Genomic DNA, 144,179 nt, shown 5'->3' on the forward strand with positions numbered 1-144,179 from the left:
ATTTCAAACTCTTAAACTACCAAGTCATAAAAGCATGGCAAAACTACTGAATAAGATTGTCCAATAATCATAGAAACCTTCTATGGTTAAACCACCAATCTTAAATCATCTCATCCATGCTCTCTAATCCTGATACTCAACTGAAATATTCAAATTATCTAAAAAATATTGTGGAGATATGGGGTGAGTTATCTACAACTCAGTAAGCAGAAAACATATACTAGTATGTAAACATGAACATTTATAGATTTCAGAATGCAGAACAAACCATTTTTACTTTCAGAATGCATAAATCAAAACATGGTATAAAAAATATTAGAACAAAGGTTCAGAAATATTCTTATTCAAAAGTATCAATTTTCATAGCATAACTGATCATCGTATCAAAGCATCATATCAGAATAGAGGCCATGTTTAACCCTCGTGATAGGACTGTGCATCTGAAGATATCCAAGCAGAACATAAATTCCTCTATCACCAAATGGTGTGCACTCAAATAAAGGCCACTACTATAACGCGTATACCAATACTATCACCCGTGGCAGCACCGTATACCACTATTATCACCCGTAGCATTGCTGTATGCCACTACTATTACCCGTGGCAGGGTCGTATACCACTATTATCACACGCGATGGGGCCTTAACGGAACAGATCACAAACAGAATCAGAAAGTCATACCAAAGGTTTTTCAAATACCACATCATACCAAAACAAGGTATTGGACAGATTCATATCATTTTCACATAATCAAAAATAGAGTCAGAGCATATTCTCATAACATGCACAAATATTCAGATTTCATATTCGCTCTTTTTGCATAGTTTAGAAATAGAATGTCAAAAATTTGCTCATCTCTATACCAGTCACGACAAAAATACTTTTTTCTTTTATATACATTTCATGAGTAATGCAGAACAAATAACTGAGATTGTTTCAAATTTCTTTCATAACAAAATATGCATATTTTTCCAAAATCAGCATTTGTTCCTTTCTTTTTTTGCAAAGTCTAGCATAGAATCCCTGCTTACCTGGACTTTTTAACTTCTCTGAATTTCCTCACAACAGTGCCATGCAGTATCAAACATCACCTATAAAAACGTCACATAACTTCCATAAATTTCCAATTGAACACGCATTTCATAATCAAAACCCGAGATATTAAAAATCTATATTTTCCTAATGTCTAAAATCCTCGAAACCATTAAATATTGTCATCCTATAAATAATTGTTTCCCACATAAGTTGTCCAAACAATTACCGATTAAATTCTAATATCATATTAACCTCATAATTTGACCTTCTAATATTTTCCATTCAAACTCATGTCCTTTGAACCCTAAAAGATATCCATATTAAATTCATGACATTCATGACTCGTGGCCTATAAACTTGTGAATCTCATAGAAACCAAAATGTGCAGTGGTGGTACAATCAGTGGATGAACATGTGACTCCTACCCTTTGTGTGTGTTCAGCTCATGATCTTCTAATATTGTGCTAGCCTGAAATCAAAATAGAGAGAGGGCTACATGAGAGAATGGTGAGGTGCTGTGAGAGAGGAGAAAATAAGTGTGTGAGAGAGAGAGAGAGAGAGAGAGAGAGAGAGAGAGAGAGAGAGGGCACCCAAGAGATGGAGAGTAGGAGTTTATGCACCATGCAATGTTGGGCGTGGGTGGGGGGTTGCAGACAGTGGTTCTAGATGTTACTGGCAGTGCCTGACGGTGGATCCGAGCATGGAAGGGATAGTATGTGAAGCTCACACTGTAGTGCAACTTGGACATGGCAGTTGCTAGTGCGAGCGTGGGGGACAACAATTTCTGTGGCCATCCTAGTGGCTTCCGACAAGAGCTAGCGCTTTGCGGGGTGGCATACAGGTGGGCAATGGGTGCTTCTGATGGGGATGAAGTACTCTATTTTTGGTGATGGGAAATAGAGGCTTCCGTGTATTGGATGGGGTCGTGTGCAGTGGTTTCCGTTTGGTATTGGTTGAAGTTGGTTGAGCATGATTGAATTTCAGTGCTGGGTGGTTCTCGGTGTAGGGTGTGGTGACGTGAAGGGCTGGGTGGCTTGGGTGGAACTGTCATGCTTCGAGGAAGAGAAACTGTGCTCTCTTTTGGGTGTAGAAAAAAGGGGCATTTTAATTGGCAGTTTCCATGGTGGTTCACGGCAGGCATGGCTTAGTTTAGCATGGAGGAGCATGTGGTGCAATAGAGGCAAAGCGTAGCTATGGTGACTTTCGGCTGATTGGAGGAACTAGGTGACTTCTGATTGGTTCTGGTGCTACACTCAATGATGCTGGCAAGTCGGGCACCTGAGCCGCAGCCATAAGTGTGTAAAGTATCCCTTTAGAAAAATGATAGGGTATAAAACGTTTACACAACCAGTTTATGTAGCACTATTTAGAAAAATGATAGGGTATAAAACGTTTACACAACCAATTTATGTAGCACTATCATACAGTAATAGGACATTTTCCACTGAATTAAAAATATTATTATTTTTATTATTGTAAGATAGTAGTTGTGAATTTTGATTCAAACACAAGATTCAAAATTTTTATTTTTTATTTTAAAATAAGACTATCACTATGGCCAACTTAAGATAACTAGATAACCCAAGGTTGTGGTAGGCAACATGGTGTCAAGCCAAATGCTAAATTCAATTGGTTGATTTCATAACTCTCGATCCATTAAGATTGACACAAACGCAAGGAGGAAGATGATCTAATTTCCTTGGACATACGCGGACTAGAGGAAAATAATAGAATGGCAGAGGCGTATAAAGTAATCTGAAGGAATATTTTATGTGTATTGATCTGTCATGTACAATGGCTATTTATAGTTACAAAGAATTGATTATTGAAATATTAAATAAACAATATGTATTTACAACCATTAGATGAATTTAATTTCTTCATGATTCGTCAGTCTGGTGGCCTTGTATGTTGTGTTTGACAATATTCCTCTTGTAACTTCAATAGCCCCCCGCAAGATGGAGAGTAAATATTGATGACTCCCATCTTGAGCAATAATCGATTGAAAGTAAGTGTAATGGCTTGGTAAGCAAGTCCGCTAACTGGAAGGAGGAGAAGACATGATCAGTTTTTACTTGACCTTCAAAGATCTTATCATGAACTAGATGGTATTCAAGTTCAATGTGTTTTGTGCATTCATGGAATACAGGGTTTGCAGCAATATGCAGAGCGGCTTGATTGTCGCAGTAGAGAGTAGAGGGGGTGCCAATGGTGAGGTGTAAATCACTAAGTAAGTAGCGAATCCAAGTGAGTTCACATATGATGGCAGCCATTGCTCTATATTCCAATTCAACGAAGGACATGGGAATTATGTTCTATTTTTTTTTTCCATGAAACAAGAAAGGTCCCAATGAATACACAAAATCCAATGGTGGACCTTCGCGTGTCTGGGCAATTTTTCCAAGTGGCATCAACATAGGCTACAAGCTCCAAATTCGAGCTAGCAGGGAAGTTCCTTTAATGAATTTAAGAACTTTGATCACAACATCATAATGTGGGACACAGGGATTTTCCATAAATTGACTTAGCAAGTTGACACTATAACTCAAATTCGGCCGTGTATTGGTCAAATAAAGAAGTTTGCAGACTAATTTCCGATAGAGTGTAGGATCATGGAAAACTTTACCTTCATCTTTCTTGAGTTTGCTATTCGGTTCCATAGGCAATGGGGAGGGCTTTGCTGCCAGGAGGCCTGTCTCCTAGAGTACATCCAATGCATATTTGCGTTGGCAAATTTGGATGCCTGCTTCGCAATGTTCAATTTCCATGCCAAGGAAGTAGCCTAAGGGACCCAACTGTTTGATGCGAAACTTGGTTTCCAAGAATTGTTTGATAGCAGAGCTTGAGCTGGGATTTGAACTCATTCGGATGATATCATCAACGTACACGAGGAGGACAATAAATGAATCATTTGTACATTTGGTAAATAAGCTATAATCTGCTTTCGATTAGGAACCGAATTCAGCTAAAGTTGAGGCCAGCTTTGTATTCCACTGACAAGAAGCTTGGCGGAGGCCATACAAGCTTTTCTGTAATCGACAAACTTGTTTGGTTTTGGCTGCATGGTGACCAGGAGGTGGTCGCATATAAAGTTCTTCATCGAGATCGCCATATAGGAAGGCGTTGTTGACATTGAGTTGTTGGAGATCCCAACCTTTGATGGCAGTAACTGCTAGGAGACAATGAATTGAAACTAATTTAGCAACAGGTGATAATGTGTTGTGAAAGTCAATACCTTCACATTGGGTGAATCCCTTTACAACTAGTCGAGCCTTAGCTCGCTCAATTTTGTCGTCAACCTTGAATTTGTACTTGTAAATCCACTTGCGGTCAATCAGTGTCTTGCCCAGAGGGAGATTAACGATGGTCCAGGTCTCATTGAGCTTAAGTGCAGTGAGCTCTTGGTTCATTGCCTCACACCAAATGCCATGTCTGTATGAGGTGGGTTTGGAATGGAGGGAAATAGAGGTGGTAAAAGCACAAAATGAAGGTGAGAGGGAGGCATAAGACAGAATAGAAGAAATGGGGAAGAGAACATTACCTAAGAGAGCATGTGATTCAGGAGGCGTCATTGTGGGTGTTGAATGGTGCACATTAAGTGTGGAAGCTTGTTGGCAATGATATTCACGAAGGTAAGCAGGAGCTTTGCGAGTGCGTGTGGTTCGGCGAGATTGAGGGAGTGTTGAGGTCTGATCATCTATATGTTGATTGGGAGTGGCTGGAGTAGGAGGTAATGAGAGTGAATCATTGGTGGGGTTGGATTCGTCATGCTAGGTACTAGGAGGTGAGGCCATATGTTCGTTGGTATGGATGGAATGGTTCTGGTGGGGGAAGGTGTTTGATGTTTGAGTGGGAAAATTTCTTCATGTAATATGATGTCGCGAGATGAATATTTGTTTGGTGGTGAGGTCAAGTAATTTATATCCTTTGACACCGTATGGGTATCCAAGGAAGAGACATTTCTTAACACGAGGGTCGAATTTGGTTCGGGAATGTGATAGGGTTGAGGCGAAGCACAGGCACCCAAATTCTTTAAGGTGGGAGTAAGAGGGCTTGGTTTGATAGAGGACTTCAAATGGGGTTTTATTGCTAAGGATTGGTGTTGGTGTTCTATTGATTAGGTAGACAACTGTGTTGATAAAACCAGACCAATAATGTAGGGGTAAACCGGATTGAAATTTGAGTGCGCGTGCCACACTGAGGATGTGTTGGTGTTTGCGTTTGGCAAGGGTGTTCTGTTGGGGCGTGCCAATGCATGCTAATTGGTGGATGACACCTTTTGAGTTGTAGAAAGCTGGCATTTGAAATTCGGCGCCATTATCAAATCAAAGAATTTTAATTTGGCTGCTGAATTGGGTCTCAATGAGTGGAAAAAAATTGATCAGGGAGGATCGAGCTTCAGCTTTACTTTTAAGCAGGTAAATCCAAGTGCATCTTGTGAATTGATCAACAAGGGTTAGAAAATATTTTGCACCATTGTATGCTTGTGTTGGGTTGGGCCCCCAAATGTCAACCGAAACAACATCAAATGGTCTGGTGGCTTTGGATTTTGAGTCGGGGAAAGGAATTTTGTGTTGTTTTGCTAGTGGACAAACATCACAGGGAAGTTGAGAATGATCCGAGTATTTGAAATTTAGATTAACATCATGTAAGATATGCTTAGTCATGGAACTATGTCCAAGCCTATAATGCCATAACATAAACTGATTAAATTTGGAAATAGAGATATGATTGACAGAGATTGAAGGAAATAAGTTGTGGAAAAACAATTGCAAGAGAGAAGGCTCTGGTCTGGACAATAGTAGGTGATACAAGCCGTAACACACCGTCCCCACTCCAATCGTCATCCAAGATGAAAGGCCCAAACATGGGAGAGGAGTTGGCATTAACATTGTTTGCAGTAGGGATGGTGGCTTCGCTGCGATTAGAATTGAGTAAGGCAATGAGTTGGGAGTACTGCTCTTGAGTAATAGGCGGACCATGGTTAATTTCCTACTGTGCAAGAGAAGATTGGTGTGATGAGCCAAGTTTTGTTTAGGCTTGGCCCTTAGAATTCGTTCTAGGTTGCCATGACATTTTAGGAGCCTTAGTTACTTTGGAAGGGTCTTAGAACCTTTGATGTAGTAACTTGAGCCCAAGAGGAGAGTGGCCCTAGTTTACTTTGGAATTTTGGCCCTATTTAGAAACTTAGGTCCAATGGTTTAAGCCCATGATCCAATTGTAAGTTACTAGTGCCATGTGTCATGAGAATTTTACACCTTGAACCTAGTCTTAATAGTGGGTTAAGGGGGAAAGAGAGGTGTAGGAAGGCACCAAGGTGGGCTTACATGCCTAGCCCATTGTTTTTGTCCAGAATTCGAGTTCCAATGTAGGTTTCTTGGAAAGGGAAGCTTAGGGAAGTGAAATGGAGTTTTCTAGAAGTTTTGCATAGGAAACTGAAGGGAGGCATATGAGATTTCGAATTTAGCTAACTTTTTGCCATGTGTCAAAGCATACACCAAGTTTCTAGAAAATTTTGTAAAGAGACTTTTGTATCAAGGACAGGTTTGCCCATAGGGTTTCGGCTAGCAAACTCCCAAGCATAACATTCACTTGCCACTTGTCACTTAGTGAATTTTAGACCAATGGTATATGAAAGGTCACCTAGGGAAGGAGTATTTGGAAGATGAAGCAACATCTTGGGAAAGGAAAATGGAGTGGACGGCTAGGGCTATGGCACACGCCCAATGCCACTTGTCTTCCATGCAAAGAGTTACTTGTTGGGAATAGGATAGGGCATGTACGGTTTTACCAAGCTACCCTTGAAGAGATATTTACTCATTTAAGGAAAGGAAGGGCATAAGGGGAAGAGAAGGAATTTCGGCCAAGGAGGAGTCCTACAAACCACCCCCCAAAGCGTCTATTCCTAATGCAATCCAAGTGGGGAACTCCAAGAGGCATTTCAGCAATAGGGAAAAGGGAAAGAAGAAACATTGCCACGTGTCATCCATGCAAGGACTATGGATACAACCAAGGAGGGAAGTGAAGGGTCTTATATAAAAAGAGAAGGGTTCACGCCAAGGGGGCTTTTCCCTTGCCATTTTTTTGGATTTGTATGAGCTCTCACTCTCTCCACACAATTCTCCCTTGTTCATTTGAAAGTTCCCTCATTTTCTTGTATTTTCTTTCCAACTAAACAAGGAGGATCCTTGCAAGAGAAAAGATTTCGGCACTACTAAGGATTAGCAAGGTAAGAATCGGCTTCCTCTAAGTCCTGCACACACACAAGTCATTCTCAATCTGAAAATGAGATTCAAATCTCATTAGACTTTGAGAAAGATACAACACACACACTTTCTACCATTTTCTTGGAAATAACTTAGGGTTTTCAAGGAAAAAACCTTGAGGCTGATTAGTGAAGGGGGAGTTCATCCTCCATGTTTCGACCACCACATGTATCTTGCTTACTTTAGGTTTTGTTTTATTTTATGAGTGAAATGATTGGGTTTTAACCTAAAAACCCTAGAAGCCGAATGGTTTAAGACCAAGTGATGACCTAGAGATCCACACACACACTCAAGAGCATGAGGTAGGGTTTTAAATGCTCTTTCTAATATAGTATGTTAGGATTTATAGCTTGCTAGTATTCCTTACGTGGATTTTGTAAGTATACTCTCAACTTACTCTTGGTTAATATTCGTACATGATTGTGTAAATCCTTCTGTGGTTTTGATTGCTTTGTTCGTTATCTCTTGGTTGTTTTTTTGAATATGTTAATATGATCTTGAGTAACTCTAAGGAAGGAATTGTATGTTTTGGATTTGTGATGAAATTGCCATGAAATATGTCTATGAGTTTTGGTTTTCACTTGATTGAGGTTGACGGTTTATGCGACATGATAACATGCTTTGGAAGTTTCAGACCTAGTAAAAAATCTATGATTTCATGTCTTAGTTTACTATGTTTTGATTTCTATGATATATGCTTGAGGATTGGAACATGTTTATGAGATGAATCTTCATGTTTTTGTACTCATGAGTTTTGGCTTAAACAAGTTTTCACCGTTCCATGTATATGTTTTGATATCTTTTCTGGTTTATGTTATCATGCTATGAAATGAACATGTTATGCTTGGTTATTTATGCACGACATTTCATAAGTCCTATGTCAAGTATGAGTAAGCATGTTTATATCTCATGTCACATGCATTTGGGGAAGAAGTGTTTTCAAAGAAAAAAAAAATGTTTTCAAAGAAAAAGTTTTATCACGACCCCAAGTGCTAGGGCGGGGGAATGTCCTAGTAGTACTCCTCCGTCCACTTTGGAGTGTTTAAGAATGGAGTGGTAAATCCTGAGTTGACAAAGTACCATCGACGAGCCTCGAATGGATTCTTTTCAAAAGATACCGGGGCAAGGAAGCATGTAATGCTAGTGGGTGTATAAGGCATGTAACCCGATGAAGTAAGGTCAAGTTAATATGAATCTCTGACGTATTCATCACGATGCACGGACCATTGATGGTGTGGTAACTAACAGGAACACGCGGTGCTAAGGGAACCATGTGGTATCCACTCTCTGAATAAGAATATGAGCATGAGTTCTAAGGATCACTCGATTCAAATCTTGTGATAGGTTTTGAAAAGATAAGTTCACGTGAATAAGAAAAAAGTTATGAAGTTTTTATGAAAAGCTCAAGTCTCTGTCATAAGTCTTTTAATAATGGTCAAGTGCATAAGTCAAGTTCTGGTCAAAGGCATACGTCGAGTACATGTCCATGCACGCATTTCATGATATACATTTTATATGCTTGTGTTAACTATGATATGTTGTGTGATTACTTGCTAAGACTTCTTGAAATCTCATTGTGGTAGTTTCCACTACCATTCCCCAACCGGAATGGTAGAAGTTGTAATAGGTACCTTAGATACCCAGGAAACATGAACCCGGATGGTTCCCTATTAAAGGACGAGTACACTGTTCAGGCTTGTCAAGACTACACTGCTGATGCAAGATTAATCCATACAGCTAAGCTTCTCAGGGAAATCTTACATAGTATTAGTGAGATTGAGATCGATGCTACGATCTATCAACCCTCTAAGAATTTGAAGTTTTGGTGGAATATGAACCAATTGTCTACATACCTAGAGCGAGCCTCTAAGGCCTCGGTTGACGCAAAGGCAGTAGCAAAGGAATTAGGTCTGATACCGCCTGAGCCTCAACAATCCCATGGGGTCTTTTGGTGTCTATCTCCAAATGAGACAATGGTTATGAAGAGTACGGGAGTTTAAGTATTTTGAAAAGAAAGGAAAAAAAAAAAAAAAACAAGGCAACAATACTTATAGCCAACTTTTGTGGATTTATGTTGTTTTGAGGAAATCCCGTGTTTTGAGAATTTTAAACTATGCTTTATGCTTTTGGGATATTACGTCTTTATGGCTCATGTTTACGTTTGGACAATGTTTGGGGTTATAATATTAGAATGGTGCCATGTGCTTTGCAATTGCTTATCGCGTTGCTTAGTTTATCCGACTTTTATTAACTTTTCGTTTCTTCGCTATTGCATACTACTAGTGTACTTAGGTGCATAGTATATTATCTGTCATATACAGGGACTGGGGGCGCCACAATTGGTTAGCACTAGATTTGTATCTTGAGTTGTTCTTGGGTCTTGGAGGAAATCCATTCAACTTGTAGCATTTTTCCCGCGCATGTCCAAGTATACGACAATGGGAGCAGACTAGTAAATTTGGGTTCGCTTTGAAACAACACTCCAACGAATGTCCAGGAATGTTGCAGTGGGAGCAAAAAAGTCGCTCACAGTGTGAGTTGCGAATTTCTGAAGTCTTGGTGGTCATAGCAAGTGGAGCTGGTACGTAGTGTAGTTGTCGTCGCCTCTCCTTTTGTTGGACAAGTGATAGAACCTGATTGAGAGATGGAAGAGGATCCTGAAGCAAAATTTGGGCACGAACAGAGTCGAAGGAATCATCTAAGCCAATGAGAAATTGCATCACCTTATGAGTGTGGCTATAATCCAGCAAGGTTTTGACCGCACCACAACTACAGGTTGGCATGGGCTCATAGATTTCAAGTTCATCCCAAAATGTCATGAGTTTGTTGTAGTACTGGCTGATGGAATCAGAGTCCAATGTGGAGAATGAAATGGATTTGGCAAGTTGGAATATCCAAGGGGCATTTTGAATGGAAAAATGTTCCCTAAGATTGTTCCAAACACTATCAGCTGTATCGGCATGTGCAATGCTCGATCTAAGGTCCGAGCTAATCGAATATTATATCCATGCTATAATCATGTCATTGCAGTGCTCCCATGGAGCATATAGAGGATCAGAAGTGTTTTGTGGCTTGGTGATGATTCCATCGATGAATCCAAGCTTGTTTTTGATATTGAGAGCTCGGCGCATCATCCTCGCCCATGTGACATAGTTTTTGGTAGTTAGAAGATTAAGGACTAAGGAAGAGGAAGCACCCTCACCTGGTTGAATGAAATATGGGCTGGCGGGATTTTGGGGGTTTATTCTGAGGTCTGGATGACATGTTGGCGTCAGAATTGTCATTCATTGCTCTGGTACCATATTAAGAATGACACGGATGCAAGGAGGAAGATGATCTAACCGCCTTGGACATACGCGGACTAGAGGAAAATAACAGAATGGCAGAGGCGCATAAAGTAGTCTGAAGGAATATTTTCTGTGTATTGATATGTCATGTACAATGGCTATTTATAGTTACAGAGAATTGGTTATTGAAATATTAAATAAACAATATGTATTTACAGCACATCAAATGAATTTAATTTCTTCATGATTCGTCAGTCTGGTGGCCTTGGATGTGTTTGACAATATTCCTCTTGTAACTTCAATACGATCTACTGTTAGTGCTTGGTGGTCCCATCACATTTTAAATTATGACAGATGGATAACAATGCTTGCCAATTGACTAAATAGGTTCACGCTGGACTTTGCCTAATTTTGTTAAGAGTAATGTTAAATATAAGTTTAAAATATGTAAGTGTATATTTTTTTGAAAAGTTTTTGAAATCATCATCACTTTTTCTTGCGGGTCTAACTTTTTGTTTAGGAAAACAAAATTTGCATATTTTAAAACTATACAAATTATTTTTTATTTGTTAAAAGAGGAGTAGTGGAATCAAGCCTCTTTTATAGCATAATCGATGCTGGACTTTCATACAAACTTGTTCTTGATCAAGAGCAAAGGGGAGCCAAAACATCGATCTGAACTTGATTATGTATGATCTAAATTGGATGCTCAATGTCTAAAACTATACCAGCTTTGTCATAAGATTCTTTGTAGCAAATTAGTGGTACTTTAAGTAGCAATTAGATTTTCAATTTTTGGGGGAGAAAACATCAGATTATGGAGCAATATACTATGGTGGAATGCACATTCTTTTCTATTCTATCTTTCTATTTGTATATCTTGAGTGCATATTAGTTACATGCTCAGCTACGATCACATAATTAAGGATAAGCTATAGAGAGGACTGAGAAGGGAATGGGTTTCCTGTCATGGGCCGTGTAGAGTACACCCCGATCGAGGCCCACGCAAATCAGCGGATAGCCCGACGAGGAACAAAGAAAGGGAATGGGATGGGCTTGGCCCAGGAAGGCCCACCCAGTGGAGACGACAGTCATCTCATCAAGGCAACCCATCAAACCACGCAACCAGACGATGGGCATGCCACATTACATGACCAAAGGAGCAGCCACTCAAGTTGCCCTCACGCTGCATTAAATGGCCATGTCCTCACCCCTGCTACAAGGTAGTGGGAACGCCATCCCTCGCTTGCTGCAGGGGACAAGCTTCAAGGAGAGGGAACGAACTGTGCACAATGTGACAGGATTATGGCCGACATGACAGGAAGAGCCCTGAGAATGGTTCGGAGTTTGGTACGGCTCTGCACAATCTACTGGCAATAGATGGGACCACTTCGACTAGGTATATAAGCACACCGTGAGCTTAGGTAAAAGGGTTTGCTTCCTCTTTTCTAGAAAAAGACTTTCACCTTACATTCCAACACATTCAGATAATTCTGACTTAGGCATTAGAGGTGTCCCACACCACCCCGAGCCTTCATCTCCTTGGGTCTTGCAAATACACGAGGAGGAATCACTGAGTTGCCCAGGCTACGAAACACAACATCAACAGTGGCATCGTCTGTGAGATCTTTTTATTAGCATGTCATTCGTATGCCGAAACAACATGTTCACAAACCACATGCGGATAGGAAGAAATGTTGAGGAACATGGAGGCGAGGCTGGTTCAGATGGAAGACATGATAAAGAAGCTCACCACGGAAGTAAGAAGTCTTCGGCAGGAAAATGAAGTTTTGTGGAGGGCAAATGGCAATCTCGTGGAAGATGTAGGGCCAAGCCAAAATGAGCACGCTGAGTCGTGAAGTGTTGCAGAGGTTGACACGGTAGAAGAAAGAAAAATGGCTAAGAAGATGGGTGCATCATCCTCCGTAGACCAACTTCTCAACAGCACTGACTTACCTTACAGTGCAGAAATCATGGCGGCAGCCTTCCCACCTAAGTTCAAAGTCCCTCAAATGGAGATGTACGACAGGTCTAAAGACCCTTTGGAGCACTTGAAAACGTTTAAAGCCCACATGACCCTCCATGGGTTCCCGGGCGAGATCGCATGCCGGGCCTTTCCCCTAACATTAAAAGGGGGGGCGAGGGGTTGGTTCGGGTCACTAACCCAAGGCTCCATTGATGGGTTTGGAGAGCAGGCCCACTTGTTATTGATGCAGTTCATGGAAAGTAGGAAAAGGAGGCAACTGTCAGCGTATCTTCTGACCTTCAAACAATGCGACGACGAGAGCCTAAAGTCATACTTGTCCCGATTCAACTGAGAGCGAATGATGACCAACGACTAGGATGAGAAAATCACCCTGGCAACTCTGTTGGTTGGCATTTCACCACAAAACCCATTTATGGAAGAACTGGCAAAGATAATTCCAGCTACTCTATGGGAGTTCGTGGACTGCGCTAACAATTTCATCAACGCGGAAGACACCTTGCAGACCCTCGAGGCTTTCAGGAGAATGGAGTTGGAATAAGCCAATCAAAAGGCTAGAAGGTTGACATCGGGAAAAGGCAATGAGAAGGCCAAGAAAAACCAACGAGACACTGGACGAGAACACAATGCGTCAACTGGGATGCATGACGTAAGACGAACCCACACCATTCTGTCCATAGAAGAAGAACATGCACTAGCTCCACGACAAACCACTTGCTAGAACCAATGGTTCTGCACCTACCACCAAACCGATCGACACCGGATCGAACACTGCTACACCCTGTAGAGAAGGATGGAAGAACTAGAAAGCTTAATGTCTCGACACCACCAAAGGAACCAACGCCTGGAGCACCAAGGGGACAGACACGAGATAGCGAGAGAGAAAAATCCCCAATAAGCGTAGGATCGGGAGAGAGGCGCCCTGAAGCCCTCCCCGTCGAACCCCAGCCCAACCAAACCATCCCCTCGGTGAGATCCACACTATAGCGGCAGATACGCGGGGGGCAGACCAACCTTAGGGAGATGGAAGGCCAACATTCACAGGGCCCGCAGAATGCCGTTGTCATGCTCGACGAGGAGGACAAAGAGGGAGTGCTCCACCCTCACGACGACGCTCTAGTAATCTCCATGCGGGTTGCCAACTTCGTAACTTGAAGAATCCTAACCGATAATGGTAGTTCTACCGACATCCTGTTCTGGAATGCATTTACCAAATGGGCATCAGCCCTGACCGCCTGCACTTGCATCTGGTCGCAATGCCATTGAAGGGATTCATCGGAGACGTGATCCAACCGGTCGGTGCAATTACCCTGTCTGTTCTGGCTGAGAAAGCACCCAGACAACTTAAAGGCTATAATGTCAACTTCCAAGTGGTAAACGCTTTGTCATCATACAACACGATATTGGGACGACCAACCTTGAACAACTTAAAGGTGATAATGTCAACTTATCACCTGAAAATGAAGTTCCCCACCAGTGTAGGGGTCGGTGAAATTAAGGGCGAACAAGTGCTCACCCGAGATTGCTACGCACAAGAGCTGAAGACTGACGAGAATGACGTGAGGACACTCAAGGAGCTTACCTTTGTCCCTAAACCACCACTACCTTCCAGATTGGCTGAGCAGGATGAGGAGACCTGGGACGAGTAGACCCTTCGACAGGCAGAACCGAATGAACCACTAGAGCTTGTCCTAGTAGACCCTGCGAGGCCTGAGCACACAATCAGAATCGGAACTAAGGGGGGCGCTGGCTTAAGGCACTCCATGAGGAAACTCTTCATCGAACACTGGATGTGTTCACATGGAGCCACAAAGAAATGCCCAAGATTGACTACGGGGTCATTGAGCACAGCCTTTTCATTGACCCCGAGGCCAGGAAGGTCAGACAAAAGCGCAAGAGTTCTTGTGCCGAAAAGTATGCCATAGCTGAAGAGGTTGATCTCCTCCTCGTGGCGAGGTTCATCTGGGAAATCCACTATCCCGAATGGTTATCAAATGTGGTGTTGGAAGAAACCGAGTGGCAAGTGGAGGATGTGTGTCGATTTCATCAACCTAAACAAGGCCTGTCCAAAAGATAGCTTCTTGTTGCCACGCATTGACTTGATTGTGGGACTCCATCACATGCCACCAGCTGCTCAGATTCATGGACGCATATTCAAGCTACAACCAAATCCGCATGAGCCCAAATGATGAAGAAAATATAGTTGTTACAAGGCTATGTCCTTCGGGATAAAGAAAGCAGGCGCAACTTACCAATGTCTGGTTAACCAAGTGTTCAAAAACCAGATAGGAAATAATATGGAGGTATACCTGGATGACCTGTTGGTCAAGAGAAAAAAGTCCGAGCAGCTCCTGGCTGATTTGTGAGAAGCCTTCACAGTGCTACAACACTATAAGATGAAGCTCAACCCGCTAAAATATGCCTTCAGAGTAGAGTCGATAAAGTTTCTAGGCTTCAAGGTCTCTAAGAGGGGAATTGAGACCAACTCGAAGAAGGTCGAAGAAATAGTCAGAATGCCTGCTCCACCAAACACCAATGAAGTGTAGAGGCTAGCTGGACGAGTGTGGGCCTTAAACCACTATATCGTCCACTCAATCGACAGGTGCTTGCCATTCTTTAAAATCCTGAAGAAAGCGCAAGGCTGGGACGCTGACTGCGACCAAGCACTCAACAAACTAAAGGCATACCTAGCTCATCTGTCACTCCTCAGCCAAGCAGAACCAGGTGAAGACCAGGAAGTATACTTTTCGGTGTCACCGCACGCCGTGTCAACGGTCCTAGTCCGAGATAAAGAGGGTAGACAGCAGCCGGTGTACTGCACAAGCCAGGGGTTCTGTGGAGCTGAGGCGAGCTGTTTGTGAATGGACATGATGGCATTCACGTTAGTGGTTTCCGTTAGGAGATTAAGACCATACTTCCAAGCCCACCCGATGAAAGTATTCATTGACACTCCCCTCAAGAAAATCCTGCAGAAACCCGACACTCGGGCCACCTGATGAACTGGGCAGTCGAATTAAGCGAGTTTGACATAGAGTCCCTCCCTCGCATAGCGATTAAGGGGCAAGTGTTGCATACTTCATGGCTGAGTACACAGATTTCCTAAAGGAGATACCGACTGCACCCCGAGGAAAGCCCAGGTAGGTCTTTGTTGATGGCTCATCCTGCCAGGCTAGAGGGGGTGTGGGGGTGCACACTGAATCCAACAAAGAACACAACTATGCAATCAGGCACTGGCGAGAATTTAGGTAGCCAGGTTGTTGGGAGCAATCGAAGTCGAAGTCAAAGCTGACTCCCAGGTAGCCGTTAGTCAGGTAAGGGGAGAGTTTGCCATGAAAGGTGAGAAGCTGAAAAAGTACCTTCAATGGGTGGGGGAAGAGCGCGACTTCTTTCACTATTTTTGCATCCTGTAAATATCAAGGGAGGAGAACCAGAAGGCGGACCGGCTAGCATGAGGCACCTCAGGACAAGAAGACCTGCACCTGCCTGAGCATATCGAAGCTCTGACAATTGACTTCCCGACCATTGGCACAGAGATCTCGGCAGTTAGTACTGAGCAGCCTGAGTGGGCCTTGGACATAATAAAGTACCTCAACATCGGGGAAGTGTCGAGTGACAAAGAAAAAGAACGAGAAGTTAGGAATAGGGCGGCACAATTCACATTGGTTGATAGGATCCCATACAAGCAGGGTTTCTCTAATATGACGGTCGATCAATATGCGGCTCGTTTTATGGAGATGGGGAGATTAACACTTCATCTGATCAGTACAGAGAAAATGTAGGTGAGGAAGTTCTAGGACGGTTTGCAACCCCGTATCCGAAACCAAGTAGCATGTCTACAGATAGAAAATTTCTAAGAATTGGTCAATGTAGCTTCGATAGCAGAGGTGGAGCAACGGAGAATAATTGCACAAGCTCAAGTGGATAGGCAGAGAGGATTGCCTTACTCACCAAGAGATAGTGCAGGAAAACGGAAGGCCTCTGTAACCACGAACAAGGGAAAAGGTGTGGTAGTAGGGAACACAGCACCCATCACTCCACCACTATGTCGCCGGTGCAGGAAAAAGGCATAGTGGAGAATGTCGTTTAGCCACGAGCGTGTTTTAGGTGTGGTCAAACTGACCATATGATCTGGGATTGTTTGCGGAGTACGCCTGGAGGAGCATCAACGCCAACCATTAGACCAAAGACCGCTACGAAAGCCAAGGTCTATGCTATTACATCAAGAGAGATAGACTTGGAAGCTGATGAGACGGCGGATGCGAGAGTGATTACTGGCAACATTTCCAACTTTGCCTTAATTCGTAGATAGCTTGTGTTTGAGAATCCTTAAGCCATTATAGTTACCCTATTAGGTAAGGCAAAATTGAAGCAGTACATGATGTGTGCTCTGTTTGATTCTAGAGCATCAAGATCATTTATCTCTAGTAGTTGTGTGCAACGATGTGAACTTGAGGCAGAGCCAATGTCTCGAAAAGTATTAGTAGTTATTCCAGACGGGAAGGTGATCGGATGGACAAGTGTAGTTAAGAATTGCCCGTTGGAGATCACGAATTTGATTTTGACTGCGGATCTGATCGTCTTTCATTTGATGGAATTTGATCTAATCTTAGGAATGGACGGTTGTCAAGGCATTATGCCAAGATAAACTGTCGAAGGCGGGAAGTAGTATTCGATCTACCTACTAAAGAAAGAATATGTTATATGGGTGAGATTGTTCGGCTGGATCCATCAATGGTAATGACTAGACAAGTCAAGAAGGGTTTGATGAACAGGGATATCACTTATCTAGTGATGATGATGGATGTAATAGAAGAACCTAAGGGAATCCAACGACTCTCTGTGATTGTGGATTTTCCTAGGCTTTTCGTCGATGATTTACCTGGATTACCCCCAAATGGAGAAACGGAATTTGCAATTTAGCTTGAACCGGCCACAACCCCAGTACATAAGGCACCTTACCGAATGGCCCCAACACAAGTGAAACAGCTTAAGGTTCAAATTGAAGAACTTCTAGCAAGGGTTTTATCCAACCTAGCTCATTGCTGTGGGGAGCACCGGTCTTGTTTGTCAAAAAGAAGGATGGAACTCTTAGGATGTGTATCGATTATAGATATTTGAACAAAGTGACTATCAAGAACAAATACCCTTTACCAAGGATAGATGATTTGTAAGATCAATTGCAAGGAGTTGCGGTTTTCTCAAAGATTGATCTATGATCCAGGTATCACCAACTCCGAATCAGGGAACATGACGTATTTAAGACTGCCTTTCAAACTCATTATAGACATTTTGAGTTCCTAGTTATGCCTTTTGAATTAACAAATGCTCCGGCATCATTTATGGAATTGATGAATTGGATTTTTAGGCAATACTTAACAGTTTTGTAATGGTGTTTATAGATGATATATTGATCAATTCCTATGATGACGAGAGACATAAGAGGCACCTAAGGATTGTGTTGGAGACACTGCAAGAACATTAGTTATATGCCAAACTTAGCAAGTGTGAGTTTTGGCTCCAAGATGTGAAATTTTTAGGACATGTCATTTCCAGTAAGGGCGTGGGAATAAATGCTATGAAGTACGTAGTTTCCTCGGATTAGCAAGATACTACTGAAGGTTTGTAGAAGGATTTTCTAGACTTTCTAACCCTTTAACGATACTTACAAGGAAGAATGCCAAGTATGTTTGGACTGAGGATTGTGAGAAGAGTTTTCAGGAACTGAAGAAGAGGCAAACCTCAGCACCAGTATTGGCTTTACCAAAACCTCATAAGCCTTATGTAGTTTACAATGACGCCTCTAAGATGGGATTGGGGTGTGTACAAATGCAAGAAGGAAGAGTCGTCGCTTATGCTTCGCAACAGCTCAAGGACCATGAACAAAATTACCCTACCCATGACTTGGAGTTGGCTGCAGTAGTTTTTGCATTGAAGATTTGGAGGCATTATTTGTACAGAGAAAAATGTGAAGTGTATACAAACCACAAAAGCCTCAAATACTTGTTTAGTCAGAAAAATCTGAACATGAGGTAGCGGATATGGGTGGAAACCATTAGTGAGTATCAGTGTGAGATTAAGTATCATTATGACAAGGCTAACGTTGTGGCTGACGCTCTTAGCTATAAAGCTCAGGCTGACTTGCCATCCATATTAGCAAGGTTGAGGAGTCTGATGATTGGAGATCCACCGCGAGATGCTAAGTTAGCAGTGGTACAAGAGATTATACCCGTGACTGAAGAAGGAATTTTGGAAGGTCAAAGCAAGGACAACAAACTAGAGAAGCTCCGACAAAAGATTCTGAAATCAAAAGGACCGCAACATTTTACCATTGGAGGAATGAAAAACTATATTATAAGGAGAGGAAAGTGATTCCTAACATCGTTGAACTGAAGGAGAAGATACTAAGGGAAGCACATTGAACCCCTTACACAGCACATCCTGACAGTACAAAAATGTATCAAGATTTGAAAGGTCAGTTTTGGTGAGATGGAATTAAGAGGGAGGTAGCTGAATTCTTGGCAAAATGTTCTGTTTGCCAATTGAAATGCTGAGCATCAAAGATCAGTAGGCGAACTATAACCATTGCCTATCCTAGATTGGAACTGGGAAGACGAGTCAATGGACTTCATAATAGGTCTGCCAAAGATGTTTTCAGGTAAGAATTTGATATGGGTCATAGTCGATAGATTGACTACGAGTGCACATTTTCTAACCATAGCTAACACAGACTCTATGGATAAACTCTCCCGAATTTATGTTAAGGAAATCGTCCGATTGTAGGAAGTACCTAAGACCATAGTGTTAGACTGAGACACCGGTTTTACTCCGCGCTTTTGGCAGAGCTTACAATAGATGTTGGCACTCGTCTAAAATTTAGCAGTGCATATCATCCACAGGCATACATGGGTAGACAAATTTGAATATGTGTCTTCAGTGGCACAATTGAGAGAACGTCATCTCAGAGATCGCCTCAGGAGAAGGCAACAGATGATGGCAGGACAATCAGGACAGATGGAGAAATTTGAGCATCATCGTACACATGTGATGGATGCAGACTTTCGAGGAAATCTTTATCTTCAATGAGCGTTACCGCATGAGGAACGACAACCTTGGTGCAACTGGAAGGAAGTGGAAAGGAGATATCTGTGCAATTTTAATCCGAAAGCATAATCGAGTTATGCAGCGGAAGAACGAGGGAATAGGTTTATGCCTTGTGAGACCTTGGATACGTCTACGGATCATATTCATTTTCATGAAGAAGTTCAACCTATCGAGGATACGGATCGTATTTCGACTACGATCTGGATGCAATATTTTACTTTTCGCAGGATTTTGTAACAGAAAAGGCAGATGAAGTACTGCCATCATCGTCTGAAAAGTCTACGGCCACAAATAGAAGAGGTAGTAGCCCCGGTATTTCTTATTATGAATGTTTTGATTGATGGTTACGATGCCAATTTCAAGGACGTAATCTTTTTCTAAGGAAGGGAGGATGTGATAACCCGAGCTTGGCTAAGCATGGTTCATAGATTTAATTTTTAGTTGCCATAGTATTTTAAGGGCCTTAGGTTTTTTTTTTTTTTTTTCAAAGGAAAGGCCTTAGAATCTTTGATTGAGCAACTTGAGCCCCAGTAAGGAGTAACCCAAGAATGCCTTGTATAAATTCGGCCTATAAAGAAACCCAAGCCTAATGGCCCAAAGCCATGACCTAAATCCTAGTCACTAGTGTCATGTGTCATACATGTGTTGCACTATGAATCTAGTCTCGAATGGATTATTTTAAAAGAATGCCAAAGCGAGGAAGCGCCTAACCCTAGTGGGTGCGTAAGGCATGTAACCTGACAAAGTACTGTCGACTTAATATGAAATGGCTCTGATTATGATGCATTCATTATGGTGTACGGACCATTGATGGTGTAGTAACTAGCAGGAACACACGGTGCAAAGGGGAACTGTGATGTGTCCACCCTCTGAACAAGAATAAGAGCTCATATTTATGGATCACTTGATGTGAATCTCATGATATGATAAGGATAACTCTATGAAAATCTTGTGATATGTTCTGATAAGGCAAGTTCTGATTAAGATCAACGTAAAAAGGAAAGTTAAAAATATTTTCTAAAAATGTCAATGTCTCTGTTACAAGTCCTTTGAAAATGGTTAAATGCATAAGTCAAGTTTTGGTTAAGTCATATGTCAAGTACATGTCCATGCACGCATTTCATGATATACCTTTTGTATGCTTGTGTTAACTATTGTATGTTGCATGTTTACCTGCTGAGATTTCTCAAAATCTTATTGTAGTAGTTTCCACTACCATTCCCCAACCGGAATGGTAGAGGTTGTTACAAGGTTAGAAGACGACATCCATGGCCAAGCAGAAGAGAACAGCACCTCCTTCGAAGAGGATCGTGCATAAGTTGGTTATGAGTCGACTTGAGTCCTCCATCCTGGAGCGACTTGAGGGCATTGATAAGGAGATTACCGGAATACTCCAGATTATTGAGGAATTCAAACGGCGCAACAATCGGGATAAAAATCGAATCTTAGAGAAGTGCGTGAAGCCCGAGCCCTCTCGAAAAGAATGAAAAAAATGAGGGGGAAGGATGGGGACCGAAGATATTTTGTGGGAAAACTTATGACTTAAGGTCTCAACTTTTGAGGAACAATATCTTGAGAAGGTCTCGTGTTTTGGGAGTTTAAAATTACTCTATGCTTTTGGGATACTATATCTTTATATGATGCATGTTTAAGGGAAATTGACAATGTTGGGGTATCTTGTTTAGTAACGATACCATGTGTGTCACAATTGCTTATCACATTATTTAGATTATCTGACTTTTATTATTTTTCCGCTGTGAAATTTATTGCATATTGCTAGTGTACTTAGGTGCATTGCATGTTATTTGTCATGTACAAGGGGTGTGTAGCCATGTGTTACATGTCCTGGCGTTTCAGTCACCATCCAATCCTAAGCGAGGGCTGGGGACGCCACAAAGAGACTCCTTAATTTTTTATCCTCGCGTCCAACAACCTTCGCTTGCGTAGTGTCAAAGCCGAGGCCCGTGCTCCTAGGTTGGCCCTCTCCAGGATTGATCAACGGACCCACTCCACCAAGCTGCCAAGTAGGGTCAGGGATCGGCGGGGTGAACTCCCAAGAAGGACCAGCTTCACTAGCGCTTCCCACAACGGCCTAATTCCCCTCAGAAGTAGACCCAAACTAGGGCACCATTTCTAGCAACCTTGGAGACACATCACCAGCGGGCTCAACCTTTAGGTTTACCGTCTCAGACCTACAACCCTGGCCTCAGGGTTTGTTTCCTCCACAAAGGGAAGGACGGGCGGTATGGCTGCCCCATCGGCCTCTAGTCATGAGTCCTGCCCGAGAGCACTCTGTGGGGCGGAGATATCATGCCCCACCTCTTGCTCAGGAACAGTATTCGCCCCTAAGGTCCTAACCTCCTAAATGCAAAAGGACTCGGGTGGGATTTCTTCAAAATTGAGGAAGGAGGTGACCTCGGGCTCCAAACTTTGACTCAAGGATGGCAAGGGAATAGAGACTCGGTCATCGTTGAGCTCTACCACGAATGGATTGCCCAGGCTGTCTTCATGTCAGGGCCCCTAGTCGCCAGGGAGGAAGTGGCAACGACGAGGGCATGGACCTAATCCCAAGTAGAAACTGACAGAGGTGACTTGGCAGCGTTTTCAAAGGGCACCTCCAGTACGGGAGCCCCCTTTGGGGCAGGATTGAGGAAGACCTCAAAGAAAGCCATCTGAAGGCCTGCCTGCTCATCGTCAGGCTCATCCCCGCAGGAAGCTAGTGGGTGGGAATCGAGGCAGTCGCATGGGTAGACGAAATCGGGACCTTTGGCGGAATGGGAACCGGTGAAACTATAGGATGGCCAGAGGACGAGCTCGCGGTAATCCAACTGCTTGACACCTTCGAGCGCAGGACAGGGATCTCGTGACGGAGGGCCTCCCGCTCAGTTCTGGAAGGCTCCCCAGCAGTGTCACGAGCAACACGAGGCCGCCTCCCCCTCTCGCTTGCTGCAAAAGGACTAAAAGGTCTCTTAGACCCCCAGGAAGCAGAGGACTCCCAAAAAAGCTAGCCCAATACATAAGAGTGATCTAGTAGGGAGAGGAAGCGATGGATGTTGGCATTAGTTAGGACCGCATCAGTCATGGTGTCATCAACATGGTTCTTAGCCCACACCCAGACGGTCTCCAGCCTAGCCTCCACCCGCCTGCCAAGTCAATCAAAATGGTCTTGTTGTCCGGAACCTTCGCCTAGATGGCACGAACCAGGAACTCCTAATGGACGACTTCCTCCTTTGGGTACTCCCAACCTGAGGCAGATACGAAGAAGAAGCGTCTAGACCAATCCTTGATGTGAGAATAATGCTTCTCCAGGATGGCAATCCACTTCTGGCTGCAAGCCTTGAAACTACACAGGTCAAGCCCAGGAAGGCCAAACCATGGAACTCGGGTTGAAAGGAGGAAGCTAGAGATTCTGGGCCATGGAATCGAATACCGAGCGCGCGGCCCACCCCCGAAGGGTCCTAGTCCAAAGAGGCCAAGATATGGAACTCTAGGCCTAAGAGAGGAAGTTGAAGACCCGGAGCAAGAGGATCAGGTAACAAGCGCGAACCAACCCAAGATGGCCTGCCGACACCAAGCTCAGAGACGTCAAGGAGAACGTCCCGGGGCTTGGCAAATTGCCAAACCCTATCACAAGGCACTAGGCAAGACACCCAATTGCATGCGGATGGCAGCACGTGCCCGGTGGTAGATTCGACAGACCCAAGGCACGCGGCAATCAATGCTTGTGTCAGGGGATCCGGCACACAGTGGCACGTCCCACGTACGAAGGACGGCTCACCCACGATCTGACACACTGGCATAGCAGGGAGGTGGCGGCAGGACAAACCTAGCATGACTGACACGGCATGATCTCCTACTAGGCCACGGACTGACACACTGGGGGGATAGGAAAATGAGTGGTGGCAGGTCTGATGCCTGACACACCACAATCTCCCTCAACGGCGAAACCCAGATCAGGTATAAATAAGGGAGAACCCTTCTTCAGGAGTCCCTCTCACGATCTATCTAATAACCCTAACTCTCATTCTGCATTTTCGTACTTTTCTCCAGAGAATCCTTTGCTGACTTAGGCATCAGAGTGACCCCAGACGTCACCGAAGCCCTTCTTCCTATTTTGTAGGTGGCGCGAGCTTGGACACTGCGAAAGCGCTCAGGCTGTGAAACAAGACATCAACAGTGGCTCCATCTGTGGGATCATTTTCCATAAAAGCGTGTACTTCGTATGCCAACAACGACGCAGTCCCAAGCTATGCAAAGGGGAGACGACGAAGAAGAGACGATGGCAGCAAGACTTGCGAGTATGGAGGAGACAATGAGGAAGTTGACGGAAGAGGCTGGGATGTTACAACAGGAGAATGCGGCCCTCAAGCGCACCAACGAAGAGCTAATGGGAGGCGCAGAGCCATGTGGCAACAAACAGGAAGATTCACGACGAGTCCCTACGGACGCCGCGGTGGAAGAAGAGAGACGCAAGATGCACGTTCAAATCCGAGAACTTGGGGATAAATGTGCGGAGATGGCTAAAAAGATAGACACGCCATCCATCGTAGACCAGTTACTCATCAGCAGCGACCTCCCGTACAGCGCGGGAGTCATGGCAGTGCCACTACCTCCCAAGTTCAAAGTTCCCTAGATGGAAATCTACGATGGGTCCAAAGATCCTCTAGAACACCTAGAGACGTTCAAAGCCCACATGACCCTACATGGTTTCCCAGGGGAAGTTGCCTACCAAGCCTTCCCACTAACATTGAAAGGAGCCGCCCCGATATGGTTTGGGTTGCTGGGTACAGAGACGATAGATAGCTTCGAGGAGCTCGCCCGCCTCTTCATGACTCAATTCCTGGCAAGTCGAAAAAGGAGATGCCCGGCAGCTTACCTCCTAACCGTCAAATAGAGAGATGGTGAGAACTTGAAACGTATCTCGCACGGTTCAATCGGGAGCGTGTGACCACCGACGACCAAGATGAAAAGATCACGTTGGTAGCTCTCCTAGGGAGAATCTGGCCTTTGAATCCGTTCAAGACGGAGATAGCGTGAAAAGCCCCTACAACGCTTAGGGAATTTATGGACCAGGCGGATGGGTTCATCTACGCTAAAGACATGCTCAAGGCCCTGACTGCCCCGCGGCGATCTGAGATGGAGCGAGTAGGTCGAAAGGCGTCAGGTCCATGAGGAAACTGGGACCAAGGGAAGAAGGGAGTGTCAGACACAAAAAGTAGGGGAGAAATGCCAGCTTGGCCCCTAGGGGGAGGCCGACGCACACATAAACCTGGCCATGGAAGGGAACCAATGCCTAAGCCCCTGAAGAGAGCATCCCTAAGACGACAAGGGCCACCCGTACTGTGAGTTCCACATGAATAACCATCACAACACTTGAGACTATTACGCCCTGAAGAGGATGAGGGAGGAAGACTAGTGAAACCGGGCCCACCGACCAGAAGACCATGTAGACCGGCGCAAAGGGAGAAGCACTGGCCCCCAGCGAGGAACGAGCCCGAGAAGGCAAGGGACAAGGGATGAGGGGCGGAGGAGTCCCCCAGCAAAAAACAAGCCACTTGGGGAGATCAGCACGATCACAACGGGTTATGCGGGAGGAGGCATTACTTCATCAGCTGGGAAAGCACATGCCCGGACAGTGAGGTATGAGGAAGTGTTTGCCACTGAGCGAGTTGCAAACAGGACCCAACAACACACCAGAGGTCCCACAATAACTTTCAACGCAAGAGATGAAGAAGGCATCCTTCATCCGCATGACGACGCGCTGGTGGTAACGATGCAAGTAGCAAATTTTTGAATCCGGAGAGTCCTAGTAGACAACGGCAGTTCGACTGACATCTTGTTTTGGGAGGCCTTTGTAAAGATGGGAATCAGCATAGACGGACTGTGTCCAGCTCCAATGCCACTTAAGGGCTTCACAGGGGACGTCATCCAACCAATGGGAGCCATCACCCTTTCAGTGCTAGCGGGGAAGGCTCCCAGGACTATGGCCATCATGTCTGACTTCTTAGTCGTCAAGGCACCGTCCTCCTACAACATCATACTGGAGCGCCCCACCCTGAATAGCCTGAGAGCGGTGACATCATCTTACCACCTCAAAATCAAGTTTCCAACCGACTTGGGAGTGGGCGAAGTTCACGGCGAGAAGGTCCTGGCCCGGGATGCTACTACCGAGAGCTAAGGCAAGAGGTCAAACTAGTCGCGGCCGTCGAGACGGCAGAAGAAATACCGAAGCTAGGTTCGCCACCTAACAAAATGGGACGATGAGACTCATCTATGGCAAGCAGAGCCCAATGAGCCCTTGGAGCTGGTGCGGTCAACCAGTCAACACCAGAATCGATGGTTTGGATTGGGACTAAGCTAGACCCAGAAATGAGGACGGGGCTCATATCCCTTTCAATAGAGCACCAAGACGTGTTCGCCTGGAGCCACGAGGATATGCCAGGGATCAACAACTCCATCATTGAGCAACGACTTTGCGTTGATTTAGCGGCTCAGAGAGTCAAGCAGAAGTTGCGAAGCTTTAGCGCATAGAAGTATCGGGCGATTGCCGAGGAGGTGGAATGTCTCCTAACAACAGGGTTCATTCGGGAAGTCCATTACCCGAAATGCTATCTAATGTAGTTCTATAGTTCTAGTAAAGAAGGCAAATGAGAAGTGGCGGATGTATGTAGACTTTGCCGACTTGAACAAAGCTTGCCCAAGAGACAGTTTCCCTCTACCTCACATTGACCTAATAGTAGATTCGACGGCGAGGCATCCCCTCCTTAGCTTCATGGATGCCTATTTCGAGTATAACCAGATCAGGATGAACCCGGACGATGAGGAAAAGACAGCATTCATGACAGACAGAGGCCTTTACTACTACAAGGCCATGTCGTTCAGCCTTAAAAATGCAGGGGCCACCTACCAAAAGCTGGTTAATCAGATGTTCAAACAACATATCGATCGGAATATGGAGGTGTACGTAGACGACCTGCTGGTAAAAAGTAAGGAGCCCGAACAGCATTTGGCGGACTTGAGGGAAGCATTTTCTGTCCTTCAGCAATACCGGATGAAGCCGAACCCGTTGAAGTGCGCTTTCAGAGTAGAGATGAGTAAGTTCCTCGGATTCATGGTCTCCGAGATAGGGATTGAAGCAAACCCATAAAAGGTGGAACTCGTGATAAGAATGCCCTCCCCTCGCAACCTGCACGATGTCCAGAGGTTGGCTGGGTGAGTAGCAGCACTGAACCGTTTCATTACTCGATCAATCGACCAATGCTTACCCTTCTTCAAAGTCCTAAGGAAAGCCCAGGGGTGGGACGAAACCTGCGAGAAAGCCTTCACCGATTTGAAGTTGTACCTGAGTCGCCCCCCACTGCTCAGCCAAACACAACCCGGGGAAACCTTGACAATGTACCTAGTAGTATCACCCCCACGCTATTTTGACCGTACTTGTTCGAGACTCAGAAGAAGGGCAACGGCCCGCATTACCTAGAGTGGTGCGCGAAGCTCGGAATTAAAGTGGAGTACTCCTCGACTAGACATCCTCAAGCCAACGGATAGGCCGAGGTGACCAACAAAACTCTCATTTCCACCCTCAAGAAGAAAATTGGGGCGCGCAAAGGAGCCTGGGCCGAAGAGCTCCCAAGTGTGCTGTGGGCGTTTTGAACCACCGTCTAGACCCCCACTGGAGAGACACCCTTCAGCCTTACCTACCGCAGCGAAGCAATAATCTCCATAGAAGTCAGACTCCCCACGTTCTTGTCTAGCATTTACAAATACTAACGACGAAAGATTAGCCGAGAACTTAGATGTCCTGGAAGAGAGGGGGGTCAGGCCACGCTCTTTCGAGGTGGGCGACCTGGTACTACGGCAAATTGGAGTAACTACCCCAGAAGAGGGAAAGCTGAGACCATGTTGGGAAGACCCATACGTACTAACTGCGAGCAACTGACTTGGTTCCTATCACCTTAAAGACAGCTAGGGGCAAGAGCTGCCCCACCCATGGAACGCCAAACACTTGAAGAAGTTTTATGTGTAGAAATACGTTGTGATGCTTTGTATGAACAACCACGAATGAATGAGAACGCCCGGATGTTCATCTCAAGCCTCGTGTTGCTTCTCTTTTGAATAATGTATATGTAAACAAAAACAACTCGTTGCGGTGTAAGGGCCCAAGTCCCCGAACTGTCCTAACCCCTCGTCCAGCAAGACTAGTCCCAGCACTCGCAAGAAGGCGAGCCCCTGGACTCGCTGCAGGGTAAGGGCCCAAGTCTCCAAACTGGGTCCCGACCCCCCGTCCAACAAAGACGAGTCCCAGCACTCGCAAGAAGGCGAGCCCCTCGACTCGCTACGGGGTAAGGGCCCAAGTCTCCAAACTGGGTCCCGACCCCCCGTCCAACAAAGATGAGTCCCAACACTCGCAAAAAGGTGAGCCCCTCGACTCGTTGCTGGGTAAGGGCCCAAGTCTCCGAACTAGGTCCTGACCCCCTCGTCCAACAAAGATGAGTCCCAAAACTCGCAACAAGGCGAGCCCCTCGACTCGCTGCGGGGTAAGGGCCCAAGTCTCTAAACCGGGTCCTGACCTTCTGTCCAACAAAGACGAGTCCCAGAACTCGCAAGAAGGCGAGCCCCTTGACTCGTTGCAGGGTAAGGGCCTAAGTTTCCGGACTAAGTCTTGACCCCAAGTGAGGTCTTATGCCATGAGACCTGGCCCCGATTCCCCACCAGAAACACGTAAAAAGAAAGAGATGAAAGAAAGAAAAAGGAAGACAAAGAAACGCAACAGGAACCAGAAACAAGCTTTCATTCAATTCATTGAAGCATACAAATTACAAGGTGTTGTGCCCAAAAAGAAAAGGGTGGGTAGGGGTCCCGAGCCTATCACTGGGGCAAAGGAGCTGGAGGGGTGCCTAGAAAGCAGGGAGGATACCCAGGCTTTCCAAAATTTTTGACCAAAGCCTGCTCCTCAGGACTGGGAGGCAGGGACGCTAAAGACAAGGTATGCAAGTCCAGCTCGGGATGTTGCAATAGGTGTTGGTGCATCCTCTTAAGGCCATCACTGTAGCCGTATGACCAAGCCGCATCCCAGATGGCATTGACGTTCGTGATCCGGGATCAGATCTCCTCGAAAAACTTGGCAACATCACCCAAGTGAGACTTCAAGTTGGCGATCTCCATGTTGCGAGACAAGAGGTCGAGGTTCTTCTGGGTCCCCGACTGCGCCAGCTCACCAATGCATGCCTTCATCAGTCGTAGTTGTTCCCTTAAAGCCTTGAGCCTCGTGAGAGTGCTTGAAGTTCCCAAACAACAGCCTCGAGTGCTGCCCAACTGCTAAGGCCCGACCCCGAAAGGATTCTTCCATCTCCCTTCAGACGAACTCCATCTCCTCCTGGGACTTCCACAATTCCTCCTGGACCGACTCCAACTGCTCACTAGCGGCGCTCAACTCTACTTCCGGAGCGACCAAGCACTACTTGGAAGCAATGCGAGCCACTTCGAGCCACTTCCTCTCTGACGTCAAACCAAAGAGGTCCTGGTCGGCATTGCGCAAAAGGCCTTTGAGCTTCTTCTTCTTCTCTTTTTGCCTCGCAGCAACTATCTCCAAATCCTGGTTTAGTTCTTTCATGAGCACCACTTCCCTGACTAGTTCCTTCCGCTCCGTCTTCAGGAGGAGGATTGTCAGCCGGACTCCAAGCTGCAGCGGGAGGGGCTTCGAGAGTCAAACCCTCACCTTCCTCGCCTCCTGTACTCTCTTCTTCTTCATCCTGAAAGGTGTATCCACCCGGCCCCCCTTTCGAGTTCGCGGCCTTGGAAAGGCAGGGCTCTACCTCATGCAGCCCAGGTTCTGAAGTCAAGTCGCCTTCATCGCCCGTTGTATTCCCGTGAGCGTCTCTCTGAGCAGAGACTGGGCAGGGGCTCGGTACAGGGGTCATCTCGCTGTCCCCAAAAGCGGAGGCTCGGGAAGTGCTCTGCTCTTCCTACTGAGACCCAAAACCCGAGGTCATCTCGCCTGCCTCGCCCTCAGTTTCTTTTTGAGTTGAGTCTTGAGAAGGTGGCTACTCCGCATCCTGGAGCCCGGCCTGCGAACCTGCCTATTGGAACCTGGCGACAGTCTCCTCCTTAAGAGTATCCTCGAAGGAGGTGAAGGTTGTGAACGAGCTAGGCTCATGCAAATAAGGGTGCGCCAGGGAGGTGAAAAACGCCGCCTAAAGATCACAAGCTTCCAATTCTTCTGCAAAAGGAAGCAATGGGTCTAGGAAGGATTTGGCAGGTCGAGAACTAGTTGAAGCAGAAGGGCCGGCAGCAGGACCAGAACCACTAGGGAATGATGTCATTGTCCCCCATGACGAGGGAACTGGAATCTCAGCACGAACAGGCTCCTGGCAGCGAGGCGATCGAGAATGGCTTCCCGACTCCCCAACCCGACCATTAGGAGGGGTAGAGACCTTGGCGTCACCACTCAGCGAGGGAGAATCATGGCACACCCTCGATCGCTTGGCCCGGCTGCTAGAAGGACGTGCGGCGCATTTTCGGAGAGAGGGGCGGGTCTCGAGGGGAGAGAGACGCTACCCATTTCTTCCGATGGCATACAAGCGGTTGGGTGTAGTCAAGTAATCACGAATGTTTTCGTCAAAAAGGATCACGTTAGTCTTCGACTCTTTCAGATGGGCTTGCACCCAGGCCATGACTAACTCATACCGAGCCTCTTCTCTCCAGTTGAGGGTAAGCTCCAGACTCTAAGCTAACAGGGGATACCCCCAACACGCCTGAATAGGGAACTCTTTGTGGGCAGCTAGCCCTTCGAGATATTCCCATTCCAGGCCGGACGCAAAGAAGAACTTGCGGGACCATTCCTTTATGCTCGAGTGACGCTGCTCGAGCGAAGCTATCTTTCGGCCCGAAGACCTGGCCTGGAAACTGACAATGTTGCCCAGATGGTAGACAAGCCAATATGTATAAAAAGAACTCTCGTGGTGTCAGGTCTGGGTACTCTTTAGGGGTCATGCTTATTACCATCCAATAGATGATACAACTATAAATCAGTAGGCGCCACACATTAGGATGGAACTGCGATGGGGCTAGTCTAAGATAATTCAAGACTTCTCGAATAAGGCTGCAGAATGGGAGACGAAGACCATTGGCGAACATTGACTGGAAGAGAGCCACCCTCGTTGCAGTGCCGTCAGGGTTCACTGCATGCTCACTCCAAGGCATCACCAGCACCACGGAAGGGGGAATCCTGTAATTGGAGCAAAATGCCCTAAGGTCAGTGCCGGTGACAGAGGAAACCCAATGTTTCCTCCCGAAGTAGGGAGGAGCGACATCAACAAGAGCCATTGTAACAATAGGAAGCAACAAGAAAGTGGCGAATGAAGAAAGGGGAAGAAAGGAGAACACAACGGTTGAAGGAGGAACTGTAGTCCGAGAGAAAGTGGAGAAGGAAGAAACAACTGAGAAAATGGGGAGCTGTTGAGGAAGAGGAGATGGAGGAGGAAGAAGAAAAGAGGGGGACTCCTTAAATAGGGGAGAAAAGTTGTTGGGGGCTCGGGAAGCGAAGTGAAGCTGAGGGAAGTGACGTCAACACCCTATAAATAGACAGGAACTCCCGAGAAGTTAGGTCAGGATATTCCTCAGTCCCATTACTCAAAACCATGTGGTAGATCACGCGGCTCGAGACCAGAAGCCACCAGGCATTTGGGTGAAACTGGGCGAGAGCCAAGAGTACAAGTAGTCCAAGATATCGCGAATGGGTTGGTAGAAGCCATAACCCATTCCTGAGATAAAAGAGCCACTTTCAACCCGAAACCATCGGCATCGACAGCTGCGCCATGACGCCTTAGAACCTTCAGGACCACAGAGTTAGGAATGTTGAAGGAGTCCCTCAACGCAAGAAGATCCGTAGGAGTAGCCATCGACTCCCAGCTCTGCCCTTGAAGAACGATGACTTCTTTTCAGCGGTAGGATGTGCAAGACCCTCAGGCTCAACAACGTTTCCCTCAAAGGTAAACACGAGGAGAAGAATCAATAGAAAGGAAAAGAGGAGAGAAAACTCAAAGGAAAATGGAAAGAAAGCGCACAGAGGGAGCAGTAAGAAGGGAACGAAGACGAAGGGAGAGTGTTTAAGTACAACGACATGATAGTTGGATTTCCTAACACCAGGAACTAACAGGCGCAGTAAAAGGGGAAACTTCAGGAACAAATCCTGAAGTTCCCACTGTGGGTAATGATGGTGGAAAGAGAGACCACCGCGCAAGCTTCAAGTATGGGCACGAGGGCATCGAATGCATAGGAAACACGGGCCAATCCCTGATCAGATGAGGGCGCGTCCCCTCCTGACGTGGCATGAATTACTAACGCCTATGACGTGGGTAGTCTGCTACAATGCTTAAACGGTCCACGATCGACCGTGATAGGTGACTTTTGAATTCTCACCGCCAGTAGGAATTCGAAAGGTACTAAGAAGGGAGTGGGTTTCCTATCATGGGCCATGTAGAGTATGCCCCAATTGAGGCCCAAGCAGATCAGCAGATAGCCCGACGAGGAACAAAGAAAGGGAATGGCTGGAACTGGCTCAGGAAGGCCCTCCTAGTGGAGACATTAGTCATCTCGTTGGGGCAACCCATCAGACCACACAACCAGACAATGGTCACGCCGCATTAAATGACCAGAGGAGCAGTCACACAAGGAGCCTGCACGCCGCATTAAATGGTAACTCCCTCACCCGTGCTACAGGGTAGTGGGAATGCCATCCCTCACCTGCCGCAGGGGACAAGCAGGAAGGAGAGGGAACGGACTACGCACGACATGACAGGGTGATGACCGACATGACAAGGAGAGCCTTGCCAATGGTGCGGCGTTTGGTACGACTCTGCACAATCTACTGGCAACAGAGGGGGGACCACTTCGACTGGGTATATAAGCACGTCGCGAGCTCAGGTAAAAGGGTCTGCTTCCTCTTTTCCAGAAAAACACTTTCTCCTTACATTTCCACACATTCAAATAATTCTGACTTAGGCATTGAAGGTATCCCATACCATCCCGAGCCCTCATCTCCTTGGGTCTTGCAGATACATGAGGAGGAATTAATGAGTTGCCCAAGCTACGAAACACGACATCAACAAGGACTTTTGTCTTAACATGGATCATTTTAAAGTCCATATTTGTTACATGCTCAGTTATGTCCACATCCTTATTCCCCCTAGTAACCTCCCCACTCCCTCATTCATCCCACGTAGTGGCAAGTCATAATCTTATCCAAAATGAAGCTTCTCTTAGCTAAAGTTTTGAAAGCTGTATTTCGCCTTCAAAATCTTTCACAAAAAATAAATGTTGATGGAATCACCTATGAAAAAGGTTAAGATGATAGATATAGGAAAACTTAATTATTTATATCTTAACTCTTCCTCTAATGTGTGGTTTAGAATCAGGATTCGAACTCAGAAACTATTTTATTACCATGTAAAATCACCACGTATCCTAAACAGTTAAACAAATGGGAAGATACATATTGAAATATTTATATCTTGACACAACCATGGCCCCTTAGATTTGACTAGCCTCGTTTATCTTTAAATTCTTCTAACATTATCTGTTGACATGGATTCTTGAAGACCATTTCCTTCCCTTGCCTTGTCTCCTTAGGTTTTGGGACATATTTTTCAAAGCTTCCACATTCTAGTATCTGTTTGTCAGCAATTTTTTGATCAGACAAAGTTCTCCCCTCAATGCAATTTGTCCTATAAATTTTGTTCCGATAAAAATCTCCTCATTCTCATTCTGCGATAATGATAACTTATGGTCTAGCTCTTCTAAATCCCCCTCCATTACATAAGACTGATACAGGACACACCTACAAAGGAGAAACCTTAGAGATTACCATTATACAGAAGTTTCTTCGTAAACATAAATAGATCTATTTCTTGAAGTTTTCTTCAATTTATCCGTATCTAAAAATTTGTTGGGGGGAGATTGTTAAAAGTCAATTTCTTACATTTCGTACAAAATCATAGAAGTCATTCTATCCACTAAAATAACCCGAACTGCAAACTGATGCGTGTGTGTAGCAGCAAGGCTAGGGAAGTAATCAAGAATTCAAAACAACATCGTTTTCCATAAACAAAACGAAGTTGTTTTGAAACATAATAGGTTTTTCTAAAAACAAAACCAGTTGCCAAATCCGGGCAAGTAAAAAATTGTCTTTACCCCAGATCCAATTCGGGCTGATAACCACCTGGATTACTGGGTTCCGGATCGGAACAAAAAAATTCCGATCCGAATACACAACCTTAACTCCAAGGGCCTCGTTTCCCAAATTATCCTCCCTCCTAGGGTCCCCTCAACTTCACTTCTACCATCAACCCAAGCATTTTTGTTAGATACCAATGTTGTCGGAATTCATGATGTTTTCATGTCCACGTGGATAGCCAAGGGCTCTTTAATTTCTTGGATTTGAAGTTGTTCATTTCGACAAAGGAATCTTTCTATGTCAATCTAAATACCCAACTAAAGTTTTCATCAAGCATGATATCATAGCTTGCACAAGTTATGCTTACCCTACAACTGCTAATACAAAATCTAGAAATTGTGGCAACCTTCCTCTGTTTAATTCCATCATACTTCGCAATATTAGAAACCAATTACCAAAGTTAAGACTATACCCTCCAACTACTAGTTTTTATATAATAATAATAGCATGATTCGTCAAATTCTAATCTTTAAAATGGTGAAAATAAATAGGTGAGATGATACAAGTGTGGTAGGAGATCCAGTATTGTTACTCCCAAGAGAACACAACAAATGGAAAGAGAGGACTTACAGAAGGTAGCAGAATAAGACTATAAGGCACTTTCCTGTTAGGATGAATGGCCAAGAAAACGAGCATCTTCCAATGAAAATACTTTCCCCTCAAAGGGATCAACCAGCTCTTCAGTTTTTCTTTTACCTTGCCCTCTCATTAGGACTGGAATCCAATATGCCAATCTCTATATCTTATTTCTCAAGCCAAGAGAAAAAAAATAAAGGATTCTCTGATCCTATTCGTCGAGGACAAGGCATGAACCAACATTACCGATATTCCATACGACCAGCCGATTTCAGCTTTTGTTGGGCAAGAATCCTCACACCCGGACAGGTTCTTTGAGTTGTAGGTATGTCTAGGTAAAGAAAGTCCCAAAAAAGTAAGATAATACTCCCATTTAAAGAATCAACAAATATAAGGTCTATGGAAACAATCGTTCACAAGCCAATACACATTATTTCTGCCCCCTCTTTCCTTCTTTGCTGTACAAGCAAAATCTGAAAAAACTACAACCTGGAAATCATGGTACACGCTGCAGGGCATATTCGTTTTTGCAATTAAATGCCTTTATACCAGTAGTCAATAAACAATATCAATTTCGCAGCCATCGGCAAATGTCACCAAGTAAAAAGGAAAACCGCTCGAACAATCATATCAAGGGAAATGGCCTCTCGTGAAACATCACATGGATAAGAACACGGAGTGATCCTCTCCTTTTAAAAGTCACTGATCAGCCCTTCACTAAGCAGCGGCCTTGGATATGACAAAAAGGGGTTAGACTTAGACTCACCTCTACAGCTGCTCGAGGACTATATACACCAAGGTCATTTGATGATAACTCCAGCTTTTTAGGTTCCAAGGGCAAAGGTCTGCAGAAAAAACTCCACTACTTCTGGTGAGAGTTTTGAGTAACGGAAGCAACAAGGAATCCTATATGCTAAATGCTATGTTTTGTTCTCTGTTACAGGAGATGAAGACTTCGTGGCCAAAACATTAAGCAAACTTTGAGTAGCCGCAAGCTTTTCCCTCAGCATGACATTATACTCGTATAAACTTCTGAGATTCTCGTGGACATCAGACATATCCATTTCAGAACTAGGCTTCAATTCTGCAATGAAAAAGTAACACATCACATATACTAGGTAGTAAGAATTGGCATGAGTTAATAAACAAAATCCTCAGTCAAAGATCCCTCTTGCTTCACAGATAAAGATTACTGTTTCTGTTAGACACTTTAAAGTGTTCCAACAAGTAATTTCAAGCAACATTTGCCATCAGATATATACTGCAACAAGTAGCATACTACCAAAGGGCATAACCTGCTGCATAACTTATAAATAAAAAATAACCTGCTGCACAACCCTAAGAAGTGACCATCGCAAAGCATAGCATGCTATATCACACAATACTACTTGGTTAACGGCATTGGTATTAGAAGTTGACGATGATGATGTAGCACAAAGGCTGTGTGAACAGTATCTTAAGTAGTCTCGTGAACAGTGCTATGCTTGGGCTCTTGCCTACTCTTATGATCAATAAAACTTTGTTTCCCAATAAAAAGAAAAAGAAAACAGTGCTATGCTTATGGGCTTATAAAGATTGGGTATTTATTGGGTTTTCTGGAAAATCATAGAACCTAAGCTTCAGGCCTAGGGCTCTTTGGCATCACTCCACGGATATGGCTACATCACATAATCCATAAAGCAATAGATTCTGGAAATTAGCCATCTTCTTCAATAATAATCTGCAAACTTTATTTGCTCTCTCAATAAGCCATAAGGCGAAGAAGTTTGAAACCCTCATCCCATTCGGCCAATTGCCAACAATGTGTAACTCCACAGTCACACCCTAGAACTTGAATCTCTAGGGTTGGGATGAATTTTGAAATGATAAACGATATTTGCAGTCCTAAGGTATGCAAGCCTTGTGCACACCTTTTAAAAAAGTGAGTAAATCTGAGATCTACATGAAAAAATCATTTTTTTAATGGTGGATCCCACTTTTTTTCAAGGGGAGTGCACTAGGCTCATACACCTTAGGACTGTATCTAACATTACACTTTTGAAATTAGGCCCACAGGTCCTAAGTTCTTGCATGTTATTGTGAGTTAATTTTCTGAACATTGATTTGAATCTTTGATGAGACTATTAAAATTGCATCCTTCGACACATCTTGTAGTAAAGGCTGCCTAGATTTCCTAATTATGCAAGGAATCATAATTTTTCAAGAAACCGAAGACCACCAGGAAACTTCCTAGAGACCACCAAGAAAAAGGGCTGTTAATAGTCAACACTCCGTTCCCTTTGATTAAACCGAAATATACACATTCAAGGCGGCTGAGACTCTGCACAAACTAGGACAGCTTTCCTGACTCCACATAGACCCGATATCACGAGAAACCCTAGGAAAAAAAGGCCATCAGCCTAGGTAAAACCCTAAATGCCGAAACTTGGAGCCCAATCCTGCTCCAAGATACCCACATAAAGGGCTGCCTCTTGATCATTAGAAGTCTCTTCATACTAAAAACAACCATTAGAGTCATATTCAAAGCAAAACGGCTCCGAATCTCACCCTAACTACTGCCACTTTCTATTATCTACAGATTTCCAATTCCTTTATAATCAATCTATTGTAGCGCCAACCCTAAAGAAAATAAGCCCAGAAATCTTCCTCCTCCTCACACTACCCAAACCTAAAGAAGATCGCCTGCTGAATCTTTTTCCTTGAGTTTTTCTTGCCAAAATCTTAAAGGAGACTCTTACAAAGTTGCTGCAACTCTAGGTAAGACAAAATCCAGAAAGTTCTCTCTTCTTCCTTCAATATGTATTGGGTACACCCTAAACCCATCTGTGGTGGCTGTCCAGGTTCAAGGAAGGCAAGGCAACAACTTTTCCCCTAGTTTCTCCCTAATTGCTGAAGCCCTAGGTGAATTCTCACTAGACTTTTTGAACTTTCCTCCATGCATAATAAGATTGTCCCTCTCCTAATAAGTTGCTGTCCATGTTTTAACAGTATCAAAAAATAAAGAAAATTGAGGGAGATTGGAAAGTCTTGGGTAAGAATCCGTCCCAACAAACTTGAGAAATTAAGAACAAACCCTAGAAAATCCCTCTTTGTTGTTCCCCTACATTAGAACTCCTAACTTGTAGTATTCTATGAGGCCTAGTGGCTGAAATTCTGAACATAATTGAAAATCCACAAAATGCCTTAATAGCCCTTTAAATCTATATTCCCTTCTAGCAAATGCATGATGAAGGCTAAATAGCATGACAGCATACAAAGTTTATATGTCCACAATCATCACAGCATGTAGCTTGTGTGCATAGAAGAGACTGATGGCATAGTATCGAATAACATGGTTGTTGTCAAGTATTTGACAGCAACACTACCACCACTCCTCAGGGATAATTGTCAGCCCTAACCTAGTGATAACAGCTCACACACTTTATGAGTTAAACCTGATAATTTTGGAGAGGCAATCCATGAGCCTAAACACCCTAGATATCTTCTAAACAGGACGGTTTCATGAGGAAAACCCTTGCTTCCAGTGGCTGGAAACTCCAGCAGTCCACCATCATGGAGATAACAAAAACATAGGATTGTGAAATTTAACCTTATGTCTACCATTACGGCATGTATGAGTTGAGAATTGATGCGCTGTTGTATAGATTGCTAACTGACATGACTTTCCTTCTTAGAAGCTAAGAGAGGTAAGTAACCCCTTATATGTGCGGTAAACATTCTCCTCTTGCTTGAAAAGTGTTGTCAAATTTTTATGCTACATATGACCCTTCATTGAAACCCTCTCTTCTTATGTACCAAAAATATGATAACATGCAAAGTGCTTGTGAATTTCAATTAATGTCATATTGGCTCAGACATCACCACCTTTATTTGGACTTCCATGTGGGTTGCACATCTACCCATAACTTTGTGTTGGTGCCTTGCATCTCTTCGGGCCATCTTTTCATGCCTAAACATTCATTCAGTTTTTATTTTATCTTGCTTTATGAACTTTGTATGGAATGCAAGCACGCAAAGGTTGATGTGTTGGCCATAAAGCAAGTGAAAGACATGTTTAATGCTATGCAACGAACATGTTGGTTGTCTATTCATTGTTAGATATGATGGATATGTTGTTTGTTTAGTCATTGTTTACTACTTATCGGATATGTGATATGATTGTTTAGTCGTTTACTTTATGATGTATTATATACCAATTCTTTGACTCACTTTTGTATGCTTTTATGTAAATGTTCAGGTGATGAGGATGATATTGATGAGAAAGCAGACAAGAATTATGAGACTCCAAACTTAGATGACGATACAGGATTAATTCTGAATTATTATGAGGTTATTGTAATTTTCAGTTATCAAGACAGTTCATGTTATGGTTTAAATTTTATTATGTCAATAAAATGAGGTAAAGTTTTTCTTTTATTTTTTTTATTATTTTGGTGTTAAATCTCTTATCTGGTACAAAGCTGTGTATGAGTAGCTTTCAAAACCCAACGGAAAGGGAGTGTTGCATTCACAGTATCTTGTAGTCTATAAAACACCTGAACCCAACTTACAATCTAATTTCCATTAGTTAAATAAATTTACAACTTCTATATTCAGGGTTTATGCAGTCTTGTAGCACTGATTGAAGCTTTACCAAGCATATCCACGTTTTGCATATGTCCCTATTGAATTTAAATATCAGTGATATCAACCTAAAGAAAACTTGATGCAGTGAGCATTCACAGATATTCAGTTCACAATGAGATTCACCCCAACTGTTTGTGTGAGTACTATCTTACGTCCAACAGTGAAGCCCATATTTTATAAGGAATAATTTATGAAAAATATTGAGTGGTTCACATGATTTAAGCAAAATCTCAGAATAACTAATGTCAATTTAGTTTTCAATTACGTCTGGTTGAATTGAGTTTTCAACTGAACGTATGTAAGTTGTTCCTCGCACTGGTAAAATTCTTTTTCAAAGAGAAATAGCTTAAATCTTTTTTTGATGAATTGAAAATCTACAAAGGGGTACATCCGTACATACTATATGAGTGTATAATAATTTCTTTTTCAATGGTAAAACATGCAAAGACAATTATAATAATTAGTTGTTAGAGCATTGGCATCTGATTATGTAATTTTTTGGTTAAAATTTAGCTCGAAAAGACATCATGGCTATTTTACATAATCTAGTTCCTATACATCCAACAATGGATTATCTATAAATTTCACTAAGCCATTAAATATTTTTTAATTTTTTTGTAATATTAAATTTTGCTAAACCATTGGAGTACAAGTATTAAATAAATAAGAAATGTTAAACAATGGATTTAGCTGAGCTACAGTAGCTGTCGCCGAAGGTAGCTGAAAGTTAGATTAGTCAGATATTTCGTTAGTTCAATGTGGGAGTATTTTGTGCATCTTTAGTTAAATTATACACTGCTATATAGCATAGAGAGACAGATGACACTGCTCTTACCTAGTATAGGTGGTGGGGGAATGATATCATCTGCAACCAAAAATGCTCGAGCCTCGGAGGAAACTCCCTCACTTGAACCGACAGAATGTTGTTTCACAACATTCGTAGAGCCGAGAACTTCCCGTTTTACAGGCTGGAGAAAATAAGCATTAGAAGATATACCTCATATTGATAAAGTTTCACCACAATCAAAACTCTAAGAACAAATAAGCACCAAATATATTAACATGCAAAGATTATAGAGTCACACACAACTAACATATAAACAAATTGTCGTATCAAAAATTGCTTGACCATAAAACATTTAATTCAGCATCGACAGTTCCCCCCTTGCATTCGTGCCTATTATTATCGGGTAACCAATTGGAAATAATTTACAGCCTATAATTGCAACTACCATGACTGAGGTCATGTTTGGGATTTGAGATGAGTTGAGAACATCTCATCTCATCTCAAACCTTCCCATAATTTCCTTCCCAAACGTCACTCAAACAAAAAACACTTTTTAATTTCAAATATTCAACTTTTTCATCTAATCATTAACTAATCATTACAACTTTCCCAAATTTCCAAACAAAACACACAAAAAATACAACTTTTTCAAATTTCAAAAAAAAAATAATATTTAAAAAGTTATATTCCAACAATTTTTTAAATTTATAATATTTTTATTCAACTTTTTCTCTCTCATTTCCCAAAACCCAATAAAACATCTTCACTCAAACCATTTCACTATTATTCACAGAATTCTCATCTCATCTCATTACCCAAACATGCCCTAAGCCAGAGAGCCCTAAGTCAAACTATTTCAAAGTCTTGGCCAGAAATAAGGCCAAGGAATGTCGAAAAATATAGCCATAAAAGAGGACAATAGAATCAACCTCACTTTAGAAAGTAAATTAATCTGACTTTTAAAAGAAAATAATAAAGCATCACCTCACTAGGCAAGCTATGTTTATTGTTGAAATTGATAGAATCCCATTTTTTTGGTTGGCAATGCTTGAGTGATGATCGATTTCTGCGAACTGATTGAACCATAACACCACCACAACTTGATTTCTCTTTAGGACTCTTGCAGTCCAATGTACCACGGCCCCAAGTGTACATTACATATTTCCTCAACTGGTAAAAATCAGAAAGCATATAAGTCACTTAACATAAGACAGCCTTAACAAATTTAAAACCTTGAGGAAAAGCTATGTCCACAGGATAAACATTACTTTATTCCAGCGGTCTTGAGCCTTCCGCCGATTCCTAATCTTACGCAAAATGCTGTCTTCATTACGGAGTCTTTTTATCCTGTACTCGAACTACAAATCAGAAAAGATTTTCTTGATTAGTAATAGAAAAGCAATCATATAGGAAATACAAAGCAAACATTTTACATCATAGAATCGAAACTCGAAAGTGTGAAACATTGAAATAATTAGAAGTCAACTAGGAGTAGAGGTCCGATACAACCTATTGGATATAATTACTTTTTCAAACTAGGCTCTAGTACTTCATTACTGTTCATGATCACAAAATGACAGCAATATGTTTTATGTACTGCAAAAAAGATCAAGATTTTTCTTTTTTGATAAGTAAGAAGAAGTTATTAATCCACATAATTAGGCAAAGTTCAAGTAAACAGGAAGTATACAAAAGAAAAACCTAATTACAAGAAAGGATCAAGATTATACTGTTTTAGATATAACAATTAAAATCAACAACCTTCTGTTTCAAAATCCCTAATCACTATCACCTTGTTGAGATTTTAATTTCCTTATAACCTATTATAAATATATACAATGCTTCCAAACTTATGCCCCTGCCAACAAGTAATCAAGATTATTCTGCAACACAGCCACCTTTGCTGCATCCTTCTTAAACAACCATCCAACATGCCCGAGCAATAAAAAGAGAACTACTTATTTTAACAATGCTACTCAAGCAGCACCGCATTTCTACTTCGTACTCCACACTTAAGCGTGCACACTAGCAAACACAAAAGGAGGGCCCACAACAAAGTTTATTTGTATTGTATATGGCTATTTAATATGAACCACTTTGCTGGAGCTTCAATCTAGGGCATAAGGGTTATTTCTTCTAATTCATGTATTTTGATAATATATCCCGGGAACAGACTTAAGAAGGAAAGCAAGCTTTGAGAAGAGCAAAAGTCATACTTGCACCAAAAGATAGAAAAAAATGCCAAAGCTGATGCAATATAGACCACCAAGATTCGCGAGGAAGCTTACTACAAATCAAACAAACAAGATAAAATTAGATTATTGGAAATGAAAGTAATTTAAACAATAAACCATACATTTTAGCAAAGTAGAATACAGAAACTAAGAGTTGTAGGAGCATAGATGCATAAAAAAATTATTCATTGGTGCTTTTTGATCCACAAAACATTATGCTTATTAATAAAAGAAAATATGAAGGTAGCCGTAATCAGGTCACTCTGACTAACTGCCCAATTTACCGCTGAATCTTTTGAATGTAAGAAATAAAACAAAAAGATACAAAAATAAAGCATATTACTAGTTTGTTTAGCTTCTTTTGTACTATAAAAAGGAGCTTCATTCAAATTAGCAGAAAGGAAACGGACAGATGAGAGTGACACAGGCTCAACTGAAACAGCTTAATTAACGAAGCAGTTTGACTAGTCTCTCTCCTAGAAAGTAGCAAGCAACATTAGAGGGAAAAGCAATCCCTATTACATCTGCAAATGAGGGAGCATTCTGTCCCAGTCAGCAATCATCTAACTGAAGTCTTTTGTGTGTGCGCTCCCAACTTTCTAGTAAGTCTGCACATCCATTGCTGTTAGTGTAGATATATTCAATGATCCACAAATCTAATCTCTTGATGTTATAGCTACCAGTCCAGAGCTAGAGCTCAATACACTCATACTACCTGTTGCATTAGCTTAAGAACCACCTTTTGTAGCCCATTTCAAGCAACGAGCGACTCCTCTAGGTCCTAGAAATCATACAGCCACATTAAAACTGACTCCGTTTTTTCCTCTTTTCGGATGGTAAATCCAAATACATTACCCACAATGGAAGTAAACACGTTAGTAACAGAACCTTCTTCAACAAGGTCACCTACCATCTCCACCCTCTTGTGATGTAGTGCATACTCAACTAACACAGGAGAGAGACACGTGGAGTCAGGTAGCCTAGGGAAACACCCTAAATTCTCACTCTTTAAACTGCATTTTCCTAGAAAACCTAGAAAGAAATCCAGTAAGGAAACACACTTAAACAAGTGAGTTATTGCTTTCCATGATAGTGAGGAAATTTGATCTACGTCATTCTGAGATTCTCTTCCCAAAACAACAGCACAGGCCATACTTTAGCAGACTGAACTTGTCTCATAAAATGGTTCTTCTTGACAATCCATTTATTGATATAAATGAAAGGAAGTTTAAAAAAAATAAAACTTGTTTAAGGTCATTTGTCAAGAAAACTAGCCCGTAGAAATCATACTCTCCAAAAAACTTAATCCAAGAGAAAAAAAAATTCAGCACGAAGAAAAAAAAGAGAAATCTAAAGAACAGGCGGTCTGCCAATTTCATAGAGCAACGAAACACAATGCAGATATTGCTAAAGACCAACCACTACAAGGTTAAAATGGAAACACTCAAATATCTAGAATTGGCAACAGAAATGAAAAAATCCATCTTACATAGGACTGACATGAGTAAAGGACAGAAACATAACAAATTTCTGGAGACTGATTAAAACGAGTGAAATGCCTGACCTTGGAAAGTTAGCATAAGTGAACAACTGGGTGGCTTAAAGCACAAATCTAAATACACGTTGCTTGGAAAGGAACTCCATGGGTGCATCTTAAAGAGTTAACATCCTTTGAAAAAAGGGACGATGAAGGTCATGCGTTTACATTATAAATTAGATATGGTCTATATAGGATTTTTTTTTTTAATAAGTAAACGATTGTATTAATATAATTGGCATAGCCCAAGTGCACATTTCTTTTTTATCACAGTTCTGAAGAATTACAGTGTCTTCAGAGACCTAATAGCTATAGCTTTTATCAAAAAGAAAATGATCTACCCATTAAAGAAGTTGAATAATGATATGGGCAACTACACCATCTTGAAGAGCAAATACTCTCATATGCATACCAGTCTTGGTATGCACTCATTCCCCTTGATTTCTTAGCATTCACCACACCAATCACTCTCAATGCTCTAACCACATGCATTAACAAGTGCATGTAAGTGCATACATCTTCTGGTAATACAGATGTAAGACGGGTTTTTATACACATGTAAGTGCATAAAAACCCATTCACCATAACAAATTATAATTTGAGACCCTAGTGCACAAAGAGTATAATATCTTAACCCAACAATATATATAATGGACGACTCCAATAATTGGACTGGGCATTCTTTGGATTTACAAAGAAAATCTAAGAAAATAATCCGCATCGAGTCACCATGCTTAATTTTTTTAACAAACTGATATATTTGTAACTTAAGCAATTTCAAAACAATGTCAGAGCTTAAAAAATAATAACTTCCTCCATTTTAAGTGTGCACTACAGGAGAAATGGTTTTGGCATTATCAAAATAAAAGTGAGGCCTTGTGGAAAGCAGTTATAGACGCTAAATAGCGAATGGGGTGGGAGGTGTTCTAATGAGATCCAAGGTTCTTATGGGGTGGGTTTATGGAAGAATACAAGGAAAGCTTGTGGAAAGTTTTCTAATCATATTAGATTCGAAGAAGGAGACAGGTCTATGATTAGATTCTAGCATGATCTATGATGTGGGTGTGGGCCTCTGAAAAAACATTTTTCTAGATGTGTACAAGTGGCTTGTGCAAAGGAGGCTTATTTGGCTAACTTTTTGAAGATTTCTAATGGTTCCCCCTCAAAGGAATGTTTATTTTATCCGAGCAGCTCATGATTGAGAAGGTTGAGGTCTTTTTGTCATTTTTTAATCTGTTGTACTCCACTAGTATGAGAACAAGAGGAGAAGAGCCCCTTCCAAAACAGGAAATTTTTGTTTTTTTGTTTTTTTTATTGGCACCGAGTGTCCAGGAACGGCATCCCGACTAATCCCAAGAGTGTACAGGCCCTCTGGCAGTGAGTTTCCCGCAAGTGCACCTCGGGTAATTGAAGGAGAAAATCTCAGTCTGATGGCCCCTGGAGATTGTTTGTACCCGAGGGGATGTGAACCTTAGACCTTAAGGGGAGCATACCCCGTAGCCCAAGGTCTTTACCACCCAAGAAAGGAAATTCAATGTCTGTTTCTTCTATAATGTGCTCATTCCTCATGGTAACTAAACTTTTCCTTGGAGTAGAATATAGTAGACTAGTAACTTATAAAAAAAAAAAGGGAATATAGTAGACTAGTATGAAACCCCAAGGGGTTGGCCCAAGTGGTGAAGGTCTTGGTCTTGGGGTATCACTCCCTTCAAGATCCAAGGTTCAACACCTCATGTGTGCAAACAATCATTTGGGGCCACATCCCCTGGTGAAAAGCTAGCGATTTAACCAGTTCCATGTAAGGAAACTTTCGAGAGTGCGGTGCACAAGACCGGGGGTTACTTTCCAGGGGTGGGTCCGAAGGGCCTGCCTTGAAGAGGTTCCTCGACATAAAAAATAAAAAATAAAAGTAGACTTATATGAAAACAAGAGGTGAAGATATGTTGCTTTAGCCCCTTCCAAAAGAAGAAATTTCAACATTCATTCTCTCTATAATGCCTTGCCTCCTCATGGAAAATGGAGGTGTTGTCAAGAGCTGTGTTTATCTCTTGGACAACATCTCTTGGGAAGATTCTCACCGTGGATAAATCTAAGGAAAGGACACATTGTTATAATGGAGTGGTTTTTCTCTTGGACGGTGTCTCTAGGGAAGATTCTCACCGTAGATAAATCTAAGGAAAGGGCACATTGTTATAATGGAGTGGTTTTCTATGTGTGAAAGAGTGGAGAGTCTTTGGATCACCTTTCTACTACACTATTAAGTGCCAGATGTGCTAAATAGAAACAAGGCAAGTGTAAGTGGCTAGTGCTATGTTGGTATGATGTCTTCAGTTGAGTCAATTTGGCATGGATAATGCCTACAATACGGTAGACTAGTATGAAAATAAGAGGTGAAGATATGTTACTTTGGCCCCTTGCAAGAGAAGAAATTTCAACATTTGTTCTCTCTACAATGTCCTTGTTCCTCATGGCAAACTAAGGCCTCGTTTGTTTTCAAAAAACATTTCATCTCATCTCATCTAATCATTACAACTTTCCCAACTTCCAATACAAAATAAAATAAACAATTCAACTTTTTCAAACCCAAAACAAAAATAATATTAAAAAACTATTTTAACAATACTTTATTCAACTTTTTAACTTTAATCTCATCTCATCTCATCTCATCTCTGAAAACATACGAGACCTAAGATGCCTCCAAGAGCAGCGTTTTTCACTTGGACAGCATCTCTAGGGAAAATTCTCACCATGGATAAATCTAAAGAAAGGACACGTTGTTATAATGGAATGGTGTTGTGTGTGTAAAAGAGTGGAGAGTCTATGGATCACCTCTCTACTACACTTTAAGGTGGCTAGTGCTGAGTTAGAATCATGTCTTGAACGGAGTTGGTTTGGCATGGATAATGCCTAGAAGCAATGTCAGCCTTTTTCATTCATGGAGAGGATTAGGTGGTAGCTCACAAAATTTAGGAGTGTGGACAATGGTTCTTACATGCCTTATTTGGTGTATTTGGAGGGAAAGGAATAAAAGAAACTTTGAGGACTTCAAAAAGACGATGTAGGAGATCATGACATTCTTTTTCAACACACTCATCCTTTGGACAGCTTCTATAGATTTTCTTGGGATTAGTTTCCATAGTCTTCTAGCATCCTTTTCCTTTTGTATTTCTAGCTAGGTCACTTTCTTGTACACATCTTGTTGCACTTGGATTGTACCTTTCGTGCTTATAATGAGATTCTTATTAATTAAAAAATTGGATACAGATAAGTCCCGGACAGTCATTTAGCAAATCAAGCAAAAGAACATTGTGATATACAAGACAATATTCACTTCATTCACCCACAGTACAAACAAAAAGTTTCCATTAGTAAAAGAGTGATGATAATGGTGTCGCAAAAACCTTCATAATGGATATAACAAAACCAATATAAAGCATAACTATGGGAAAATTGCAAGAGTTGGAGTACAGCACATAGGCATAAAGCTTGAGTAGCATATTGTAGACAGGACGTGCACAATGAATGGGCCATATATACAAAATGAAGCATGTTACTTACCTGGACCCCCCATATTTTGATTTCTGATCTCAACAATATAGGCAGAGAGAAGGTTTATAGACAATGTGATGTTGATTAGCCCATCATTGGAGTTTTGAAGCGAGGCATGGAGCAGACTAGTTTCATGAAATGATGAACCGGGGAGAAATTCATGAAATAGAGGCTGCATGAGCCTCAGATCATGTAGATTATGGTAAATCCGCGGAAATAAATTGAATTTCAAAATGTTTGAAACCCTCCCTCTGAATGTTACTGGTTTATCATCAACACTGCTTCCATTTTTTACTGTCCCACATACAAAGCTCACATGTTTCTTGTTATTTTGATTCCTAGCAGTAAGGTTGAACCGGAATCCAACAGCAGTTGCTGGATTATTGGGAAGATCAATGAAGTGCCAAGATAGGTACAAATTGTCTTGGATGAATTTGCAACTGCTACACCTAATAGTTATAGTTGGCCCCTGACTTGTGTTATGACACGAGTAATTTGCAAATTCTGAGAGAGAAGTAAATCTTTGGTCAAAAGAGCCAGGATTCCCCATAACCAAAGTATCAAGATTACGTAACTGAGAACAGCTCATACTAGAAAGAGTGGTGATATTAAATTCCATGTCATTGACAAAGGAGGCTAAGTCAGGTGCATTTGTTGCTCTGACATTGTGCACCTCAACAGATCTCTTTGATATTATTTGGTAGAGCAACCTGAGAAGGAACTGAAAAGCCAAGTCAATCTCAAATCATGTGACAGACAGGGCAATATAAAAATGAAATTTTTAATAAATACATCGGATTCACATCAACAAATTGTAGCCGTTAGTTTAAAGATGGATAACATCAATACTCACGCAGCGAACAAACCAATGAAGACTATCCAACTTGCTATTGAAAACATTCCACCGAGTTCTGTCTTCCGCTTCACAACAACCTTCTGGTCATTCTGTAAGAAAACCTTGAACCAGTCAAAACATTGTCATATTATATCAAGAATCAAGATGTATCATAAAGATGCCAAAGAGAAAATGAATAAATCAACCCTGGGTGGAACCTTTACAGTGATTAAGGTTTCCAAAATAGTCAAACTTTTAGACATCTTGAAAGGAATAGCAGCGCTGCAACATACAATCAAAATTTATTTAGCCCTTAAATTATGGATTGGGATCCTCTCATTTTGTTTTTGCCTCTATTTATACTCTTGGACAATCCATGGTGATCCAGTGATAAGCCAGCAGCTTCAAATACAACAACTTATCATTAATCAAGCTTAACTATATGAAGTACATGCAAGATATACCATCAATCAAGCAAACTATTCTTTATACAGATTTACAGAGAGCGGGGACCAGGAGAACTTTAAATTTTTCTTCAGAAACATAGTTCCAAATCACTAAATACAACAACATATCACATATATCAATAATGTGGATTACATATCATATTCAACCTTCAAAGCTTTCAACCACAAAACCCAAAAAGAAATAGGAAACTTCTATTTTGGTATGTAGTGGGAACAAATCATTTGATCATCACAACTATATCACTAATCACAAAAACAAATATTAATCTAACCCATAAAGTACTCGGCATGTGCAAGCCCTACCCAGACATGAAGATAATCCCCCTTGATCTAAGGCAAAATTATTTAGTACGACCACATTCATCATATGATTAAAACTTAGGACCACGCCTCTCACAAAATAATTCTAGTAAAAACCTGACACAAATCTCCTACACTGCATTAGTAATTCGTGAGACGTTCCGGACTAGCTAAAAGGTTGACCCTACACATCTTCACCGTAATTGATATTGTATGAGATGCTTGACAGAAAGATTCATAAGGCCAAAACTTGATAGCAAAACAAGGTAAAGTCGGTAATACTTCTAGCATATTTCTTACAATCCGCGATATAGAGAAAAAGAAGGTTTTGTAAGTAGTAACATAGAGAAAAATTAAAAGTTCTTTTATCTCTATTGAAAGCAACATAACTAATGGCGTAGTGGTCCAAAAGCAAGCTATAGAAACTGGGCGTTTTAGATTCAAAACTCCGCATTCAGAGTCTTGGGGCAATTGAACTGGTTGAATTTTCCATTAAATTACCCAAGGAAAAACTCCTTGCCAAATGGCTACCCACAAAACCACCACCTCGATTTGTCACCAGAACGAAGTAAATTCGATAACCCATAAAGCATTTTGATTAGAATGACCTATCCCACCTATGGATATGGAAAACGAAATATCCCTTTTTTTTGGGGGTCGGGGTTCGAATATTACCAGCCAATGCCTAGTGGAAAAGCAAATGTCCAGTCTGCTAATCCACCACCTAATCTTGAACCAGACGGTTCTGCCATCCCCAAGCTTCATGAACCGCATGAAGAAGCAGAAGCAGAGCCAGGAGACGAGCATGACCAGTGTGGCCTCGAGGAAAACAGCCTGGGACTGCGTGAACTTCCTGATGGAGTCGAAGTCGAAGAAGCTCGCCGGGAAGCCAATGGAGTACACAACGCCGGAGTCGGTGGCAATGGCGGAATCGGCCACGAAGAGGGTGCAATTTTTGGCGGTTCGATTCAGGAGCTGACCGGGAGGACACGCACAGAGGCTGTCATTGTAAACAATAGAGTTTGAAGGGCATGAAGACATCTCTAATATCTAATGTGTATGCGATAGAAGGATTACTGATTTACAGAGGAGAAATATATTTTGGGAGAGAGAGACAGAGAGTTTTGTGAGATGTTGGGGTTGTAATGGTACTGGGGAAGATTTTTGGGTTGTTTTGGATGAATTTGGTCGTTTGTCAAAGACTCCGGAAATATATTTCTTTCGTATTGTTCTAACCGGGTCAAATTGAGTGCAGAAAATAATGGGTTTCTAGGTGAAAGGAAGTGAAAGAGAGAGAGGCGTGTAGAAATTGAGGGAGTAGTTGAGGATCGTTTAGAACCTTGAAGTGCTTCCGTTTAGTAGAAGAAAAAATCTGACACAGAGGGAGAAGATTGTGAGCAAGATAAACCTGTTGTGTGCGTTGGAATGCGTGAGTTTTCTGTCTCTTAATGTCTTTGCAGTTGATCCAGCTTCAAGAAAGCAATGACGGAGAGAGAGAGAGAGACGGAGAAAGAGAGATTCGGGGGGGCTCTGGCAGCTTCCGGGCTGTGGAACCTGTGACCCAGTCTTAAAGTCATGAATATAAATATATTTTTTGATAAAATGTATATATTACCCAAACATAACTTTCTTAACAGTTGTTCCGCGGTGTGATGTCCCCCTCTCTGCTTTGGCAGTGTTTGGAGTCCTTTCCGTTTAAAGCACTCTTATTGAATGGCTCAAAATTAAAAGATAATTTTAATAAATATAAAAAAAAATTTAACTTTTAATTATTTCATTCATATAAATTTTTATATTAAAATAATTATTTTTTTATTATATATTAATAAAATAATATAAAATAAATTTAATTTTAATTATTCACATCAAATCTCTATATTAGATTATATATTTATTCATTATATGATAATGAATAACTAATAATTTTAAAAATATTTAATTTTTTTAATTATTAATTTATTTAATTATATCATATTTTATTATTCTACTTATTATATGTTAATTAATAATCATGTTCTTATTAAATTAATATATCATTAAGTCAAATTAATATATTAATTATGATAAAATATGTGATAGAAAGAAATTGAGAAAGAAATAATTAATAAAATATATATTTGATGTATGTACAGTAACCTTCAAATTTGAAAAAACTTTTGAAAGTTACTGTAGCCAAATTCCATTTGACTAATCTAATGTGAGCATATTTTACTCTTTAATAGCTAAATACTCATTGAATTTAATTTTTAGTTAATCTAATGAGAGTGCTCTTAGTGAGGTATGAGTTTTGTCATTTGGTTATTATTTTTTTGTTGGGAATAAGAATGTGTATGATGGATTTTTTAGATTTAAGTATTTAGCGATTTATCGTTTAGATTAGACCATATCAACTACGATAGCGTGTTGAGAGTTATTAATATTTATAATTAACTTTTTTAAGTCATGTTTATATATTCTTTTTTATGAATTATATGTGATCTTTTAATCAAAATAAAAAAAACAGTTGTTCGGAAGAGAAATACATAAATAAATTCATAAACTTATATATAATAAGTATCTAAGTGTTGTATTTTTTTACAAAAAAAAAATTGATATCTATTATTATGAAATTATTTTTTTTATATAAATATGAAATTTACTTATTTTTTTTAAAAGAATTACATAATATTTACACATTTTACGACCACAAATATTATTTTTCACCAAAAAACTGGATAGAGAATTTCTCTAGTTTCTTGTCTTAATTTTTTTATATATATTTTTTAAATTTTTTCTTAATAAATAATTTTTAAAAAATGTACAAAAGAAAAAAAAAATTACACTAGCGGTATGCCAATAAATGCTGGACGGTCCACTAGCATTATCCATTAAACATTATTTATAAATAGCATTCAACATTATAAAATTTATATATCATATTTATTTCTCTAATTTATATAATTTAAACGATTAAAAAAGTTTCCATTGCTCAATGAGTTTTAATAAAGAAACTACGTTACCTTCTAAACAAAAGGTCAGCAGGCCGGCAACTTACGAGTTTATCCAAGGCCATCCTTATAAGCTCCCAAAATAAATAAATAAAAAATAATAATATATAATATATATATATATATATATATATTTATAACATGGAAAAAGAAAAGAAGAAAAAGTTAATGAATGGAATAAAGGTGGTACAGAATAAAATTAAAGTCCCACATACAAAGGTGGACCCATGACTTTAACTTTCAAAAAGCAAAAATAGAAAAATGCAGAAGATAAAAAAGGCAGCACTTGTAAAAGTTATTTCTAGAATTTTTTTAACAATGAAACTAATGAAATCTTACATGTAATCGTAACTAATCCCAATCTCCTCTATGTAGGAATTTTGAAGGAAATACCTTCGGAATACTAACTACCCAAATAGCTCGAGAAACCCATTTCAGATGTATTAATAGTGTGTAGAACCGGATCTGAATTCGGATATGTGGTCATAATCGGATCCGAACTTTAAAAATCGAGCGATTATCTAGGTAAGTCCAAAAAAAAATCCGGATGTAAACTCGAAAATTCAAGTTGTAACCTGATATTAAGGTTTATTACCTTTTTTTTTTGTTTTTTTTAAATACATTTTAATGTTTTTATAGTACTATTTCTTTAAATTCAAATATCATGTTTAATACCCAAATTTTCTTTAAAAAAAAAATTTTAACACTGTTTAAAAGGTTTTTTTAATCTTTTTAACAATTCAAAAGGCTTTTTTTATTGGCCTTTATGTTTTTTATTTTTTTTATACAAAATAAATAATAATACATTTCAATAATATCAAGATGTTATTAATGTTGATCTTCTTCCGTTAATATTATTGTAACACGTATGTATCATGCATACATGATTTTTATATTAATGTTGATCTTTTTCCTTGCATTCCATGCACAATCAAAAAAGATATCATTTCTTTTTTTTTTTTGCTTTTGAATCCAAAAGAGAAGAAAAGAAGCTTAAAATAACTCCTAGTTTTGTAATTAAAATAATAAAATTATGGAATGATATATCAAAGCTTAAGTTCCAATCCTTATGTGCTCCATACAAACCAAAATAATCTCTTTAAATAATCTCTTTAGAATATAATTTATTTATATTATTTCTGTTTTGAAATTTGAAAAAATAATTTTTTTTTTTGTTTTTTTTTTTAAATAAGATCTGGTTACGAATAACCGGGTCTATAACCGGATTCATACAGAATCCAGTTTCATCTTACCCACCCGAGTCCAAGCTGGGCGGATAAACGTCCAGATTCACCCAAATTTCTAGGTTCCGAACCAGACCCAAAAAGAAAATCCGGCCCAGTTGCACACCCCTACGTATTGATATTATACGAAAAGATATATGATAAAGCATTAATAGTGGGGGGGTTCCTTTAAAAAAAACATTTAGTGGGAGCTCGATGCTAGTTAAGCGGCCCATGGATCCCTAATTTCGAAAACTTTAAGCCCTAACTGGCCTCAAAGACTGTTGTTATGGTTCGTAATGAAAAAGTTGTCGATTGCATCCTATCATGTGGCACTTCGTCCTTCACTAAAAAGCCTGGCAAGAATCCACGGTGTCAAGGATGTCAGTCGATCGGCAACACTTTGGTGTTACTATATGATCTAGGTGCATAATCGTGGATCGAATATACTGTAAGTAGAGTAAGTTGCAGTGGAATAAGTAAAGGTTTACTTATAAACTAAATTTTAATTATACTAGACGTCTAAACTAATAAAAGGGTCATCCATTAAAAGTAATAATATCTACATGTCATTGTTACTTCCCAAATAATCTTATAAAGCACAAACTGTTCATCACTTATGTGAAACCCAGCCTGGAGCCCAACCTGAAGCCCAGCTCGTGTGGAATCCCATAAGTTGAAGCAAAGCCTAGCCACTATTGTCCTAAACAGTGCTGTTTCATAAGGAAGGGGAAAACCCTAAAAAATTTCTTCTTTTCTCCCTTTCCCCCTAAAAAATTTCTTCTTTTCTCCCTCATTTTTCCCTCCAATGTCATACACACCCCCCCAGTCTCTGGTTGTTCTCTCCCCTTGTGGGACGTCATAGGTCTAGCCCTGCTCCTCGATTGTCGGCGACGTTGATTGAAGTTGTCGGTAAGTCTCCTCCGTCTCTCTCTCTCTCTCTCTCTCTCTCTCTCTCTCTCTCTCTCTCTCTCTCTCTCCGTCATAACCCTTCCGTAATTTTTTGTTGTGCCAGCCGTCCTCCCTTGCTGAAAAGTTCCTCCGCTGGGCACCCTTCCTTGTGCCGTCCATCCAGCTCTCATGGCCTATTCGAACGGCTCTCTTATCTCGGTCTGCTATCTTCTGCCGCTAACCATCGCTCATCGTCGTAGCCCAAGCTTGACCCAATATCGCTCGCGGCATCACATGAAGCCTATGTAGCTTGCCTCACATCAAACCACAAAGATCTGCCATCCAAATCTCACAGTCCGAAAGTCATGCTGCCGTCGAGCTAAGCCCAGCTGCCACCCTTCAAAAACCCATCACTGAGCCCTCTTCTCCCTCTCAATCTTGTCCTCAACCCCTACATCTCTCATTCTCCCTCTTTGATTCCATCTCGTGCGGCTTAGAGCATTTTTGCCTAGGGGTTCCATCGCACATCACCGTGATCCACCGCCTTCTGGAGTTCGCTACAGGTTGGCCGTCCACCCCTTCACCCTTTCCACTTCTACTCGGCCTCTTCCCCTCTCAAATCTACCCAACTCAAGTCTAAACCCTCCTTTAGTGTTCTACGCCCCTGCCTACCACCACCCTCCGTTGCGAGATTTCCTTCGTTCACCCTCTATTTTCATCAAATCTGTCACCCATTATATTCCTAATCGTAAAGTCCCACCTACTGTCAGGATCTGTGGTAGTCCATCGTGCGCCACCACTACTACCGTTGTGCTCCTCCCCTCCAGGCACCACACAATAAGTCGTGTGCCATTTCATGTTGATTTCTAGGCGTTGTTAGATTTAACTAATTGATTTTTCCAACTCGCAATGATGCACATGCACACACTCATGGGATTCCCTAGACAGCACACTTGATCATCCATAAATGTGTCATCTCGCATTGTAAGTAAAATCCTAGATTGACCCTTCGAATACTGACATAGGAAAAATGTGTTTTTAATGCAATCTGGTTGTGTTTCGTTAAGTGGCTAAGGGCTTGTGGAGTGTTGGTGATAAATTGTTGGCCGAGGGTCAGGTGAAGCGTTGGGAATTGCATGAAGTTGTGAAAATGTAAATACGATAGGCTTGAAGATTTGTGTTGTTAGACTTGGATTTTTTTAGCAAAGTTGGCTAAAAATTTTCATATGATAGGCATGAACATTTCCTATAGTAGGCTTGAACTTTTAGCATTTAGGCTTGTATTTGAATTGTCAAGCTTGAAGGGGAAACGATGTGGTCTAGTAGAACACATCGGAACAAAGATTGAAGTAATGAACTGATGAAGGTAACAGCTTTAAGCGGACAAGAGACCTAATATTTGAGATTCTATAGAATTTATGATACGAGTTTATGGAATCTGAGGTGGCAAGTTTAACAAGAATTTAAGGAGTTAATTAAATTGGAGGTTTTAGATTTTGCCAACTCTTGGAAACAATTTGATAACATTTGGGGTTTTAGAATCTACAAGCTTTAAGAGACGATTGTTATTAGATCTAAGGCCATCGATCTTATAAACTTTGGAAAATGATTCTTATATGATTTAACGTTTTAGAATTGTAGACTTTTGGGATTGATTTATAATGAGATTTGAGTTTTCATTTCTGCAAACTTGGTATGTAAGCTTGATCAATTTTGAAGTTAATTAGTCTACAACCATTAGAATGTAAGTTTTGATCAAGTTTAAGTTATTGATGTGGAGATTTACAAGAAGCAAAATTCTCTATGAGGTTTGAAGATATTGATTATTTAGATTTTTTAAAATTATTGTACTTTATGAAGATATGGAAAGTGAGTAGTTCAGAAAGTGATTATTATTGGGTTTGAGGTTATTAGGTTTGTTGATTTTAGGATATGATTCTTATCAAAATTAAGGATTATAGATGGTGTAAATTTAGGAAATAGTTTTTGTTGATTCTAAGGATATAGGTCCATCAGGGTGTTGGAAATGGTAGTACATGTGATGGTATAGGAGGTGATCAAGTTAGTATGAGAATAGGATTGGGTGACTTTAGTGGCGAATGATATTGAGTTTAGTGCTACTAGGATGAACTTTAGTTAGAACTTGGGTCTTGAGTAGATTAGTATTTGTTGTCGGGTAGAAGTTATAGGAGCTCTTTATTAGTCAGTCTTCGAACCTTTCAGAGTACATTGCTTAACTTAGATGGGACGCATGTACTTTGATTAGATAGGTACCTCTTGGATAAAGTTTGGGTGTGAGGATACCATTGCCTTAGAGCTGTCAGTTGGCTATATGTTGGCCTATGTAGGATTTGACGGAATAATTCAAACATTCTTTGTCTCGAATGCTCGGAGTGTAGCCACCCGTAGAATTCGCTTTCAAGTGTTATCACCATGACTCTTCCCAAATACTTAGACATCCTTACACTCGCTCATACTTGTTACATTCTCGAAAAGGTCCTCCCTTGAATTCTTTGCACAATGGTCCTTATGGCATGACTTTACTTGTTTTTAACGAGGTCCATTTCTTAAATTTTTGGAATTCTTTGCACAAGTCTAAGTTGTCGTGCTTGAATTCTTTTGGAAGTTGATATGAAGGAAAATCACTTCTTTTAGAGTTGTACTTTGAGAAAAAAAAATGTGTTTTTGTCAATTTACTTTATCTGCCTAGTTTCGTGAACTCAACCTCCTTGTCCAACTTGATGAAATCTTTTGGTGACTTAATACTTTGACAAGAGTTTTGGATCTGTTTTGGTGAATTGTTGTAATGTTTTATGTTTCTTCATTTGTGTTTTAATATAATATTTATGTGGTTTACTTTTGACGTAAGGACCAATCATGTACCCAACTACCTTATAGCAACTTTCTCAATTCCATTGCAAATCAAATTCATGCCTTAGTCACTTGGTGGAACAAACCATTTGTGAATAATTGTGACTTCTTTCATTAGATCGATTTTCTTTCACCATTAGGAAACCTTCGAGTAAAACCTGACTTTCACCTCACCGCGTTTGACTTCTTGCCGCTTTATTTTGATGACTCAATCTTATCTGTGGCTTGGGATTGACTTAATGTATAGGTTTCTAAGGTCTTAGATCATTTCAATGAAACTGTTGGAAATAATGTTCTTGGTAGACTCTTTTAAAGCGTTAACCCTGACCCATTGATACGGCGATATTGGCTTCTGCCATTTGGAGTGCGTAGGTCGATTGGTAGTAGAATATAGTAATTGATCACATGTGCATTATCGAGGAGTCTTGGTTTTGACTAAGGATGCAAACGATCGACTCGTAATATATATGTGTACGTATGAGTTTTGTGGAGAAGATGTCCAAATGAATAAGACAAAAAATTTTGCTTTGTGAAATTCCACATACCCAGCAATACCAATAGCCCTTAAGCCTTTGCATTAATTGCACCACCCTTTCACCACTACCACACGACAGCCCCTCTCTCCTCATAGTCATTGCAGCATACTCTAAGGTGCAATGATCACCAAGTGAGCCAACCACCCAAGGAGGATCTAGGCTAGCCGGCATCATCACCACCGCCCAAACCCCCCAATGGGAGGCCACCTTGCCATCACCACTCACATCCCTTGGAGCCTATATAAACTTCAATCTACCCTCACTTATTCCTCACTTCATTTCCTCAAACTCTCATGAGTGCTATTTAGAGTTCTCATCCTTTAGTTCTTTGAAGTTCTTAAGTGTTCCAAGTGAGTTCTTGAGTTATGAGCTTTGAGTGGGAAACTTCAAAAGCTACAGAATCTTTGTAAGTTTTTTTTTTTTTTTTTTTCTAGATCTTGATTCATATGTTAAGTTGTGTTTTTTAATGTTAGTATTAATTTTAGGTGAATATAACATAAGGTATCATATTTAGCTACAAGTCGAAATATTGGTGGATATGTTTAGTGTTTAAATTATTTTTGGTAAAGATATTAGTTATGGCATGCCTTGATGGTTCAAGACATGATTTGAGTATGTCTGAGAAGAATTTTTGAAGGTTTAGTTTGAGGTTAGAAACATGTCATAATAGGTTTTAATCTCTATCTTGTATCTATCATTAAAGCATGTATGGCTTGACTTTTAATCATGCTTCATTTGAGGAAATTAACTTATTTCACTTAGTCTTTAAATATGAGCATTTAGGAAACCTTTTGATTGGGATAAGAAGAAAGCATTATTTAATTCTACAATGTCATTGGGAGAAAGGTCATATCATGCATCACTTGAGTTTAGTTAGAATTTAAGGATCCTATTAGGCATGACTAAGTGTTGGGATGAACTTACTCAAGGTTAAGCTTTTATTTCGTCATTGAATATTTCTAGTGATCATCTTTTTATTGGAGGAATTTTTCATGCATGCGTTTATGAGGATCAATAGTCAAATTTCATATAGCCATCAACTAGAGAGCATGCCACAAATTGAGGATGAATAGGCTAAGATCCCTTTGACTTTTAAGGCATAGACGGCCTTAGAACATGCAAGATATGAAGACTTTGGATTCTTGTTAAGTTTGAAGAGTATTTGCATTAGTAGCAGTATTTGGAAGTTTGGGGTATTTTTGTAATTTTCCTTTATCTAGAAAATTTTATTTTTCCTTAAGATAGTACAGATTCTAACTTAGAGCAATTTTTATCACAGCACTACCTCACTTCCAACTTCAACAGTCTGTAAGTTGGTCTCTAACTTACACTTTGATGATTAATTATGATTTATTGATAAATGCCGCATTTATTTTTATAACTATCATTTTGAACATTAAATGTCATATCTTATGTTTCATTTTTGTCATTTTTGCATACAACTATCATTTTTGAAATGTGTCACATTCATGCATATCATGAAAACCATTTTTTTATTGTATTGCATGAAAATTAATTTATCACGACCCCAAAGGCTAAGATGGGGAAGTATCCGAGTGGAACTCCTATTTCTACTTTGGAATGATTAAATATGGAGTGGTAATCTCTGGATTAACGAAGAACGGTTAACAAGTTTTGAATGAGTTCTTTTTAAAGTATGCTAGAGCGAAGTCATATGTTACGACACCTAATGTTGGTAGGTATACATGTTATGATTTTTATGATCTTTTATTATATTACCATTGCATTGAGAACAAGTCTATAGACAACGTAGTTTTAACGAAAGTTATACTACAGTCACCGTAGGTACTCACAGTGTATATGGAGAATTGTGATGATACCATACGTTATGTTAATTATATGATTTTATGTGATTCTTAATGAAAGACTAAGTTTTTATGATAGAAGTGAAATCATGTTCTTTGTAAGAAAGTGTGCATAAAAAATCCATCTTCTTGAGAAATTTGAATGAGAAACATATAATTTTTCTGCATTGCATGTAGTTTATGTTTATCATTCTTAATGCATAGTATATCTTTGTGCACGTTAGTTGTCTAAGTTACAAAGATTTCAAGTAAATCTCACCTTTTGGGAACCCACTATCATTTCGAAATGATAGGAGTGTAGATGCAGATGGACCCAATGGACTAGTGGATCAAGAGGATTGATGAGGAACTAGGTGTCGACAGGAGATTTCATCTTATTTTGATATTTCTAGACCTGACCCTTTGTGCCATAGAGCGCATAAAGCAGCTAGTTTAGATTTTTTTTTGGGAACTTGGTATTTTGTACTTAGATTAATATACCTGATGATTTGAACATATGGTTTAATCAATATTATTGGGATGATTTTACTTATTTTGGCATAAGTTCATTTTCCACCCTTACTTTTCTCTATGATTATTGCATATTGCTAGCTACATTTTTAGGATCTATTACATATTAACTGTCATGTACGGGGATATGTAATCTTGTGTTGCATGTTTCGATGCTCTAAATCTCCATTACATCTCAAGTGGAGGTTGGGGGTGTCACACATCATCTACCCTATCTTAGATAGCAAGTAGGTGAGTTCAACTCAAATGGTTCCAAAAAAATCTGGTTTGATAGTTATGAAAAATGATCAAGATGAGTTGATTCTCATGAGAATGACCAAAAGTTGGCGTATGTGTATCGATTATAGAAAATTAAAGGCAGCCACTAGGAAGGATCATTTTCCTTTCCTTTTTCTTGATCAAATCATGAAAAGAGTTGCTGGCCATGCTTTTTAATGTTTTTTAGATGGTTTTTCGGGCTACTATCAGATTGAAATAGCTTTAGAGGACCAAGAAAAGACCACTTTTACTTGTCCTTTTGGCACCTTTGCTTTTAGACGAATGCCATTTGGTTTATGTAATGCACCAGCCACTTTCCAATGATGCATCTTAACTATTTTCAATGATATGGTTGAAAACATCTTGGAAGTGTTTATGGATTATTTTTTTATTTACTATTTTTATTTTTATTTTTGTGTTTGTCAGCACCTTTGATGATTGTTTAGCTAACTTACAAGTTGTTTTAGCTAGCTGCGGAGAGAAAAACTTATTACTCAATTGGGAGAAATGTCATTTTATGGTTAAAAAATGCATAGTCCTTGGGCATATTATTTCATCTAAGGGGATTGAGGTTGATAGAGCCAAGATTGACCTGATTTTTAACCTCCCTACACCTAAATTAATAAAGGATGTTAGGTCATTCTTAGGTCTTGCATTATAGGAGATTTATCAAAGGTTTTAGTCCCATTTCTAAACCTTTGTGTTTTCTACTCATGCATGATACTGTTTTTAAATGGATTGATGAACATCAAAATGTCTTTGACCAACTTAAAAAATCTGCTCACCACAACCCCTATCATGCAGCCCCCTGATTGGTCTCTTCCTTTTGAAATTATGTGTGATGCTAGTTATTTTGCCATAGCATTTGTGCTTGGACAGCAACGGAATAATTTCCATTTTGTCATATATTATACAAGTAAAACTTTAAATGGAGCTCAAAAGAATTATTCCACCACTGGAAAAGAGTTGCTTGTTGTTGTCTTTGCCTTGGATAAATTTCAGACTTACATTCTTGGCTCTCCTATTGTAATTTTCACTGACCATGTAGCTTTGAAATACCTCTTGGCAAAGAAGGATGCTAAACCATGTCTCATCTGATGGATCCTTCTCCTTCAAGAGTTTGACATCACCATTAAGGACAAAGAGGGTGTAGAGAATGTGGTTGTTGATCATCTCTCTCGACTTCAATTCACAGAAATTGAACCCTCTTCATCCATATCTGATTCTTTCCCTAATGACCAGCTCTTGTATATTGATACTTTACCTTGATATGCTAACATTGTGGACTTTTTAGTGACAAGTCAGATTCCACCACATTGGACTGCTCAAGACTTAAAATAATTCAAAATTGAGGCTAAGTATTTCTTCTACGATGACTCTTATTTGTTTAAATACTGCTCAGATAAAATCATTTGAAAGTGTGTCCCAAATGTTGAAATATATGTTATTCTTGTTGCTTGTCATACCGAAGCATGTGGTGGCCACTTTTCTACTCATAAGATTATGGCTACTCATAAGCACGTGGTGGCCTAACATGTTTAAGAATGCTTATAGTTACTGTAAATCTTGTGAACCTTGTCCAAAATTAGGTGGAATAACTGAGTGAAATATGATGCCTCTACAGCCTATTTTGGTGCTTGAAGTCTTTGATTGTTGGGGCATTGACTTATGAGACAATTTCCTTCTTCTTTTGGTCATTTATACATTTCAGTTGTTGTTGATTACGTGTCTAAATGGATTGAAGCCATTCTTTGCAAAACAAATGACCATCAGATTGTGCTTAAGTTTTTAAAATAAAACATTTTCTCTCACTTTGGCATGCCTAAAAATGTCATAAGTCACAATGACATCCATTTTTTCAACAAACCCTTTGCTGCTCTCTTGCACAAGTATGGCATTCTTCATAAGGTTTCTACCCTATATCACCCTCAAATAAATGCCCAAGTTGAACTTGCTAATAGAGAAATTAAGACCATTTTAGAAAAGATTGTCAATCCTAACCATAAGGACTGGTCTTTGAGATTATCTAATGCATTATGGGCTTATAGGACTGCATACAAAACTGTTATTGGCATGTTTCTTTATCGATTTGTCTTTAGTAAGGCTTGTCACCTCCCTGTTGATTTTGAATACCGTGCCTTTTGGGCCATCAAGAAATTTAATTGTGATATTGAACTAGCTGGATCTTTAAGAAAGTTACACCTTTCTGAATTAGAGGAACTTAGAAGGGATGCTTGTGTTAACTCTAAGCTTTCTAAGGAACGCATGAAGTCTTTACATGATAAGCATATTCAATGAAAATCCTTCGAACCTAATCAGCAAGTGTTTCTCTACAATTCTAGACTTCACCTTTTTCCTGGCAAGTTAAGATCTTGGTGGGTCCTTATATTGTTCAAACCGTTTTCCCTCATGGTGTTGTAGAAATCATTACTATTTTTTCAAGGTTAATGGTTAGAGACTTAAGCCCTTCCTCACTAATTTTTCACATGAAGATTCCCCTCTCCATTTGCTTGATCATGTCTCTCTTCCAACTAGTAAATTTTCACTTTTTCCTAGTTTCTTTTTGTATTGTTTTGTGTTTTTTTTTTTTGTATCTCTTTTTCTTGCTTTTTCCTTTCTTGTTGCTCCTTTCATCCTTGCTCAAGTACCCTTTTTTTTTCTTGTCTTCTTATGTTTTATATTTTTTTTATATCATTGAGGACAATGGTCCTTTCCAGTTGGGGTGGGAGCAAACTCATTAATCTTGCATTGCTATGCTATGTCTTAAACACATTTTATTGCACCCCCGAATAACCTTTGAAAAGAAATGAACTTCTTATGATTCAACATGATTCATAACTTCTAATTTCGAACTTTTATACTTGTAAAATGATTTGTTGGGATTATGGGATACTTTAACTTCTAATGATCCAATTTTTAGTTATTTAAACAAGGGGAGGTTTGCTAAAAACTGCTGATTACTGCTAACACACATACATTCTGAATACCTTGGTTGACACCATTATGCCATTATTTGGTGAACAACATTGCAGCTGTTTGGAACTCTGATGAACCATATCCTAATGGCTTAGGAAGAAACTGTATAGAAAAAAAAATGCAGTGTTAGCACGAAAAAAAAAAAGAGAGAATGAAAGCATGAAAAGAAATAAGAAAATGAATAAGCTAGGGTTCAAGAAAAAACTGAGTGTAATGGAAAAGGCTTCCTATTACTGGGGCTTCTTAAAAATAAAAATAAAAATAAATAAAAAGAAAAAAGAAAAGAAAAAAAGAAATGACATTTTAAAGTGTAATAGTGTGAAAGCCACCATTACAATGGGTTTGAATTAAAGTAAGATCAGTTGGTCTTTCTTGATCAGCTACTATTGTTGGAATTTTTAATGGATTTTAGCAGTCAATTTTGGAAATCTGATCACATACTTGTGCACTTAGTGTTAAGCATTCTTTTTGCATCTTCCACTTGGTTGATTAATTGGATAATGTATGAGCCTTTGTGAAGAGTTAGTATTCGATCTACATTAGCTCCAATGCTCTTAAATCCAATGCGTCTGATCTGTGGCATAGATTATCAAATTTAGTGATTTTGGATGAAAGTTGAATTCACTTGCTTTCTTGATTATTTTATTTGCTAGAGAGTTAAGTAGTTAGTTGGGGGGTATGATAAAGTGTAAAAAATGCGTAATTATGTAGATTAAGTGAGTTAATTGTTTCATCAAAAGAGTTGAGCATTTAATTATGCATTAAATTTTAGTATTAGAGCCAAAATTGATTGTTGCCAATACTTTGCACGTAAAAATATTGAAATTGCAACTGGTGGTACTAGGAATAACCATGACATTCATATTGCTGAGCCATATCAAGTCTAAAGTTCCATCTTTGCCCTTAAAATAACGAGCACTTGCATTTATATGTTGTTGGGCATTTATGGAAGAGCAAATCCCAACTGAATTTGGTATTTTTGTTGAGTCGGTGTGCATTCCTAAGGGTTTTGGACTTAAGAAAAGAAGAAAAGAAATCAATTAGGATAGCTGGAGAGGTGCATGTACATTAGGGGAGAGGGGGATACAAAGGATATTATATAGAGCGGAAAAACACTCTCTTCAGGAGGGGAGCAAGGCAGATCGTTTTTCACCTTTATATTTTCTTTTATGAAATTTCATGACTTTACAATGTTGAGACAAAGTGTTGATTCGAATATGTTAGGCTAAATTCATAATCCTAAGTTTCGGGGAGTAACTCAGAATCGGATTGAGGTTGATTTCTCATTTTCCCATTGGTTTCCTTTTCTTAAACTTACTGTGTTGTGTGGCATTTTATATTTGTAAAAGCTTGGAGTTCTATTTTCTTAATCTTGATTTGTTGTTGACGAAAGACACAATTGATGCTTGAATATGATATAAGACTCCGATAGTTTTTCTTCTTTCATTGTCCAAACTTGCTCTGCAATCTAGTAAGGAATTTCAAATAAGCTATAAACTAAACTTGAATTGTTATATTTTTCAATCATCATCTCTATGAATGCGTAAATGGTTGTGTAAAGATGAACTTGTCAGTTATTCAACAACAATCTGTGAATGGGTCAAACCTGAAGTTTAGGTGTTCAATTTATTATCCCTTAGATTTTTTGTTCACATTTTGCACAGTATCTTTGGAGTGTTTCAAATCTGTCCATTGTTAATTTCTTTGCTCTTTCTTTTAAGTTTCACATTCAGCAATGGAATACAGGTTTTCCAAAATCAACCCAGAATCCTTATTCTCATCCATTCAGCCCTTTGTACATAAATAGATACCATTCATTCATTTTTGCATTATTGTAAATCTATTTTTGTGTATACAACAGTTACAACATTTTTTTCCAACTTTTGTTTTCTAACTTGCTCTGTTACAAATGGAATCTAATGCTCACATGAACCACATTGTCCCTATGAAATCGATCTTGGAACTCATCCTTGTAGTACTTTGAAAGCTTTTGCACTTGGAAGACAGATACAATAGCTCATCAAAATTTGACTGTCACAAAATCTCTTCATGTTCAAACATTGCAACTTACGGCAAACTTCCAACTGTCACAAAAAAAAAAAAAAAAACTTTTAGTGACGATTGTACAGCTACAACATCTTTTTCCAACTTTTGTTTTCTAACTTGCTCTATTACAAATGAAATCTAATGCTCACATGAACCACATTGTCCTTTTGAATTCGATCTTGGAACTCATCCCTGTATCATTTTGAAAGCTTATGCACTTGGAAGACAGATACAACAACTCATTAGAATTTGACTGTCACAAAATCTCTTCACGTTCGAACGTTACAACTCACGACAAACTTCCAACAGTCACAAAAAAAAAAAAAAGTAGTGACGGTTGTACAATAAACCCTTACAAAATACTTTTTGTAATGACTTTTTGGTGACGGTGGTGGGGACGGTTTCAAACCGTCACCAAAAAATTTCTGTAATGGTTTGTTTATTTTTTATGATGGTTTCGTTCGTCACAATAAATGAAATCTATCGTAGTGGTTGTATACATGTAGACTATATGTTTGGATGTGAAATAAAGGTTCCAATGTTGGTTACAATAATTTCAATATATATATGGGTGGGTCTACACCCACCGTTGGGGGCTCCAGCTGGGCATTTTAAGTTTTTTTTTTTTTTTATATCAATTTTTAATACTATTAAATATTTTTTTAAAAAAAAAATTTACAATATTATTATATTAAACTTTCTTAATCACTAAACCAAAAAAAAAAAAAAAAGGGAGCAGTAGCTTTGAGCGGAATCCCTAGCTTTTTCCTATATGTGTGTGTGTGTGACTCACAATATTATTCGAGCATAAAATTTTAGCAATCAGATGATATTGTACAAATAACAATGAAATAAGCATTTTAGTGTTCAAACGTTATTTTCCACAAACGGTAGATGCATGGAATTGGATACCATGATACAATTGGAAACTAGATCCCTTATATATATGTTGAAATATAAAATGCCAATTAAAACAAAACACTATCAATGGAGCAGAAAAGCAACTGGAAATGGTAAGGAAGAATAAATCAATTCTTGGTGTTCATGCTATCCTTCACTATCTCCGCCTTTTCTTTGATGCTTTCCTTCGACAGTTCAGCCTTGCCTAACATGCTGTCTTTCGCCTTTTGGGCTGTGTCTTTGGTTGTTCCCCATGCTTCTTCTGCTGTATGCTTTGCCTTCTCAGTGACATCCTTGGCTGTCTCCGACACCTTCCCAGCTATATCTTTTGTCTTTTGGGTCACCTAAGGTTTCATGAATTATTTGGACACAAATAAGCAATAATTGTTGAAAATAATTATTAAGAAGATGAATTTTATTCAATGTGTCTAAATGCATAAGTTGGGTACGAACATGTTCTGCAGCAGAGGAAGCCTTATCATTGATAGTTTCACCAGTTTTCTTCGCCTCATTTGCTCCTTGTTTTATTGCCTCAGTGGCCGCCGAAGCCTCTTGACGTGAACAGCTTGCCTATGACACAAAAAATTCGTTGGCATGCATGCAGCACGTCTTCATAATACTTATTGAATGCAGGCAAAAATATAACAAGAAACATATTTTTTTAAATTTTTTTTTTCATGTAAGTATCATATTTTTTCACTTTATTTAAAGAGAGTGCGCCAAACTTTTTTTTTATTCGGGGATCGAGGGGGTTGAACCCAAAACCTCCATTTTAATTTGGAGGTTTATTTTGGTGTTATGCCATCAGACCATAGCATATATATATATATATATATATAGACGGCAAAACTACTCTCATAATTTTTATGCTAAAAGACATCAACTAATATATATATATTTCAATGAAAAATACTATATATATGCCAACAAACATATCAAATGATATTTTGTTAAACGTGTTACGTTATCCATCCACCCTTAAATTTTATTTTCTAAAAAAAGGTTGATCTGGCCTGCACGTGAGAGAGAGTATTGATGAATAATCTCACATTGTCTGTGGATGGACAAGATTTTGACTCTTGGACATGTTTATAATGAATGATCAATCATCTTTTATAGAACCAGTTTTATAAGATGAGTTAGATCCATAAATTTCTTCATGATCTAGTAGTTGATGAGTAGTACACTATCCACGTAATATAATACAGTGCGATGGACGTGATCGCAAAAGAATTATTTAAAAGAAAAGGGGAACCATGAGTAAGAAAACTATACCAAAAAGAGGAGCATGAGAATAATGTGAGAAACTTAAAACCACCTGAAAAATCATGTCTACATTGCTAATGAAGGCTGACTTACATGAATAGGTCTTGGACTCGTAGAGGCCACAAACAGCCTAGAGTTCCAGGTGCTCCTCCTGCTGATGATTGCTGCTGATCTAGATGGACCAAATTTCTGGATGCAGGTGACTAAGGGTAAGCTTGCCATCTTTCCCATATAATGGATTTTAGTTGCTTTAGAAACTGAATATATATAAAGAATTTCACTTGGACCTTTCTATCATGGAGAGTACTTACCGCATTTGATTGGTTTTAAAACTATCCTTTGCAGTCAGTGGGATCCAATATTTTAGGACCGTTAGCGTTCACTTCGTTCATAACTTTCTTTTTCAGGATTTAACTAGTAATATTGCATTCTTAAGTTGCTCGTACATCCCATTTAAAAAAAAAAAAATTTATATATTTAGTTTCAAGTTTGCATTGTTCTTATATATTTTTCACGTCAAGATAAATTTATTGGCAATGTCAAATTAATTCAGAATGGTTTTTTGCATTTTGAGTATTATATATTATTCTTGAGAAAAGATATTTGCAACCGTAAATTGTGCAACTTCCGTATAATCGTTTTGAAAAAAGTAAATAAAATATGGGATTCATATAAAAATTAATTTTTTAATAGTACACCTCACTCTTTTTCAAATCGATTATATGGCGATTACGCGGCATTATTATCTCCTTTTATGAATCGATAAAATTTTATTACATGAATCAAAAAATACCAATAAAACAAGAACCTATGTTTAATGGCGGAACCACATGCATGATTGATGCATGGCTAGTGAGTGCAATGTTTTAAAAACTTTCTATGTTATATTTAAAATTTTATAAAAATGTAAAAACAAGAAAATCTAAGTTTTGTACCGACTAATAAAACGTGTAGTCCATCAATAAAAAGTAAAATCTATTTACTTGTAAATAAAGATAATCCTAACATGTAAGAAAAATTATCTCAATTCAAACACCCTAACTTCATTCACCCTAATCCTAACATGGGCCACGTATTTAATAATCTCCAATGGGCCGGGTTTTAGTCCAAAGTAACCCCAAGTTGTTCAATAAATACTTTTGGGCTTTAAAAAACTTCTCGAGCCCACTTGTGAGAATCGCGTCTAATGCTAGTAGGAACACACTACTTATGCATTGACATAACCATATTATCCGCTTAAAATTGTATTAGGAAAAATTCTAAATATAAATCTCACACTCCTGCATACTACTTAAAAATAAATGATTTTATCTTTTTATCCTTATGTTTCATGAAATATGAAATATAAAATAAAAAAATCAAATCAAATATTTTTAAGTGGTGTGTAGAGTGTAAAACTTCTATATAGCACAATTATTGTTTTAGAGAAAAAATTGTATTGGGCGAGCAAGCTGACGAGCAAGATGATGAAGAGCTAAGGATAAGCGAGCATAGCATTGTGAGCGAACAAGGTCAAGGGGGAGCAAAGGGTAAGCAAGCATAGCATCGAGGGAGCAAGGTCGAGGGCAAACCAAGATAGACAAGCATAGAATTGGGTGAGCAAGGTGATAATCCAACAAAGGATAGGCGAGCTTAGTATCAAGCGAGCCAAGAAATAGGTGAGGAAAAGCCTAGGTGAGTAATAGTGGTCGTGACGAAAAGATATCGTAATCTGAGTGTTGATGTCGTGTTTCGCGGGCCTGGGCAACTCCTCACTCTCGGTACACAAGCTCGATCCTACACAGTCAGAAACGGGGAGGGGACCTCGTGGTCCATTAATCCTCCGATGCTTGAGTCAGTACTAAGAGAGATAAAGCTAGAGAGAGAGTTAAGAAGAGAGAGAGAGAGAGAGAGTATTTTTTCATCACCCCTTTCGTTGTTGGGTCGCCCCTATTTATAGTTACCTTTTAGAAGCCCCCTATGGTTGGATTTCGTGTAACGCAAGACAATTTGCCCCGCGGGCCGTGTTACCGAGCAGCTTAAGCGTTGTTTCCTCACCGAGTGGCGATTACGCCTAACTTTCTCTGTGTACCGTTCTGGTCTTGGGTCGCATTTAATGCCGCGCGCCCTGCGCTCTGTAAGGCATTTAATGTGACATGGCCTCTGCTCTAGGCCGCATTAAATGCGACGTGGCCACTGTTCTGGGCCGCATTTAATGTGACATGGCCTCTGTTATGGGCCGCATTAAATACGATTTGGCCTCTGTTCTACATCCCATCTGTTCGGTGATGTCGGCCATAGTCCCTCTTTCTTCCTTTCTTAGCTTTTGAACCCCTTCCTTGGCTTTGGTTAAGGCCTCGTCTGGGCTTTGGTGACCGGGTTGGGCTCTATTGGCCGGCCCAACCCCTGTTACAAGCCCTTTCTACTTTCTTGGGCCTAAGGTAATGATTTTCTTCCCACTACAATACCCTGCAAACTTTTAGCACGATGGTGGGCTGGAAATTCAAAAATCCCTTCTGTCATCCCGGAGTCGATTCGTTCTTAGCGCACATGCTATGATACTGCTGCACAGGCTTCCCGCTATTGAGGCACCTCTTCGAATTCCGCAACGCCGCTTTAAGCTGGCAACCATTCATTTCGCTGCCCCTTTCCCCCCTTTTCCTTCATTCTTACGTTTTGCTCCTTACTCTTCTCTTTCTCTGCTATATTCACTTCGTATCTCCGATTACCTCCTCGGTTTCTCTTCTCCCTCATTCTCCATGACTAAGCAAGCTGTACACGAGTCCCGTTTCAACTACTTCGCAGGGCATCAGTGGGTCTCGTCCATGACCAAGACTGAGCTTCATGCTTTCTGCAGGGAGTTTCCACTTCCCGATGGGACTTCGGTTGAAGTCCCGTCGCCTCACGTCACCATGACAGATCGCTAGGGTCTAGTGCCGGCAATGGCGCTTTACCCTCACATGTTCACCACCGGTCTTTGCTCTCTGTTTTGTCGTCCCGTTCGTAACGTTCTAGACTATTGGAAGCTTGCCCCAGCACAATTGAACCCTAACGCCTGGCATTTCCTCCTGGCCAGTTGTGTGGCCTTCCGGCTCGTTTTATCCGATTCGGAAGACTACCCAGACCTCACCGCTCGTGAATTTCTGAGCGTGTACTAGATTACAAGACTCAACGGAAACTGCTGTAGTTTTCAATCTTATACTGCCGAGAGACGCTTTACACCCTTGGAGAGGCACTATTCCTCACTAAAAGAATGGCATCGACGCTTCTTCTTTGTGAGGGGCACTGGCTGGGAGTGTCCCGAGGGGGAGAGGGACTATGGCGAATTCCCTGTTCGGTCAGTATGGGGTAAAGTTCTGACCACCAAATCCCTGGCCATCACCTTATCGGAGACAAAGGAATTCTGGGTTGCCTCTGTCGTGTCGTGGGTTTTGGCCCATCCTGACCTGTCGAAGACGGATGCACTTCTGAAAGACGACTACATACGCCGCTACCTTGTCCTCCCGTTCCGTAATCATGTGCTGGGCCGGGACTTGCTGGCGGGCCCGCTTTCCTCGTTCAAGGAAAAACGTCCTGCGACTTCCCCTCCCTAAGGAGACCGGCCGAAACGACAACGTACCGAACCGAAGGCGCCCATTCCTTCCGGGCCTGCCCCCACCAAGGAACCCCCCACGACTCTACCCCTCCCTCCTAAACCTAAGGCTATTCAGCGAAAGGGAAAAGGCCCTCGGCGAGCTGCACATGGGGGTGAATCTGGCCGGGCGGCCTGTAAGGGTGGCTTGGTCAAAATTATGGAGAGTGCTGGTCGACCCGCTCCTGGCGTTGGCTCTTCTGGAGGTATATCATCATAAATTTCCAAACGTATACATACATGCATGTGTCCTGTTCGATCTACAACTAATCACCTTTACTTCTTCTCGGACAGGTCCTACAGGTGAAGTAGATGCCGGGACCGCCGCCGCCTCTCTCTTCGCTACAGCCTTCGAGGGCCCCGAACCTAGCGGGTCGGGGCAGGTTCCGGGCGCCTTCACCTCCTTCAAGGAGGCTCTCTCCAAAGTGGAAGGTCTCTTGCGCGAGCCACCTATCTCTTTTGAAGAGATGCTCACGGAATTCGACGCATCCTTTGAGGGAGGTCTACCTCATTCTCCTACCTTCGCCCCCGATCGCATCGGCTCGGGTTCCTTCGGGGGTTCCCCAACCCATGTCTCAGCTATTTTTCTTCCTGAAGGAGGAGGTTTGCCTGCCCGGGAGCCCGATCTTCCTGAAGTCATGGAGCAAGAGCCCGAGGTGGCTATTCTCAGACCTGGAGTCGGGGAACCAGGCTGTTCAGGTTCAACTGCTCCTGACCAACTCGGGGTCCCAATGTTCGTTCCATTACCGATCTCACTTGTCGAGCCAGACTCCCCGATCATTTTAGAACAAGTTCCCCTTTTGGAAGGGATTGCCCAAGTATTGGCTCTTCCTTCTCGGTTCTTGTTGACGTTCCTTATCGTTCCTCCTTGCCCCGCCGCAGGATACTTACCAGGTGGGAGTAGAGATTGATCCCTCCCCCAGTGGCGTTCCCTCCTACTCATACGAGGTGTCGGGCGGGATCTCAGTCCAAGTTGGAGGCCCTCCAAGCTCTCCCCCCGCCCCTTCGCTAGTTCAAGAGGATGCATCCTTCATTCTACAACCAAACATCGACCTGGTGGAGATAGAGGATGACCCTTCCCCGTGTGGCAGCCTCTTTCCCATTAGTGATGATCAGGTCGAGGGCCCGGTCCCCTTGCAGGACCCTCCCGCAGAGGCCCCCCTTCCAATCGAGGGAGGAACAATTTCGTTTCCTAATCATCGATTGGTCACCCTGCCTCAGGTGCCCGTCGACACCCCTTCTTCTTCCGAGCCAAGAGTATCACTGGGTTCGGGATCCGGTCATACCAGGACCCGAACAGCGTTCTTCAAATCGTACTTCCAGAAATTCCAACCGCTCTTTGTTCACGTGAGTTTCCTTCCACTCGACCGCTTCTCTCCTCGTTCTCCTTTCTTTTTTGGCTTTGCTTTGCTTTTTCTATGGATTAGCGTCGAGGACTTTGCCGATTTGGTTTCCCGAGAGCAAGAAGTTCTAGAAGAGGACCTCAAGACTCAGAGGGCACTAAACAAACTTCTAAACCTCCGAGGGGAGAAGATGCTTGGCCAGAAGCAAGCCCTAGAGGTAGAGAACGAGTCCCTGCGGGAGAGTAACACGTTTCGTCTCCAGAAGATCCACGAACAGAGGAAACTCAACAGGGATATGGCCGAGATGATGAAGGTCATGAGTCTAGAGCTTGACCTTAAGCGTAAGGAGCTTGAGCTGAAGGGTATGGAAACAGACAGGCTCCATGTTAAATCCTTATTTTAGCTGGAAAGCGTACCGCATGGGTTCTATGGCGTAGTGTCTTGATTAAATCCTCAAACCTCGAACCCCGACCGCAGCTCTGTTTGGGTAGCGACTGCTTTTCTCCTAGAGTTTACCGAGCTGCTCATTATACTTCGTACACACATGGGCGGCTGAAACTACGGTCCTCTTGTCGGCTGTCCTGGGGTTACCCTTCGCTGACACTCTTCTTTCTTTATCTGGTCCAAGTCTCACCCAACTACTGTCCACTGCCCCAGGTGCCTTTATTACACTCATGATTCAAGTTTCGCGCTTGGCTTCCTCGTTTGCCACCTCTTTATACTACCCACATGCCGACCAAGGTCCTCCACATTTATTTCTCCCCAACGACCGCTCCTTGGGATCTAAGTCTTGTCGGGGATGCGTGGGCGAATCTTAGGGTTCCTGTGGGTACGTGGAGGTGACGTGGGCCGTTAGGTGTCATGGGCCCCAGGTTCACTCCGAACCATTCTCGGCTATAAAGAGGGGACGTGCTTACCTCCTACTAGGGCATAGCTGGCCTATTTTCTCCTTTCATTGTATTTGTTGGTCCACTATCACCTCCCCCCTTTTGTCACTTAAGGGAGGCGGATGCGTTTGGTTCTGGCGTTTGGGATGCTGCTGGTGGGAGTTCGGCTGCTGCAAGCAGGGCGAACTCCAGACGGCTCTTGCTCTTGCCCTCTTGCTTATCACGCCTCACTTGTTCCTGCCCTCTTGCTTATGGGGTCTCCGTGAGCATGTGAACAAGAACCTGCTTCCCACAGGTTCTAGACAGTGTTCGGTCAAGGTGGGGGCGTGGCTGTTGCTGCCGACGAAGGTGGAGACAGATGCTGGTGGAAAGGGGGCTCTATCCCGTTCGTTGCCTGCCCTTCGACATGCTGTTACTTGCGCTGTTGCCGTCTCCTAGTTGCAACCTTGAATTCGAGTTTGTCACTAGGAGACCTCTAGCCGTAAGCCGCCCAACTCCTCGCCCACAGAAGAGGGGACTAACTTTTTTGAACCTTCCGGGCATCCCTCCTCTTAGGGCTGCCATGTTTGTTCTTTTGTAGCCACTTCTTAGTTGGCCCCCCCTCTTTTTATCTTTTCTTTTCTCTTTTTTTTTTTTTTTTTTTTTTTTTTTTTCTTTTTTTTTTTTTTGTTTTTGTTTTTTTGTTTTTATGTAAGGATTCTACCTGTGACTCTTGTTCGGGATGTGTGTATATCAAGGATCTTGCCTAGCTCTTTCTCTTCGGGCTCCTTATATTTTGTTTTGCCTTCGCTTTTTCCTAGTGCTTCTCTCCCCAAGGCATCTTTTCCTGCTCCTTAGCGTGAAGCTTGGAAGCTTGCCAACGTGATTCTTCCTTTCTCTTGGGCACGAAGCTCGTCAAGTCATTCGGACTGCGCTTTGTGCTTCGTGGGTTGGCACTCTTGGGTCAGCTGGACCTGAGGGGCCCCGCTCCCCGCCAACGTGATTCTTCCTTTCTTTTGGGCATGAAGCTCGGCAAGTCATTCTGACTTCTCTTTGTGCTTCGTGGGTTGGCTCTCTTGCGTCAGCTGGACCTAAGGGGCCCCGCTCCCCGCCAACGTGACTCTTCTTTTCTTTTGGGCACGAAGCTCGACAAGTCATTCAGACTGCGCTTTGTACTTCGTGGGTTGGCACTCTTGGGTCAGCTGGACGCGAGGGGCCCCGCTCCCCACCAAAGCGATTCTTCATTTCTTTTGGGCACGAAACTCGGCAAGTCATTCGGACTGCGCTTTGTGCTTTGTGGGTTGGCACTCTTGGGTCAGCTAGACCGGAGGGGCCCTACTCCCCGCCAATGCGATTCTTCCTTTCTTTTGGGCTCGAAGCTCGGCAAGTCATTCGGACTGCGCTTTGTGCTTCGTGGGTTGGCACTCTTGCGTCAGCTGGACGTGAGGGGCCCCGCTCCCTGCCAACGCGATTCTTCCTTTCTTTTGGGCACGAAGCTCGGCAAGTCATTCGGACTGCGCTTTGTGCTTCGTGGGTTAGCAGTCATGCGTCAGCTGGACCCAAGGGGCCTCACTCCCCGCCAACGCGACTCTTCCTTTCTTTTGGGCACGAAGCTCGGCAAGTCATTCGACTGCGCTTTGTGCTTCGTGGGTTGGCACTCTTGGGTCAGCTGGACGCGAGGGGCCCCGCTCCCCGCCAACGTGATTCTTCCTTTCTTTTGGGCATGAAGCTCGGCAAGTCATTCTGACTTCGCTTTGTGCTTCGTGGGTTGGCTCTCTTGCGTCAGCTAGACCGGAGGGGCCCTACTCCCCGCCAATGCGATTCTTCCTTTCTTTTGGGCACGAAGCTCGACAAGTCATTCGAACTGCGCTTTGTGCTTCGTGGGTTGGCACTCTTGGGTCAGCTGGACGCGAGGGGCCCCGCTCCCTGCCAACGCGATTCTTCCTTTCTTTTGGGCACGAAGCTCGGCAAGTCATTCGGACTGCGCTTTGTGCTTCGTGGGTTAGCAGTCATGTGTCAGCTGGACCCAAGGGGCCCCACTCCCCGCCAACGCGACTCTTCCTTTCTTTTGGGCACGAAGCTCGGCAAGTCATTCGACTGCGCTTTGTGCTTCATGGGTTGGCACTCTTGGGTCAGCTGGAAGCGAGGGGCTTCACTCCCCACCAACGCGATTCTTCATTTCTTTTGGGCACGAAGATCGACAAGTCATTCGGACTGCGCTTTGTGCTTCGTGGGTTAGCAGTCTTGCATCAGCTAGACCCAAGGGGCCCCACTCCCTGCCAACGCGACTCTTCCTTTCTTTTGGGCACGAAGCTTGGCAAGTCATTCAACTTCGCTTTGTGCTTCGTGGGTTGGCACTCTTGGGTCAGCTGGACGCAAGGGGCTTCGCTCCCCACCAACGCGATTCTTCATTTCTTTTGGGCACGAAGATCGACAAGTCATTCGGACTGCGCTTTGTGCTTCGTGGGTTGGCACTCTTGGGTCAGCTAGACCCGAGGGGCCTCGCTCCCCGCTAACGCGACTCTTCCTTTCTTTTGGGCACGAAGCTTGGCAAGTCATTCGGACTGCACTTTGTGCTTCGTGGGTTGGCACTCTTGGGTCAGCTAGACCTGTGGGGCCCCGCCCCCGCCAACGCAATTCTTCCTTTCTTTTGGGCACGAAGCTCGGCAAGTCATTCGAACTGCGCTGTGTGCTTCGTGGGTTGGCACTCTTGGGTCAGCTGGATGCGAGGGGCCTGCTCCCTGCCAACGCAATTCTTCCTTTCTTTTGGGCATGAAGCTTGGCAGGTCGAGATCGGGCTTAAACGCCTTGATTCATTTCAGGGGTGTAGAATACAGCAATGCTACATTTCACAGTTAGTTCACTAAACCTTTAACTAGTAGCATTTTTACATATATTCGAGCTTAGCTTGTGCTATTTTCATACAAAATACTTCCTCAAATGCTCCGCGTTCCATGGGTGAGGCAGCTCGTTCCCTTCATGGTCTTTTAGCCGGTATGAGCCGGGTCTTCCGGTCGCCGCCACTAAGTATGGTCCTTCCCACTTGGTACCCAGCTTCCCCCCTTCATGAGTTGTAACTCCTGTCTGCTTTAAGACCATGTCCCCTACTTTAAAGTTGTGAGGTCGGACTCGTTTGTTGAAGTATGACTCGAATTTTCGTTTGTTGGTCGCTACTCGGCTTGCTGCTTCCTCTCTTCTCTCTTCCAGGAAATCTAGACTCTCCCGGAGTCGCTCTTTATTCCGGTCGGGATCATATTGTTGCACCCTGTATGTGGGTATGGCTACTTCCGCTGGTATCACGGCCTCCACCCCATAGACTAGGGAGTAAGGTGTTTCTCCGGTTGGGGTCCTTACCGACGTTCGGTAGGCCCACAACGTGCTCGGGAGCTCTTCTGTCCATTCCCCTTTCTGTGCTCCCAATTTCTTTTTTAAGATGTTGAGCAGCATTTTATTGGTTGCTTCTATCTGTCCATTGGCCTGTGGGTGTCCCGGAGAGGAGTATTTGACTTTGATCTTGAGTTCCGTGCACCATTCTCGATAGTGTGAGCAGTCAAATTGTGGTCCGTTGTCTGAGATGAGACTTTGGGGAATACTGAAACGATAGATTACGGACTTCCAAAGGAAATTCGTTATTGCCCTAGCCGTGATCGTTGCTAGAGCTTCCGCCTCCACCCACTTGGTAAAGTAATCCACTGCCACCACGACAAACTTCACCCCTCCCTTGCCTGTCGGGAGGGGCCCTACAAGGTCCAATCCCCATTGGGCGAAAGGCCATGGAGCTGTGATTGAAGTAAGCTCGGCAAGGGGACAACGAGGTATGGGGGCATTTTCCTGGCACTTAAGGCACTTCCAGGCGAATTTGTCAGCATCTTTGTGGGCGTTAGGCCAATAGTATCCTGCCCAGACGGTTCGCATTGCCAATGCCCTTCTGTTCGTGTGACTATCGCACATCCCTTCATGGATCTCTGCCAACACGTATTGCGCCTGCTCGCGGGAGATGCACCTTAATAGTGGCTCAACATATCCCCTTTTATACATAATTCCCTCTACCAGTGTGAATCAGGCCACTCGGTTTCTAACCTTTCGGGCTTCCTTCCGATCATCTGGAAGGACTCCTTCTTGAAGGAACCTCGAGACGTCCATAGCCCATTCCGGGGGTGAGTGGGCCTCGATAGTCGACACCCTAATCCCCACCGCAGCTAGGTCGATGGTCTGGGCAACCACATGGTCTGGGAGTGGGACCTCTTCTTGCCTCGAAGCTGCCTTAGCCAATCGATCCGCTTCCCAATTCTCCCCTCTAGGGATCTGATGGATAGCAGAATACTGGAAATGGTCCCGTTCCTCGCCAACTCGTTGTAGATATCTTTTCAGGTTTTCCCCTTTTGTGAGGAATCGTCCTGTCACCTGCCCCACCACTATCTGTGAGTCAGCTTTCAATTCAACTTCTGTTGCGCCAAGGGATCTGCGATCGTCAATCCTGACAGGAGCGCTTCGTATTTTGCTTCATTGTTGGTGACCTTAAAACTGAGCTTGAGAGCGTAATATAATCTTTCGCCTGAATCCGTTACTATGTGTATCCTAGCTCCGCCACCATTTTGACAAGACAAGCTGTCGACATAGACTAGCCACGACTTGCCTCACGGGGCATCGATTACCTCTTCGGGGAAATTTGAGTATTCGGCAACAAAATCCGACAGTACTTGTCCTTTCATTGACATTCTGGGGAGGTATTCGATTTTGAATTCGCTTAACTCAATTGCCCAACTAGTCATTCGTCCTGAAACATTAGGTTTCTACAATATCTTTCTCAGGGGCACATCAGTTTGGACCTTCATTGGGTGGGCCTGAAAGTAGGGCCTTAATCGTCTGGCGGCGATCACTAGCGCAAAGGCAAGCATCTCCGTCCAAGGATTCCTGGCCTCTGCGCCTCGGAAGGCTTTGCTAATGTAATAGATTGGGCGTTGAACTCCAGCCTATGTTTGGATCAACACTGAGGATATCGCACTGGTGTCATCGCTAGATACACCGTCAGGCTTTCTCCCGGGGTGGTTTGGCTGAGTAGCGGTGGGTGTGCCAGATATTTTTTTAGTTCGTCGAAGGCTCTGTTACAATCCTCATCCCATTCTTGCGCTTTCCGAAGGACATTAAAGAAAGGGAGACATCAGTCAGTCAATCTGGCGATGAAACGACTCAGGGTAGCTATCCTCCCTATCAGCTTATGAACCTCATTGATGCTCCTCGGCGGAGGCATGTTCATGATGGCTTTGATCTTTTTGGGATTGGCTTCGATGACTCGGTTTGAAACCATGAAGCCCAGGAACTTCCCCGATTCCACCCCAAAGGCGCATTTATGCGGGTTGAGTTTCATCTTATATTTTCTCAGCACCGCGAAGGCTTCGCGGAGATCGTTGAGATGCTGCTCGGTCCTCTTGCTCTTGACCAAAAGATCATCTACGTAGACCTCCATTTTTCTCCCGATCTGGTTCTTGAACATCCTGTTGACCAAGCATTAGAATGTTGCTCCCACGTTCTTCAGGCCGAAAGGCATTGTCGTGTAGCAGTAAAGTTCTCTGTCGGTGATAAATGTTGTTCTCTCTTCGTCATCAGGATCCATCCTTATCTGGTTGTAGCCAGAGTATGCATCCATGAAACTAAGTAGCGAGTGCCCTGTTGTCGAATCGACTATCAGATCAATCCTTGGGAGAGGAAAGCTGTCCTTCGGGTATGCTTTGTTCAGGTAGGTGAAATCAACGCACATCCTACATTTCCCGCTCACCTTTTTGACCAGCACAACATTAGAGAGTCATTCGGGATAGTAAACCTCTCGAATGAAGCCCACGGCCAGGAGGCGTTCGACTTCCTCGGCTATGGCCATGTACTTCTCTTCATTGAAACTACTGCGCTTTTGCTTGACTCTCTTTACGTCAGGGTTCACGCATAGCCGGTGCTCCATCACTGACCCGTCGATTCCCGGCATTTCTTCGTGGCACCAAGCAAAAACATCGCGATGTTCCTGCAACAGCTGTCTCATAGATCGACTCAATTCTTCGGGCATTCTGGACCCCATTCGTACAGTCCATTCCGGGTTCCTAGAATCCATAGGAATCAAAACCAAGGGTTCGTTGGGCTCTGCTCGTCTTAGCGTTTCTTCATCCCTCACTTCGTGGTCTAGCTTGGTCGCTGTTGAGGGTGGTAGTTGAGTTGCCTCCCCCGGACTTGTCCGCATTCGCTCCTCTCGGTGTTCCCCCTCTTTTTCCTGTCCCATCTGAACGAGCAGCTCTGACTCGGCGGCCTCCTCGGGAATCAATTCCAGGGTCTGCACAATTACTGCTTTTAACTTCATCTCCTTGGTATAGCAGTCCTTTGCAGTCTGCTGTTCACCTCACATCTCCCCCACCCTTTCCTAGTCGAAAATTTCACTTTCAAATGGTACGTGGAGGTGACGGCCCTCAGTTGGTTCAACGACGGTCTCCCAATTATTACATTGTATGAGGATGGGGCCTTCACCACCAGGAAGTCCACTATGAGGGATGTAGTTTTGGGGGTTGTACCTACTAGTACCGATAGGGCAATTGCATAGGCCGACTGGATGGTGTCCCCTGTGAAGCCTCTGAGGGGAGTCGGGCTGGCCGTAATCGAACGCGGGAAATTCCCATCCTGCTGAAGGCTTCCCAAAAGAGGATGTCTGCGGAAATGCCATTGTCGATCAATATCCTTCTGGTTCGGTAGTTGTCTATCTGCATTGTTACTACCAGCGCGTCGTCATGGGGTCTAAACAGCCCCTCCCCGTCCTCTTCACTAAATGTTATCAAATGTTCCCTAGTCGGGTCTCTGGGGTGCGTTCGTTGGGTGGAGAATACTTCTCCGTACCTGGCCTTCCTTGCGTGGGCTTTCCGAGCGGAGGAAGTTGTTCCCTCGGCATATCCTCCAGCTATGGTGCCGATTTCTCCTAGAGAAGGTTTTTCCCCCCTCGACCTCTCCTGACATAGGCTTACTTTGCAAGGGTTTGCAGTTCCTCTCCTTTCGGGACTCGCACTATCCCTTAGGGAATAGTCCTGATTTTCATAAATCGGGCTGCGGCTCCTAGTGGCCGGATCTTGCCTTCTTCGTACGGGACTTCGGTCCCAATCTCCCAGCACGGTGCTCCGGTCTCAGTCTCTCCTGGGCAGAGGGTGGTATTCCTGTTGCAAATCACTTCTTTTATCATTGTTCCGTCCGGTTCGGATCCTCGGGTCGTTAGGCCTTCCCCATTTGATATAACAGTCCTTAGTGTTGTGTCCATTGCTTCGGTGAAAAGAACAATATTTGGATCGCGCCGGGCTCAACCCCAGTCCCTCCCATCGACTCGGGTTTTCCCTTTCTTCTACTGCCAAGCTAGAGTGTAGGCGTGGGCCATGCTTTCCCTTACTTTTGACTTCGTGAGTTCGCTTCTGGGGGGGCTCCTCAGTCGAGCTCCCAAAGCCGCTCTGTCGCTTTCCTGTCTGCTCTTTCTAGGTCCAACTTCCTTAGCGTTGTTAGTGCTTGGAGTGTGTCTTCCCTATTTATGTAACTGTCCGCCCGGTCCATAAACTCCCTCAAATTTGATGGTGTTTTGCGAGCAATTTTTGCCATGAATGGACAGCGAGGCTAGATCCCACCCAATAACGATGCCAACGTGATCTTCTCATCTTGGTCATCCGTCGTCATTCGTTCCTTGTTAAAGCAGGAGAGATATGACTTAAGGCTCTCATCATCCCTCTGCTTGACGGTTAGCAAATAGGCCGCTGGCCTCCTCCTCATTCGGCTGGCCATAAGCTGCGTTAGGAACTGGCGTGCTAGCTCCTTGAAGCTATCCACGGTTTTGGGTTGCAAGGAGACAAACCACATTCACGCCGCCCCCTTCAGGGTGAGACAGAACGCCTTACACACTACCTCACTGGGGAAACCGTGAAGAGTCATGTGGGCTTTGAAGGTCTCCAAATGCTCCAACAGTCTTTAGTTTCGTCATAAGCTTCCATCTAAGGGACCTTGAACCTCGGCGGTATTGGTACAGCCAGGATTTCGGTGCTGTATGGCAATTCAGCATTAGTGAGCAGTTGATCCACTGTGGTGGGTTGGCTTATCTGTTTCACCACCTCCATTTGGATCTGCAGGTTTATCTTACGTCGCTCTTCCTCTGTAGTGATTGGGTTAGGTTGGGGGTGGTCTCTTGAGTGGTGGCTTGGTTGGTCTGCTTCTGTTTCTTCCACATTTCTTCGCAACGCCACATTCTCCTGCCGGAGAGTTTCCACATCGGCTGAGTTTTTGTATAACCTCATTTTGCTGGTCAAACCTCGCTTCAACCGCTTCAGACTGCATTCTTTCACGCTGTGAACGCTGAGAGCGGGTGGTTGCCGGCATACAAAAGACACGCTAGTTATGGGATAACCAAGATCCCACAGACGGCACCACTATTGATGTCGTGTTTCGCGGGCCTGGGCAACTCCTCATTCCTGGTACACAAGCTCAATCCTTCACAGTCAGAAACGGGGAGGGGACCTCGTGGTCCATTAATCCTCCGATGCTTGAGTCAGTACTCAGAGAGATAAAGTTGGAGAGAGAATTACGAAGAGAGAGAGAGAGAGAGAGAGAGTATTTTTTCATCACCCCTTTCGTTGTTGGGTCGCCCACTATTTCCTGTCACGCGGGACAATTTGCCCTATAAGCCGTGTTACTGAGCAGCTTATGCGTTGTTTCCTCACCGAGCGGCGATTATGCCTAACTTTCTTAGTGTACCGTTTTGGTCTTGGGTCGCATTTAATGCCGCACGCCCCGCGCTCTGGAAGGCATTTAATGCGACATGGCCCCTACTCTGGGCCGCATTAAATGCGACGTGGCCTCTGTTCTGGGCCGCATTTAATGCGATGTGGCCTTTGTTCTAGGCTGCATTAAATACGATTTGGCCTCTGTTCGACATCCCATATGTTTGGCGATGTTAGCCATAGTCTCTCTTTCTTCCTTTCCTAGCTTTCGAACCCCTTCCTTAACGTTGGTTAAGGCCTCGTCTGGGCTTTGGTGACCGGGTTGGGCTCTATTGGCTGGCCCAACCCCTGCTATTAGCCCTTTCTACTTTCTTAGGCCTAAGGTAATGATTTTCTTCCCACCACACTGACAAATCTAGGCATCCCTAGATACCCCTAGATCATCTGGCCGTATATGACATGCCTTAGAATGAAACGTTTATCTCGTAAGTGTTATAAGTTCGATTAAGTGCTCGGGACTGTACGAGGTGCCCCCACGGATCTACTAGAGAGTCTTCATTTAATGAATACGACATCGTTTCGTGAAGAACTCGTGCGAGTCATAAATCGTAATAGACTTCACCACCTTCACACTCCACCTCGATCGATCACAGCTAAGCATTAGAAGCTTTATTGGCGCATGCCTTGCTTCCACAATGGCAGACCAAAAGGACCAGCCCTGGTGGAGGAATGAGTTCCTCCTTGGCCGAACGTCTCATTCACGACATGAGCATCATTACTTGCCTCTGCCCCTCCAATACAACGTACATCTGGACTGAAGGATGCCAGCCAACGAGAGGAAAAAATTCACGATGTTATGCAGGTAACCTGTGAAGCTTCGTTTCCCTCTCTTTTCTCCTTGAAGGCTATTTCTAAACCTCTTGTTCAGATGTTCAAAGCTCTCTCTCTCTAAGTTTCTGAGCAAGTGTGCGCGCGCGCGCGCGCACACACACTTAAGCACTACGATATATCATCGAATTGGGCAATCTCAACACTTGAGTTATGCCAATCAATGACCATCTGTAGCTTCTATGAATACTCGCTGCTTGAGGTAAGTTATCTTCAGTGACGGTGTTTACTAATGCTTATTGACTATGGGTTATACATTTTGATCAGTTTACGGCTTTCATGGTGGCGCGCAGTGTGAGTGGCTTTAACCTCATATCTCGCTTTGTAACTCAAACATTTTTGCAAGTTTGATTTACGATTCTCATATCTCGTATGAAAATTATGTAAGTAGTTTTTATCTTTGTATTCCACCTTATAAAATGATATTAAATATTTGATCTATTGTTTTCAACAAAGAGGGTGTGTGGGTGATTCACAACCCCAAGTCCGAATGGGTTATCATCTTGGTGGAGCTCGCCTGATCACTTTAGGAGTGTTTAAAAATAGAGTGACATCCCCTAAACTAACGCTAGGCTATCAATGAGTTCGGGAAGGTTGTAACGATCTTGGGTCAAGTGGTCGCCTCTTGGCTAGTGACGGCTGGAGATCGCTTATGGTGAACAACGGTCATGCGAAGCCGTAAACGATTCTTCAAACGAAGTCACATGGGCAGCTATTACCCACAATGTGGAAAAGGGAGACAGGTCATGTGCATGAATTTTTAGAGGAGGCTGTGGCACATGGGTCGATTCAGAAAATGGTTAGGATGGTCTTTATGGATGTCAGAGAACCTGGAGGATCTTGGATTCACGAGCTTTCTTTTTAAGTTATATTGCTTGGGAATTATTTTAATTAAGAAATACATCTATTGCTTAGGATTCATATCGTTTTAAAGTTATGAAAAATGCTATTTACAACCTGCACTTGCAACTGCGGGGTAATCGCCACATAAAATTAAAAAAAAAAAGGTTACACGCATATGGGATTTCTCTCTCCGTAACCCAGCCTTGAAACCTTTTTGAAACCCCTGCTTTTCCTAGAACACTTCTTATGTGAAATAGTAGTCGTGCTTCATGCTTTCTCTCATCAATGTTCACATTGTAGAGAAATGTATCTGGTTTGGTTGGTTTTGCTCACTCTACTATGCTTACTACTGACATGAAGAGAGAGTCGGAGCTTGGGTCCTTGGGAATGGGCAATATGAATTCAGTTTGAAGGAGGAGAGTGGGGAGGTTGCTTGTTTCTTGAGAATTTTAATTTCCCTTTGACAACAGTTTCCTTGGATACTGTCCGACTTTCTTGATTTCAAGCTGATGAACCACACAGTCCTTTTTGGACAATATGGGTTGAATTCAATTTGAAAGAGGGGAGTGGGGAGGTTGCTTGTTTCATGGATCTTGTTTTTGTTTTTTGAGTAAAAAAACATTTATCAACATCATAACAAATCTTAGTCATTACATACAGAGAATTTATGAGGCAACATGTTCCATTGCAGAGACAAATCTAGAGACTTCTGAAGGCAAAACAATATAGTTGTCCATAACAATCATTCATATTTCAATAGAAACAAATGACTCCAGAAAAATCTAAAAACGCAACCTCCTATAAATCACTCCACTCCCCTTGTTGATGTTGTGTTTCGTGGGCCTGAGCAACTTCTCACCCCCGGTATCCAAGCGCGATCCTGCACAGCCAAAACGGAGAGAAGGGACCTCCCGATCCGTTAATCCTTCGATGCTCGAGTTTAGTATATGAAACCAGAGAGAAGACCAGATATGAACGTGAATCAAGGCGATAATATATATTTTACCTGTTGTTGGGTTGACCCCTATTTATATTTACCGTGTTGGGTTTTCTCGCAATGGTGTTTTGGGTCGGATAAGCGACTTGTCCTTAGTATTCCATTGCCGAGCAGCCTTCGCATCACTCTTTTACCGAGCAGCGATGGCCCTGGATCGCATTCAATGCCGTGCACCTTGCATCATGGGTTGCATTTAATGCGACGGGGCCTCTGCTCTGGGCCGCATTTAATGAGATGTGGCCTTTACTCTGGGCCACATTTAATGCGATGTGGCCTCTGTTCTAGGCCGTATTAAATGTGATGCGGCCCTTGCCCCACGCCCCCCTTTCATCTGGCGAGGCATGTCACAGTCTTCTCCCTTTCTCTTTTACCTCCCTCTGGATCTCTTGCCCCGACCCGATCCGTTTATCCCAGTTCCAAACTGGACATTACTTTATCAGCTCAGGCTCCTGTGACTAGGCCGAGCCTATTGGTGGCCCAACTCCTACATTTTACACTCCCCACTGTCGTGGGCCACACTAATGATTTTTCTCCCATCACAGTACCCCGTGAATTTTAAGCACTCTTGTGGGCTGGAAATTCAAAATAATTCCTTTCTTTTTACCTCGCCGTCGGTTCATTCACCTTCTCTTTTACGCACACGCAGTGGTAATGCCACGCCATCTTTCAGTTATCGAGGTGCCTCTTCGGATTCTACAACGTCCTTTTACCTCGAGAGCTGTTTTATGACACTGCTTCTCTTTTATATTTAAGCTCCACCGATCACTTTCCTCCTCCTCTGATACCTTTGTCTTGCATTCTCAATTGCCCTTTCGATTTCTCTTCTTCGCCCTCCGCCATGACTAAACAGGTCGTTGATGAATCTTGCTTCAACTACTTCGCAGGACATCGATGGGTTTCGTCCATGACCAAGACAGAGCTTCGCACTTTTTGTAGGGAGTTTCCCCTTCCTGACAGAACTTTGGTCGAGGTTCCGTCGTCTCGCGTCACTATGGTAGATCGCCAAGGTCTGGCGCTGACAGTCGCACTCTACTCCCACATGTTCTCCATCGGGCTTCGTCTCCCGTTCTGCCATCTTGTCCGCGACGTTCTGGACTACCTGAAACTTGCCCCTGCACAACTTAACCCCAACGCCTGGCGTTTGCTCTTGGCCAGTTACGTGGCCTTTCGCCTCGTTCTGGCCGATTCGGAAGATTACCCCGACTTAACCGCTCGTGAATTTCTGAGCGTGTACCGAATCACTCGACTGGGTGGGAACTATTGCAGCTTCCAGTCCTATACCATTGAAAGACGTTTCGCATCTTTGGAGAGGCGATACTCTTCGATAAAGGAGTGGCATTGGCAGTTCTTCTTCCTAAGGGGCAACGGTTGGGAGTGTCCCGAGGGGGAAAGTGAGTACGGGGAGTTCCCTATTCGGTCGGTGTGGGGCAAGGTCCCGACCACCAAATCGCTGGCCATTACCCTATCAGAGAGGGAGGAGCTCTGAGTTGCTTTCATCGTATCTTGGGTTTTAGCCCATTCTGACTTGTCCGAGATGGATGCGCTCCTGAACGACGACTATATTCGTCGTTTCCTTGTCCTCCCACCCCGTAACCACGTGCTGGGTAGGGATTTCCTGTTGGGTCCGCTCTCCCTGACCGGGGACAAACGTCCCGCCCCTTCCCCTCCCAAGGTGGAACGCCCCAAACGAACAGGGGGCTCCCACCCCTCCTCAGTCAGTTCCTGCCGAAGACCCTCCCGTTGCTCTACCCCTTCCTCCTAAGCCCACAGCTCCCCAGCGGAAGGGGAGGAGTTCTCGACGAGTGGAATCCAAGGGAGAGTCTAGTCAGGCTGCTCGCGGAGGCGGCTAGCCGACCCGTCTAGGAAGCTAGTCCTTCTGGAGGTAAGTTACCACAGGTTTACACGTTTGCACATATTTCTCTTTCTTGAACTATTGATAATCATGCTTGCTTCCCCCATCCAGACCCTATAGAAGAAGAAGACGCCGAATCAGCTGTTGCCTCCCTATTTGCCACGGCCTTCGAGGGCCCTGAACCTTGGGGGCCAGCATAGGCGCCGGAAACCTTTGTCTCCTTTGAGGAGACTCTCCTCTCGGAGGAGCAACCCCAAAGTGAGCGGCCATCCTCCTTTGGGGGGATGCTTGCTGAGTTTGACGCGTCCTTCTTGGGCTGTCCGTCTTATCCCTCAGCCCCTATTCCTGGGCACATGGATTCAGCCCACTCTGGAGAATCCTCGGTCCCTAACATTCCTCTTCCTGAGGAAGGAGTTTTGCCCTTGTGGGAGCCCATATTTCCCGAATTCATGGGGCAAGAACCTGACAGGACAATTCCCCGATCAGAGGTTGAAGGACCAAGTTCTTCAGGAATCGCAGCCCCGAGCCACTCCGACATCTCAGTGCCAGTTCAGGTATTGGATCTGCCTGTCGAGCCAGGCCCTTTGACAACTTCGGATTCAGCTTCTCTTCCAGAAGATCTCCCACCGGTACTGGTCCTTCCTTTTCGTCTGGTTGTCCATTTCGTCTGGTCCTTCCTTCGCTTGTTGGCCGCCGCTCGGCTAGGGGCTTCTTCCCTCCATTCTTCCAGGGAATCCAAGCTCTCCCTCATTTGTTCGTTGTTCCGATCCAATTCATATTGTTGTAACATGTACGTGGGTATGGCCACCTCTGCCGGTATCACGGCTTCCGTCCCATAGATTAGGGAGAAAGGTGTTTCTCCAGTTGGGGTTCTTATCGACGTCCGATAGGCCCACAACGTGCTCAGAAGTTCCTCGACCCATTCCCCTTTCTGTGTTCCTAACTTTCTCTTTAGGATGTTGAGTAGTGTCTTGTTAGTGGCTTCTACCTGACCGTTGGCTTGTGGATGTCCCGGAGAGGCATACTTGGCTTTTATCTTAAGTTCCAAACACCATTCTCGATAATGAGAACAATCGAACTGTTGCCCGTTGTCGGAGACAAGGCTTTGGGGAATACCAAAACAGCAAATTATAGACTTCACAAGAAATTAGTTATCACCCGAGCTGTGATTGTTGCTAGGGCTTCCGCCTCTACCCACCTGGTAAAGTAGTCCACCGCTACTATGACAAACTTTATCCCTCCTTTGTCCATCGGGAGGGGGCCAATGAGATCCAATCCCCATTGGGCGAAGGCACATGGGGTGGTGACTGAGGTAAGTTCTACGGGCGGGCAATGAGGTATAGGGGCGTTCTCTTGACATTTACAACACTTTCGGGCAAACTCGTCGGCATCCTTGTGAGCGTTAGGCCAGTAGTACCCTGCCCGAGTAGTCCGTAACGCCAAAGCTCTCCCTCCTATGTGATTGCCTCAGATTCCTTCATGGATTTCTGCTAACACATACTAAGCCTGCTCGGTGGAAATGCACCTTAACGAGGATCGGCGTGGCCCATTTTATATAGGATTCCCTCTACCAACGTAAATCTAGCTGCGTGGTTCCTAACCTTTCGGGCTTCCTCCCGATCACTGGGGAGAATTCCCTCTTGAAGAAACTTCAAAATATCCGTTGCCCATTCCGGGGGCTATAAGATCTCAATAGCTGACACCCGAATTCCCACTGTGGCTATATCCACTGTTCGGGCAACCACGTGGTCCGGAAGTGGGTCATCTTCTTGCCCCGAAGCAGCCTTAGCTAGCCAATCCGCTTCCTGATTCTCCCCTCTGGGAATTTGGTGGATGGCAAAATACAAGAAATGATCTCGTTCTTCTCCCACTCGTTGGAGATATCTTTTAAGATTCTTCCCCTTAGTGAGGAACTGCCCGGTCACTTGTCCTACCACCATCTGCGAGTCAACTTTCACGTCAACTTCTATTGTGCCCAGGGACTTGGCAAGCGTCAGTCCCAATAGGAGTGCCTCATACTACGCCTCGTTGTTGGTGACCTTGAATCCAAGTTTGAAAGCGAAATCGAACCTCTCGCCCGAGTCTGCCACTATGTGCACTCCCGCTCTGCTGCCTGTTCGACAAGATGAACCGTCGACATATACTTGCCATGGCTTACCCTAGGGTGCAACGATCACTTCTTCTGGGAAGTTCATGAATTCGGCTACAAAGTCTGCTAGCACCTGTCCTTTTATTGTCGTCCGAGGGAGGTATTCGATCTCGAACTCGCTTAACTCAATCGTCTAGTTAGTCATTTGACCCGAGATGTCGGGTTTTTGCAGTATCTTCCTCAGAGGGACATCGGTTTGGACCTTTATGGGATGGGCCTGAAAGTAGGGCCTCAACCTCCTAGCCGTGACTACCAACGCGAAAGCAAGCATTTCAGTTCGGGGATATCTGGCTTCTACACCTCGAAAGGCTCTACTAACATAATAAACTAGGCGTTGAACTCCTGCCTCTGTTCGGGTTAACATAGAAGACACCGCACTGGGTGACACTGCCAGATATACTGTCAGGTTTTCTCCCGGGGTAGTTTGACTGAGTAGCGGTGAGTGAGCCAGGTATTCCTTTAGTTCGTCAAAAGCTCTGCCATAGCCTTCATCCCACTCCCGTGCCTTTCGGAGGACACTAAAGAAAGGAAGGCGCCGGACGGTTGACCTAGCTATGAAGTGGCCCAGGGTGGCGGCCCTCCCTGTTAACTTCTGGATTTCGTTGACGTTCTTCGGCGGAGGCATCTCCATGATGGCCCTGATCTTCTCAGGATTAGCCTCGATTCGCCGATCTGACACCATAAAGCCCAGGAACTTCCCTGATTCTACTCTGAAGACACATTTATGTGGGTTAAGCTTCATTTTGTATTTTCTCAGCATTGTAAAAGCCTCGCGGAGGTCAGCAAGATGTTGTTCGGCCTTCTTGCTTTTAACCAACAGGTCGTCCACATAGACTTCCATATTCCTTCCGATCTGGTTTTTGAACATTTTGTTGACCAGGCGTTGGTGCGTAGCTGCCGCATTTTTTAGACCGAACGGCATCGCCGTATAGCAGTAAAGTCCTCGGTCAGTGATAAACGTTGTTTCTCCTCGTCGTCAAGGCTCATCCTTATCTGATTGTAACCAGAGTAAGCATCTATGAAGCTAAGTAATGAATGCCCGGCATTTGAATCTACTATCAAGTCGATCCTTGGGAGAGGAAAACTGTCCTTTGGTCACGCTTTATTCAAATCGGTGAAGTCAACACACATTCACCACTTCCCGCTCGCTTTCTTTACCAGTACAACATTGGCGAGCCATTCGGGATAGTAAACTTCCCGAATAAAACCCACTGCGAGGAGGCGTTCCACTTCCTCTACTATAGCTGCGTATTTCTCTGAACTAAGCTGCGGCACTTCTGCTTGACCTTCTTTGCCTCAAGGTTCACGTTGAGCCGGTGCTCTATCACCGACCCATCGATACCCAGCATTTCTTCATGGCTCCACGCAAAGACATCGCGATGCTCCAGAAGCAGCTACTTCATAGACTAGCTTAGCTCTTCGGACATTCTGGATCCCATTAGTATTGTCCGTTCAGGGTTCCCGGAATCCATCTGCACCAAGATTAGGGGCTCGTCGGGCTCTGCTTGTCTTAGCGCCTCTTCATCCCTTATTTCATGATCCAGCTCGGTCACTGTCACAGGTGGTGGCTGGGCTGCCTCTTCAAGTTTCGTCAGTGCTTGTGCCTCTCCGCCTCCCCCCTCTGGCTCTCGTTTCGTCCGAATGGGCGACGCCGATCCGGCAGCTCGCCCGTGGCTTGAAGCCAGAGTTTGTATGATTACTACCTTTAACTTCATTTCCCTGGTATAGCAGTCCCTCACAGCTTGGTGCTCACCCCGCATCTCTCCCACCCCGCACACGGTGGGAAATTTTACCTTTAGGTGGTACGTGGAAGTGACAGCCTTCATTTGGTTCAATGACGGCCTCCCCAGTATCACATTGTACGAAGAGGGGGCCTCGACCACCAGGAAGTCTACCATGAGGGATACAGTTTTGGGGGCCACGCCTACCAGGATGGATAGGGCGATCACCCCTGCCGGCTGAATGGTGTCCCCAGTGAAGCCTTTTAGGGGTGTTGGCGCCGACCGTAGTCGATCAGTTGAAATTCCCATTCTGTTGAAAGCCTCCCATAAGAGAATGTCTGATGAACTGCTGTTATCAATCAATACTCTTTTGGTTCGATAGTTGGCTATCTGTGCCGTCACCACCAATGCATCGTCATGGGGTCGCAGCAAACCCTCCCCATCCTCTTCACTGAATGTTATCAGTTGTTCTCTGGAAAGGTCTCTACGGTGATGTCATTGGGCGGAGAACACCTCTCTGTACCTAGCCTTCCTTGTTGTGGGCCTTCCGAGCTGAGGAAGTTACTCCCTCGGCATACCCCCCAGTGATAGTGTTGATCTCCCCTACGGGGGTTCTTCCCTTCTCGAATTTCTTTGATACAGGTCCTCTTTACGGGAGTGCGTAGTCTTTCTTCTGTCAAAACTTGCACCTTTCTTCCGAGTAGGACTGTAGTCTTTTCGAACTGGGCTACAACTTCTGCGAGCCGGATCCCAACTTCCTCGAAGGGGACTCCGGTCTCGATTTCTATGAATCAGGCTCCATCCTGGGTTCCTTCGGATGTGACTCTGCTCTTGATTTCTCCAGAAGTTCGGGCGATATTCTCGCTGTGACTCACTCCTCTCAACACTGTGCCAGTCGGTTTGGGTTTCCGGATCGTCAAATCTTCCCCATTTTGTGTAACAATCTTGGGTGTTATGCCCATTGCTTTTGTGAAAGGAGCAATATTTAAGCTGTGGTGGGCCCCGTCTCCGCTCTTCCTGCAGACTTGGGTTTTCTTCCGCTTCTACTACTAAGCTGGAAAGCAAGCGTGGGACATGCTTCCCTTTGCCTTTGACTTCGTCAGCCCCCTTCAACAGGGTTCCGCAGTCTAGTTCTCGACGTCGCTCCGTTGTTTTCATATCTGCCATTTCCAGGTCGCGCTTCCACAGTGCCGTCAGCGCTTGGAGTGTGTCCTCCCCATTTATGTATCTGTCTATCTGGTCCATAAACTCCCTCAACGTCGACGATGTCTTTCGGGCGATCTCCGCCATGAATGGACTACGGGGCTAGACTCCTCCCAATAATGCTGCCAAAGTGATCTTTTCGTCTTTTTCATCGGTCGTCATCTGTTCTTTGTTAAAGCGAAAGAGGTACGACTTAAGACTCTCATCTCCTCTCTATTTGACAGTTAGCAGATAGGCAGCCGGCCTTCTTCTCGTCCGGCTAGCCATGAACTGCGTCAAAAACCGTCGTGCTAGTTCGTCGAAGCTGTCCATCGTTCCCGGCTATAAAGAGATGAACCACACCCTCGCTGCCCCTTTCAGGGTGAGAGGAAACGCTCTACAGGCTACTTCACTGGGATAACCGTGAAGAGTCGTGTGCTTTGAAGGCTTCCAGATGCTCCAATGGTTCTTTATTCCCATCATAGGCTTCTATCTGAAGGACTTTAAATCTTGGAGGTATCGGTACTGCTAGAATCCTGGTACTGTACGGTAGTCCCGCATTGGTGAGCAGCTGATCCACCATGGTAGGCTGGCCTATCTGTTTTGCCACTTCCATCTGGATCTGTAGGTTTATCTTGCGTCGTTCTTCTTCTGCAGTAACTGGGTTAGGTTAAGGGTGGTCCCCAGAGTGATGGCTCTGTTGATCTGCTTTGGTTTCTTCGACATTCCTTCATAACACTGTATCTCCCGCCGGAGGGTCTCCATATCATCCATTAGCTTCTGTATTACTTCGTTTTGTTGGTTGAACCTTGTTTCGACCGCTTCGGACTGCATCCTTTCACGTTGTGAATGTTGGGAGCGGGTTGTTGCCGGCATACAAAGGACACACTAGTTATGGGACAACAGAGATCCCACAGACGGCGCCATTGTTGATGTCATATTTCGCGGGCCTGGGCAACTTCTCACCCCTAGTATCCAAGCACGATCCTGCACAGGCAAAACAAAGAGAAGGGACCTCCCAGTCCGTTAATCCTTCGATGCTCGAGTTTAGTATATGAAACCAGAGAGAAGACCGGAAATGAACGTGAATCAAGACGATAGTATATATTTTACCTGTTGTTGGTTGACCCCTATTTATATTTACTGTGTTGGGTTTTCTCGCGATGGTGTTTTGGGTCGGATAGGCGACTTGTCCTTCGTATTCCATTGCCAAGCAGCCTTCATGTCATTCTTTTACCGAGCAGCGATGGCCTTGGATTGCATTCAATGCCGTGCACCTTGCATCATGGGTTGCATTTAATGCGACAGGGCCTCTGCTTTGGGCCGCATTTAATGCGATGTGGCCGCTGCTCTGGGCGAAATTTAATGCGATGTGGCCTCTGTTCTGGGCCGCATTAAATACGAAGCGGCCCTTGCCCCTTGCCTCCCTTTCGTCTGGCGAGGCATGTCACAGTTTTCTCCCTTTCTCTCTGGCCTCCCTCCATATCTCTTGCCCCGACCCGATCCGTTTATCCTAGTTCCAAACTAGACTTTACTTTATCAGCTCAGGCTCCTGTGACAGGGCCGGGCCCTATTGGTGGCCCAACTCCTACATTTAACACTCCCTGCTATCGTGGGCCGAAACTAATGATTTTTCCCCCCATCAGACTCCTTTTCTACCGAAGCAAATGCCGAATGGCAGCAATAGCATCACCTTTGTGCTCACGTAAGGTTCTCTCAGCCACCTTTGGGTCCAACTCTAGTTCATTTGCAATTATGTCAACATCAGATGCGCTAATCTTAACAAAAGCCATGATTTGCTCCGTTTGCTTGATTGCTTTCTTTGCAAAATGATTTTCTTGGGAATTTAATTTCCCTTTGACTACAGTTTCTTTGGATACTATCCGACGTTCTCGATTTCAAGCCGATGAACCATGCAGTCCTTTCTTCCTTCGAGATCTCAGTCCTTCTTCCTTCTTTCTTCTTTTGGTCTGATAGTCTTCTCGATTTTCATTTTCTTTAAAAAAAATTGTCAAAGCAACTTCATCTGATTACACACGATTCCGCGATTGTACGTAGCAGAACCGTTGCTCAAGATTTTTGTTACATACGTTAACTTATACATCTGTTGCTCAGCATTCTTACATCTTATATTAGTATACCAATTGTCATTGCCTGCATTATATGACTTGCCACTGAACTAAACTTAATAACATTCTTGTAATCTTACCATGGTAGTTCCACTATAGGTTTGCTCTTCAAAACCATAGACTTTATTATAGACTTGGGCAACGAGGATATTTAACAGTAGAACGCCGGCGTAGCCCGAGGAGTAAGAAAGGAGTCTGCCCCATTTGGATCATTAAATTTGATTTTCTTTGTTTCCGACCTTTAGCTTATTACCCATTATTATGTATTGGTTTCACCCCAACGGGGATGTGGTTCTTTGTGATCCTTTTCAAAACGCTTTGGGTTGTAATGAATTTGATAATTATGGAGTTGTAACTTTGAGAGTTATGGATGGCACTTGAGGCCATGTTTGGAGTTTTTGGATTTTCTCTTGTACTTATATGTGTAGATATAATATGTGCCTTTTACCTTTTTTCCGTTGTGAATTCACTACACGAGTATGCTAAGCACACGAGCACTCAAACATTCTCGATCATAATGGGGTGTGTCATCCGAGTGTTGCACGCTTTGACACCACGGCTTTCCGCCAAACTACAAGCGAGGCCTAGGGCGTTACACCACTACCCGATAAAATGTTTCTGTTTGCTCAATAAATATAAAGTGGGATTTAATCTAGTTATTGAGCCCAATAAAGATTCCCTAATGCATCGTAATAAATATTCAAAATTACTCAATAAGTCTCATTTGGACTTCCCAAAAATATTAGTCCATTATACCATCCAAAATTATTCTCTAAACCTCAACGAGCCTTAAATAAACTTTTTGGGCCTATGGGCTTAATTAAAATTCCTCAACAAAATACTATTTGTGGGCTTATCTAAAATAGCCCATTAAACCTAATAGGCCCAATAAAATTATCCTCATTTACATGTTGAATTATGTTATGAAATACTTCATTTACATGGTGAATTATGCGTAGCAACTGCAATCCCCCTCCCAAAGATCACCACCAATGCCCTTCCGGTTTAGTTAACTGGTTAATCGCCATGGCATTTGTTGATTTAGGTATTAAATATTATTGAAAAATGTTACTTTTCATCTTAAAATTCGTTATTTGTAATCACTTGTTGTAACACATTTTAAGTGACTTTGTATGTCCACAACTTTGAACAAAAAGAGTAATGTTACATACAGTCGTAGAGTGTGCAAGCGTCGTTCAGTCGCTTTAAAAAAGAGTAAAGTTCGCTATTAAAAAATTAATTTCCTTTCATGTAAATCCTATATTTATTCATTTTTTTTAAAGTGATTGCACCGCATTTGCGCACTCACGACTGCAACAATCATTTCTCTTTCACAATAGTGCCTAGGGGCTTTAAAAAGAGTTGGATTTGTCATATTAGCTGGAGGACTGGTTTTCAGCAGGTTGAATCTAAGTGGCGTTAGCGTATAGGGTATGCCATTTCATTTTCGGCCAGAAGCCTTCGGTCCACATGCACTTCATTTTCGACGGATCGGAAAGTATGTGTGAGAGAGAGTACAAGACCATGCATGTAATGCCAATGGAGTGCTAATTTGTTTTTCATTCTGTATTTCAAGCATTAGAGAAGATGACAATGCCTTTTTTCTCTACAAGGTTCCCCATACGATTTAAATGAATCAATCAAGAATTCTCACCATTGCATACACATTAAACTTCTCTTTACTGTCCAATTTTGCATGTTCCCTCCCTAAATGGAAATTCAATGAACTTCGAATGTGTATAAAAATGTGAGAGAGAGAGAGAGAGAGAGAGAGAGAGAGCCAAACAGTAAGCATTGCTAGTAACAAACAAAAGTCATGGAGTAAACATAAATAAATAGAATTCCCGCCCGACTAAACATAAACTAATTATTCCTTCCCCACATATTGTATGTAAACAGTGAGCTACGAAGGAATGTATTGGAAAACCTTAAAATATAAGGGAACCAATAATACCTCCTAAAATCAAGTGGACAGTTGGCTCGATCGAACAGCCTTCCAGAGCTTGACCCACTCCACCATGGCTTCGGCAGCACGGGCAAACATTGGATCCGACTGTCCCAGCTGCTCCTTCACAGATTTTGCCATCTCAACCACACAATCTTCAGCTTTGATGGCAGATTGCGGCAACCTGACTGACTGAAAGAAAGGGACCACTTCTTCCATCAGCTTCACACCTTCCCACTCCTTCTTCAAGCTATCTATGGCATTTCCCCTTTCATTCCTCCAAACATAAGGTAATCCACTCTTGACACCTAACCCAAGGTGATCACAAATAACCTTAACACACATTCCTGACCATATATCTTCCACTGTTTCCCACCTCAACTTTCCTTCCCCTGCCAATTTCAAAGCTGGGATCAAAGCAGGCCCCACCAGCTCACGATTAAAAGCAATGTTGATTCCACTTACAGGCATCATAGCCCTAGCTGGCACAGTCAGAACAGCATCCACATATCGAGTATTCCTCTGGCCTGGTTTGAGGGCTTGTGTTGGTGCATCATAGTCTGCCAGATTGAGCCACAGTCCACAAGACAAAGCACATGCAACCCCACTTCGCAGGCTAAATGGATAACCACGAACAAAATCTGCTCCCTTACGGTACGGATCATAGATTGTATTGAAAAAGAAAGGAGTGGCTGGAGTTTTCAGGTTGTCAGCATGCTGGGCAATAATATCTACTAAAGCGCCTGAACTGTCCCTAGCTGGAATGCAATCATCATCAACTGAAATAATATATTTCTTCTGGGATATAAGATAACCAAAATATCTGCATGAGTATCCAGAGAAGAGAATGGAAGTGGAAGAACCCACAACTCGATCTATGTCAGACTTTGTATAAACATCAAGGTTGAAGCCTTCTGGTATTTGGAGTTCCTCAGAGAGATCAGGGTCTTTTACAATTATCAGATGGAATCGGGAAAACACAGGCTTCCACTCAATCATAAATGATGTCAGGTCAGAGTGGAGAGCCGCAATCACAATGTCAACCTCATTGTCCTCAATATTTGCTTGAGACATCTTCCCAGCCTTATCAAAAGATAATCCCAAAACCCAAACCTTTTTTTCAAACTCCTTAAAGCAGCTGAAGTTTGGTCTCTCAATGTTTTGAAGTGTGCTCACACAATGCAAATGGTAACTTAAAATTTTTCAGAGCATCCTGCCAAGAAGATCAGAATAGAACTGCTCTGAGCACAGCTAAAATTTACTGAAAAGACACGAGCATTGAAAGAAAAAGACATAGACATACTGGTAGGAAGTACAGGTGTGAGGATGTGCTGGATATTAAGAGCCTCGATCAGTGAAAGGACTTTGTCATTGCCAGTTGCCAGGAAGAGCTTCAAAACTTTTTCAGTCAGTTTACCAGCTTGCAAAGTTCTCTGCCCATCATAAATAGTAAATGTTACTGTAAGGACATTGACAATTATCCAAAGAAAGTTTTTACATAAACGGAAGAGGGCAATATATGATCCTGCAGAGAGGCAAATAATCAAATTATAGCTGCAAAATGCAATCAAAATTCATTATATATCACAGGATACAAACCAGAACCATCCGCACTATATCATGCAAAAGCATAAAGCATACGCACTATTTCAAAATAGGAAGCCTTTGACTAAACCAACCCCATATACGCATGTAATCTGCTGCAGCCTTTAACTGAGAGTAGAATCCCCAAACAGTAGGAAGCATTAGGGAATTTCCAACCACGCAAGTCAAGGGCTGCCAGGCTATTCCCAGCATCCCTAATACTTTTCTGCCGACCTTATTCCTTACCCTAGCAGCCTCTTAATCCTATTAATTAGCAAGGCAACGATAGGAGAAACCCATCCACTCCCCACAGTGTCGCCCAGCAGCACAGAAAGCCCTTTGGCTCTTGATTCTAGTAAGCCACCAAGAGAGAGGGCCACAACCTCTTGCATCTAGTGTGCCACCAATCCTTCCTACTACTGCACAAGGATTTTTTGTGCCAAACCAGCAGCAGCAAACCAAGAATCAAGTCACTGCCACTCTAGGTTGCCCGAGAAGTTGGAAAATACACCACCAAGTTCCAGAATTAGCCACTGAGACAGCAAGTGCAGCACCAAAAAGAAGAACCCAGACCCTCGTAATATAAAGCCCAAAGTTTTTAGGTTTTTAAGTTCGGACCACAGGCCCAATTTTTTAGGCTTTATTATTTGAGGATCTGGTAGTGAGGAGATAGGATTGGATATGAAATGATGGACCATTCAAGGCATGTTTGGACAGTTGGAGTATCTCAGAATTTAGTGAATCGTAGTGAAATAGTTTGAGTGAAGATGTTTTATTGGGTTTTGGGAAATGAGAGAGAAAATTAAAGTTTAAAAATTGTTTAAAAATAATTTTTTAATATTATTTTTGTTTTGAAGTTTGTAAAAGTTGTATTGATTTTTGTGTTTGAATAATATTTAGATAATGATTAGATGAAAAAGTCGAAAATTTGAAAAAGTGTTTTGTGTTTGATTGATGTCTGGGAATGCATTATCAAAAGGTTTGAGAATTTTGAGAATTCTAAGAATTCAGTGTCCAAACATGCCCTAACTGGAGTAGGCTCAGCTCATTAGGCATGGATATGGATGGATAAACCCAAGTATTTTCTAGCCAAAGCCCATTTGATTTTTGGTTATTAAATTTGTGATAATTGGAAACCAGCCCTTTTTGGACAAGTTAGAACTAGATTAGGTGCCAAGAAACCCTCTATATGAAGTTTATCCACACTTAGGTTGTTATAGAAGAATTCTAGCACCAACAGGAGTGTGTTACAGCCTGCAAGGACTCTTTAAGATAGGATTTGAGCTGTTCCAGATCTAGAGAAGTAGAAATCAGCCCCATTTATATGACTCCTTAATGGATCGAAAATAGCAACATATTTATGCTAGAACTTCTAGCCATTAGGATTCTTAGAACCTCTTTTCAAAACAAACTGACTTAAATTCGTACAGCCCTATTATTAGGGTTTTTAGGTCTCATTAAAAGGACTGTATGGCCTGAAAACTAGAAAAAACAGAGGCTGCAGTGAGTCTGGAAGTTTTTATAGCAATCCCATGCAATGTTCTTCAAAAAGACAAATCCCTAACCTTAGATAACTGTTCCAATTTCAGGAGATTGAAAAAAGAACCAGCCTCACCCTATCAAGTCCAACCCTTTTCCAGCATGATTATTGATGTGTTTGTTATCGATAGAAGAAAAGAGGTAAGTAGTATGATCATACCCTTGCATGTATGGTAAGCAGTTTTATTTATTTATTAAAAGCTCCTTTATATGTACCTAGTTATGATATGATGAAAGTGAGTTTAAATGTTATATTACTATATGTTTTACATGAATCATAATATGTTTCCATTTATTATTACGATAAGCTATGTCATTATGTGCTCTACATGCATCATGGTAAGAAAGATAAAAGATAAGTTATGAAATAAGCCTTAAGAATGGCCATAAGAGATGCAGTTATAGCCTATGGGTGGATGTGCAAGCCACAGACCTAAGCGTGGTCCACTATAGATGTTATGATAAGTTAAGCAGCTCCCCTCGTGGCCACAGGTAGTGGATCTGGTGTGCAACTCTGCACACAGGAGTTAAGGTGTGCTGGCCATTAAAGAAAGGGAAAGACAAGTTTAATGAGTTATGCATAGTGCATGTAACATGTTTATGTTAGTACTAGTATTTAGTATTAATTATGCATGCTTTTCAAGAAAGCCCTATGCTTATTATATTTATAGTGTGATGTACTACTTATTGAGTATTCAACCATTTTGGTTGTTTATCTGTTTGTTTTTCATGTTTTTAAAATGTCCAGGTAAAGAAGATGTGTTGGTGAGCTGACCGCCAGGCATAGATCATGTGTCAAGGGATTTTCAGACTTAGTAAATGAGTTTTTTTTTTTTCACAAAAATATCAGTTTTAAATTTTCTTGCTATGAGACTATTTTTTATGCTATTTTTGGAATTTATTTCCGATAAATTAGGTGTTTTTATTATGTTGAGCCTCTTTACCAAGCACAGTTACGAAGGTACTTAACACTCCTAACCTACCAGGGAGGGGGTGTTACACTCCTCCTTGATGGCCAGTGCCTCCCGAGACCTTGAAGGTGAGAAACCACTCAACTCATTGTAGCACCAACATTTAAGGTTTGCTGACAGACCTAGAACCCTATTTATTATCTAGTATTGCATGTAAGAGGCTTAGGAACTTGCACTTGAAGCCCCTATACATATACTGTGACACCCTTAATGGAACGCACAAAAAACACAAGCTGTGACCATGACAGCTTCACAGTGACTCCAGACAGCTATTTATATCATGATCTTCTAAAGAAAGGCATGTCTAGATTTACAGCACACATAAATCAAATGTGCATCAACCACATAAAACATGTACATGTTTTAAGTATAGTTTCATGACTCAATAGCCAGATTTTTCTAATGTTTGAAATTTCGACATTATTGCAGCATGAGCATGGACAAACATATATCAAACCACGAATTTTGCATATTTGTCTTGTTGGACTCCATTTAGTTACTACCATATGGTATTCATAACATCAAAAGAAAATTTCGGAACCATGTGCATACCCAAAACATGACATGCATAATTCTTTGAAAACTTGTCAACATCTCATTAAAGCTTAAAAAGGGGTTGCTGTTATCAACCCCAATTGACTCTGGAGGTCCAGTTTTCATCATGAAAGACTAAAAGCTTACAAATTTCGTAATGCATAAAAGGGGTTGCTGACTGGCCAAACAGCAACTGTTTTGTGAAATTACATGTACCTTTTACATGCCAAAGACATGAAACATGTACATACATCTATGCATAACATGTAGTGGAGTCTAGGAATAAAAATATGTATAAAGTCAGAACTTTTACATATCTTTGTACAATGCTCAGTGATCTGTTTACAAGTGCATGCATTTACACATTCAAACAGCATGTGATATGACCCAAAAACATTCACTTATGAATCATGAAAGCATTACGCACTCATCCGCAGCTCATAAACATGTTAAGTGATGCCATGCATGATAAAATAGTTTGCATATTGCATAATCCACCTGCTGCCATTTTACTGGACAGCATCACAGTCATGTTAATATGAAACTGTCACAGTGTGTTCCACTCAACATGCCTTCTGGAAATTCCAGCAAGGTAACCCTCAAAGGAACTGTCAAAATGGACTGATAGAGGCAAAGTTATGACCTTAGAACCATGCCACTCAACCATGTTTATGATCATGGTTAGTCAGCCATGTTACATGTAACCTTATTTATGAGAATTGTGAATGTGAAAGAGCTTTTATGTATGCTTCACTATGCCATGACATATGTATAATTATTATCTATTAAACACATAAAGAAATGGAAGGAAAGGAAACTATAAGGTAAGGTAAGGAATAGTCGGGAAATGCACATAAACCCCAAGGGGGTGTTCTTTGGTAGTTTATAAAGGAAAGGAAATGATGAATTAAGAGGGATTGAATAATCTAGACTGTTTTCATTTCCTTTGTTTGGATCCTAAGATAAAAAAGGAATGGAAATAACCAGTGGCGGAACCACCTTATAGCTAGAGGGGGGGCATCCCCCCTCCCCAAAAAAAAAAAAAATTATAACCCTCACATGTTCTCCAAAACTTTCTAAAATCTGTATATATAAAAATAAAAATGCCTCTCTCCAATTTTTTCCTAAATGGCCTAAAATTTTATTTAATTTCTATATATCATGTGTTTTTTATGGTGTGGCCCCCATAAAATTAAGTTTTTTGCCCCTAAAAATTCTTTCAATTGATGGGCAAATTCTAAAAAAGCTTTAAATTAAATTCGAATTTATGAGAATAATAAACTTATTCATATGGATCTTAAATTTCTTGATTATACAAAATAAAGCTTCTTAATATGGAATCCAAAGTGAAATAAACACAAGAATCATTTACGGTTGACATTTTGCATGAAAAAATCGTTGAGAACTTGGGATGTTTGGGAATGAGATGAGATGAGAAATCTGTGAATAGTTTTTTTTTTATAATTAGAAATCTGTGAATAGTAGTAAAATGGTTTGTAATAGTAATGAAATGGTTTGAGTTATAATGTTTTATAGGATTTTGAGAAAGGAGAGAGAAAATGTTGAATAAAAATATTATAAAGTTAAAATATTATTAGAATATAAAAATTAATACTATTTTTGTTTTAGAATTTGAAAAAGTTGATTTTTTTTTTTTTTTTGTATTTTGTTTGGAAGTTTGGGAAAGTCGTAATAATTAAGTAATGATTAGATGAAAAAACTGAAAATTTGAATTTGAAAAGTATATGTTTGAATGGTGTTTGGATGTTGAGATGTGACAAGATGAGATGATATGAGATGGGATGGGATGAAACCATCTCAACATCCAAACAACCCCTTTTAGATTTCATCAAGCAAGAAAAAGTTCATTTGAAGTCTCAATTGTAGCATTATATACTTAATGTGGCACCATAATATCCAGTTTTTATATGAAATGTATAAACTAGCTTACGTACTAGAATGAAAGATGAGCTTATGAAAAATCACTTGTTAGTTTTTATTGAGAAAAAATTTTCTAAAAATATCATTACAAAAATGGTAATGGATGAATACTATTTCCATAAAGACTGTCATAAGAAATTTAAACGAGAACGAGATGCTAGTTGTGTTTTTTATAATTTTATTTCCCCATGTATATGGCAAATTATAGATTTGTTTCTTTGAAATAAAAGCTTTATTCAAAGATGATTTTACCGACACGTAACTTTTATAGATAGTTATGGTTTAATGATTTGCCGTGATATTAAACTTGAGATTTATATATTTTTGTTTTAAATAAACGTTACATAACTTACATGTTCGAAAATTGGCCCTCCCGCAGAAAACTTTCTGGTTCCACCACCGGAAACGACACAGCTTAAAAGAACGGAACATAAACGAGAAACAGATGATTTAGTCCCATAATGGAATGGTCTAATCCAGAATGGCCTCATCCTGGAATTAGTTACTTTCAGAAAGTAAAAAGTAGTTTTTTTGTTAACAAGCAATATTAAGATGCGTCAGAAATACTTCTAACCATCTAAACATCAACAAAATCCAAAAGAAGCCCACCTAATTTATAGTAAATTAAGCTTTCCCTTTCACTCAAAGACAGAAACCAACGTACTCCTGACTCCTAGAGTAGTGTTCAGTGCCATTTGGGTAAAAGAACACAATAAATTACCATCCAAAGCCAAGGCGCAAATTAACACACAGAGAAAAGGGGGTGCAGAGAGAGATAGAGAAAGAGCGCACCAGGAATAGGTCGAGGAGGATGTGATCCGGGAGAGGAGAGAGATCGGAGATGTTGCAGAGGTTGTGAAGCGCTGACTCAACTGTGAGAGATAGTAGCGATGGCGGGGTTCTCATTCACACACAAGCATTAATAATGATCGCTATCTGAAGCAATTCTATTTCTTTCTCACTCTAGAAAGCGGAGACGATGGGCGAGAGAGAATTGGAGCAACTCTCTTGTCCATAAATTGCGGACTGCAGATCCCTTTTGTACTGCGTTTTCTCCGTCAACACAGGACCGATTCATCATTCATCCTTCGCGTCTTTCTGCACGTGTGTCTTTCTGCACGTGTACACGCATATCCATCTTCTTCTCTTTTTCTTACAGGCAATTAAGATTATTTGATATCCAATGATTATTTAACTACTTTAACAGGTTATCTCATTTGGTTTTATTTAATTATTATAATTTTTTAAATATTTTAATAAAATATAATTAATTTTTTAATTTTTTAAAATTTTAATATAAAAATTATATTTTAATAATATAATAAAAATAATATCTTATCTAACAAAGCCTATACTGGCTTATAAGATTATGGCATTTGGCCTGCCTCGCCTCCATCTCATTAGCGCGTAGTTATCATGTGCCATCATAAATGCGTTGGAAGGTAGATGATCGATCACAGATCAGCTCATCTGATGTCGTATTTTTTTATTATATTATCATTTTCTTTAACTAATAATATTCGGAAAGAGATTACGAATCTCTCCAAAAAAATATTTAGGATAATAAACTGCAGTGCACCCACCACCATTACCGTTTTCAGTAGAGGCTTCACTGCCACCAGTAGTGATTTTATAGTTTGCCTAACTTTACGAACTACTTATTTCTGTCTTTTAAAACGACATCTTCTTTATAGGACATGAGTAGAAACTAAAAAATTGATCTCAAAATCTTTTTTTTTCTTTTTTCCACCTCTTTAGCACTGTAAATTTTGTACTATAATTTTTATTGGAAAATCTCACCCCTCCTCATCTATCATCATTTCCGTTTCTAATAAAAATATACTAAAAGTTTATGAACAATTAATGTTAATAAAAGTTTGTAGAATTTATTAAAAACACGACGGGTAATGGCCATTGGACATTTCAGGCGGCAGCCCCTTAAGCTGCCTTTTCAGACAGCAAATAAATATGGGCTGGCATCCAGCAAAGAGGTCCAACCTCTCTTGATTGGACACATGTCGAAGGGGAGAGAGCTTATGAACAAAAGTCAACTCTCATGCCTTCTTTGTTCCGACCAAATAGCTTTAATTTACGATGAAAACTAGGGCTACAAATGGGCCGGTCCGGTTCGGTCCGGTCCGGTCTGGCGATGGGCCGAAAATTTTTGATCTATTATTTTTTCGGACCGGATCGGACCGAACACTCAAAGGGACCGGATCGGACCGGACCGATCTGGTCCGGTCGGTCCGTCCTCTTTTTTTTTTTTAAATAATTAATAAAAAAAATTATTTAAAATACTAAATTAAATTAAGTGACTTATTAATGTGGATTATATAACAAACTCAATAAAAAAATATTTTATATAGTCAATGATAATAAATTAGATGAAAATTATATTATTAATTTATATAATTACTATATAATTAACTAATTGATATTATTTATTTATTAATTCATAGAATATTAACAAGTGTTAATAGTATATTTAAAATTTTATATTGTTAATAGTGATAGGTTAAATGAAGATATATATAAAATATTGTTAATTTATAGAATATTAACAAGTATTAATAATATATTTAAAAATTTATATTGTTAATTGTACAATTATTATATATAAAATATATATAAAAAATATATATTTTTTTAAATTTTTCATTCGGTCCGGTCCGGTCCGAAAAAACTGTGGACCATGGACCGGACCGAATGATTTCGGTCCTCTAAAATATGGATCGGACCGGACCGGTCTAACTCTCGGTCCGGTCCGGTCCGGACCGAAACAGTCGGTCCGTTCGGTCCGACCGGACCGTTAATCACCCCTAATGAAAACGGCAAAAACAGAGGTTTAAATATAATTTTAGTAAAGTTAGAGGTCAAAATGCAGATAAGTTAAAGTTAATGGAAAAAGCATGATTAAATACAAAAAGAAAGGTAAAATTAGAATTTTCATAATTTACAAGGTTAAAAAAGCATTTTCGTAAATTTAAACTGTACACTAATAATTTTTACAATAAACAGAAACCGAGAAGCCACAAATATAAACTAAAAAGTTGAGGACACTGTTAGTAGAGGTTTCTATACTATAATTGTATGTTATAAAGGAAATCGATTATTGCTTTGTGCTTTTAATGCACTATTGAGATATGGATTGATTTTTACGCGAAGCATATATAATAATTTTGAATAAATGTCTAGTTGACTCTAAGGTCCCTTTAGATTGCAAGATAGTTTCATCTCATCTCAATATTTAAATATTACAAATACAAATATTTATAAATTTCAAATCTTCAATATTAATATAAAAAATCACACAACAGACCGAAATGAGAGAAATAGACATTCCCAACCTGCTATAACGATCTGGGCCTCGATCAGTGTAGTCTGGAGCCCAGCGTGGTCTGGTGCAGCTGTGCATATATCCATAAAAGTGAATGAAAAATAAATACTGAGAATGTAAAAGAGAAATACACACACAGATTTACGTAGTTCGCCATAAAGCTTACGTCCACTGGTTTTTTGGAAGGAAATATCTACTATAATAAACTTATTTACAGTTTCTCATTACCTCTCACTTTTCACTGTACAATCGAGATCTCGAATATATTTGCTAGAAAACATGTTCTCACTAAAGCCCCCTTTCGAGAGGTTGAAGAAGTCGAAGAAGTCCCCTAGAAATATTCTGGCCGTTTCTTTTCATCTAGCTCCTCTTTTTGCGTGCCCCTAGGCAGTGGTAAAGATTAGTTGTCTTCCCTTGTGTGTCTGACATATTCCTTTCATTTCTACTTTTTTTCTTCCCCTCTTATCCTTTCCTGGTTTTTCTTCCGACATTCTCTTTCTCATTATCCTCTCCTGATTCCCCTTTGCTCTCTCCTTCTTGTCTCTAAGTGGTGGCCTTTAGGTGGGCTAGGCCTGGTCATGGACTTGAATATTTTATTTCATTCCATTCAACTTTTTTATATAATCATTACCTGATCATTACAACTTTCCTAAACTTTCAAACAAAACATGAAAAACAATTTAATTTTTTCAAATCTCAAAACAAAAATTATATAAAAAAATTATATTCTAACAATTTTATAAACTTTATAATATTTTTATTCAATTTTTCTCTCTCATTTCTCAAAACTCTATAAAACATCTTAACTCAAACTATTTTCACTACTATTTACAAACTATTTCACTACTATTGATTACGCCCAAAGAATAATGCGGTAGTTGTAGCACAACTTTAGAGTGTCTATTCCACTGAGAGACAAATTAAAAGAATAGTAGGATGAACAAAGAAACTAAAAAAAAATAAAATGAAATGATTAATGGAGAACAGATATTAATTTTAATGACAAATTAAAGTGAATCAAAGTGACTAATAAAAAAAGTACTCAAATTTGACAAACGGTAAAACATCGGGGAATCCCTTGCACAAATCCGGTATTTTAATTATTCTTAATTCATTGAATAACTCAATTGGGAACTCAATTCCCAAAATTCTCAATCATAAGGTATAGATTTATAAACCCAAATTAAACCAAATGTAACCCTTTGAAAAACCATTTACCATTTTTCAAATACGTAAATTATTATTCCTATTGAGAAAATCCAATGACGACAATATACTGAGGGAGCGATATTGCAGTAAAAAATTAAATTAATATAGATAAATAATTGATCCATAATCAAATAACCAATTCATTCAATAGAAAAAAGTATGATTGAATCCATAAACAGAATAAATTTTATGATTATTCGGAGAAGAAAATATTAACAATGAATTGAGAATGATAAAACAAAATAGTTTTAGTAATTAGAAATCAAATACATAAATTAAAAATATCATCTACTATGCGAGTTCTTCCCTAGCCATACTTAAGAATTTAGTTACCTATAAATATAATGAACAATAAAAATCTCAAGAAAAAATTAGAACAAACGGTGACCATGAAAATTAATTTTCTTCGTTCTTCAGTCTGTCTTCTCCAACAACGACGCTCTGGTTCTTCCCTTGAGAATATATATGAGGTGTCGTGTGATGTATGAAGGTGTCACTTCAATTGTGTGGGCCCCCCTCTTGTGTCATGCCTCCCACATGTAAAACCATAAAAAAAAAAAAATCTTCCGTAAAACTCAAAAAGTAAAACTCAAAATAGCCCCGTATTGCGTCCATTACTTTCCAAACCAAAAGACATTTTTCTTTTTCTTTTTCTTTTTCTTCTTCTTCTTCTTCTCTTTTTTTTTTTTTTTCATTCAGCGTGTGTACTATGACTTTTTCCAAAGTTTCAAACCAAAAATTGAGTCCCACTTGTGTGAGTTCAATGAATAAGAATGAATTCCCCCTCTGGGTCCTGTGGATGTGATTTTTTTTCTCTTTTTTTTTTTTTTTTTTGTTAATGGTTTTCATTTTTTGACCCTAAAATCCAACATAAAATGACATGAGTTAGAGCATAAATTGAAAACTTCCAAAAATATTAAGTGTAAAGCCCAATTGCAAATTATTTCTCATCAACCAATAATGCAATATTTGAGATTTAAAATGTTATAAAATCATACTCAAATATATCTCAGTGTGAATAGATATTAAATTCAATAATATAAATTATATTTCATTATTTTTATTCACATTTTAGCATTTTAATCCAATAATAGGGTATTTAGAGTGCACTTTCACACACTCATCACACCCCCAACTTATTCATTGCTAGTCCCTAGCAATTTTCATGCCAAAACAATGAAAGAGATCAAAGAAAATCACACACAAAGGCCACCAAGTCATACTTTCCAGATTCACATATTAAAGCAATCTTAGAAATTCAATAACCCTATTACGAGCAAATCACTTTTAGCAATTCACAGAGTGTGTGTGTTCCAAACTATATCCATCTAACTAAAAGCTTTGACACATGTAACACTAAAAACATCTCAAGCGAAAGGTTCAACTTCATAACTCACGGGTATAAAAGTGTTTCGCGTGAGGATTCTCTCTATGAAGTTGACAATGGGTGTACACACACCCTCATGGGGAATTAGATAATTATTTACAAGCAACAAGCAAACATTGATCTTATGATAGGAACACTAACAAATGAGACTTCCTCCACTCTTTCCAAAAACTTATTTAGGATCAGAACGATCAACACAAAAGGTTGTAACGTGACTTAGATTCAGGGCTATATGAAAAAAAAAATGGATGAAAATGATTCAAAAACTTCTAAGTACATACAAAGGAAATCTTATTAAATATCTCAGTAGACTACACTTCTCACTTGATATACTCTCCAACTTTTCAGATCATCGAATAAAAATACTTTTTTTTTTCAACAATTTGATGAACAAACACACGCCACTTTGGTATTCTTGCAATTTCTACCAAACCTTGACTTTTATTTTTATTTTTTGGAGAACCCAACACAAAAGAAAGAAAATGCAAATTCCATACCTAATATACACTTGGAAGTAAAAAGGGTAGAAAAATTAGTGTATAGGCTATACTCTAATGTGGAGAGGTATGGACGATGTGGGCATATGAAAAGAAAAAGTTACATGTGTTTATTGGCTCAAATTTGGCTACTAAGGGTCTATGATGGAAAATGTTAGCTTGAAAGGCTCAAATGTTGATCCTAAGTTGACTTTCGTCATATCTCAAGTATATCCATCATCTTACCACAAACTATGTAATGATATTCTCAAAAGAAGTGCCCAATTCAACATATCAATGAACGCTTATCACAATTTACTATATTTGTAGGTTCTCAATCCTCTCCAAAACTCACATGAATACTTAAGCAAAAGAGTTCTCTAGTTACATATGTCAAACCAACATCTTACCACAAAACTTGGATGAGTGCATTAAGAGTTTTGTGAATGCTTTAGCAAAAAACAATTATGGTGGGTTTGGTGAATTCACGAAGAGGGCTATGAATGAGAATGGGTACACATGTGAAAAGGATGCACGTGTGATGCAAATTAAAAAAACAAAAACACTTAATTCAGTCGCCTGGGGTAAGCGCCGCATAAGCGGCTGCTGATGTGGCAAACATGATGAAAACGCACCGTTTTGAATTATTTTTCCTTTTTCTTTCATCGGATTCTTCAAACAAGTCATTCGCACGATCTCTGGGTGCCACAGAGAAGCTCTGAGATTGGAGGAAGAGAACAAAGCCTTAATGGAAACAAGAATCCAATTGTTGTCGTTGTGGTTCGACGAGAAGGTCTCCATCGAGTCGAAGCTAAACGGGTTCAACGGTTTCAGGAGAGTTCTCTACGTAATGAGGAACGTGAGCTCGCTGCTACTCATGATCTTGCTGTAAGGATTGGTGTACTGCTGGCCCAACTCGAATTCTCTTTAGGGAGGATACAAGGGGTGCTTGTGCTTCGGATTGGGGTTCATGATATTGACGGCAAGGCTACAACAGAAGGTAGAGGCGGAGATCAACCAGATGGGTGTGACCTTGGATTCTGCTGTACGCGTTTCGGAGATCGAAGGCGGCGATACAGGAGCTGAGAGGGGAATTGGAGAGGAGGGGCAGTTCGTTGTCGTAGTCATAGGTGGTGGAGTCGGAAACAGAGGTTGGAATTAGGGAGAGAGTGGATAATTTTAAAGGGTGTTTTGGGGCATTGAGATCTGGTGCTGACAACATTGTTGGGCAGTTTAATGATTTCTTTGATGAAATTGTTGAAGCCAGGAAGAAGCTTTTGGACTTTTGCAGTCTTAGGTAGAGTCAGGGAGAGAGTTTCCGTAGAAAACTCAAAAAATGTAGATGAATGGGTTGGTTGTATGGAAATTGGAAATTGTGATTTCTTACCACATGGTGAAGAAGAAGACGAAGACCCACACGGTAGAGTACTGCAAAGAAGCGACGAAGACCCACACCGTGATTTCTTACAGGTTTATTTACACACGATGATGCCGAAGACTAAACGTAGAAGAAGACGAAGACGACGACGATCCCATGCGACTGAACTTAGCGTTTTTCCCAGTTTTTTTTTCCACTTTTTTTCAATAATCAAAGCAAGCATAATGTGAAAGTTTTTTCCACTTTACCACAGAGTTCAGAATATTTCGGAAGTAAAAGAAACTTGAAGAAGAAGCCAGCACTAACATCTTTCCCGCATTTCTTGTTCTTCCTTTTTTTTACTTGACAACTAAAAAATATTATTCCAAGGGCCGACTGCTCCTAGAAGAATTGTTAAAAAAAATTTGACACATAAAATATGCTACAGAGTTCCAACAAGTATTTTAAATACTGAATTTGCACCACCACCCCCAACTTAAATGAAACATTGTCCTCAATATTTAAAATCAAAATTGAATGGAGAGTAACTAAAAATGGTAGAATACACCTGATGAGTGACGTGGGTAGCTCGCTAAGCACCAAATATGGTAACCTGAAATGACAAAATGAAACTAACCTATAAACAAAAACAAACAAAACAACAACAAACAAAAAAGAAAAGAAAGAAAATAAGAGAAAACAAAAAACAACAAAAAAAAAAACAAAAAAACAAACAAAGAAACAAACAAAGAAAAACATACTTGCGTAGTGTGGTCAAGGTTGATAGACTGGATCCACAAGTGGAATGTCTTCCACTTCTGGAACTTGCGTATTAGTTAATACTTTAAGGCGTTGACCATTTACTTTAAAGATCTGACCATCCTTAGGATCCTCTATTTCTACCGCTCCATTTACAAAAACATTCTTCACTACAAAAGGGCCGGTCCACCTAGACCGAAATTTTCTTGGGTGCTTATGGAGTCTAGAATCATATAAGAACACTCGATCATTAAGCTTAAACGTTTTTCTCAAAATATTTTTTATCATGAAACACTTTCATTTTATCTTTATAGATTCTAGAGTTCTCATAAGTATCATTTTTCAACTCCTCTAACTAGGTCAACTGAAATTTTCTAAACTTACATGCTTCTCCCATGTCAAAATTGAAATGCTCGATGGCCCAATAAGCTCGATGCTTAAGCTCCACAGGTAAGTGGCAAGGCTTTCTAAAAACATGCCTATAAGGTGACATGCCTAAGAGAGTTTTGAAAGATATACGGTAGGCCCAAAATGCATTAACTAGTCTCAAAGACCAATCTTTGCGATCCGGGTTAACCATTTTTTTTTAAATTTGCTTAATTTTCCTATTTTGCAAGTTCTACATGTGCACTTGTCTGGGGGTGGTAAGCAGTAGAGGTCTTATGTACCACCCCATATTCTTTCATCAAAATCTCAAAAGAACGGTTGCAAAAATGTGTATCCCGGTCACTAATAATAGCACGTGGTGTACCAAATCGAAATAACACATTCTCTTTGAGAAATATAATTATCGTCCTAATATCCTTGCTCCTGCAATCTGTTGCCTTTACCTATTTTGACACATAATCTACTGCCACAATAATATATTGATATAAGAAAGAATGAGGAAATGGTCCTATAAAATTAATGCCCTAATAATAAAAAATTTCAATCACTAAAATTGGGTTTAAGGACATCATATTATGATGGGACATAATTCCTAACTTTTGACATGAGCGACAATAAATGTTTGCATCCTTAAACAAGGTGGGCCAATAAAATTTACACTGCAGAATTTTTGTAGCGGTTTTCTTCATTGAAATGTGGCCCCCACAAGCTTGGGAGTGACAAAATTTCAAGATGCTAGCAATCTCTTCATCAGGGATGCAACGCCTTAAAATTTGGTTAGGACAGTATTTGAAAAGAAAATGGTCATCCCAATAGAAATTACATACTTCAGTCATGAACTCCCTCTTGTCCTGAGCGCTCCAATCCACCGGTATCTCACCTGCAACCAAATAATTTACAATATGAGCAAACCATGATAGAGAAGTAATAAAAAGTAAATGCTCATCGGGAAAACATCCCTAATTGGTAAGTGATTAGAGGTGTTCTCAAATGTGAGCCTCGAGAGATGGTCAGCCATTACGTTCTCCACTCCTTTCTTGTCTTTGATGGTGATGTCAAATTCCTACAAAAGTAAAATCCACCGTATTAGTCGCACCTTAGCATCCTTATTTATAAGAAAGTACTTAAGGGCTGCATGATCTGTGAAAATAATAATGTGAGAACTAATCAAGTAAGCACGAAACATATCCAAAGTAAACACTACAGCTAGCAACTCTTTTTCAGTTGTGGAGTAATTCATTTGAGCACTATTTAGAGTTCTACTAGCATAATAAATGACAAAAGGCTTCCCCTCCCTTTGATGTCTAAGAACAGCATCTACATCAAAATCACTAGCATCACACATGATCTCAAAAGTTAAAGTCCAATCAAGTGGCTTCATATGGGTGTTGAGGTAAGTTTGCTAATTAGAGTTTTAAAGGCCTCTTGACAAGTTTGTGTCCACTCAAATGAGGCGTCTTTAGCTGGGAGGTCACATAGTGGTTTAGATATGGTGGAAAAATTCTGTATGAACCTCCTATAAAAGCCCGCATGACCAAGAAAGGATCTCACATATTTTATTGTCCTAGGTGTAGGCAACTTAGAGATTAATTTAATCTTAGATTGATCAACCTCTATCCCCCTAGAAGAAATAATATGCCATAAGGCAATACCTGAACGTACCATAAAGTGACATTTTTTCTAATTCAAAACTAATTCCTTCTCCTCACAACGAGTCAATACTATCTCTAAATTCAATAAGCATGCATCAAAAGAAGAACCAAAAACAGTCAAGTCATCCATAAAAACTTCCATGCAATTTTCAACCATGTCACTAAAAATGCTCATCATGCAACGTTAAAAAGTAGCAGGTGCATTACACAATCCAAATGACATTCTATGAAAAGCATAAGTACCAAAAGGACAAGTGAAATTGGTTTTATCCTGGTCTTCTAATGCAAGAAACAATAGATCGTGGCTGGTCTTCTAATGCAATTTCAATTTGATAATAACTAGAATAACCATCCAAGAAACAATAGAAAGGATGACCAGCCACACCCTCAAGAATTTGATCAATAAAAGGGAGAGGAAAATGGTCTTTCCAGGTGGCAGCATTCAATTTTATATAGTCAATGCCCATTCGCCACCCAGTCACAAGTTTTGTAGGGACTAACTCTCCCAGGTCATTCTTCACCACAGTAACACCTGACTTTTTAGGAACAATCTGTGTAGGACTTACCCATTTACTATCAACAATAGGATATATGATTCTTGCATCTAATAGTTTCAACACTTCATTCTTCACCGCTTCTTTCATAGTGGGATTCAATCTACGCTGGGGGTCTTTACGAGGGCTAGTTCCTTCCTCCAACTTAATTTTATGAGAACAGACCAGGTGACTAATACATTTTATATCAGCAATGCTCCAACCTAAGGCTGACTTATGTTTACTTAGGGTCCGAATTAATTTCTCACCATGAGACTCAGATAATTTAGATGAGATAATAACAGGAAAAGTATCACCTGGACTAAAGAAAGCATGCTTCAAAACCCTTAGGCAGAGGCTTCAATTCAACTTTGGGTACTTCCACACTTGAAGGAATTTGTTTTTCACTTCTCTCAGGCAACTCCTCAAACTTCAGTTGCCATGCCCGAGTGCCATAATCCTGAGTTCTATAAAAAATAGCACAAATATCAATTACATCAGATGGATCACTGATAGAATCAAACTCAGAATTAACAAGAAAATATTCAAGGGGATCAAAATTATGAGTTGTAGAAACTCCCTATCCATGAGTGAGTCAATCATGTATGTCTGGTGGCTCTCGTCATCATCTTCTAGCTATTTTGCAATATGTGAGATATTCACCTCGAGAGTCATGTTTCCAAAAGACAGCTTCATGAGCTCATTCTTGCAATTAATAAGAGCATTAGTAGTGGCAAGGAAAGGTCTACCTAAAATCAAAAGAATTTTAAAAGTAGTATCAATAACAGAGCTAGTGTCAAGGATTAGGAAATCAACAAGATAATAAAATTTGTCAATTTGAATTAGAACATCCTCTATCACACCCCAGGGTACTTTGACTGAACGGTCAGCCGATTGCAATACCACAGTGGTTGGTTTGATTTCTATCAATCCCAACTGCAAATAAATATAATATGGCATTAGATTCACGCTAGCTCCTTTTTTTTTTTTTTTAGAAGAGCCAAGATCACCTGTCCATGAGTGACCCCTTCCCAAATTTTATTAATAGTCCTCACTTATGGCGGATGAATACCGTGGTTACAGACCGACACCTAGTATTACAAAAATTCCGCTCCCAGGTATCAAACTTACAGAAAACATCAATTCAAGGACGTACTAAGAAGGAAAACCAAGCAAAAACCATTCCTGTAAAAAAAACCACCAAACAAACAATGTTAACACAAAAAATATAAAATCATAAAATCTTATCAAACCAACCTGAGGACATGAATGCCGCATGAACCTGACGCTAACAGCAACACAATGATGGCAAACCCAAAATATCCAAATGGATTAAACCACGAAGCACCCTAGGCACATCCCTAATAAATCTCCACTTAGAATTAAGACCCGACGTACCACTCCGGGCCAACCAATCCGCAGCTTTATTTCCCTCCCTATAAACATGACGAACTACGCACACCATAGAATCCATAAGGGCCAACGTATCTTCCCAAAAATCTTCCAAGTACCACACCCCACACCTTCTTCTATTCCACCACGAAATCACCACTTGAGAATCTAATTCAATTTCCACAAAATTAATCCCCAGTTCCTTACAGGCTTTAAGTCCCTGAAAAACAGCTAACAACTCCGCTCTATTGTTTGATCTGACTCCAATATAAGAATTAAAAGCATAAACCATATGACCTTGATTGTTCCTAATGATACCGCCCACCCCTGAAGAACCTAGATTACCAAGACTACTCCCATCTGTATTCAATTTAAACCACCCTTGAGCTGGCTTTTGCCAAGCCACTAGTTTTAAGTACTTCCTATCAGGGACCAACGCTGGAATATTCAATAACTGTAACACCTGTGAATCATGCCTAGAACATTTGCCAACCTTTTTCATATCTCGAACTAATAATCCCATCCATCTACTAATAGAAAGCCGAACCGAAATAATAGACTGAAACCTGCCCTCCATACGTGCAGTACATCTTCTACACCAAAGATGCCAAATAATAATAGAAGGTAGAAGCCCCACTATTATTCCCAGTTGAGAATTAGAGGACGCACGTCAAAACCAAATTTGCACTGTCTCCCTCCAAGTAAAACCAATAGGAATACCAAAAATAGATCCATAAAAATGCCATATTGCCGATGCAAACTCACCTGTAAGTAACACATGATTTTGGTCTTCATAATTACCTTCATCACAACAATCACAACGAGAAACTATCTGGATCCCAATGGGCCGAAGACAATCGTCTATGCTTAAGGCCATGTTCCACACTTTCCACATTAAAACCGAAATTTTAAGTGGAAGCAACTTATGCCACACCAAATGATGCCACTCCATACTAGCTCCTTGTACTCGAATGCAATCCCAAGCGGATTTGGTAGAGAAGTTCCCACTCTCGTTCTTCATCCAGATCAAAACATCAGATCCTCCCTTACACCCAGCCAAAACCTCAACAATTTCCTCCACATTATCCTGTCCAACCAACGTACTCAACAAATCCACATCCCAACTATTGGACAACTTGCACTCTTTAACTTTCAACATTGGATTACCCACTATCTGGAACTCATCAATTAGAGGACCCCATCTCTCCATTTGTCATACCAAAATAAAATATTGCCATCTCTAACTCTCCACTTTGCATTATTAAGAACACTCGGAATACTTTTGACAATCATTTTCCAAAACCTCGTTCTTTTTCTCATATCAATGAGACACCAAATTGAAGATCCCACATATTTTCCCTTAAAGAAACTAGCCCACAGGGATTCTCCTTTCAATAAATTCCAAGCAAACCTCATGTGCAAAGCTTTTTGTATATCCCTCAAATTCCGCAAACCAAGTCCACCCTCCTCTATTGGCTTACAAATACTCTCCCATGCCACCCTTTTTTCTTTTACTTTTACCATTAAACTCTCCCCAAAAAAATGTGCTCATCATTCGGTTTAGCTCTTTAATAATAGAGTGAGGAACCTACAATACTGCAAATATATGTAAAGCCATACTAGAAAGCACATGGCGAAGAAGAATCAAACGGCCACCCGCTGATAATAATTTCATTTTCCAACCACTGATTTTGTTCCAGACTTTGTTAATCATCTCCTCTAGATGCTCATGCTTAAGACACCCCAATACTATCGGAACCCCAAGATATTTAAAAGGAAACAAACCTTCGGAGAACCCTGTCAGCCTTTTAAGAGCTCTCTTTCTTACTAACGAAATTTTTGGAGAATAAAATATGGCCGTATTTTCTTTACTAAGTTGTTGACCTGACCAATTTTCATACTTTTCAAACACCAACAACAGTTCCCTCACCGATTTCTTTCCTCCATTCAGAAAAATTACAATGTCATCAGCTTACATAAGGTGAGAAATATGAGGAGTACCTCTTGCTTGGGAAAATTTTCCAATCTTTTTTTCAACAAAGCTATGTTTCAAAAGTCTAGAAAGCACTTCTTGAAGGATAATAAAGAGATAAGGCGAAAGGGGATCCCCTTGGCACAAACCCCGCCTCCCTTGAAAGAAACCTTTCGTCGTTCCATTTAGAATCACAGAATACCACACATTCGAAATACAAGCACGAGTAAGTTCACAAAAAGAAGGAGGGAAACCAAAACACCTCAATACCTCAATCAAAAAGTTCCACTCCACCCGATCATATGCTTTTGCCATGTTAACTTTAATCATAATATTACCACCGTGTGCCGTCCTCTTCAGTGAATGAACCATTTCCTGAGTAAGACTAATATTCTCAAAAATACTCCTCCCAGGTATAAAAGCTCCTTGCTCTAGAGAAATCATTTTGGGAAGAAAACTTGTCATACGATTCACAATAATTTTCGAACAAATTTTATAGAAGACTGAACAAAGGCTTATTGGCCTAAATTTATCAAACCCCAAAGGCACCTCTACCTTCGGGATAAGCACAATGAAAGAAGCCGAATAAAATCTCGGAAGACTTTTGGATAGAAAAAATTTCGAAATAGCTTCCAAGACCTCCAATTTAACCACCTCCCAGCAACTCATAAAAAAACCCGCTCCAAAACCATCTGGGCCCGGAGAACTATTAATAGGAATAGATGATAGGGCCTCTTTCACTTCAACCAACGAAGGGATCCCACAAAGCCGGACACAATCCTCTTCATCAATAACCGACGATATCAAGCTTGTTAAATCTGGCACCTCCCTTGCTGGATTAGATCTATGAAGAAACTCAAAAAAGTAATCCACGACACCAAGATGGATTTCTTCCGGAGAATTAAACTCCATCCCATTCGAAGTTCTCAGCTTATGAATTTTCCTACTCCTTTTATTAGATAACCAAACATGAAAGAATTTTGAGTTCCTATCACCATCCATTCTCCACTTGATTTTAGCCATCTGAGCCAGTCTTATATCCTCCCTTCGCCTCCAAGAAGACAACTCATTAGAACACCTCACTAGCTCCCTTTCAATATCATTATCCCAATCTCTCTGCAACAAATGCTCTCAAGACTCTCAACCTTTTCTTCAAGAATAGCAATCTGATTATTAGTTCTCCCAAACACCCTCTTGTTCCATTCACGTAACGCCACCTTAAGCTTTTTAAGTTTGCTAGCTAATTTAAAAAGCCCCGAACCTGTTACAGATTCAGACCACACATTTTGAACAAAATTCATAAAATCCGGGTGCTCAACCGACATTTGTTGAAATCGAAATGGAGAAGGGCCATAAGTAAAAGGATCAATTAAAAATTCTATAAACATAGGACAGTGATCCGACATTGTCCTTGGAAGATACAAGCAATGAGCACTCGGGACTAAAGTCAGGAAATTTGCATCAAGTAACACTCAATCCAACTTTGCCCAAGCTCTAGTTAATCCCTGCTGACCGTTGCACCATGTAAACTTTCCCCCTTGTGAATTCATTTCCATCAGCCCGCCCTGATGGATCCATCTGTTAAACTCATCCATTGCAACTCTAGTCCGTGGACGACCACCACACCTTTCCACATCCGACCGAATTATATTAAAATCTACAGCAAACAAGCAAGGCTCAACACCCATTCTATCCGAACTCAGCTCCTCCCAAAGCATCTGTCTCTCATACCTATTACACTTAGCATAAATAAAATTGCCCAAGAAATGAATATCTCCTTCGCTAATACGTAAAGACACATACTGCGAACTCATGCGGACAACCTGCACGTCCACTTCACTTTTCCAAAACACCCAGATTTTCCCACCTTCATTCTCATTCGTTATTACCTTATCAAACTGCAACATCCACATGAACACTTGGATTTTATCCACACTCTGAAACGGTTCCAGCAACACTGCCATCTTCGGCTTGTGTTTAATCACCAGTTTTTGTAAACGTCTCTTGGAAGTACCTATACCTCTTATATTCCAGACTAAGATTGATCCTGCCATTGAGTAAACTTTTGTGTTCTAGTGATCACCCGCCTGGAACTCCTGATTTTCTCATACTGCCGCTTCTGATATTTTCTCTTTACGACTTCATCTTCTGCGTCCAAATGATATTCCTTCTCCTGCAAAAATACTTCCGCATTTTTCTCAGGTTCCGGATCAGACATCAAACCATCTTCCAAGAGTACCTCTTCCTCGTGAACATTATCAACCTCCCTTTCCTTTGAACTAGGAACTACTTCCCCCTCCCTCATGTCCGTTTCCAACTCTGCTTTCATTAGCTCGGTAGAGCAGTCCATTCTTCATTCAAAACTTACTGGGTTCATTTCTTCTTCAGGATCCGCAATCTCAGGATTTTCCTCTTGATCCTTTTCTGGTTCCAACTCCTCAACCAAAAGAATGGGTTCACCTAACACCCGATTTTCCTCAGTATCTTGGTTTGTTTCAACTTCTTTATCCTCAACAACTGGGGTAGTAATATTTTCCTTCGGCTCTTCCACAATCGGTTCTTGTTGCCGAACCCACACCTTACCTCCTGCATTCTTTTTCCCAGCACGGCAAGTCTTTGAATTATGCCCTTGTATTTTACACTTAGAACAGAATGCCGGCAGAGTTTCATAAATAATTTCTTGCTTTCGGCTAGCTCCCAGACCAGGCATCCCAATCCAAAAATAAGGTAAAGGTTGCTTTGCAGCATCCATTTCCACACAAATACGAGCACCATCGGTGCGAGTAGCACAACGAGTGGAATTATCACTTCTAATAAATCTTCCTATAGGGGCTGTAAGAATTTTAAGAAAAGACTCATGATAATAGTTAGGAGGCAAACCTGGAAGTACAATCCAAGCCGGTACAATAAATGGTTCTTCTTCTTCTTTAAAATCTGGAGTCCAATGAAATGGACGGTATGGAACCCCGTCTATATCGTTAACTTCACGAGACAGAGCCTTCATGCAATCCTCTTCCGAAACCATTCTGATAAATACATTTCGAGGATGCCTCATATTAGAAACGACTGTAATGCCATCAAGATTCCATCGCTTGTGAATGAAGGCCCTAATAGCATCCAAGGATGGTCGGTTCCGCAGAAATTTCAAAACAATCGAGTACCGAAAAGGCTCAGCAGATCGTTGGATTTCCTCCTTAGAAAACTGGAAAAAGATTTCGCCATCCTTGGATTTCGGCACATGGTGCGCCACAGACATTTCTGGAAGAGGCTAAGGGACCACCGAGACGAGATCCACGAAGAGACGTCGACCTCTGTTTTCAGCAGCAGCAGCCATAGAGAACTTGCGTCAAACGTTGCAAGAAAAAACTTTCAAGAAGAAAGCCATTCTTGGAGCGTTCTTGGAGCGTCATCTCTCATTCTTTTTGTTAGAAATACTAATAACCTATTTTTTGGAGCCGATTCACGCTAGCTCCTAAATCTAGCAAAACTTGCCCAAACTCATGATTTCCAATGCTGTATGTAATGGTTGGACAACTAGGATCCTTGTACTGGGGAGGAATCTGCTAGTCAATTAGAACACTAACTTGCTTTGTCAGGAACGTTGTCTTCTTCACATGATGCTTCCTCTTAACTGTACACAAATCCTTGAGAACTTTTATATAAGTAGGAACTTGTTTAACCACATGCAAAAGAGAAAAATTGATTTTTACTTGCCTTAGATTCTCTAGGATTTCATTGTTAGGATCCAGAGTTCTCTTGCTTGATTTTAAAGCTGGAGGGAATGGTACCTTAACAGGACTCTTTGTCACCTCAGCTTCCTTGGGCAGCTCAGCATCACTACTATCATGATTCTTTTCCACATCCTCTTATTTGTTCGTTGTTGGAATGTGTAATGACTTACCACTTCATGTCACAATGGCATTCACATCTTTCAAATTCTCTTGCGCCATGTGTTGACCATGGGGTGCGACTGAGCTTGAGAAGGGAACTTATCTCACTCATTCACACTCAAGAAACTCATCAATTTGGACAATTGACTCTTTATCTCCTTGTTTTCTTCAACAACCTGCGTAATTCAAGATTCAAAATTTTGGTTAGTCTTACCCTGAGCCTCAATAAAAGTATGCAAAGTGTCTTTAAAGGACTCCTAGAAGATGAAGGTGCATGATATGATCAAAGAGGTTGTGTAGGTGACTGGTTTTCAGACTTCCAGCTAAAATTGGGGTGATTGCGCCATCATGAATTATAGGTATCAAAGTAAGGTGTAAAAGGCTTCTTGTACATACATAAGGCATTACATTATTCCTCATACATCCCTCTCATCTCAGCAAATGTGGGACACTCTTGGGAGAGGTGATCTACCCTGCCACACACAAAACATGGTCCTAAAGACTCGGCATGATTAGCCACGTGTGTTGGCTTTAAGTCCTTATTCTTTAACACATCTAGCTCCCTAGTGAGCATCTCAACCTTAGCCTTTAGGTTATCCTCTTCACTGAAATGGTAAATTCCATCACCATTTGGGTTTCCTGTAGGTCGTAACCTATTTATGCTCTCAGTAGCACTAGGTCCAGTCCAAGTATGAGCTTTTTCAGCAAGCTTATTGAGGTATTCTATGGCCTCATCAGGATATTTCTGTAAGAATTCACCATTACACATCATCTCCACAAATTGGCACTCTCTAGGTGTAAGTCCCTCATAAAAATAGCTCACTAAGCGCCAATTCTCATACCTATGGTAAGGACACATACTCAACAACTCCTTAAATCTCTTCCAAGATTAATACAAAGTCTCACTGTCCTTTTGTGTAAAGGTGGAGATTTTCTTTTTTAAAGCGTTGGTCTTATGTTGGGGAAAGTATTTAGTAAACAAGACCTGAGTCATCTCATTCCATGGCTCAATAGATCATGGTCTCAACGAGTATAGCCAACTCTTAGCTCTATCATTCAAAGAGAAAGGAAAGAACTTAAGTTTCACAACATCATCAGTTGCATTTTGATTATAAAAAGTCGTAACTACTTCCTCAAACCCCATAATGTGCACATATGGATTTTCATTTTTCAAGCCATGAAAAGTAGGGAGTAACTGTATCATCCATGTTTTAAAATCCAGTTGACGAGTATTAGCTGGAAACATGATGCATGATGGTGTGGTTGTGCGTGTAGGGTAAAGGTAATCCTGAAGGGTGCTAGTGGGTTAATTTTCGTGTACACTCACTTCCTCAAAATTAGAAGAATTATCAAACAAATGATTAGAAAAATTAGACTCTGACTCTGACACAGGTCTACAAGCAAACCGACCCAAAACATCTCTATACCTGTGCATGCAAGGTGGAGAAAAATGCAACACTAAAAAAAAACTACAAAAATAAAAGGAAAATAAAATAAAGATGTAGCAAGCTAAAAGAGGGAACGAAGTTACCACCTTTACAAATTGCTGAAAAGAAAAACTATCTAGCAATTCTTCTACCTTCTCCCCGGCAACGACGCCAAAATTTGATTATGCCCAAAGAATAACGCAGTAGTTATAGTACATTTTTGGGGTGTTGATTCCACAGAGAAATAAATTAAAAGAATAGTAGGAGGAACAAAGAAACTAAAGAAAAATATGAAATGATTAATTGAGAACAAAAATTAATTTTAAATGCAAATTAAAGTGAAGCAAAGTAACTAACGAAAAAAGTACTCAAATTTGACAAACGGTAAAGCGTCGGGAATCCCTTGTACAAATCCAATATTTTAATTATTCTTAATTCATTGAATAACTCAATTTGGAACTCAATTTCCAAAATTCCTAATCGAAAGGTATAGATTTATAAACCAAATGTAACCCTTTGAAAAATCATTTACCATTTTTAAAATACGTAAATTATTATCCCTATTGAGAAAATTTAACAGCTACAATATACTTAGAGAGCGATATTGCAGCAAAAGCTTAAATCAATATAGATAAATAATTGATCCATGATCAAAGAACCAATCCATTCAATAGAAAAGTATGACTGAATCCATAAAAAGAATAAATTATATGATTATTTGGAGAAGAAAACATCAACAATGAATTGAGAATGATAAAACAAAAGAGTCGTAATTGAAAATCAAATACCTAAATTAAAAATACCATCTACTGCGTGAGTTCATTCCTAACCCTACTTGAGAATTTAGTTACCCATAAATATAATGGATAACAAAAATCTCAAGAAAAAAATAGAGCAAACGGTGGACATAAAAATTAATTTTCTTCGTTCTTCAGTCCGTCTTCTCCAACAACGGTGCTCTGGTTCTCCCTTAAGAATATATATGAGGTGACGTGTGATGCATGAAGGTATGACTTCAATTGTGTGGGCACCCCTCTTGTGTCGTGCCCCCCACATGTAAAACCATAAAAAAAAACCTCTTCCGTAAAACCCAAAAAGTAAAACTCAAAATGGCCCCACGTGTTGCGTCTATTACTTTCCAAACCAAAAGACTTCTTCTCTCTCTCTCTCTTTTTCTTCAGCGTGTGTACTATGACTTTCTCCAAAGTTTCAAACCAAAAATTAGGTCCCATGTGTTTGTGAGTCCAATAAGAATGAATTCCCCCTCCTGGGTCCCGCATATGTATTTTTTTTTCTCTTTTTTTCTTATGCTCTTCATTTCTTGACCCTAAAATCTAATAGAAAATGACATGGGTTAGAACATAAATTGAAAACTTCCAAAAATGTTAAGTGTAAAGCCCAATTGCAAATTTTCTCTCACCAACCAATAATGCAACATTTGAGATTTAAAATGTTATAAAATCATGCTCAAATATATCTTAGTGTGAATAGATATTAAATTCAATAATATAAATTATATCTCATTATTTCTATTCATATTTCAACATTTTAATTCAACAATAGAGTATTTAGAGTGCACTTTCGCGCACTCATAAACTATTCACAGATTTCTCATCTCATATCAATATCCAAACGAGGCCTAAGAATGAAAGATTGAATGTTTTATCACAACTCTACTGGGTAGGAAGGGAAAGTCTCAATAGAACTCCCTCAATCACTCTAGAGTGAATAAAAATGGAGTGGCATCTCTTAGGTTAATTATATACAATCATAAACTTTGGATGAGATGTACAGACCTTGGCCAAGGGCTTGCTCTCTTGTTGGTGGGGATCGCAATAATGTTCTCGGACTGGGTGTACAAAGCTGGGGTTGAGAACCATGTTAAAATGATTTTCGATTGGAGTTTACGAGTCTCGGGCCTATAACCAAGATACTTGCACCCGTGACAATATCGATTAATGTAAAAGTTCAAAAGAGAAATGAACTAAATGATGTTGTAACATTAATATTTACGATAAAAAGGAAATGAGGTGACTATTTCGTGTTTATTCTTTTATAAATTTTGAGAATATTGAGCTTCTCTCATGTTAGTGTTTACTAGTAGGAGGGCAAGTGCCCGGCTCCCCCTATAAAACTTATTTAGAATTTGAAGAAAATAAAACAAGAATTGATGTTTTCAAAATAGCATGGGACAGTGCTTGGACCTTGGGACAAGTAGACAAATGCTTGCACAGAAAAATCATGGGAGAATGGAAAATGAAGGTAGGATAGAAAAATGAAGCTCGAATGAAAAAACAATGACAAAAATAGAGTAATATGGAAGATGATAGGAGCATGAAGAAATGATGCTCGGATGAAGAAATGAAGTTAGGATAGGGAATTAGAAAATGTGGTCGGTTGGAAAATAAAGGTAGGATTAAAAAATAAGATTGGATAGAAAAATGAAGCTCAAGCTGAGAACGAAGGTAGGACTTAAAAATGATGGGATGAAGAAAATATAAATCTTGGATGAAAAATGTAGGACTAGAAAAAACAACTAGCCCTTGGTGTTCTGCAAAGTGTGAGAATTGGGTTGAGGTCAGATACTTATAGAGATTGGTGGACGTGGGAACTTAGCTCCAGAGCATGTCAACCTTGATATCTAAAAGACTACCCTAATCACCTAGGAGCTCGGCTCCTGTGTGTATCCTAATCTCTAAAAGTATCCAACTCGAGAAAGTTCAATTCCAGTGCTTGTATACCTTACCAAGTGCTCACACCTAACCAAGCAAAAGGGCTTGTACCTGGGGGCGAGCACTTTGCTCTGTGCGAGCAAAAGTCCTCACAACGCGAGTGAAATGGTCAAACCCCAGGTGAGTGGCAACACTGAAGAAGTGCTCCCACCCCCTAACCAAGCAAAATTATCTTAGGTGGCTCATAAGTCCTCACCACGACAACTGAGCAACATCATCTTGAACCCAGGGATGAGCACTTTGCTCGCATTACATGCTTGGGCAACTCGTAATAGCTCCACTAGATCTACTACATCCATAGGCCAGGAAAGAATGCTCAAACACCAAAGCGAGCAAAGAGTACTCGCATCCCAGGAAGTGAGCAATAATGCTTGTACGCACGACCTGAACAAAGACAGCTCAACCTCAAAGGCGAGCAAAACTACTCGTTGCTCCAAGGCAGGTCACTCCAAAGCGAGCGAAATGGAGTGAGCAAAGACTACACGAACCCCAAAGAGTGGGCAGAAAAGCTACCACCCCAAGAAAGTGCTCACTATTCACTTGGGCGAGTAACAGTTCTCGCACCACGAAGGTGAGCAACAACATCTTGCACTTTGGATGTGAGTCGAAGAATCTCACATCCAACAACGTGCTCTAACCTCGGGGTGAGTGTCAACTGCACACCCCTGGCAAACAAGTAACTCATTCTAGGGGCAAGCAAAGAGCACTCGCAGCCCAAGGTGAGCAATAAAGTTCTCAACCGAAGAAATCATTCCCACCCCGAGGAGGTAGGTGCTCGCACCCTTGGGAGGCAATGCTCGAACTCAAGGGCGAGCAATAACAGCTCACAATGTGGGAGAGGAAAGAGTGCTTGCATCCAGGGGCAAGGAGTGATGCTCACCCAAGGGGAGACCAAGGGGAGCACAAACCTGGGTTGAGCAACTACATACACACCATAGGGAGATAGCTCGCACCTCACGTGAGCATATAGTGCTTGAACTCTAGTTATAGAAACACTATGAAGAAAACAATTCTCACCGGATTGACTAGGGGTTGAGTGCTCAGGTCGGACAATAGCAATGTCGATAAGAAGTGCCTGTAGCCCAAAGATGGCGAGAAAATATTGCTCGGCCAAATCGAGAGAAAGTGCTCGCACTCAGGGCGAGCAACATTGCTCAAACCAAACCAACCAAAAATTGAACTCACCCCCGGACATGCTCCTCTCAGGGGCAAGCATTCAAGCAAATAAATGAAGTGTTATGACACCTAGAGGCAAGCACTTTGCACGGTGCAAGAAAGATTTCTCTTATTATATGCTTGGGAATGTTGCCCAATTGCTGTGAGAGCTCACACAAATTGTACAAGCTTGCAAAAAGTAAAAATGCTTGCTACCCAAGGTGAGCAACAACATCTAACACTTGTGAGATGAGCACTTTACTCGCATTACGTGCTTAGGAATCATACTCGTTCAAATTGTTTGGATTACATGGGAGCATTTTTACATGGGACCTCGACTCTTGGGAATCGTGTTGATCGAATTGCTCGAATACATGGGCGTACTAGTATTCCATTAAGTCCATATCTGATCATGACGACATGGTCATCCATCTCTGTCGTGGTTCACGCCATGGTCAGTCTAGATGCATGGCAGCGCTGTGGTCCATCTCTTGGTCGATCTGGACCTATGGAGGTGTCTTGGCTCTATCCATGGTCCTTCGCTAGGTATACTAGAGCTCGATTGGAAACTTAGAACATCTCATAATTCTACGAATAGTAGTAAAATAGTTTGAATTAATATTGTTTATTGGGTTTTGGGAGAGAGAGAAGTTGAATAAAAGCATTATAAAGTTAAAAAATTGTTTGAATATAACTTTTTATTGTTATATTTGTTTTGAAATTTGAAAATTTTGTATATTTTTGTGTTTTGCTTGGACGTTTGGGAAATTTGTATTGGATTTTGTATTTGGATAATGATCAGGTAATGATTATATGAAAAAGTTGAATATTGAAAAGTGTTTTGTGTTTGAATAGTGTTTGTGGAGGAAATAATGAGGATCTTTTAGAATATCTAATAATACCTTGCTACCCAAACAAGGCCTTAGACTCATGGAGATGTCGTGGGTCTATCCCTAGGTCGATGTTGACACATAGTGCTGCGTTGTCACGGGACTATGCACCAGACACCCATGGCGATGCCGTTACCGTGGGAGACCCACGATGTTGTTGTTGGTCTGGTTTGATTCTGTTAAGGTAGGTTATTCTCTGCAACAATGCTAACAACGATGGTTATTGATTGCAAGCATGTTGTGATATGATTTATTATGTTATCACCTTGATTTTGTGATTTTTGGGCATGAACATTACATCACTATGATTCATTGGCAATCTTGCAAAAAATGTTGACGTGATTCTTTTAAAAATGCTTACTTTTTGGTTATAAGGGGAGCAATTGTGTGTGTGAGTGAATCACGGCTCCAAGTCGAGATGATGCATTATCTCGGTGGGTCTTCTCTAGTTACTTAGGAAAGTTTAAGACTTGAGTGACTTCCCCAGAGTTATCGCTAAGCGACAATGAGCTCAATAGAGACAGTAATGCTCTCGGGTCGAAATCGTGGCCTCTCAGCTGGCAGAGGTTAAAGGACGTGTGGTCAAGAACGGGCCGTGAAGCTAAGCATCACTCATTATGAAGTTATATGTGCGGTTGTTACTCGCGGTGTGGCGAAGGGAGTTAGGGTGTGCATATGACCATTCTAAGGGGAGACAGTGGCGCACACATTAAGAATCAGAAAAATGATTGGTAAGATGATTTTCATGTTGTGGAATGGACCTAGGATCCTTTAATTAAATTCTTATGCGATGTTTTTGGCATTGGATGCTCGGTAACTTTTATGTGAACTATTATTACTTTAATTTCTTGGAGACTATTCTCCTTGGTGTGTATGATTGTTTTTTATTTACTTTTATGTTTCTGATTGTTATATTCATCGCCATTTATTTGCATTATTAGTTTTGTCCTGAGATAAAACTTATTGAAATTTTCTCGAAATCTTACCATGATAGTCTCACTATGGTTTCGCTCCTTGAAACTATAGATTTTGATGCAAGTGTAGGAATTAAGGTGGATAACGAGCAAGAGGAACCAGTGTAGCCCGCATACTATTATTGGGGCCAGTCCCTGTTTGAGTTATTATTATCTTATAGTATTTTGTTGATTATCTTAAGTTGGGTGATTTACAAATTATGGTCCGGAATGTCCTAACTATGGTGGTGATGTGACTTATGGATAATTTGATGAATTAAATTTTATTTCTCCGATACTGTTATTTTTAGTCATGACATATATCCTAAACCTTTCTGTTGTGATTATTTCATAAACATATGTTGGGTCAACGTGCACACAATATTCCACAAAATGGAAGGGGTATAACCTGTGTGGTGTGCGTCTTGACGTTACAGCCTTCTGCCAAATCCTAAGCAGGTGCCAGAGGCATCACATAAATCTCACCATAGTCACATATGGTACTTGTAAAACAAAATTGCAGGTTCGCAGGTGTGGTTAAGCATACTATAGAAAGGAATAATGAAAATGAGGTTAACTCTGAAGAGAGCTAAGTGTGAGATATATGTATTTAATATTTTTGAGCCCAGATTGACTCAAGTTGGATCTGAACTGATATTAATGGGTTGTTTAGATTGAGAGAGCCTATCAACCCATCTCATCTCATCTCATCTAATTATTATTTTTTTTTTCAAATTCTCACACAAAATGCAATAAATAATTCAACATTTTCAAATCTCAAAACAAAAATAATATTAAAAATAATATTCTAACAATATTTTATTTAACTTTCAACTTTCATCTAATCTCATATCATCTGAACTCACTATCCAAATCTCCATTAATGTATGATGTATTTGAATGCTTCTCTGCAGCTGATAATTTAACTAAATAATTCATACATTTTCAACGATAGATCTCAAAGACTGATTTGAAAAAGCGTAAAACATTAACTTAATTAAAAGTGCTTAGAGGAATTAAGGTAGAATATTATTTTAAACTAACTTTAGTTTATAAAATAATATTCTTCATCATTAATAAAATGATGAAGTCTTATTTAACATATTTAAAAGGATTAAATCATTTAATTAATAAAAGTTTTCAATATAATTTAAATCCCATAATATCTAAGATAGTTGAAATCATTTTAATATTATTATTAAAATGACTTCTGACAATTATAATATTTTCGGAGCTGTTCAAGAATATTATGATTGTTATATTTAAGATCAATTTTAATTCAATAATACTGAAAATACTCCTTATAAATATTTACAGCATATTTAAAATACTGAGCATGCCCTAGAAGTCACACGATATTTTTTGAAACACGCCATCATGGTTTGACACACATGATGAGTCTCGCAGTCGCTAGATAGAAAGGGCAGACAATCACAAAATCTCTACCTTCGAGATTTGCTTACGTCATAAAGATAAAATATACATAAAAAAGAAGAAGCGTACGTAAAAAAGAAGAAACAAGATTTCACAAAAAAAGTGAGCAACAACAATTCATTCACGTAGCTCTATTTCTCAATTTGTTCTGTCGAATAAGTACCGTACATTAAATGACCACCTCATCCCACAGGCTGGCCGTTGTGGCCAGTGTGTTAAAATGGGGCTGCTCCCATAGCAGCTCTCATTTAATATTGACACACGAAATGTACTGCCAATGGCCCAATATGTTATACGTTTGCACCATATTACATTAAAAAAAAAATTAATATTTTAATCATTTTCATGAATATAATGAGCCATATAATAAGAGTAATAACAACACATGTTGATTTTACTTTCATTTTATTATATAAAATGTAGTATATTTATCATCATTGAATAAACTTTTATTTTTTTTTTAAATATAACTTTAAAGGTTAATGGGAAATGTCAGCTCATCACAGTGAAATAAAGTGAGATATTAGTATAGTGTATAAAATTTTTCTTATAATAAATAATGCATTGTACATTAAACTCATAAATAGCTCAATCTTGACCCTTCTAACATTTACAAAATGGTGTTGAAACTTCTAATTTAGACACATTGTCAAGCAACTAAAAGGGGCAGCGGCAACCGTGGACAATGAAATTGAAATAAAACACGTTAGAGCATTAGCATTGGTATATGTATATGCATATATAAAATTACCTCTTTTGCATATTTACTTTTATTATTATTAATTTTTTGTTAAAATCAATTTTTTTTATATATATTTTACAATTAGCATCCACTATATACATTTGACATTAATAATACAAATGCAATAATAAAAAATATAATTTTTTTTATATATTATATTAAAAATATAATAAAATGAAAAAAATATACATAATATATTATAATAATAAAATGAATGTGCAAGTGAATATTTGTTGTGTTCTTGAAGGATGGAGAAAAAAAGGATTGTGAGAGAGAGTGGGAGGAGAGATAAATAATGATTAAAATATTATGTAACGCCCCGTTCCCAGAGGTCCGGAGAGTTAGCTCTTAATATTTAAAATTAACTTAAATAACACAACTATAAACTCCAGAAAAATCTCATAAAATATTAATACACTTAATCAAAACCAAAAATCTAAGTTCCTCCATGGCGACAATAAAGAAATCCCCAATAACTTAAATTAGAAATTCTCCAAAGACTCGAACACATCCTCAACTCATCAAATCAAATACCCGAAAAAATAAATCAGCTTACTAACTACGACTCTCAAATAAGCATTTGTAACCTCAGGCACTTATTCCACCACAATCATCACACGTTGCTAAACTTTCTACTCTTGCTCCCCAGCTGAACCATCAAAATTATCTGAAAAATATATGGAGATAAGGGGTGAGTTATCAACAACTCAGTAAGCAGAGAACATATACCAGTGTATAAACATGAGCATTTACAGAAATCAGAATGCAGAACAAAACATTTTCATTTTCAGAGTGCGGAAGCAGAACATGTTATCAAAATATCAGAGCGAAGATTTAGAAATAATTTCATTCAAAATATTCTTTGGCATAGCATAAATGATCATCGTCATCATCAAAACATCATATCAGAACAGAGGCCATGTATAACCCCCGTGGTAGGGTTGTGCATCTGCGGATAGCCAAGCAGAACATAAAACACTCTGTCACCAAGGTGTGCACTCAAAACAGAGACCACTACTATAACCCGTGGCAGGGCCGTATCCACTATTATTACCCGTGGTTGGGCCGTATCCACTATTATAACCCGTGGTTGGGCCGTATCCACTATTATTACTCATGGTCGGGCCGTATGCCACTATTATCACCCGTGGCAGGGCCGTAACTGAACAGAACAGAAACAGAATCAAATTCAAAATCAGAGAGTCATGCCAAAGGTTTTCAGAAATCACGTCTTTTCCAAACAGTGTACTGAACAAAAAATCGTCGGAACAGAACGAAATCATATCACAACATAATTTATGCACAAATTTCATATTCGCTCTCATTTTCAAAGTTTAGAAACAAAATGTCAAAATAAGCTCATGTCTACACCAGTCATGACAGAAAATACGTTATTCTTAAATAGAATCTCATGAGTAATGTAGAACAAATATCTGAGGTTGTTTTCAAATTTCTTTTCATAGCAGAACATGCACATTTTCCAAAAAGGACCTCAGTTCATTTTATTTAATGCAAAGTCTAGCATAGGAACCCCGCTTACCTGGACTTCTTAGCTTTTCAGAATTTTCCTCAAAATGTCGAACAATTAACAATCGTCACCTATCAAATAATCAAGTAATTCCCGTAAATTTCCAATCAACCACTTATTTCGATATTTAATCCTAAATTTCTAAAATAACCTACTTAATTCCTCAAAACCTAAAATTTCATAACCTTAAAATTTATCATCTTTTTCTAAAATCGCCACTGTCCAATTGATAACTTTGACTAAAAACATTTAAAAAAAATCTAACTTATTTATTAATGAAAACAACTTATAAAGTTCAATACTAGATAAAATAATTATCCCAAAATGTTTTAAAGTAAACCATAACTATTATTAAATAGACTAAAACATATCTAAAATGTAAAAACAACATTACTCCAAAATTATTTACTCTTACATAAATCTGTACTTAATAACATAATAAAATTATTTTCTGTAATCATAACTAAATAATGATGAACTAAATACATAAAAAAATATAAAAGCCCATTAATAAAACATGCAGTGAAGGGCATTACGGTAATTCAATTAATTCCTTGAAAAGTAACCAAAACAGAACCTACGTACTGAAACACATGCACGGCGGAAACTACCAAGGGAAACCGAGGCACGCGTCGAGGGTGAGGCGCGACGGGGCTGACTGGAGGGACTGCGGTGGCGCGGCAGAAGAGCAAGAGCGCGGCGAAGTTTCTAACAAGCAGCGCTGGGCACTAGAGAAGGAGAGGGAAAAGTGAGCGAGAGAGGGCGGAGAGAAAGGAAGGAGTAATCGAGGGAGGTACTCACCGCGAGGAACAAGGCGGAACTGAGGCGGCTCGAGGCTGTCGGAAAAGTGACAACCGGCAGATTCTGTGGCTGGTCCGATAGTTTTCCCGACGTACGGTGGTGGCTAACCGTGTTAGAGGTGATGCTTTGTTTTTGAGAGGAGAAACAGAGGATTTTAATTCGGTAAAAGCATGGATTGCTGATTCCCGTGGCTGTCGAAAGCGTTTTCCGAGGGTTTTTCTGGGCGTCGGTTTTACGTGGAGATGGAGGTTGGGGGAGGACGAACCGGGCAGCAGTGGTGACGAACACGTTTGGGCTTCCGTGAGGGTGTTGGACGGCAACGGGGATGGCTAAAAGGTGCAGAGAAAACTGTGGGAAATCGAGAGGAGAGGGAGAGAAAAAAACACAGGAAGCGGCTATTCTAGGTCTTCTTCATGCACACTAGTGGTTGGCTACGGATGCAGGGTTGACGTGAACGGTTGCTGCAACGAGGGCTACGGATTGCTGTTTGCGTGGGGAGGAGTTTCTAGCGGCGGCAGTGTTGGGTAAAATCTCAGTGCTAGGGAAAAAAAATATAATCATCTATATATATGTGAGGTGAAACCCTAGAGAGTCGAGAGAGACGTGTGTGTGCATGCATGCCGTGAACGAATGCATGTGTGTATGCATGCTGTGCGACGGAAAAATAAAATATAAGCCGTGCGAAAAATAATATAAACGGAAAGAGACGGAAACGAAAAAAATAAATAAAACAAGCGGGGAGTAAAAAAAAATAATAATAATAAATAAACGGCATAGATCTCCAAATAAATAAATAAAAAATCACAGTCCAACTGTACAAATTTTGGGTCTGGGTGTTACATATTATTTGTAAAATAAATAGTGGTTATCTAAATTTAGATAAGAACTGTTCTTAAGTAGCTAAATATTTGAATATACATAAGTCAATATGGAAGATTTTAGAGTCATATTATGTAAATATGACTTTGCATATGCATATGTATAGACCAATGTTAATGCTCTAAACAGAGAGAGAAATAGATAGGAGAGGAAACAGATCAGAGGGGGTGCTGAACAGATAAACAAATCGAATGGGAGATAGGTCGTTGCAAGGCGAGGCTGAGAATGGTGAAATGGCGTGCGACAGTGCAGTGAAGCTTCACAGTGTTGGCTGCATGGAACACGACACTAGGTGTGGCACAAAACAAGGAGATGAGAGAGAGTGTGTGCATCGAAGAGATGAAACGGAGGGAAGGAAAGGCCGAGGGGCTTACCATGTGGTGGAGCACGATAGTGGAGTACTGCAACCTGTGCGTGTGTAATGAGCAGCAATGATAGAGGGATATGAGAAATGAGAGAGAGCGACAGATGGCGACGAGAATGACAACAGAGGGGCTACAATAGGAGGTGTCAATTCGCGTATTAAATCATGGACATTCAATTATATAGATCAACCCAAAAATAACATGTTAAGTTAAATGGGCTAAACTTTCAAATTATAATACAATCATTTAAATAATGGATAATACTACACGATCCATTTTGACTCATTTAATAATTAATTAAAAATAAGTCAATACAACATGATCTATTTCAACCTTCTTTTTTTTTTTTTTTTTGTAAATGAGTTAAGCTGATCTGTATAACCTATTTGACCTGATTAATATAATCTCACATCAAAGTTAATTATCTTAAAAAAATAAGACTACCGGCCTACTAACAAAAAATATTAATATTTTTTACATTTGAATTTATAATAAAACCAATATTACAAATATAACAATAATAAATATGAACATAGTTTCAATATTACAATCATAATAACAAAAATATAAACATATTGATAATTATCAATATTACAATACAACAATAATAATATTGTAATTTTGAAATAAAAATTAAACGAGTTATTACGAGTTGATCTATTTATTAATCATGTATTAATGAATTAATCTGTTTTGATTCGAACTTATTTATTTAAAATTTAAATCTATTAATTTTATATTATATTTGTATTGAATTCACGGATAACGTCGCATGTTATCTCCTCTAGGATGCACGTCGAGGATGTTTTGCAAAGCAGAAAGTTTGATGGGGTTGTTTGAGGGACTTGGACCAGATTGTTCACAAAAAATAGATTACTCATACTGGGGAATCAGGAAAGGTTGCAGCCCAAAAAAAAAACAGAAGACAAAAAAGAGAGGCGACCAGGCAAAAGTTAAATGTATTGTTTTTTTTAAAGTTAAATGTATTGTTTTTTTTTTAAAGTTAAATGTATGATTCACGTATTACAATTTGTATCACTGTTCAGACATCTTACAATAAAATCTAGGACCTCCTTCATCCATACTTGTTCTTCTCCTATAGCTAAGTTTTTTTTGCTGAAGTATGAGCTACCATATTCTTTTTTCTAAGAGCAAATTGTAAATGCCAATCTGTCTTATTTTTTTAAGTAAAATCTAACATCCTCAATGATAGAATTGAATTCAGATAAGACTTCATCCTCAATATTTACAACATCAATAACTACTTTTACATCACCCTCAAAAATGGTATTTTGAGTGTTAATATCAGAGCAAAACTCTACTGCTTTTCTCAAAGCAAAGCTTTCTGCAAATGTTGCATTCACCACATTAGTCTTATGATCGCACACAGCAACCAAAGCCTCTCCTTCTTCATCTCTTATCATGATCTCAATCACCATTCTCTTCCTTTTTACATCCAAAGAGGCATCCCAATTAACCTTAACAAAGCCTCTTTCTGGTTTCTCCCACTGCACCTTTTCAATCAAATTGTTATGCTCAGTACCATTTTGCCTGCGTTGAAGAGCTTGAACTTGAGTCTCTTAATACTCTTGTAGAGTTGCCTTTGTAGCAATGAAAGAATTCCTAGGGCAAGCCATTCTTTTTTCAAAAACCCATTCATTTCTTCTAAGCCAAACCTTCCTTAACAACACTGTCGTCTCTTCCAACTGGCTCTTGGTAAGTATGGTCATAAGTTGCTCCCATAGTTTCAGGAAGTCCATCTCTGATCTAGCCTATTTCTTGACACAACTTGCATCATTACCCCATATGTCATTTGCTGCAGGACACTCCCACAACACATGCATAAGGGATTCTTCTTCTGCATCACACAGAGGGCATCTTTTGTCCTCTATCATCTTCCTCTTGTACATGTTCTCTTTTGTTGGCACAGATTATTGGCAGCTTTCCAGATGAATACCTTTGTCACACCTGTCACCTCAAAGTCCCAAATACTTCTCCATCTGTCTAGGACTGCTCAATCGACCCGACCCAAGCATGCAAACTTCCGAAAATGGACTTTCGAACTGCTACATTAACCGATTAACCGAACCGAAAAATTCCAGAAATTAATCGATTAACTGATTTTTTTTTAATTTTAATTTTAATTTTATTTATTTATTTATTTAATGTTGATATTGATATTGTTGAAGATTACCCACATATTGATAAAGATGCTAACATTGAAGTGAGTTCAATCATCGATATTAATATTATGGTTTAAGATCATGGTGCAAGCAGGTGTCAAGCAGCACATGAGTTCTTTCGTCTTCATCAATGAATTGCCATGGGCCCCCATGATATTGAGGAGGAAATTATGGTAGTTGATGTCAAGTTTTACTTACTCTTGCTTTGTTTTCTTTCTTTCATGAATGGCAACAAGTGTATAATTATAATTAAGCTGTCTAAGTGGTATGATACTGGCTTTACTTGAACAATGGCGCTTATAACAAAAAAAAGATTATATAAATTTAAAAAAAGACAAGAAAATTGGCATTTTGATGTTCAAAACGAATAAGCATCTTGATATTTATTTCTTCACTCTCAAAGTTTCCTTCTTTTTCCCTTCTCAAATTGATCCATTCCATCTTTCATTGAGGTTAAATACACTTTTTTATTCTGTAAAAATTTGTCAAAAACAACCCCACAACTGGAGCCTTCACGTGTTACCCCTGGGAAGAAGAAAGTGCCAATGGAAACAAACCAGATAAGCAATCAATAACTTGCTAATCATGATGCAAAACAAACTACATATACAAAACTATTCATCCTTGGAAATTGACAGCAACTATTCATCTTGAGTATCATTTCCAAACTATGTACCTGGTCCTACATGGGCATAATCCCAGTTTACAAGACCCAAAAAAACAAAAATTCCCATGTTACATATGCGGGCATGTCAGAATAGCATAAATGAGTTAATGACCATCAGTTGGGTTAGGGTTTGAAAGGAGACTTCACAACAGCTTGTTTTCTAGTCTAGTGACAAACCTCATTCATTGCAACTCATTGAAGAACTTGGACTACCCACCTGCAAAGACAATTCAAGCATACAAATGGTATAAGATTCTCCTCTTATCAAGCATATTTGCCAGCATATATGGGAAACAATCAAATAAGGAATATCAATAATCACCGTGAGTTCAAGCAAGGAAAATTCAAGTAATCTTCAATTGGCCTCATTCAAGATATTCATCAAAGTCATCTCTACATGAAAAAAAATTATGTTAAAAATATAATTAATTGAAAGGACTATATGAAAATATTCTTCAAATATGAATCTTATCAGTTTCTAACTTGTAGCTTTCCGCATCTTCTATTACATCTTGGGAGTCATAATTAATGAAGAGAGCCATCAACCAATTTTGTGTGCAAATAAGGGCTTTAACTGTTGTAGGGGCCAATGAGTTACGAAATGAATCTAAGACACAACCTCCAATGCTAAATGCCGACTCGAAAGCAACAATAGATATGAGAATAGTTAACACATCTCGAGCTATATTGGCAAGGATCGGAAAATTGATTGAATTCATCTTCCACCACATTAAAATATCAAAGTTGGGTGTCAATCCTTCAAGGCTTCCCATAAAATACCGATCCAACTCTAATTTGGACTCTATGACACCCTTTGATGCTTGATAATGCTGATACCTACTATAAATATCCTCCACATTATTAGACGTTGTGATGCTTTGACTCTCACCAACACTTGAACCTACATTGAATTTTGAATATTGTTTATACATCCACTCAATCATCCTCCTTAACCTTGTAACAAGTTCGAACGCTTGCTCATGGCCAAGAAAATCTGTAAACCAAAACTCCAAAACTTCCAACTTGGAGCGCGGATCAAGCACATCCGCAATAAATAAGATTTTGTTTACTTTCTCAAAATCCCCCCAATACTTGGTCATATTTCAACAGCATCCTCTTCAACATAGTTTTCAACATATCATCATCACCCATATAAAATTTGATCAAATGGTTATAGATTGAAGCTATTTCTCTGATGAACAAATGTGAAGTTGCATAAGTTGAGCATGAAATCCTCAAGGTGATATCGTAAGAAATCTTGACAATTTTCCAATCATTTAAAGTTGATGGTCCTTCTCCAACCTCATGTAAATGCGGACCAAACCTATTGTCTTCATCTTGCATCACCTCAAAAGCCACATAGTAATTGAGAGCTGCACTCAACATCAGATATGTTAAGTTCCACTTGGTTAGAACATCAAGAGAAAGAAGCGCACCACCCAAGATATTTTGTTTCTTCACGTATGACTTGAAATTTTCAAGTCTTGCAGGGAAGACTTCACATATTTCACCACATTTTGAATTTTCACAATTGATCTATCAATTTCTTTCAAGCCATCATAGACAATAAGATTCAAAATATATGCACAACATCTTATATGATAAGGTCATTGTCTAGTTCCAAATAATCTCTAAGTTTGGTAATCTTCCTGAAATAATCAATGACCGTAGTATTAGAGGATGCATTGTCTATTGTGATTGTAAATATCTTCTTTATGTCCCATCTAAGGATAGATGACTCGATCTCTCTTCCTATTGTTGTCCCTTTATGATTAGGAACTTTCATAAAGCCTATACTTCTTTTATGCAAAACACAATCATCATCAATAAAATGGGATGTTATGCACATAGAGTTAAGATTTTGCACTGATGTCCACATGTCAGTAGTGATGCAAATCTTATAATTGGATGCCATGAATATTTCCTTTAACTTGCCTTTTTCTGACAAGTACATTTTCATACAATCTTGCATAATAGTAATGCGAGAGGGGATTGAAAATCTAGACTCAACTGCAGTCATAAAGTCTTTAAATTCCTGTTTTTCTACAAATCTAAATGGTAGCTCATCCACAATTATCATCTTAGTTACCGCCAACCTTATTTTCTGCTCATTATACTTCACAACTCCAAAACTAGGACTGCTAGTTGTACCATCCACCCCATCCCTCCTAGGTCTGGTCTTTTTTGATTGGGGGTTATCCCTTCCAATCCTAGTCTCAATAAAGGCCTTACATGTGTTAATATGGTATCTCAAGGATGAAGTACCTTGATTTTTAGAATGACATAATAAAGCCTTACCACAGTAATTGCATGCAGCTCTGTGGTCATTGGAATCCTCATTCTCAATCCTAGAAAAATGAAGTCATACGTCCGATCTACCCCAAGATCTTTTGATAGGAAGGCGAACATGAGAATGAGTAGTTGTAGGGAGAGAGCTATCCAAATGAATTACATCAGGGATTGATTCAAACCTTGACGAAGGCACAATAGCACTAGGCTCCATAACTGCAATTTGAGATAAAGAAAGCATCATTAATATATATATATATATATATATATATATATTTATATGATTAGGTATCATGATTCCCAAGAAGCAAGAACTTCTTGGACATGACAAAAAACGGCACTTGATCAGTTCTCATTTTTAGTAGACTAAGAGCTAGGCATAAAAGATGCTTGAAAATCAAGAGATAGAGGATATGCAGAAGGTATTTGAATTCCATACTTAATTAAAATGAAACTGAAGTAACTATCGCGTGCAAAAAGCTACTGAAAAAAAAAACGAAAAAAAAAAGAGAGAAAAGAATCAAAACTAGAGAAATTTTCATCAATTGGTAGGTTTGGGGCCTTAGATGAGATACAAGATTCTCATCTGATCTCATTTTATCTCATCCCATCTTATTCTTAATCATAATTCAAATACAAAATTTTCAAACTAATTATTATAACTTTTTCAAACTTTCAAATAAAAAATAAAAAGCAATTCTAATTTTTTCAAATCTCCAAACAAAAATAATATTTTAAAACTATATTATTACAATATTTTAAATTTATAATATTTGTTATTCAGTTTTTTCTCTCTCCTTTTCAAAATCCCAGAAAATACTCAACTCAAACTATCTCACTACTATTCACAAACTATCTTACTACTATTCACAAAATTGTCATCTCACCTCACTCCCCAAACAAGAGCAATAGAAAACTAGATCAAGAGGTAAAAGCCAAACAAACATTAAACCACATGTAATTCACACCCATGACAAACTAATTTCTCCAGTCCATGCATCCCTACAAGTACCAGTTCAAACTGAAGCGAGATGCAACAAAGTCAATCCCATTGTGACTAAATTCAGAACACCATCTGTCCTCAACCCATTTATTTAGCTTTTACATCCTGGTTCCACGCACTCGTACAGAGCCAAGACTCATCTGTCCCCTTCCTTGATTCTAGTGGTTTAGATTAATGTGATATGAGACAACCCAACTTATATGAAACAAGACTCTCACACTTCTGGAAAATGTTTCAACATTTTGAGAACTACAGAGCCACATGTGTAGTTTCGAGGAAAAAAAAAATCTTAGTTGTTTCAAACTTTCTATTTTTGAAATGAGAATTTAGGAGTACCATTTGCCACCCAACCCCATCTAGAAACAAGAAGCAAAAAGGGATGTCCACATTCTCTTAAAGAAATGGGGTTAGCATATGAAGGATGAAAGTCAGAAGATAACATATCATTGTCACTTAGTAGCAGAAATGATGATGATAAGCTAATCAACACAAAGGGGATTTCCAATACACCAGAGAAAGAGCCAATGTCAACATCCCCCAGTGAATTGTGCTAAGACTATACCTAAAAATAGTGTCATTTTGGGTCTCATTACCAATATAACATGGTGTTTTTGGAGTATGGATGTAGCAACAGAAAGGATAGAAATTATCTGTTTTAAAGGCTAGAGAGCAGAGAATCACGAAGAAAACGGAAAACCCATAATACCCAAAAGTTCAATAACCAAGATCAACCCAAACTCAAGAACCTTAACGGTTAAAATCATCCATACCTTCTGTCCAAGAGAGAGATTGAGAGACCGAGAGTGAAAGGGCTGAGTGCGAGAGGGCTGAGTTCTGAGAGGAGAGTGTCTGAGAGTGAGAAAGAAATGTTGAAATGCCCGAGTGGATGTCCAAGAGAGAGATCAAGAGACCGAGAGACTGAGAGTGAGACTGAGGGCAGAGTGCGAGATGTTTAAAGCATCTCCATTTTCGCTCAACTAATGATGTTTAATCCTAGAGCTATAATCACAAATCATCTCTCGGTCTCATTGCAATCCAAAAAATCGAACAATAGTCAGCTAGAAAATTGTAAGCATTAAGAACAAGGAATAAACACTCAATCATGTAAATATTGAAAATAAAATAACTGGAAATATAAATTGTGTGCTCAATGCTAGGCTACATCAAAACTCTAGAAAATAGAATTAGTTCATCTCACAAGTCGAGATTAAAAAGATGTCGAAATTCAAATCTGGAAACAAGATAAATGCGGCTACAATCTAGCCTAAAAATATGGAAAATAGTTTTTAAAGATAGATGTTAATATAAAAGAAAATTATTCAAAGAATGGGAGGATTTGGTCACCAATAGATTCAGTGATATGCGGCTTAAATTGCAGAGTTTGGGAGGATTTGGTCACCAATAGATTGATTGCGGAACTCGGAAGGGTCCCACCAGGTAGATGTCGTGTACGCTGAATATAACTGGCAGGCATAGAGGTCATAAAGACCACACGGCCCTCTTCTCGCCTACCAAGTGGAAAGACTCTTGACCGGGATGAAAGATTCCTCTCGCCATTTCTAGTTATTGCCCACGATGTCGTTTATGTTATTATTTAAGTTGGTCGTTTAGACTAGTCATCCAATCTAACTGCCTAGAGCCCTGTCATCAAGTCTTCGCGCGTTCTGGTCACGAGGTTCCTTGCCTATTGAGAGGAAATTCTTCTCACCTTTGGGCGAGAGAAATCTCATTGCTGCCCAAATCTCATTGGTTCTCGTGAAATCTCGCTGTCTCTCATCGGTCTAGATCCGTATTCTCTTCTTTTGTACCAAAATGTTCTAATTTTGTACTAGATCTTCTCATTCTTTCAAACCCAAGGAAATAAATAAAAATATATAGAAATAAAATAAAATCAATAGTATTGAAGGGAAAATGACACTTTTCATAAATAAAAGAGTGATAAAAATCACATAAAAATATTTTCTTATTCTGTTCCATTTGTTCTAACAAAAAATAACCCAGATCACTAACCCCACATCTTATTGAAAGGCTTGTACTCGAAAATCCCAATTTTTTTTCCAGTAAATTTCTTCTAGGTATTCCTGCTATATGTATGGATTAAGTGTGCATCCTGAACAATTATCTGTGTAGGTGAGGACTTTCGAGACACATTGCGGATCCCTCTCACAGTATGGGATGAAACACATGAGAGCTTTCACAAACATCTGTAATGCAGGGATTCAGAAGGAGTAGATGGATGAAGCATTAGCTCAAGCTTGTGTCAGCATCCCTTCTTGGCCTTGGAGCTCTATGCACAAATGACTCAGTAAAGAGGAATATTGATGCAATGGGATCCGACTCTCTGAAGGTTGATTTGATTTCACTGAAGCTTTGAAATAACAAAATGAGTGGGTACTGAGATAGGAAGGAAACATAAACAATACCGCTACGTATAGGCGTACGAACGCAGAGTCCCTGTGCACTGTGCTAACGTGGAGCATTTTATTAAAAAAAATGAAAAAGACAGTCAAAGAGGGAAAATGGTGACCGTATAGGGTTCCAAAATTTCAAAGAAAACAAAGAAGACACTTGGCTCGCAATCTCAATCTCCCCAAGGATTAGATAGTCTCTTCTCTCACCTAAGTAACTTCTTTTCTTTCTTGGTAAAGTTTGTCGATTATTTCCTTGTTCTTTTCATACTTTCAGTGAAGCCTTCATTATTTCTTTGTTCTTTTCTTGCTTTCGATGAAGCCTCCCAAATGTGTGATGAATCAAATGTGATTGTGTTCTTGCTTGTTAACTCTTCTGGAGGTGGAGCTTCCATGCAGACTCCCTGTTTAAGCGTTATCATCATCATCATCATCATCATCATTATTATTAAGGCACTGTGCTTAATTTGCGTATTGATATAGTGCTACTCAATAATCATTTAATCATCTAGAATTTTATTATTTTCCAAAATTAAATCTAAGATTAATAAATATTACCACATTTTAGAGATGATAATTAAGGTAGGATACTTAACATTTTCCTCTTTCGAATGGCTTTGTGGTGCAGCTTTTGACAAAACGCCTTTTAGAGGACATCTCTGTTTATGGAATGTAAAAAAGAAATGTGAGAGATCTCTAGAAGTGGACATCTGGCCTCTACTAAAACCAAAAACACTACAAATTAAATATTATTGTAACTAAATATATACGAATGTGTGTGAGTGTGGGAGACTTCATGTAACACTCTGCTCCTTCCTTCTGACGTACGTTAGCAAATTTCAAGGATGGGATTATGCAACAATCTGTCCTTCTCTCTAACGACTGTGAGCCTCATCATGCGTGCCGAGCCCCGATGGCATGTTTCAAAAGATATTAGGTGACTTCTAAGGCACGCCCAGTGTTTTAAATGTACTGAAAATATTTATAAGGAGTATTTCCAGTATTATTGAACTAAGTTTGATTTTAAATACGACAATTATAATATTCTTGAAGAGCTCCAAAAATATTATAATTGTCGGACATCATTTCAATATTATTATTAAAATGATTTCAGTTATTTAAAATATTATGAGATTTAAATTATGTTGAAAGCTTTAGTTAATTAAATGGTTTTATCATTTTAAATATATTAAATAAGACTTCCTCATTTATTAATGATGAAGAAATATATTATTTTATAAACTAAAGTTAGTTTAAATAATATTCTACCTTAATTCCTCTAACTGCTTTTAATTAAGTTAATGTTTACGCATTTTCAAATCAGTATTTTAATCCCCTATCGTTAGATCGTTTTGAAGATCCCAAGACGAAGGGACTGGGTTAAATACCCAGATCCCTCTTCCTTCTCCCACACTTTTCTCCGAGCTCTCTCTCTCTCTCTCTCCTCCCTCTCCCTCACGGATTGCAATGCACGACACCCTCCCCCTGCCCGATTCCTCCACTGCCCAACCCAGCACCGCCGTGTGCCGATGAGCCTCACCTCCCTTTCCATTGTCACCATTCCCTCCGATGAGTTCTCCCATGCTAGCCCTTCTCTCTCACGCTCTCTCTTCCTCTCCCTCGACAGTGCACAACCCGAATGGGCTTCACGTTGCTGCGCCGCCATTCGCCAACCTCCGCTGCCACCACCTCCACAGTAGCTCCTCCTCCCACCGGCCATCACCCTCCAGCGAGCTTTGCCCCCTCCATCCAACCATGTGGTGGAGTGTACACGTGATGTCCACTCCATATGGTAGAGTGATGTACCATATGGCGGGTATGCCATAATGGTGATGTAGCGTAGTGTGTGTGAAGGGAGTACACGTGAAGTGTACTCCATGTGGTGGAATGATGCACCATATGGCGAGTATACCATAGTGGTGATGTGGCATAACGTGTGTGAAGAGAGTACATGTGAAGTGTACTCCATGTGGTGGAGTGATGCACCATATGGCGGGTATGCCATAATGGTGATGTGGCGTAGTGTGTGTGAACAAAGTACACGTGGAGTGTACTCCATGTGGTGGAATGATGCACCATATGGCGGGTATGCCATAGTGGTGATGTGGCATAGTGTGGGTAAAGGGAGTACACGTGGAGTGTACTCCATGTTTTGGAATGATGCACCATGTGGTGCGTATGCCGTAATGGTGATGAGTTGTAGCGTGTAAAAAGGCAGCGACACTCCGTGTGGCGTGTCGCAAAGATAAGGATGGTTGTGTAATTGATGGGCGTGGAACGTGATGAGTAGTGTCGAGAACTGTGGAACAATGTCTCGAAGTAGTTGTGATGTGGCATATAGTCTGAGGTGACAGGTGTCACCGTAATTGACTTATGGCTAGGAGTATGCGTGAAGTAGATAAACAAGTGTAAGAGTGCGTAGCGGAAGCATGACTGGGGAATGTCATGAAGTGA

At 40.6% G+C, this 144,179-nt stretch overlaps 4 protein-coding genes and 1 non-coding gene across 6 annotated transcripts; 2 read left to right on the top strand and 3 right to left on the bottom strand.

The window, feature by feature from the left end:
* Nucleotides 1–13,786: 13,786 nt before the first annotated feature.
* On the top strand, nucleotides 13,787–14,221 carry LOC108997853. The gene has a single exon (XM_018974240.1). It carries the CDS (start codon nucleotides 13,787–13,789, stop codon nucleotides 14,219–14,221), a length of 435 nt encoding a protein of 144 aa, XP_018829785.1.
* Nucleotides 14,222–34,823: 20,602 nt separating this feature from the next.
* Nucleotides 34,824–50,360, bottom strand: LOC108997871. The gene is made up of 8 exons (XM_018974259.2): nucleotides 49,490–50,360; nucleotides 48,066–48,157; nucleotides 47,222–47,922; nucleotides 42,109–42,179; nucleotides 41,161–41,250; nucleotides 40,877–41,062; nucleotides 39,941–40,073; nucleotides 34,824–35,563 (listed from the first exon to the last, which is right to left on the bottom strand). Exons 1-8 carry the CDS (start codon nucleotides 49,853–49,855, stop codon nucleotides 35,400–35,402), a joined length of 1,803 nt encoding a protein of 600 aa, XP_018829804.1. The 5' UTR covers nucleotides 49,856–50,360; the 3' UTR covers nucleotides 34,824–35,399.
* Nucleotides 50,361–65,785: 15,425 nt separating this feature from the next.
* Nucleotides 65,786–67,406, bottom strand: LOC108997865 (uncharacterized protein At4g13230). The gene is made up of 3 exons (XM_018974250.2): nucleotides 67,198–67,406; nucleotides 66,292–66,408; nucleotides 65,786–66,182 (listed from the first exon to the last, which is right to left on the bottom strand). The coding sequence occupies exons 1-3, from the start codon at nucleotides 67,333–67,335 to the stop codon at nucleotides 65,967–65,969; spliced, it is 471 nt and encodes a 156-aa protein (XP_018829795.1). The 5' UTR covers nucleotides 67,336–67,406; the 3' UTR covers nucleotides 65,786–65,966.
* Nucleotides 67,407–95,178: 27,772 nt separating this feature from the next.
* Nucleotides 95,179–103,043, bottom strand: LOC108997873 (probable UDP-arabinopyranose mutase 5). 2 transcript variants are annotated; one of them, XM_018974264.2, is made up of 3 exons: nucleotides 102,711–103,043; nucleotides 96,653–96,782; nucleotides 95,179–96,413 (listed from the first exon to the last, which is right to left on the bottom strand). In XM_018974264.2, exons 1-3 carry the CDS (start codon nucleotides 102,822–102,824, stop codon nucleotides 95,368–95,370), a joined length of 1,290 nt encoding a protein of 429 aa, XP_018829809.1. In that variant the 5' UTR covers nucleotides 102,825–103,043; the 3' UTR covers nucleotides 95,179–95,367. The 2 variants fall into 2 exon arrangements, with proteins under 2 accessions (XP_018829809.1, XP_018829808.1); XM_018974263.2 differs by having other exon boundaries at nucleotides 95,179–96,562; nucleotides 102,711–103,041.
* An 18,065-nt stretch (nucleotides 103,044–121,108) lies between these two features.
* Nucleotides 121,109–121,216, top strand: LOC118349359. Its single transcript, XR_004802329.1, has one exon. It is a non-coding gene; the product is annotated as a small nucleolar RNA R71 (small nucleolar RNA).
* The last annotated feature ends 22,963 nt before the right edge of the window (nucleotides 121,217–144,179 follow it).

Source organism: Juglans regia, chromosome 8 (assembly GCF_001411555.2).
Source record: "Juglans regia cultivar Chandler chromosome 8, Walnut 2.0, whole genome shotgun sequence".
NCBI classification, from domain to species: Eukaryota; Viridiplantae; Streptophyta; class Magnoliopsida; order Fagales; family Juglandaceae; genus Juglans; species Juglans regia.

Coding starts and splice junctions, on each gene's coding strand:
- LOC108997853 (XM_018974240.1), top strand. CDS start 13,787: ATGGGCATCAGCCCTGACCGCCTGCACTTGCATCTGGTCGCAATGCCA.
- LOC108997871 (XM_018974259.2), bottom strand. CDS start 49,855: ATGTCTTCATGCCCTTCAAACTCTATTGTTTACAATGACAGCCTCTGT. Junction 47,923..48,065: donor TTCATTGGTTTGTTCGCTGC/GTGAGTATTGAT, acceptor GTTCCTTCTCAG/GTTGCTCTACCAAATAATAT. Junction 41,063..41,160: donor CTCAAGACCGCTGGAATAAA/GTAATGTTTATC, acceptor GATTTTTACCAG/TTGAGGAAATATGTAATGTA.
- LOC108997865 (XM_018974250.2), bottom strand. CDS start 67,335: ATGGGAAAGATGGCAAGCTTACCCTTAGTCACCTGCATCCAGAAATTT. Junction 66,409..67,197: donor CGAGTCCAAGACCTATTCAT/GTAAGTCAGCCT, acceptor TTTGTGTCATAG/GCAAGCTGTTCACGTCAAGA. Junction 66,183..66,291: donor CTTCCTCTGCTGCAGAACAT/GTTCGTACCCAA, acceptor ATGAAACCTTAG/GTGACCCAAAAGACAAAAGA.
- LOC108997873 (XM_018974264.2), bottom strand. CDS start 102,824: ATGAGAACCCCGCCATCGCTACTATCTCTCACAGTTGAGTCAGCGCTT. Junction 96,783..102,710: donor TCCTCCTCGACCTATTCCTG/GTGCGCTCTTTC, acceptor TATGATGGGCAG/AGAACTTTGCAAGCTGGTAA. Junction 96,414..96,652: donor CACACCTGTACTTCCTACCA/GTATGTCTATGT, acceptor AGATGTCTCAAG/CAAATATTGAGGACAATGAG.